This window comes from Plectropomus leopardus, chromosome 22 (genome assembly GCF_008729295.1).
Source record: "Plectropomus leopardus isolate mb chromosome 22, YSFRI_Pleo_2.0, whole genome shotgun sequence".
NCBI lineage: Eukaryota > Metazoa > Chordata > Actinopteri > Perciformes > Serranidae > Plectropomus > Plectropomus leopardus.
In genome coordinates, this window is record NC_056484.1 from 5,240,969 (window position 1) to 5,362,864 (window position 121,896).

Below are 121,896 nucleotides of genomic sequence, written 5' to 3' on the forward strand. Positions count from 1 at the left end.
TACTTTTACATTACTACATACCAGAAGTAAATGTTGCAATTTTTACTTCACTACATTTAAGTGATAGTTTTAGTTGTTTCAGAAATTAAGATTTTTGCATAAGAAATAAGAAGGGTTGATAAAATATCTTTGGTAATTAAATTACCAAACAGTTTACACAAGTACAATTAGTACTACATTAATCAATCAGTTGACTCAGAAAATCAGTTGGCAACTATTTTGATAAACATTTAAATCTTTTTATTTTATTTTTGTTTAATAATTTTGAGTTTCTAAGGTGTTATTTTCATTTTTTTCGTCCTTTTTTCTGTAATGTTTTGGGTATGTTTTGCTCTTTAAAGTTTTGTTTTTAATTTATTCTTTTTTATAAATTTAAGATTTGGGGGTATTTTCTTTTTTGTACAATTTCGAATTTGAAGTGTTTTTTCTATTTTTTGGGGGGGGGGGGCTTAAGATTTTTTTTTTTTATATAATTTTGAGTTTTTTCATTGTGTCATTTTTTTCTGCATTGGGATCTTTTACTTTTCATATTACAGTACATTGTTTTGATTGTAATTACTTTTACTTAAGTACCATTTTCAATGCAGGACTTTTATTTGTATAAGTAAAGTATTTTGACAGGGTGGTATCAGTACTTTTATTTGAGTAAAGGAACTGAATACTTCATCCATCACTGTTAATAAACAGCGGAGTAGAGGGGGCTAATAAAATGTACAAAGTGCTTACACTTTAAATAAATCTACCACCGCTATAATTATTAATCTTGAATTGCTGTGTGAAATCAAATCATGTTTCCGAGCTCAATCACCGCTTTGTATGAAAGACGTTGCATGAAAGACACCGTTGTAAATTCCACTGAAGCCTGTATGACAGTCATGAATGAGCAAACCACAGATCAATGGGCTGCTCTGTTCAGTAATCTAGAGCAGTCTTAGCTTTCATTACAACATCGGTGTGCGAGTGATCAATTGGCTGGTATCTCATTACCGTCTGGCCGGGCGGAGAGCACTTGGATCAACGTCTGGGGAGCTGAGGCCGCGCTGCCGGTCCTCAGTGTCCAATAGGAGAGATTTATGCATCCACAGTGACCAACACATTCATTCATGATTTAATTTTATTACTAGCTTTTTTATTATCAGACTGCTGAGTAAAAAACTGAATGAAAACAGTGATGATAAGAGAGTGTATGCTTTTGTTAGATCAATTTCAATTGTCGCAAGATGAATGTTTTATGACAAATCAAAGTGGATTAACCCCCTCAAGAGAGCAATCACACTGTTTAAAAGTTGCTGTTTGTACGACTAAAACGCTGCTGTAATTCACAGAGCACCGACTGTGATGTAGTGCAAATAAATGACTAGTAAAGTCACATGTCTCATGAACATTTTCTTGTGTATTTGGAAAGCAAACATGGTGTCCCAATTCACATTTAAATCTTACAGAGGCTGTTAAATTGTCATTTTATGTGATTTCTTTCCAAAACTACATTTAAAGGTACCACAATCTATTTGTACCACGAAAACTACTCTTTCCCACCAAGGTATTTCTGTGATTTCTGCCAGTAGAGTGCCATGAAAAGCAGTTGTTTTTACTGAGACGTTGCTGTTTCCTTCCAGGAATGCTCCGCTCATAAAAATGAGCATATCTCAAAAACTAATAATGTACAAAATTAAAATAACTAATGGAGTGTAAAGAAATATTTTCTATCTTTTAGATCAATATGTTGTTGTTTTTTGTTTTTGTAAAATCTGATGAAAAAACATATTAGTTTTTTTTGTTAATGACACAACTTCAATACTTTTACCAATTAATTCATATGTAAGTCAATGAACCATATTAATTGGTAATTTTAGCTTAGGTTGGGCAGATTATAGGGATATGAAGCATTTGACGATACTTCGAGAAATGACATCACAAAAAGCAAAAATACTAATGTAGGCTCTGGCGGACCATTTTTATTGCAGAGTTCAAAGGATTAAGCTCAAATGTGATTATTTCCTCACCATAACCAAGAGATATTTGTGCCTTAACCCAACCGCTATTAACTGTAGCAATGTTGAAACATAAAGTGTGAACATATTTACTTCATACAAATGTAAAGTATCTGTGGTTTTCAGAAACATACAACGCCAACATTTATTGTGGTGATTGCTTGTCTGGAATCACATGTGCAATGGCCATAATAATTGCTCACGTTTTCCAGGTAAAGTGAAAATGTGGCTCCATATACTAATAATCAATAAAGCAAATGAAATTATTTATGTCTCCAGAGTGTCTCCGCCTGTGTTTGTGGAAGACGACAGCACGAAGCCAATGACCAGGATCAGCAGGAGCGGAAGCTGCTGTCGAGAACATCATCTGCAGCAGCAGCTTCATCAGAGACCACGTTTGGCAACAGTAAATAAACAGCATGGGGAGAAGGCTCCCGCGGCCCCTCAGGGCCCTTCGAGTACAGTAACGCACAGCTGAGTGCTACGGGGAAACGCTGCCTGTCTGCCAGCTCGCCTGCCTGTGTCACGATACAGGGGGCGTTGGGGGATGGGAGGAGGGTCACATGTGCGCGGCGCTGCAGGCTTTGGGTTGTCTCCACACTCTCCATGTCTTTCTGTATCTCTTTCTCCGAACTGAGTTTATTGAGCACAAGTGGAGTCTTTCTGAGAGCCGAGTGACTCCAGATACACTGAGGCAGAGGAAACAAGCCAGAATAATGCAAGACACGGAAAAACACCAGGCTTTCAGATGACAGCGGTGCCCCTCATTTCCCAGAGAGGCTTATAGTTAGAGGCAAGAACAAATTGCTCACCCTGTGCAACGAAACGCATGTTGCATCTGCAGCAGAGATGAAGCCGAGGGTAAATCCGTTGCTTTATTTGCTGAATAGACTTTACCACCTGTTATAGGCTAGCAGAAACGCTCATAATGTGTATCAGACTTCAAAGTATCAGACTGATGGTGGTTAATGAGAATAACGTCTGCATTTTTCATTAGTGATTAAGCGTTTTGTCTATTAAATGTGAGAAATGGACATCACCGTTCCCTGAAGTCTGAGGTGACGTCTTCAAATGTCTTATTTTGACTGACCAACACTCCAAACCCACAGATATTCCGTTTCCAAAAATCTGGAAAGACACAACGCAGGAAAGCAGAAAATCCCAAAGATTAGAAAGAAAGACTCAATGATGTTGTTTTTTTGAAAAAATGACTAACAATTAATTTGAGTAGTTGCAGAAAAATAACTTTTTTAGAACAAGTTCCCTCCAACTAAAAACATGAAAGTAGCAGTGGACTTTTACTTTGATATGACATTTACACATAAAATGGATACAGAAAAGGCTCAAACTGGTGCATTAAAAAAAGTGCCTTTTTCACAAAAACTTGACATATTCAAGAGTCACTTGAGGTCCACTCACAATGGACTCGCAACCCACTTTTGGATCACAAGCTAGCAGAACCACTGGTTTAGAGCAACATTTCAAGCCAAAAACAATATTCCTTTAAATACAAATTGGGAGCATTTTAGCATCAACTGAATACATTCAGTGTGCATCATGCAGCTATGGGCGTTTGACACATATACAGCTAATGGTTGCCTCTGCTATTCTTCTGCTCTGCAACAAAATGGCCTGATGAAATACAGAAAGAGAAGACAAGGGACGGTGGGTGAGGAGGGGAGGCATATCAGGGAAGGGACAGGGGCACTTTTGGATTGTTATGCATGTGGGGGGGGGTGCGGTGTTGCCTGGAAGCGTCGAGTGGGGACGGCGAATGTCACTCCAATCAGTCGAAAGTGTCACGACGAGTAGCGGAGCCGTGACCTCTGATGGGGAGAGGGGAACAGCAGAGGAGAAGAGGGAGACACAAGGCAAAGCGCAACATAACAGAAAAGGCAGTGACAGCAGAAACAGAGAGAGGGAGAGACAGAGAGGGGAAGAGGGGGGAAAAGGGAACAAGAGGGAGGGAAGTTTGTGGTGGGCCGACGCCAAATCTTGCCAGCGCTCCAGGCTTCAGGAACAGAGGAGTGATATCAGTAAAGACACATTCGTAGCCTGCCTATCGCCTAAATGAGGCCACTTCTGCCTTTAAAAAAAAACTCTGCTGCTTCTTTTCTCATTCACCACCTCCGCTGCAATCACAGGGTGGAGAAAGACCTGGAAGCTATCTATTGCCCTCTTTAAGAATCCCACTACACGATTATCAGAGCAGTGGCCCACAACGCTGTTCCCCCTAAAACTGTTGCCAAATTACATCTGTATTAAATAATTTTTTTAAGCTCCAGTGTGTAGGATTGAGGGGAATGCATTGGCAGAAATTGAATAAAACATAATAAGCATATTTTCTTTAGGGTATGATCACCTGAAAATGAGAATTGTTGCGTTTTTGTAACCCTAGAATGAGCCGTTTATGCCTCCACAGGGAGCGGGTCCTTGTCCACGGAGTCTGCCATGTTGCACCGCCATGTTTCTACAGTAGCCCAGAAGGGACCGAGGCTATTCAGTGAAGACTGGGACACGTTCTTGCATGCACAATAAAACTGTATCTGCAATGTTGGAGGGTTACAGCAGAGTATTTGTTTATGGTCTTTTATTAAAGATCTTTAAAGATCATATTTTTAACATGAAGCTACTTTATTTAGTGTTTTTAATGGTTTAAATCACCTAGTCTGTTTGTTTTGGAGAGGAAGAGACCTCTGCAGATAATTCGACTCCCGGTAAAAATCTCCTTTGGATCAGAAATGTAGGGACCACACATTAGCAGGTGCCAAGCAAGTGGTCCGCCTGAGACGAGCCAAAGAACAACGAAAAACAATGATTTACAAGGTGATAACTATTTTAACCCATGTTTTACCAGTTTAAATAACCTGTTTCTGTTGCTTTCGAAATGAAGAGACCTCTGTGGATAATTTGGCTTCCAGTGAAAACCCTCCTAAAGGTCTGGCACTAAAATTATCGGAAAAAAAAGGTGAGCACACATTAGCAGGATCTACTAGCAGTCCATCTGCGAAATGCCAAACAGCACCTAAAAAACACCAATTTAAAACATGAAACCACTTTTTTCAGTGTTTGTAATAGTTTAAATCACTGGGTCTGTTTGTTTTAGAGAGGAAGCGATCTCTGCGGATAATTCGGCTCCCAGTAAAAAACAGAAAAATGAACACTGTAGCAAATCTAACTGGGACAAGTTTCAGATGGTTCAATCAGTAGATGCCACAAAATCCACCTCAATCTTACACACTGTTCTTTTAGTCAGATGTATTAAAATCATGTTAAATCAAGGGCAAAGACGTTCATAAAAGTGCAAAAGGTGATGACTGAATTTGTGAAATACGCTCATTCTTATCGTCCAAAAACTCTCAACTGCTGCATATTAAACAGCAGCACAACACCACTTTTCCCTTCACTAAATGTCTCTGTATAATCACCAAGGCCTAACAAACCTCTTCATAAACCATTAGAGTAATGCTGATATCATACAGGCCAATAAGACGCCCTCAGATTAATTAATGGAATCGTTTGTGCCGGGACGTCGCTGGGAGGATCCCAATCGCCCGAGTGACATCTAATTTAAGCCGAGTGACGGGAAAAGCACCAGAACACTATGTCAGCTCTGTCATTACACAATGACAACCAATACATCACCACAGCGCCACCACAGTGCCCTTAGTGCCGGTGGACATCAATGAAATTGTCTGATAATGGAAATGTTATTTCACTTTGGCAGCCCTGGATGCTTTCTTGGGAAATGTTTGGACAGGAGAGGAAGACGGTTGCTATTCCAACAAGAACGAGGAAAGACTTTTCACTCTGTGTGAAATCTATGAACAGCGTTTTGTAGCGCTTAAGTTTTCCCTTTCTTGTCTTGTACATTCAACTGTATATTACGTCCACTGTGTAACTTCTGAGGAGGGTAAAATAAAAAAAGCCCCGAGGCTAAAGAATGAGCTGGAAACCACATAACCCTGAGTTCAAACCTACAGCCTGAGAAGAATCCGAGATGAAAACCTCGCAAAGGCAGTCTCTGGAAAAGGCATATTTGTAACATCTCAACACCCAGACACCCAATGATCTGTTCCACACGTCAGAGTGAAGAAGTGTAAGTGGGTTAATTCAAATTATTCTAAAGGCCAAAGGGCAAGAGGGAGAAAAAAAGCATGATATTGAAATGGTTTTCTGGCTGGATTAATTCAAAACAGGAGAAAGTATCGTTTGAACACTCCAAACCTCTTTTAAGGAGTAATGTGAGATCACACCAAAACTAACACAGACACAGTGTGTGCCTCGCCTGTGTCTCTGAAACCATGCGGATTACTGCGCGATCGAACAAAGTCCTCCTCTCTCCAACCACCGCCAGCAAACCTCCAGAGTCTTCTGGAAACACAGTGGGGAGAGCGTGTGACTAGAATTACTGACACACTTTTAGAAAGTGCTAATCTCCGCTTACTGTAGGACTTATTACCAAAGACTTTTCTTTTTTTCACACATTGCTATAAATATGAACAACCGAAATGTCAAACACAGTATTTCCGTTATGTTTCACTGATGTGACCGCAGACAAAGGCAGGCCCGCAGTGTCATAGAAACAGCATGGTTGAATGCACACTGAATGAGAATTAGGGCCGGGATTTTAAATACCAACTACTTATCAGGTGTTGTTTAGGGATGTCTGAGATCTGGCATTTGGGTTGATTAAACACGGAGCTGCAGGAGCATGTCAAGTACTGTACATGAGGAAAACAAAAGCTTAACTCACACTGATATACCATTTAGTGCATGGTGTATCCAAAGCGCCTTCAGGGAGCTCTATATGATAATCAAGAGCGTGTTTATGATTCGGAGGTTGTCTGCAAATGGCCAGCAAACATGGAGTTGACTGAGCTGACACAACCCTGTCTCACTCCCACATCGTCAAATACTGATGCTTGATCATTGTATGTTTTTTGTGATGAAATTTTTGTTTTAATTGACATGCACTGAAGCATATATCAATGGATGAACAGGTCATTCTAGAAAGGGTGACAGTGCATACAATCAATGTCTAAAAGACAAAACTGGTGAAATGAAAATAAATAATGATAATAAAATTGTTGTCCTACTGAGGGGACCAACAACCCCCCTCACTCTAACCCCCATGGGATCCACATCACCGACTCCTGACAAAATAAAAATCATTTCACAAGGCTTTTAAGGTTCACTGAGACTGAGCCTCACATCTCCACTGTTGTCTCCTTCGCCCCACGTACCCGGGCTGTCGGCAGCTCTAAATACACAATATCCAAATATGTCAACACCCACACTCGAAAAGAGGGGGAGTGGGGTGGCTTCCAACAGGTGGTGAATTTTTTTTTGCTGCTGTAAGCCCAGCTAATAGCGCTCTCTTTTTGATAAGTGTCAAATCCAACTTCGACAGCTAATTTAGGATGAGTACAACTGGTGAGTAGAACATGCTGATCTCAAATATATCAGAGAGGTTAGAAGCAACCATCTTCCAGAATCTGTCCACAGGAGGACATTTCCAAAACCAGTGTAGGTAGGTACAAACAGCTTTTATAGGACACAAAGTACAAGTAGCATAAGTGATTATCTGCATCGAACAAAGCGTCCTGGGTGTCACACTTGTGATGTATTTGCTGCTGAGCTGGATTTCTGGAGGCTAACATTATGTTGGACCAGACTTTGTTCCAATCAAAAGCTGGGTCCAGATCTCAGGCATCGGACCTCCATAAAGCATTTCCTGTCTGGGGTTTATAAGACTGCTGCGAGGATTTGCTCTTAATGTATGTTGTAGTTGCAGTAAAAAGGTTCGTAGGAAATTAAATCAGAACAAAGCAACACAAACACACTGTAGACAACAAAACTGGAGGAAGTTTCAGAGAGTTCTGGTGTACAACAATGTTATTTTGAAAACCAAATATTCCTGGCAAATTAGATCCACAGAGAAAAATGAGTCAAAGCCGTGTCAGGGCATTGCAACGCAAGGAATAATTTCTAGACACAGAACTTTGTTGCATGTCTCCCCATCTTTCCTGTCTATATCTGCTCTGTCAAACATTCAAGGCAAAAATGAGGCAAAAATTCTCTTTTAAAAAACGCCAAAAGCAACATGCCGTGTCTTACCTGTGGAAGGGCGGAGCTCAGCTGGCGCTGCAGAGAGTCACGGTCGTAGATGACATCCTGAAGGTGCTGCTGGGCCAGGCCCAGGCTCTCCTGGGTCTCCCTCAGCGTGTCCAGCAGCCGGTCCCTCTCGTCCAGCATGTTGACCATCAGCTGCTCGAAGTGGGAGTCCGGGTCCGAGGCGCTGCTCTGAGAGCCGCGCTGGCTCAGCGCCGTGTCCTCGCTGATGGTGGGCATCACCTCGCACATCATCCTGGCGCTGCAGAGGAGGGAGATCAGAAATTACAGCAGCGTAACCAGTGAAATGATACTGCTGAATTTAACTCAGCATGCTGACTTTGACTTCATTCACAGTCATTTTATATATTAAGATATATCTAGAAAAATGTTACATATATCAAGCATAGGAGTCAGTTTCAGTTGATTTTGCTTTCGACAGCCTGACACTTTGTTAACTGCTGACCAACCAGCTAAAAAAAAAAGAAACACAAAATGGCTTGAAATACCTTTCTGTTCGATCCAGAGCTCATCGACTCAGTGATCTTTAAGCTGCGTTTACATGAAATCAGGGAGACGGCAGACAGCGTGTCGGATATTATTTCAGTGGACAAATGCAGCACAGTAAAATCAGGTGAGGCCGACAGAGATTACAAGCAACAGTGATGGTAAAAAGCATTGCTGTTTAAAGTAAACCAAAAGTTACACAACTACCTCACATAAGGAGAGGACACGCACGATCTGGACAATTACTAGTAAAGTTAATAATAAATGCAAGATAATGCTATTTCATATATTTTATTCTTTGTAAACAATACAGCATCACCTTTGCAACATATCGTGTGTGTCACATGGACACACACATTCCTATCAGAGCTGCTCTTTGGCGCATGAAGCTAAAAAAAGCTCTTTTTCTGGGTAGAGAGTACTCAGATCTACAGGCCCATGGGGCTTGCATAACATGCATAACTGCTCAAAAATATCCTTAATAGGTTAATAATTAAACAATTAATTGTTGGCATCACTAGTCAAGCAATACAACTTGCAACGTGTTTGGGAACTACACTTTTTACTTTTCTTTTTCTGTTAAAATTAGCCTTCATTTGTCAGCCTCAGTCTAAAGTATTTCACTACTTCAGTATCTCAATAAAAAGTTAAATTCGACATGCACACAGGAAACCATTTAACACAAATTCAACAGCAAGAGGCAGCATAGCGTAACATCATTTAATATCAGTTTATGGGGACATACCTGAAGCAGTTTAATCAAATGAAGGACAACACTCAGCTTTGTTATTAAAAGGTGCCAATAACTCTAACAGCGACCTTTTCAAAATAAATGTCAGCATGCACTGCAAACAAATACAAAGTGCAGGGTGTATTGTTCTGCTTTTTCTGAAGATGGGAATAAGTTTCAGATTTCTTTACAATGATATTCCCCTTCAGGGTTATACTGGGCTGCACAAATCCCACCGTACAGTGGGTTGATGGACGGACAGCTCACCAGTCCAATGTAAGGTCAATAAAGCTGGTCAAATTTACAGACCTCGAGGCTAATCATCACTAACGTGAGGCCATCTTTAAATCATTCAGACTGACCTGTGATAACCTTTGAAATGGAAAAAAAAGCAAATGTTTGAAAAAAATCACAAAACATAAACACATACTGCAATGTAAAGTGCATTTTTGTTTCATCAATAGATAGATAGATAATGTTTTTGGTTATTTTTTTGGAAGCATTTACTAATTTATTGCCGATTATGGGCCATGTAGTTGAAAGTTATTAAAAGTTGTTTCAACTTCCAAAGTCTATAAATCAAAACATTTAAAAAATGTCTTGTATATATTGTATTTTATTTTATTTAACACCAAAGCAACATTAATATCTTGACTGGACTAAGGCGTAAAGTAAGAATTATGATTAATGCTAAAGATGAAGAACTTCACAGAAAAACAAATGCGTCTCTACGTCGAAACCTACTACTTGTGTGAAAAACCACTTTTTTCTGTTTGTGTGGCTGGTGAGTATGAGACCGAGCCTGACACAGTTGGAGCTCGGCTCAGCGTCACCCCGGCGTTTCTAAGCTGCAGAGACGTCTTGGGAGGTTGGGCGTTCTGCCCTAGATTTCACGCTTGTGCTGTTTAATGATCCAGCCCAGATCGAGTTGCATAATACACCATATCTATGCTATAGTGGATATTTGAGACCATATTCCATCTTCCCTGAGGGATTCAGAAAGCCTCCGGAGTCGTCACAAGCAATGGGATAGTTGAAGGGTTAAAACTGGGTTTGCATCATCACACGTCAGAATTATGAATGGAGCTAAGCTAAGCTAATAATAGTTACAAAGGTTAAACACGGTGAAAAAAACCATGAGAGATACATTTAAGACACTCAATTAAAAAAAAATTATTGTAGAAAATAAGTTTTTTGCTTCTTACCGTGATTTAACATTGATTTAATCTGTGCATCGAGTGGAAAGAGATATCCAGACATGTTTATCCTAGCATTAGCTTACAGAAAAACCTCAAAGTAGGAAGAAACATTTTGCCTCCATCAAAACAGCTTGAAATACACCTTCCAACAGAACCAAAAAAGCCTTAGTTACTCAGTACTTCTTCTTAACAAGCAAGACAGGTACTAATACTTCAACAAATCTTCAGAGGTTCTTCAGAGTTGTGAAACTGGCAAAGCTAACATCTTCAGACATCCTGCAGTCAGTCACTGTACACAGCTGTTTCATGTAGCGACTAACGAGCTAACTGCTCGTTAAACCACAGTGTCTCACTTTCCTATTTCCACAAACGTAACATGCAAGATATAATGTCTGAATATAACAGATTTGAAGTTGATAAAAAGCACAAAAACCAAGCTGACTCTAACAAGTTACATTTTCACTAACTAATCCTGAGATATGAAATCGATGTAAACTCACGTATCTAAAGTCCAGCAAAGCAAAAAAAAAACATCAATGTGTTTATCTAATGTTTGAGTTTGTAATTCTGAATTGCTGGATTTACCACAGTGTAACAAAAAAAACTTTATTTTACAAGCCCTCCAGAGCAACAAATACCAATAAAAATCATGACAGGTGATATGAGCTAATGGCAAAACATATCTTGACCAATTTTTCAGTCTTCCACAAAAATATTAATGCTATGCCGAGCACATGAATAGCCCTCCAAAGTCAAAATTACGAGTGGGAAATTGGGAAATTTTGATGATACCAGAGTTGCCGAGTTGCGGCAGAAATGGCAGAAAGCATGGAAACAGGGTAAACAATTGACAGCATTCTCCTTGTAGTTGCACATTTTAGTATATGCATCTATTAAGCAAGCAAACTTTCAACTAGAAAGCATGCCAATCGAGTATACTAGCACTGATAACGTTATTTCATAATGCGAGATGCCGACTCGACATCATAAATATATAAACACAGCAGGCAAAAGTCAATATTTGGTCAATGGCAATTCTCCTATTAAATATAAAGTTTTGATCACATGTTAAGTGTAATATGGTTTCAATATTAACTGCTGTCTATGTAGAGTGACCTAGATTAATATAATACTGCACTGTTTTAAAAGTATTGTTTTGGCACCAGTATCCAAAAAACCCCAAACGACACCCAACAATACACAAAATGCAGGTTAATCACTTGGATTTAATGTTAACAGTAGACTGTAATTACTGTGTGCTGACCCCGGCCAGGTTTACTCAGTGAGCTGCCGGTCCCCTCTGGGGGGGTTATAATGGCAGCTCTGTGTCTCAGCATGTTCTGGCAGGAGGATGGGGTCTCCCAAATCTTCTCCAGGCACCCAGCCAGACTCTCACCAGTTCACCATTCAGCCACCATCCGCTGCCGTTTAGACCTGAGAGACCGAGCCTGTGTGCTGCCCGGCTGGACGCTCCAGCACATGCCAGCCTTTCGCTCGGAGAGCAGGCCAGCCGGCGGACAGACTGGGACATCGGTGGTGCATTTTAAGTAGAAGGTAGTGATTTATTCCTGACTCCGGCTCAATACGTGTTAGCTGAGTGCAGGGAGGAAGGTGCTGGCTGCATAAAAATCCATACAAACACAGCATCTGGCAGTGGATATCAAAACAGACTCAAGGCAAAAGTATTGATGCTGATTGTGACGATCGGTTGAAAGAAAAATCCACCCTCCAGTATCTACTGTGAAAAATGTTCTTGGTCCTTTTGTGTTTTTTCCACTTTCCATTAACACCCTTAAAACCTGGATGGACGTCAGTTTTCTTTTGCTGCGTTCAGACGCCTTTCGCATACATTTTAACCTTTGAAACCTGAAGAAATCGGTTTGATTTCTTTCAGAAACATGGGGGACCAAGCAATAAGGAACTTGGCAAGAAATGTCCCACATACTGCAAGCAATAAATAATAATAAGAAAAAAAAATTGAAATTTTGCTTTGCATGGTAAATGTCAAAAAGACTTTATCTGTATATGTTTTTAAAATTTACAATTATGTTTGCTTTTTAATTATTTAATTTAATATAATTTTTTAGCAATTCTTTCCTGTTTTCTTTCAGGCTCATTGCCTTCTTCACATATTTTTTGAAAAAATACAAATAAAAATCAGACCAGTTTGGGCTGTCTCAGCAGTGGAAAAGACACAAATACTTTTGACCAGACAAAAAAGATAAAAAGGTGCTTTTGCTAAAGATGTACAAAACTTTGGTTGACGCATTACAGACTGACAGTATTTACACACCTTTTAATGATTTAGCCACGATAATAAAGGTTTTTTAATGTAAATTCTCCTCCTTTTTCACTTTTTCTTTTTTTTTTACATTTTTGGAGTGCCTAGATTTCCTTCCTGAGCACCCCACACAAGTTTTTGACCTATGCTTGATTATAGCTGACAGAGCAACCAGTCACCTCTCTCTTCTTCCAAGCAAAAATAACCCATTCCCCTTTTTATAGGGACCCCCTGCAGTGCTCTAGCTTGTTTCGCAAAATGCAAAATGGCAGCTGCAAAATGCAAAATGGCAGCTCTTATTTCCAAATTCTGAGGTGTTAACTCCAAAATCTGACCTTTAATTTTAATCTTCCACATCGCTTACACTTCCCAGCAATCCCACTTCACTGCGCTCTCCACAGCGCACCCACAAATAGTCAATTATTGCCGCCTAATGGTGTTTTATTTCTCCTTTAAGCTGTGCGGGAAGCAAAGTGTATTGAGGATGTTTTTCTGCTTCATGGCACATACGATCCCCTTTTGTCCCTTTCCCGCACCTTATGCTTTGATCTCACCGTGACTGGCCCCTCAAATCATTTCTACTGTCTATGAAAAATCAATAGACACGGAGGGAAAGTGCACTGACTGATCTGCTTTTGTCTGCGCCCTTAGACGCATTAAGCAGCCTTCCTGAAAACCAAAAGCAAACCATGTCACTCAATTAAACATTTATCCGCTTAATTGTGTCATTCAAAAGGCATCGGGCCTGTCTCTTCAGTTAAAACGGGATCTCGAATGCAGCGATAAACACCCACTGCTTTCTGTAAAATTTCCTCCTCTGTGGGGAAGTTATGCTCTTCTGCTGCTCAATATTTGCCGGCGGAGTCACGTTACTCTCACTAGAGTCACTAGTTTCTCTCTAGTGTGAAGCAGGCAGGCAGCAGTGATGACAGGTAAGAGCTAGTGCGATCCTCTCGGATAGAAAAGCACTAATCACCCACAGTGGGCAGTGTGAAGAATGTGTGGTCTGAGAGCTCTATTCGCCAGCCGGGATGCAGATGTTGTCTCGCTCGCGATTACAATACTACTTCCTCACAACTGCACAGCCAATTTGACCCTCATTATAATAACATTTTGGTCTACAGATATTCGCAGAGCTCCGAAACACGACGATGAAGTGTGTGCATCTCCTCTGCAATGCAACATGATGGCACATTATGATAATGTACACCAGGAATTCTGCCCTCAAATTCCACCAGCGTGTCAGAGTTTGGCTTAGCATAAATGCATGTCTAATAGTGAATGTGTATGATTTTATCAGTCGGAGTGACAGTCGTGGAGAGAAATTGCTATTTGTAGCAATAGAGTAAGAATGTTGTATAAACAAGATGGAGCTTAAGTGAGTGAATTTAACGCGGCTGGTTAAAGATGTTAAATGTGAGTCTGGAATTATGCAGGAATCACGGGAGGGAGGAACAGCAGCGCGCTCAATTGAACACATTGTGGGCCGCAGATGCACTAAGAAATAAGCGCAGACAGACAGGCAGGGATCATTGGGCTTTTCTCTCCATGCCATATGCCAATCAATGAATTATTCAGGGGGGTAGGAGTGAGGAGTTTCTTCCCAATCAGTGCAACAAATCCGGAGCGTTTCTTTTCTGCCGAGCAGCCTCATTTAAGCGCAGACACCTGGCTCCAGGCTGAAGTCTGGCTGGCAGTAGGAAGTTGCTGAGCAAACTCACAGAAAGGCAAATGCTTGACATCAAATCGAAAACTGATGAGATCACAGGAAACCCTTTCCTACTGGGTCTTTTTTGGGACTCTAAGCCTGTGATCCAAACTCCGAAAGCCACTCTGATGAAGTACTGCAACCCAGTATCACAAGAAGGTATATTTATAGTGAGCAACACAGCAAATCACAATTTACCTCCAATGCCCGGGCTTAGTGCTTACGCAGGAAGTCGTATGACCTTTGTGTTGCAAGGTGGAAAGACAGGCTAAGCGATGGTGGATGAAAGCGTAACTGACTTTCATGCAAGAGACCAGAATTCACGTCTTGTCCAAACTGCTGTCCCTCCCAGGTCATCAAATACCAGCGTTTGTCCAAATTCTTAGGATCTGATACCCTCGCACAAGGTTTCCTTTAGCATCTGGGACTTTCACCCAGGAGACCGCTGTTTGTGTCCCATGTGAGTCCTGAACCAGTCTGATTTCAAAGACCTGCAATACCACACTGCAAATCTTATAATAACCACGCGTTGTATGAGTTATTAAATCAAACAGCACGTTTCAAGTTATCATTTTGGGACATTTTATACATGTGAAGTTGAGATAATATATTTTAAACAAAACATAATCCAGGGAGTATAATTTAAAGTATTATTTTTTTGTTTATTTTCGAGCAGCATTGCCACAGTACAAGTGCCTGTTAGTACCGCGCCCATTAAAGCGGCTCTCACAATCCAGCACACAAGGTCTTCAGTCAAAGGATTAAAATGTTGAAACACTGAATAAAATTATTATAATTTTTAATTTATTTCTACATATTCAGTGGTGTAGTGGTAGTTGATGAGGTGGGTGCACAGCTCAGTTGATAAGTAGGTTACCAAGGGCCTTGATTAGCTAGAACTCATCTTGTTAATTCAACAAGGTCAGAAGTGGTTAAGGTTAGGGCACAGAGGTCATGGTCAGGGTTAGTATTTGCCAATATCAGATATTTATATATATAGATTAAAGTGGCAAATGTACCACCAGAAACTGAAGTGACTCAGTATAAATCGTGTAACAGTCCTCAAAGGGAGTAGCGTGTGGTTGAGTCGTGGGTTAAACACAAGACTTTCACACAAAAGACTAAGTCCTATGAGTCAGTGCCAGTTTGCTATTTTTTAGACTTAGTTAAATTATTTTCAAGTGTTCGGATATATAAAGCTGCTGGTGGAAAACTGTGTACATAAACTTTAGCAGAATAGCTGACGAATTCCATTAAAGTCAGTGCCATACTTTAATGTTGCTAGGATACACAGAAATATACACCTGATATAAATAACCAAATTGGCACCCCATTTGAAACAGTGTTAAATAGCATCTGCCATTAGTATTTTCCTTTCCATTAACCATCACCATAGTTAAGGCAGCATCTGCACAGATATCTTAAGATGATTATCTAAACTTATAAACAGCAAAATAGACAAAAGGTAAAAAAAAAATGTATAAGACTTTGGTGCTTTAGAGTTCCCCTGAGTTAAAATAAAGCAGGCAGTGAGCTATCTATATGGGACAGATGTAAATTTCGCCACTTATGTAGAACCACTCAATTTTAGGAAGAACAAATCAGCAAGCTGCGCCTAATTTCCTGAATGTCTTCAGTTAATCTAATTAATGGGAACAATTGTGTGAGTAGATAAGAAGCAGCTACACACAACAGCAGTATGTTTCCGGGCAATATATGGCCATGTGAGGCAAACTCAGCACTATTCGCCACCTGGGAGACATCAAAAGACATGCAGAAGGAGCGAGCGTGTGCGGAACAAGCAGAGGACTGAACGCGACACTCTGTGGCTTTGGCGATAAGCAGCACCACTGTATGCTTGTTGAGCTGACTCTGGAGACGCTAAAATAAAACCGCCATTATTTAACAGTGTATTTAAAGCTTTGTTATCATCAAGCATGGAATTCACAACTCTTTAACTCATTAAGCAAAGAGACGGTCATTTAGAAATGATTTAAAAAACAAATTAGGCCCAAAAAAGCCCATTAAGAGGCGAATCTTTTATGAAATACGAGGTCAACTTTTCAAACATTTGCAACACCCTATTAGGTTCAGTCCCTCACAACATGAATGAGAGTCAGAATTGTTTTGATGATAATGCATTTCTCTTACATCAGTACCAGGAGCACTGGGCTGATTACACACGTCGCTTTGCGGTCGTCAGGGGAGCTGACTACTGGGAAATTCCACTTTTAAATAATGTCCGTGTTTGATTTCTTTGCCTGCCGCTGAGCGCAAAGTGCATCTGCAGACTGCATTGATGAGCACAAAGTGTAATGGCAAAACTGTTGCACGCCGCTCTTCCCCCCTACTTTGGCATTTGTATCGAGCCGACAGGTGGGAAAAGTGTGACACAGCATTTTTGTGAATGGGATGAAGCAGATTGCATGATACACTCATAGTGCTGAGAAATCCCATTCATATGGCTCCCTGCACCAGAGAGACTTCTGACAACCGAGAGACAGCCTGCCAAGAAAACAATTCAAGTCTATTCAATTTAATCACAGCCACAGGAACATACAATAGTACTCAGGCGGGAGACTACTGAACGGACGGAGCAAACGATTAACTCATCGCCAACACTGCCAGGCTGCACCAAGCTGCTGTGTGACCTGCAGAGTCGACCCAGTCTCCGGAAAAAATGTTGGCTTTGTACGTTTCTGCAAACCACGTATATGTTACATTTGCATGAAATCATGTAGCGGGTACTTTCAAACTTTTCAAAAATGCTGGGGTTAATATGGAGTTAGATCATATTCTTGCTTAAAATGCCCTGTTTTGGGAACATAATCACAGAAAAGAAGCTGTGTCTTTGCCTAAAAACATCCCCATTTTGGGTCATGACCTGGCAGGAAACGCACAAATGTTTCTGATTAAAAAAACAGCTTCTCATCACAGTATCCTGGCAGGAAATACAGTGATGCCTGTAAAAAAAAAATCATGTCACTATCCCAGCTGGAAATGCAACAATGTCTCTTTAAAACACAACTTTTTTTCATGGCACTATCTCACCTGAAAAAAATGTGGCGGATTGCTAGAAAGAACCCATGTTTGATGACCAAAATCCTGATGAACACGCAATAAATTTGTTGTTTGCAGAATTGCCCAATGCCAACATTTTCTTCTGGCCACTGCAGTGCTGTGATGCTCAATGGTGATGCAACAGTGGTGCATGATGAAATGTAATATTGATGTTAATTAATGTGGTTTGTGTGAAAATCTCTGCCACTGCAATATGGTGCAAGGCTCAGGGATACTGGAGGAGTAATAACAACTGGACATGCTCTCACATACCAATGTTGCATGAAGCCATGATCACAACGAGCGTAAATGCAATCGCCAGAAGTAAAAACCTAACATTAGGCAGGATGCACCACAGTCGTATAACCTCAACATCACCACCACAGCAAGACCATAAAGTCATGTTCGGCATGATGAAGTTCTGTAGTTTCATTTTGCCACTTACTAGCAACTGCCTTCAAAAAAAACAAACATTTTAAGGCTTCAAAATTCAGTGTATTTAGTGGGGCGTTTTTGTCGTAGAAAAAAAACGTGAAAATATTTTAAGCTCGCGTTAACCACAGACCTTATTTCAGATATCTAACCAAAAATCCACTCAAGAAACCCAACAACTTTAAAACGAGGTGCTGAAGAAGTGCTGAAATGCTAACTCATTTCTAAGTTTTAGGACCCATGTAATGCGCAGGAAACAAAACTGATGCCGCATGTGGGAAAACCTTGAGAGAGTTTTTGATAAATGAATAACTTGCAATCTGTGAACACAGTTTTGGTGCAATGACCTTCGTCTTCATGTTTCATTTAGTGAGTGACAATAAAACAGAGGCCTGGTAAGAAGAAAAAAGGGTGAAAAAGCTTTTGAAGGTAATAAATTAAAGCATGGTTAATGCCCATTCATCAAAAAAGGAATAAGTAGAATCACACACAGAAGCTAAAAGAAAAAACTATTTTGAAAAAGAAGGTTTTCATTTCAAATGTGTGGTATACTGTATTTTTTTTCATATTTTAATATAGTGTATTTTTATATTCCACAACAGTGTGAATACACACAGCATGTACAGTGATGTCATTGCAAACCTCACTCTAAATGTATCCATGTTATAGATGCTCCATTACCAGAATCCTATCTGCCTTTTCTTCCGCCTAATGAACCCCAAATCCACCAAAAAACGGTTGATTTTTTTTCATGAATATCAGTTATTATCAAACCTAATCACAACTGCATGATCACATCAAAACAGCAGAGCATAATTATGATTTGGTGGGGAAAAATCATAAAGAAAAGCTTGTGCATTTGTAAAATTCTACCACAAAATATTGCTTCTGAGCTGTGACTGACAGCCTCGTGTGAACGCCGACACGGCGAGCAGCAAAAAGTGAATGAGACAGAGACGATGAAGAGGCTGGGTGTAGAGTTACACCAAGCCTGCTGCCATTAGGGAGGCGGGGAAGCTAGAGGAGGCTGTGCATCAAGTGTGTGTGTGTGTGTGTGTGTCCATTTGTCTGAGCGCGCTTTATACCTCCACCTGTGTGTGAGCATCTGTGAGAGGGAGGAGAGTGTGTGTGTGGGGGGTGGGGGGGGGGGGTGGGGGGGTGGGGGTTCTGTGTGTGTTTCATTGGCTGCGCGTTCAACTGAAAACAAGTCTTCATGCACATGAAAGCATGAAAGGACAGCCTTTAACATCACCCACAATCCCCTGCAGCAAGGTCATGCAAACCATCAATCGATAGAGATTGAATAAGAGGATGGAGGTGAACAAAAAAGGCACAAAAGCTCGGGTTAATTTGAACCGTGCCGCCGACATTTCAGCTAATTACGGAGGGTTTGGCCATATAGTCAAATGCGGCACATAAAAGGCGCCCGTAAACCATCAGTTTAGAAACATAAAAGCTCCTGCCCACAGGTAGCCACCCCTCTACGTGACACCTCAACCCTTTGAAACCGGGATTGACAACAGTTTTCTTGTGCTGCATTAAGACACGTTTTACAAGTTTAACCCTTTGAAACCTGTGCAAACTGGTTTGACTTGTCTTGGAAAGATGCAACTTGGCAAGAAATTCATAAAAAATATAAATAAAATTTGTAAAAAAGGTGAGAAAAATACCTAAAAATGAGGCACTCAGTGGCACACCTGGTGGCACCCAATGCAGAGGCTGTGTCTTTGCCACAGCCGCCGTGGGTTAGATTCCTTTGCTGCATGTCATCCCCTCTCTCTCCTCTTTTCACACTTAAGCTTTACTATACAAATAAAGGCAAAAAGCACCCACTAAAAAACCCTTAAAAAAAACTGATAATGATGATTATTATTGAAAATAAGGGGTAGATTAAAAAAAAGAAGAGGAAGAAAAATGTCTGGAAAACTACGTCCATAATTATTGTACCTACATAGTTAAAATTAAGTTACAGAATTTATTTAATATTAAAAAAATTACATTTTTTTTCAATTATCAGTACTTTCAGGGGTCTTTTTTTGCATATTCTGGGGGCCATGTCTTTTTAAATTGCTCATTTCCTTCTCCCCATCGTTTTTGCAAGAAATCAAACCAATTTGCTCAGTTTTCAAAGGGTTAAAGCATGTCTGCACGCCAGACATATTAGGCATGGAAAGTCATACACAAAATCCTGCATATTGCATCGCGCTTGTGGCACAACTTCCAATGCAAACATTGTCATTTTGCCTGCAAATGATAAAGTTAACCTGCAAAATCAGAGCTCTGCCTGCAACATTAACCTTCTAGCATCAGATAAAGCCGCCTGCATGCCTTTTCATTCACTCAGTCATTCATCTACAGCTTTAAGTGTGTGTAAATGTGTGTGTGGATGACAGAGATGCTCTCTTCCTGCTTGCATCTCTATAATAGCCGGTGATAATATTGTTTATAGGAGGGGCAGCTGTTCTCCCTATGACAGCTCCTTTTTTTTACTGTTATTAACCACACACACACACACATACATGCACACACTGAGGCGGCCTGACTGCAGCGTCTTAACATCTCCTCCTCATTCTCTGAAATGATAATTGGGGAGAATCCTTGGCTATTGTCTCAAGTGCATTACATCATGCCAGCCTCTCAGTCTGCATCCCGCCCCCCTTTAACTCTCTCCTCTGTCTTTCCACTCACTGTGACAGCCGGCCGTGTGTCTCTCCCCCTGCAGAGAGCCTCACAATGTCAACCACACACACACACACACACACACCGAAATGTATAGCTCATATACACCATCCACTCCGGCATCACCCATCAGCAGCCCGGAGTTGTGAAGAGGGCACCGCGTAAAATCACCTTGAGCCTGCAGGAGCGGGGGGCCAATGTAGGTCACCGCAACACCGGCGGCAACAGTGTGCATACTCACATTTTTTTTATTCCTTTACTATCAGTGGCAGCGGATCAATGACAACTGCAGTCTCTGCGAGCTATAGCATGAAGCAAGCGGACAATCCTAGGAGGCTTCTTCAGTGCAAACAAGCAGCAGCAGCAGCAGCAGCGACGCCGAGGATCCGATCGGGAAGGTGCGGCTGCTCCCCGCCGCTGATGATGGCATTATTGTCCAAAAGCAAAAGAGCAGGAATAATCGCCAAATTAGCCGCGTCGGGTAATGACATTTGATTTCCGGGGGCTGCACACACACACACACACACACACCGGTGGAGGAATTATGGCATGTTACAAATTCTGCTGTGATAAGCGGAGCTGGAAAAGACCATTGTCGGTGCTAGCGGAGGGGAGGCGTGTGGAGTCTTAAAGTTGCAGCTGTGCAATTTCCTTCCCCCTCTCTCTGTGTGTGTGTGTGTGGACACATGATAATAATAATAATAATGCTAATTATGAGAATGTGATATTTTTAAATATTAATTCTAATTGGAGAATTTTACCAAAATAAAGCGTTCTTGTTTTTGAAAAGGGAACCACAAGGCGTCAATATTTGCTTAAAATAAATAAAATATCAATCAAATGTGTCAGCATTCATAAAATTATGTGAAATTATTTCTTGCATATGGACCAGTGAGGTCACGCTTTTCCATCCAGTAGAAAATGTGTGTTTTTCCCAGTATCCGTTCTCACCTCCTCCTGTCACACACTTGGTCTGTGCCTGGTTCCAGGTGTTGTATTTGGGATTGTTCTGACAGTTGCAGTTAGTCTCATATTTCTTCAGACATTTTGGAGATGAGAGAAATCCCTCCGCTCACCTGCCTGATTTTGATGGATGGGGCTAAAGTTCTGAGACACTTTTTCAAATAAAGATTCTCAAACTGAATCTGATCTGCTCACTGAGATCAATAGTTTTTTTAATTTAACAGCCTATTTAAACTGTGAGGCCAAACCTCTGTCCACGTCCTGTTGTGTAGGCTGCTTTAGGCTATGTGGATCAGAACCCTTCAAGATTATCTGATGGACATATTTGTCATTCAAAAAAGCAAACCAGAGGGGTGACAGGATGAATTCAAGATGCTAGTTAGCCAGGGCCTCAGGCATTTTGAGGGGCATGCAAAAAATATGGCACCCCTCTCATAATTATTTTTGAAAAATAATGCATAAACGCAATAAATGCATGTGTTAACTGTGGTGGAAGTGAAAGGGAAAGTTGAAGAGGGAGGGGCAGGGGCTCAAGCGGTTTCGCAGATTGTTTACAACATATTTTTTTAATGGGAATTGATGACGAATAAAAGACAAAGAAGAAACAGAGAGAGTCTTGCAAAGCGGCACCTCTCTAGTCAGCAGTGTGCTTGAGCAGCACCTGGGGTCTATCTGTGCATGTGCCTGCCTTTGTTCTTCAACCAACTGTTGAAAGAACAAAGGATATTTACCGTGAGCTAGCAAAGGACGACACAAACAATTTCAAGCAGCCGACAAAAGTAGCCGACATCAGGTGACTATAGTGCCAACAGTGTGGGACACATCGCTAAAACTAGGGCGACAAACACTCAATAACAGCCTGACACTGACCAATGGCTAACCCTTGGTTTGGTGTGTCAGGGCCTCTACGGGTCCATTCACACGGCAATGACTCTTGCATTAAACGTCAAACTTTTGCTGCGGTTTGGCCTTTCGTTCACACAACAATGGTGTTTTCTTTCACAGTGAACTGAATTATAGAAGGATTTGATGACCTCCTGCACCCATAGGAGCATGCCCAGAGCAGCACCAGTCAGGTCGAGCAAGCATAACGAATGAATGAAATGGTAAAATATTGATGAATTAATATTTCTCATAATCACAGCTGTACTACAGTGACACTGAGCTGCCACCCTGTAGTGGATATCGCAACTTTAGCCACTTTCCCTCAAAAAAACACTAAAATATAGACACAATATTTCTTCTAATAAATCTTATTTTCCTAATTCTTTGTTTGGTGTGAGAGATGTTGTAACTGCCCTACGGTAAAAGTAAGACTTACACGGATTTTCATTCATGGTGAATATTTCCATAAACTTTATCTCCTTCTACTTTCTAATCAGACTGTTTTTTGCCCAAAGGCAATAAAACACTGAAATGTCAGCGAGTCCATATTTAATCATGTCCTTAAGAATCCTCCCTTGACGTTTATTCGGTTTGCTTATGATTTAAAATATACAAGTCAGTTTATATGCTCAGAATTTATCATATAGTACAATCATAATAATAAACTAAGGAAAAATCTTCTTGTAACTGCTTTAAATGAAGGTAAGCATTACATTATTTAGTTACTCTAATGGTCACTTTGAGCAAAATTAGCCAACATCAACGTACGGTTCAGCTATCGACCCACGGTGAAATATTACCTTATGACTCTGCCAGCGTGTGATCACTGAAAGAATAACACCCTTTTTCTGCTCATCAAATATTAAAGGACTTGAGTAAGTTGTGTCTGGGTGTCACAGAGAGCCGTATTATTTCGATTTGTAAGACATGAGTTTTTTCAAACAGGGCATAAATCTTTAAGCGCCGTCTGTGAGCTCCAGGAAGGTGGAGATAAGTGAAAAAATAATTGGTTCTCACTTCAGATGTGCAACAGGAAGCTGGCACATTTTGAAGGTAAAGATACATTTAATCAAATACAAGCTGGACAAAAAGCACAAAGTTGCCCTTAGGACATGGACAGATGTAAAAGTGAGCTAGGTTGCAGTTACAGGCTCACTTGCTTCATTCTGATTCACTCATAAGTTTTGACCTTTTGTGGCCACAATTTGATATCAGCATGAACAAATATCAAAAAGAACTGACGCGTGCAAAAGAATGATACTGAAGCACACTAATTTAACACAAACTACACTAATTAAAGTGATCTGTTATGAAATAATTGATGTTTTGGGCTAAAATTTGGTTTATAGAATGAAGTTTTTACTTTAAAAATACATGGTTTTGGGAGTTTTCCTCCACTGGAAAAACAGTGATGTCTTTTGGCTTAAAAAAAAACAAAAAACAACTTTGTGGCACTACTCCCGCTGGAAACAAAATGAAGGGACCCTACAAAACACCTACATTGAGAGACTGAGAAGTTGCGGAAAATACAGTGACAGGTCCCTAGGTTTGTCGCAAGGACAAATGGATCCAGTGATTTTAACCGCCATAAACACTGAACTAAGCACTTTCACATTACAAACAATGCAACCCCAGCGCTGCTCATTGGAGCTGGGCTCCTTCCTAAAACGTGAATGGCAAAAACTATAGTTAGTGTTTGGTTTGACCCTTCTGGGAAACATGGCGATGCAACATGTTGATCTCCATAAACTAAGGACCTCCTACCTATGTAGATATAAACATCCCGTTCTACGGAGAGCAAAACGATTGTAATATTCAAGTGATTATACACTAAAGAGAAAATACATATATCATATCATATCATATCATATCATATCATATCATATCATATCATATCATATCATATCATATCTTTCTGCTAAAATATCCCCGAAACACACTTTTCCTTTAAATTCCCTCCCTTCCCTCCCTCTCTTACCAGCTAATCAATAGCTTAGTGTCACTCACTCATCTTATGTTTTCAGATGGTTTACATTACATCATCATTTTTGCTTTCATCAAAGCTCGACTGAAAAAAAACCCCTCCCCTTTATCTCTTTCTGAATCCCTCTGTCTGTCCCCGCCGTCCCCCGTCCCTGTCAGCTGCAGCAGAGTGGGCTGGTGACAAACGGCCTGTAAACTGACCAGCGACTGATGTCACTGTCCATGGTGCTGAATCCTGTATGCTTTATGTATGTGCTGCTCTGCACTGCAGCCTGATGGGGAGGGTGTGTTCGTTTCAATAAAAAGTATTGCAGCCGACTGTTGTGCTGCAGCTTCAGAACAATACATGGTTTTTTTTAATCACATCATAGAAGATTTGCGGACTACTGTGACAGGAATCTACTCTCCCTGGATCCTGGAAAACACCCACTCTGTTGGATTTATCTTCCCACTGTCTGCCATTGGCTTGGATATTTAATTAACACACATTATACACGAGTTCTGTGTTTTCTGTCTCAGTCTTCTCTTTAGCGGGGACTGAATCCCACCTGGGAACAAGCTCTCAGATGCCTCTTTTCTGTGTTGCAGCCCCAGCTCGCTTTCCCCCCTGTTCTTTTCCTCTTGTCTGATAAATTACCAAAACAAACGGAGAGCTAAGTGGTGAAGTGGAGAGCTGGCTCTCCTCTCAAGTGAGAAAATACTCTGCTTGCGGGCCATAAAGCCTGCGTGGAGACACTGGGTAGAAACTGACACGCCCAGAACTTGATGCAAAAGGCAGACATTTGTCATTTTCTAGGATTAAACAGTGAGTGGTGATGAATTCTAGTGTGTAGTGGGTTTTTTTGTGTGTTTTTTTAACTACGCATTTGGTTCATTTTATGAAAAGATTGATAGATAAAAGATTCATGGATAAATGCTATGGCTCAGACAGTAAAAAAATTCTGGAGGGGCAGGCAGTAGCTCAGTTGGTAGAGCGGGCACCCCATGTAAAGAGGCTGCGTCCTCACTGGTTCAATTCCGGCCTTGGCCCTTTGCTACATGTCATCCACTCTCTTTTTCCCTTTAACAAGTGACTGAGTGATGATGATGTAGCAGGATTTAGGATCACCTTAAAATGCTCTATCAAATAAAGGCAAAATGCCCCCGTAATAATAAATAATAATAAAAAATAAATTAATTAAAAAAATTCTGAACCGGTTTGATATACAGCCAAACACCAGGATGGTATACTAATTTTACCACTACATGTCACACTTGACAGCAGCCGCTCCTCCCAAGTGAAACATAACAACACTGTGTCCTAACAGAAAACAAGCGTCAGACTATGGTGCCACACTGCAAAACATCCGTTTTCTGTCCACATTGAATCGATTATAAATGCACTTCTGTTACATCGTGTAAACAAACCACGTAGCTATCAGCTGTGCACTCGAGATCAAACTAAAGACGCAACCACTTAAATATTTCCCCATGTTTGTATTTTGCAAATAAAAAGAAATAATTCATATTATGATATTTACTGGAAATTACATACAAAATAGCCAACAGCAAGTAGGTTGTTATTAGCGATGGTCATTTACAGTTGTATTTAACACAGTGACATATACTTTTGGACTTGCCAGAACGTGCCATGATGACGAATGTTTTTTAAGTTATTGTCATTTCCTTGTTTTGTTTTCTACAGGCTACAGGTCTGACTTTCATGAATCTTGCAGGGAGGGTGAAGCATGTGCCAAGAAAGAACCCATTAAATTTTGGAGCGGATCCAAATCACAGGCAAAAACACAAATTAAATTAATTTCATGAGAGAACGACAGGCTGTATATATAGATGGACTATATGACATTTCCCAAAAAGTGAAGCTAAAACATCTTGATCACCCCCTGGTTATGCCCAAAAGCATGCTTAATGAGGGGACCACAGTGACTTTTGAGCACTAAAAATTGTTTTGTTTGATTTTTACTTTATTTTTTGTTTGTTTGTTAGTGTTTTGTTGTTGTTGTTGTATTATTTAACCAATTTCTTTCTAATTTTCCTCTCTGCCTTCTTCCAATGATTTTGAAAGAAATCAAGCCAGTTTGCTCAGGTTTAATTATACCGGCTTAAAGCTCGTACTAAGGACTGGACCGACATAACCGGATCCCCAACTCTAATAAACGCCCTGATTTTTCCTCATGACTATCGCAATGACCTTATTTTAAGTGCCTGTTTATGATGCAGCTGACTGCTCCTATACACTCACATCCACTATACTGACCTACAGTGTGCCTGCTCTGCTACTACAGTGTCATATCGCTCCTGAAGTTCCATATTAATTTCCCTTGAGGAGTCAGTAGAAGCCTTTTGCATATGAATGGCTGTAATGCAGCCAGGTGATGAAAGCCCACTCATATCTGAGCGCCTCGAGGCTGAAAAGTCACTCATATTGACTGGTTTGTCTCAGAGACAGTTACACTGACAAAGCTTAAACATGGGATTTGTACTGTGGATCTTTTGACTGCTCTATCAGTGGAAATTATTCTAAAACGGGTGCCAGTTAAAAAGGCAGCGATCAAAGCGATAAAGGAATCAAGAGGAAGCTATAAAAAGAGACCTATAAAAAGAAAAGAGACCTGTGACGCTGCTCAAACCTAATCCTCCTCCTCACAGCTCGACACGCTAAATGTGTGAATGTCATTAAAGCGAGGCGCCCTCCCCCCTTTCGTCATGCAAATGGCCCTCTTTTCATGCGCGGGGTTAGTGCATGCAAATCTCACATCAAAATCTCAATGATCTCAAAAGGCTAAGCGCTTGAGCTCCTCACGGCCAATTAAAAAGACACACACACTCACTCACCGGGCTGCAGGAATGCTGATGCAAGTGTTTGCCCGGGATGATGGAGGGACTTTGCATGCCGGTTAATATTAATGAATAAATGTTAATGTAAACAGCCGTCCATATGATGTGACAGCTGAGAAAACGCTCCCGTGAACTCGAGGGGGAGACGGTGGAGTGCTGCCTGGCAGGACGCCACCGCCTCTCCAGGTTGTTTCACAGAAGATCAAAGAAAATATGTATTATCACGGCCGACATTTTCCACATCTGTTAACATGCTTTTGGCAGGCGGCCCTGTTTGACAGTCCACCATCATTCCTTCTGTCCTGCAGAGGATAAAAAAAAGCCTCCTACCCAAAAAACACATACAGACATACTATCAGCCACAGCCTGCACAAAGACGGAGCTGCCAGAGGTCTGCTATCTTTATGACTTCCATGAACCTCTGTTTTTAAGGCCCTGGCTGGAATCATAAATGAAGCGGGCCGCCAAGCTCTCGCTGCTTGATACACTGATAACAGAGATGAGCTCGGGCCGGGGTGTGAGACGCATTAGACAGACAGAAGTGAGGGGGATTACAGGTGTCTGGACTCGTGTAAATCTTTTTATCTGTCGGGCCCACCCCTTGAGAAAGCAATGTTATTGCACCTTAACACACATTTCCATCTGTCAGAATGAAACACACAAGTCATATCCCTGCGATAAACAGTGTTAACGCTCTATTTTTATGCCTCCACGCCGACAATAGCCAAAGGCGGGAGGCATGTTTTCAAGTTGTCTGACCATCCACCAAGCCATTCTTGTGAACACAATATCTCAAAAACGCCAGAGAATTTGGCGCAAATATCCGCTTGGACTCAATGATAAACTAATAAGATTTTGGTGATCATACATCAAAGGTCAAGGTCACTGTGACCTCGCATGTCTTATTCTTGTGAATGTGACATCTCAATAGTGCCTTGAGGGAACTTGTTCAAATTTAGCACAAACGTCCACTTGGACTCACAGATGAGCTGATTGGATTTTGGTGATCAAAGATCAAAGCTCAAGGTCACTGTGACCTTGTCTGCTTCAATCCTGTAAATGCGATATTGCAAGAAAACCTCAAGAGAATTTATTCTAGTTTGGCACAAACATTTTAGTCAACTGATAGATGAACTAGGTTTTGGTGGTCAAAGATCATTTAGTTTTTTAAGGTCAAGGTCACTGCACTTTGCATCTGTCTCATTTTCATTAACGTAATATTTGAAAATGTCCTGAGGGAGTTTAACTGTATTGGGCTGAACAGACGGATAGATATATGGATAGACAGACAACCCAGTGTCTCTGGGCACAGCTCTAGCAAAGAGGCATAAAAATATGAAGATGTGCGATTACTCAGCCTAATTGGCCAAATATAATGTGACAAAGTATTGATTACATGTATATGAGTTGACCGTCATCGTGACGTGGACGGGATAGTGGATGCTTGATATTTTGGCAAGACGACTGCTCAGCAGCAGACCGCTTTTCAAGACCAACAAACAACAAAAGTGGGTGTTTTTAGCGAGACATTGGCTGCATCGCCAGCAGTGACTATGCCATCAAAAACGGGTATTTTAAGCCAAAGCATGATCTTTACATAACCACTATACATAGCCACACATTAATCACAGCGTCGCTGAAATGTTGAGAAATGCAAAGTTCCAACACATCTGCTTTATAAAATCACGTACAAATTGTTGTAAAGTGCTTTACTCAAATTAAAAATGGTGAAATTTCCCTTTAAGTCAGCACTCTGCCAGATTTCATCATGACTGCGTACAGAGCATCTTCTCCCACACTCATGAAAACACCTCACAGCCTCCAAAGATTCCTGCAGCATTAACCTGACCTGCACTCTGCTGTTACACCTCACACCATAACAATCATTACACCACCACCATATGCTCCCCGTTTCTTGACAGGTTACACTATTCATCTCATTAGCATTCGCCGTTTATCCAAATGGGAGAGAGCGAAGTAACGACCATGTTCACATTTACATTTATTACTCTCGTGAGTGGCCTTTGAGTTTTTATGACAAACACTCTTCGTGCTGGGGACAATATAGGAAAATGTATCTCACAGGGACGTTAAGCTGTTTGAATAAATTGATATTTAAGGATAAACGGCTCGCTGAGTGGGTGAAGTCTCATCGAGGCTGCATAGGTGATGGCTGTATATGAGTAGCTGAAATAAGAAAGTAAGAATAAAACTAAAGCCATACCATTCAGAAAGAAAGTCAAAAAAAATACAGAGAGATGGAAGACTGAGTAAACGAAAGCAACACCATCATCAGTTAATGTCAGGGATACATGCCAGATGATAAAGCTCACACATTTAACACAGACTGACCGGCTTTAACAAAGATAATAATTTTCTTTCAACCGGCCTGTAAATTTTTTTATCTCGCTTTACCTTCATTTTAAAAGCTCTCTCCACCCCTCTTGACCTCCACACTTCAATATCTTTGTCCTCAACCAAAAGTTCATTCTGATGGAAAATGTCACTTGTCAGAACAAATGTGTGTGTTGAGAAAGAGAGGCAAGAGTTGAGTTTTTGTTAAAAGCAGTGTGAGTTTGTAAAATAGGAAACCGCCTGATCTCTTGGAGCAATGGATGAGTCACTGCTATTCATCAATGACCTTATTAAAGCCCATTAATATGTTGCACAGATAAAACTAAAAAAAGCTATTGAGGTCGACATCATTGGCAAACATGCTCACAGTGACAGTGCTATTGTGCTGAGGTTTAACAGGTGTAACGTTTACAACATGTAGCTGCTTATGGAAATCTCTGTAGTTTTGAGGGTGTTTGTTCATAACCAAAGTTACGGGAAAAAATTAGATTAAACCTGATGATGGTGCCTCAGTCTGCACCGACTGACCGACCAACCTTGTCACTCCTCGGTCCAGTTACAGAGGACACACTCTCATTTCGACAGGTGTGTTTTCACTTCTTCTAACCAGCATTTTCACTCTCACTAGTCACTGCGAAGAATGAAAATTAAAGGGATACTCGCATGCCTCTGCAGTAAACAAAGAATCCAAAACTACAAAAAATAAACTTTGTTAACTGGAGTTAAAGGGGTCCATTTTTAGCAACAGCAAAACTATATCAAAACATCTGTTTACAAACTCTCACACAACTCATGTAGTTTAATCTAAATCTCATTATTCCAGTCGTATCCTCAGTACTTCCCAAACAGACAGCCCTTTTTTGACAGGAAACTGAATTGAAAGTGAAACTATTTTCAATAATCTTCCACTGCGTCTCAGTGCCACCAAAGGGCAAACTTACTGTACAAAAAGCACAAAAAAATATCTGATTGAAGTCTCTGTGAAAAGGAGACAAAGAAGACAGGGCCTGCTCTCAACTGCTGCAACAAACGCAATCCCATATACATTAATTCAACATGTTTTTCTACCAAAAGATGTGTTGCACTGCACAGCCAGGACTTGGCTGAAAATATATTTCAATAAAAAAGGTTTAGGTCTCAAGTGATATTTAGAGGAAAAAAAGGTCTAAATTCTCAGATTCCAGCTACTTAATTGTGATTTTTTTCCCTCTGTGACAGGAAGCTGAATATCTTTATGATGTGGACAAAACAAGACTTTTCAGGACGTCATCTTGGGCTTTGGGAAACAATGATATTTTTTTAATCATTTTTAGACACTTTATAGATCAAACAACTAATAAATTAATCAGGAAGTATTTGCTAGTTGCAGTCCTGGACACAGTTTTCTCTGGCTGCTTCACTGTACACGTTGTAACCACTGTAGCGTCCCTTCACTTCTGCATATGAAGCTTCTTTTTCCTTTTGAAATCTTCTTTTTGTCTCCATCTTTATGAGACAAAGGGAGAATCCACAGTCTGACGGCATGGAAATAAAAGCATCAGAAAATTCAGCGTAGCCCTCACCGAGGCCATGTGTCAAAGGTCAACGTCAGCGCGCTGAGGCCACACATGCTGCTCTCATCATACCTCGCACGGACAGAAAGACAAGCACGGCTGCTGTAGCTATTAAGTATTAATCGAGTGTGCTCCTCCACAATTTGAAATCCAATTGACTTTTTGTAGCAGGGTGGCAGGCGGAGGGAGACGGAGGGAGCTCTGGCTGTTGGGAGAGATAGCTGCGCCTTGAACTGCGGCAGAGATCAGTGGAGCTCTGAGACGACAGCAACCCCTGGCGTGATGTAGTGTTCGCCGGGAGCAATTACAGTCTTATATGCCAGCGCATTTCTGCTCAGACTCTTATCTATATTTGATGCTGCTGGGCTTTTGACGTTGATACATCGTGTTGATGCGATGAAGTTACTGTTCATATCTACAAACGCGCCACAGAAGATGCTGTGAAGCATGTGGGGAGCGCTTGTATATGACAGAAGGAGGGCTTCAATGTGGCTTTAAATAATCTTTCAAATGGAGTAAAAAAAAAGAGCGAGATTTACACACTACTGCCGAATCTGTGGACCAACTTTGCCAGACAAGAAACTATAGGTGCATCAGTCCAAACCAAAGATATTCTATTAGACCCATCTTTTGTACACTTTTGTATTTTATATGATTTTGTATAATCGATAATAAAACATCCTGATTTATTCTCAAGAGAAATGCATTGGCATAATTCTTAGTACATAACACAGTAACAGGAAAACGATTAATGGAAACATTTAAAAAGTGGGAACTGGTCTGACACTCTCTATGATCCTTTAAATTTACGATAAACACCATTTATTCCATATCACAATATTACAATATCATATCTTGATAAGATATATATTTTTATTGCCCAGCCCTACCCAACCATGTCACACACTGATACCATCATATACAATATATACTGGTGACATTCTAGGAAGATATAAAGATATGAAAAATAGATATGAACAAATCCGTGTCCATAGTTCTACTTCCTAAATAATACCACAATACGAAATTTAAAAAAATCAAATGGAATAATGAATCACGGACATTTCAGACATGCAGGTAGACGCAGTGAAAACCTGACAGTCTCTTAGCAACATGGGAGCAGATAAAATGAAGATGCATGAGTCTGCTTTATATGTAACAGTAACATATAATGTCGCGCCTCTGGAAAAAGATCCCCTGTCACTGTGCTGAAGCTCAGCATGACAGAGAGACGAACACTACGACAGAGAGGACAGTGTGTTGGATCAATGAACTGAGAGGTCAAGAAAACCTTAAAAAGGTACCAAAGAGGAGCCGAGTGTGTCACGAGATCGCTTCTCGGAACAATGATGCATCACCTGTGTTCCTCCACCTGGGCCATTAGGTGGTTGGAAATGACTCACCGAGCGCGGGGACAGCTTCTCTAATGGCCGTCTTTACCGTCTTATCTACAGGTGCATTATCTGGAGCAAATGGCCCCGGGCGCTTATTTATTACCATAAGTCACAGATGAATACACCGGGGATGTTTTGCCCCGTGCCTCCGCCGCTGCGCATCACATCACTGATGAAGAGCAGTGCTGCCTATGTGTCACATCCAGCTTTTTCCTCGCTGCCTTTTAGGCTGTTTCTCAAAGATTCGTTGATGACGGCAAAGCAACGGAAAATCCCCCCAAAAAGGCCCCTGCTAACACAACTTTGTTCGTGTGACTCACTCGCTCGGCGGATTGGCCCCGCGCCTGCTCTGCCCTTCAAGTGAATGACACTGACGCAAAATCAATTGAATTGGAGGAGAGAACTCCGTCTCTCTCTTTTATGTGTCAAGGAGACAACTCCTGTTGCATCCGGCCCTGATTGGCCGAGCAGGGTCCCAGTTGCCAAGCAACCATCCAGCGGTGTACGGGGCCTCGCTGACAGACAGCTGCTAATGAAGCCGGGGTGGCGGGTAGAGGGAGCGTGCTGCAGGAGAAAGGGCTATCCGACCTTCTTTTCTCATGCCTCACACGTCCCGGGGTCCAGCTACACACAGGTTCATGACTTTATACCCATACTGATGCTCACACGTTTACGCGCTTCCTTCCTGTGTTTGAAGCGTCCACCTACAGGGGCCGCGAGTCAGCTGCTTGAATGCAATCACGTCTTAGACAGCCCCCACCCTCGTACACCGTCACCATCCCCCTCATCACAGTGACTATTTACACAGGAGGAGCAGTAATCACTATGCATGTTCAGGAGGTTTCAGCGCGCAAAGTCTCCCTCTTACTCGGCTATGTCAGAGGTTTGTGGAAACTGGAGGACTCGGAGGTGTAAAGACACAGATGGCGTCCACGCAAACATGACAGCCACAGAGCAGAGTGTTGATTGCAGCGTATGAGTCACGCTCAGGTCACACATACAGATCCTGCAGCGAGTGGCCCGCTCAGTGTGCTTCAGACACACTGGAAAGCCAATATTTCTGTTTTATTCTATAATTTACAGCATGTTGAATCCAGGGTTCCCACACATTTCATAACTTTTCCAGGACTTTTTAAAGGACCTTTTTTTCTTGCCCCACTTGCACAGCATTTTTCAAACATACTGTACAAGATTCAAAGTTTATTCAAACATAATTTTAGCATCCCACATTGTTAATTCAAAGACCGTCAGAAATATAGTTTCCTGCTATGATAAATGGTGTCATTTTGACAGTCTTTAAAGAAGCCTTTCAAAAATTCAAGAAAAAAAGAATAACCCCCCCAAAAATATTGCCAAAATAAAAAAAAACGTTTTAAAGAATACATGCCAATTTTCTTGAAAAGAAAGAAAAATCTCCCAAAATGTATAGTTTCCTATAACAATCACCAAAAATAATAGTGAAAAAGAACAACATAAAGATATCACAAAACATTTTCTATAAAAATAACAAAAAATAAATAAATAAAAAATAATAGAAGAGAAAAAAAAAATCGCCAAAATTTTCAAAGAAATCATGCCCTCATACATACATTAAATACAGCCATTTAATGTTGTATACACCTCCCCTAGATAAATATATTCAGCAATATGTTCCATTTATATAATTTAATGTACTACACATAACATATTTCCATGATTTTTCCCAAACTTCCAATGATCTTTACTATTACTACCTCTCCAAGATTTCCATGAGTGTGGGAAACATGTGAATCACAAATCCTGGCCAAGTGTGATGTGTCCAGTAGTGAAAAGACAAAACCGTTCCCCGGTGTTTCGCTTTAAGCTTTCATGCGTGTAATGTTGCTGTAACGACACAGTGTTACTGTTTCTTTATTGCCCGTCTTGATGCTCTGGATGTTGCTGTAACACATTTCGGGGGGACGCCTGAGAAAATACACTGTTCATGAGCTCTTACTGTCGCCTCAATATGTCCCTCCGCAGAGCACTTTAGCAGCCACTGGAACAGCGGTGCTGGGCTGTCGGGCCCCCAGCGACTCGCTGCCTCGCTGCCTGTTCATGGTGCAAATGGAGCAAAGCTAGGATCTCTGGGTAATTTCCACCTTGCCTTAAAGTATTTATTCTGGTTAGTTTCCACGTCTATACCAATACAGGCGACAATGTAGCTACACATAAATGACGAGGACATTTTTTTTGATGCATGACTTCTGCATTAACAATCAAAGAATTGTGCAGTGGCCCCTAAGTGTAAGATCTTTTTTTTTTTTCAAACATCAACAGAATAAATGACGAGTAACAAGGAGCTGAATATGGCTGAGTTGGATTCATAATTTGGGCTGTTGCAGTGATAAACTGAAGTTTTATGGACAATTAACTTTTATGAGGACAACACACGTCTCATTTTTGTAGCGGCTGGGAGACCACAAGCAAAATATTCTTAGCAAGAATGCAAAAAGTTTTGTTGGGAAAATATGAATGCTTGTCGTCCAATAGCTACCATATTTTGGTTTAGTTATTTTAGTTTTAATGAGCTGAAGTTAAAGTTGTATAAACAATTTTTTTGTATTTTACTAGGCTGTTTACATGTTTATTTCAGCTGTAAAGTTGGACATTTAACATGGGGGTCTCTGGGGATTGACTCATCTGTGGAGCCAGCCTCAAGTGGCCATTAGAGGACCTGCAGTTTCTGGCACGTTGGCTCCATTTTTCGGCCCTGGAGACTGCCGCTTGATTTCTGCAAATTTTGTTTGACCCAAGTCTGAAACCTAGAGTAATAAGTAACGTACATACTGATAAACATTTCAATGCAATAAAAAATGCATTAACAAATGTACTTAATACCCTGTATTGGGTTACGGTCCTGTTTTTTTTTCTCATTTATTCAATTTTTCCGCTATTTTTTTTACCCTCTCTCTCCATTATCAAATCATACATATCTCCAGAATGATTAAAAAGACATTTTCAGTCTTATACGTCATTGTGTCCATCCGTCTGCACAGTCCTCTTCCCCGTTTAAAAATCTGTACGACAGACGCCCAGCTTGTCGCATCATGTCTGACATCTTCCATATGCAGTGAATCTTGTTATGTGGGATAAACAAGATCGCGGGGTCTCTCGAAAGATACGGCCCTCCCCTCAAGGTCTTCCTGCTCTCTCTGCAGGCGACAGCTGATTGATGGCGGCTCCATAAAGGTTTCATGAGGCCAATGTCAAAGAGCCTCGTACTCTCACCTGCAGTGATTCCCATGTTTCGGAGGAATGATGGACCACCTGTCTCCTCTATCATGGGAATATGAAGTGAGGGAATGAATGCTTATCCGCTGAAGTCACATCAGATATTTTGATCAACTAGAAGTATTTATTTTTGCACGAAATCTCTAGAATACATGTAAATATATGTTTTTTTAACAATCGCACAAACCCCCATAGAGTCTTCTCAAACCGTCTTATTGTTAATCTGATTGCATGTATAAAATGCCCGAGTGGCCTCGTCCTACTGTCTTCTGAACAATGCATTATTTCCTCCTGAATCTCGGGTGCTCTCTGTTTCAAAGGCAAAGTGTCTCGGGCGTGCTGAGAGGCCAGATAGGCAGCAGACATAAATAATTCAAGCGGTAGCAAGGGCAGGATACACATCGGGTCCTGAGAGACTGGAAACCAGCAAATCTCACCAGTGCTAGACTGGTTATTTACACTGGTGCGGGGGAAGAAGCTTCGACGTGCTCTTCTGTGGCCTTTGGGAGGTTCTGACGTAGGATCGGACTGAAAAAGATACTGAGGAGAATCTCTGGAGTTTATTAATGGAAGAGGAGATGTGGCTACAGTTGAGGCTGTAATTAGCTGAGGTTGAAGGTGAAGCAACAGTTGGATGCAAACAGAAATTTGAATTACCGCCTGGCGGATGTAGCCTTCGCGCAACAGTCAAGTTACAGTTTACATCCCTGTCTGTGAAAATGTGGATACTTTAAAAATATTTTACTAAAGGCAGCACAAAAGATCTATACAATCACTACAGTTTAAAGGAGGACACCCCAGATCAGTGTAACCAACGCTGTATTAACTCCAACTCAGTTATGTTGTTGTGTAACTGCCAGAAAAGTGTTTTTGTGGAACATTATGACGTCACAGTGAAGCTGAACTTTGACCTTTTGGTTTTAAAATCTTATCATTATATCCTATTAGACGTCTGTGTGATTTTTTTCATAGTCAGCAAATGAATTCTTGAGTTATAGAGAGAAACCATTAATATGCATCAGTATAGAAAATTGAGGATGCAGTGCATTGTGACACATCGTGATTACATCGTAATCGAATCATGAGACCAGTGAAGATGCAAAGCCCACCAAAATCTGATCAGTATGTTGTTGAATTCATGTGGACATTTGTGCATATTTTTGAAGAAATAACTCAAGGTACAGAGGTGTACAGAGGAGCCTGCAGCGAGGTGATTACCTCACATGAGCGATGCGCTGCTTGAGGGAACAGAGGTGCAATGTTCAGATGAAAAGCTCTGAAATAAACAGCCTCTCTCTGTCCTGAGTGTCTGGTGAAAACAGTTTTAAATTAAGGAGGGTCAATACATCAAAACATTTAAATGAGCTGGGCAACAGCATCACAGAAAGAGAAAAATGAAGGAAAAAACTGGCGGAGCAATGACTAAATCACTGAATTAATTAATGAGCTGATAATTGTGACTCATCCGCAACGCCAGGGAAGCATTCCTCGACTCTGCTGCCAAGGAACCTCTATTCCTCTCCAGCGGACCTAAAAAGTACATCCTTCCTCCAGCATCAGCAGCCCTGGACACTTTATATTTAGTGCTCTCAGCGGAAGTATAAATAACACCGCCCAGGCGGGCTGATTAAGTCTTCTGGAGAGTGGAAAAGTTTAGAATTAAACAGAAAGGCTAATTAGCCAAAGCCTTCAGGCATGAAATGAGAGTGAAGCCCTGTACAATCCGTGACTCAGTACATGCATGCATACAAAACTGCAGTCGACATGTAATCAAGAGATATCACAGCGGAGGGTGATCAGCGGTGGCAGCGAGCAAACAAGCAAGTCAGCGCTTATTGATGTTCCGCGTGTTCGGCCCTGAAGACTTCTGAGTGGAGATCGGAGCAATTATTCAAATTTTGTTTCATCTGCATCTGAGGGTTTTTAAAGGGTCAGTTCACCCAAAAGTCCTCTTACACGTGTATACAAATAGATGAATGGATTTTTGTTTGTGGTCACCGCAGATAAAATCGTAAGGTATAATGGGACAGCGAAAGAAAACAGCATTGTTGTCTAGACGAGGTTAGAGGAGGATGAGTCACCCACACAGCTAACTCCTCACGGCTCTTGCTTGAGATACAGTGCATAGCACTCTTAATAAGCACTCCATGTTACAGGTAGCCTTTCATTATCACTGTTCTCTTTCTATTTTCTGCACATGTACGAGCAACCTGTTACATGACTGCTGTTGCTGCTTTGTCTCACTGTTTTAAAAAAAGCCTTAAAATAAAACTTTTTTTCTTTTTTTTAAAAACAATTTCCTTTAGTCAAAGCTATTAATGCTGAGCCCATGCTGTGGAAGCATATCAAGTCATATGGCACAACTCCTGTGGCATCACATGTGTGATCAGCATCAAACAGGAAGTTGATCCCCAAAAGCAATAAGAGAAACAGCGTATGCTTGAGCTTGATTTTAATAAAGGGTTCAAATGACTAGTATTATGTAGATTAGGGGTTATAAAACTTAATATTCAAAGGCGCAAATCTGATTTCTATTCAAGGCCAAAGGTCTGGGACAACTGATGATTAGCAAATGACTTTTATTAAACTTGCTTATAACTTACAAGCAACCTAAATTCAAATTCAAAGCAGTCTAAGACAGAATACATTCAATCTGAGTCAAAAACATGCCACTGTTTCACTGCTTTTCTTTCCTTTGCACATTTGGATAATGACATCCTCACCACATTGGTGACATAACGCTCACTGACAGAAGACGCCAAAGTCTCACTTTCTCATGTCGACAGGACATAAATGTCCAGTAGCTGTTAACTAACTTGACTAACTCGAAAAAAAATATGTGTAAGGCTTAATCGCTGCAACAATCTCCAAACAGACTATAATCTATAAAACTAAAACACTTAATGAGTATTTTTTTTTTCAAAGTAGAAAATGTGCACTTTAATACACTGTATTATTGTACTCGTAATATGAGGTGTGGGCTGGGTCCAGATTGGAGTCCAGACTTTGAGAACGTCTGATATAGATAGAAATGATATACAAACATGTATGATGTGATCGTGCATAAAAATGAAAATTAATGGTTTTGAAATTATGTTTCCATTTGTTGCATTTGGACATTAACCATGTTTCAGGTAAACTGGAACCACATTAATATAAAATGTGTTTCAAATGAAATGGCTCTATTGTTTTTATATAACTTGATAAAAAGAGGGAGCTCATATCTTTGTCAACCAGAACCACAAAGATGTCGCCTTTACTCAACTTTAAAGCAGATCAGGGTCATCGACCACTGAGCCGACATCGTGATTTAAAAGCCTGGAAAACTGCTTCTAATGGTCCACCTTACACCTTCTCTTTTCTCTTCTCTCTCTATCTCTTTCTCTCTGACAATTGTCAGACAGCTGTTTGCCTATTTTTTGGTCACTTATGAGTATTGCAACATATGTGGCTCCAGAATCTAATTTTTATATGTATGCGGATCTTTGCAAATCACTGTTTTTCTTAAAGAAATATCATCAATAGGGGACTTTCAGTGTCACCGAACCTACGTAACGGAATACCCTATATAACAGAATTTAAGTGCTCAGAGAGCCACATGATCAAAGCTGTCACTAAATGGATTTCGTGATATTTTTTTGTCAACATGTATGACTAGTGGTAAGAAAATAAATATCTAAACATCTAAAACTCACTGACAAGTAAAACTTCTCCACTATCCAACTTTTTACCCCCCCCCCCCCCCCATCATATCTAGTCTGGCCAACAACTTTGTTTCTCTCTCTCAGCCGCCTCTCGAGCTTTCCTCGCTGTCTGTGCCAACAATCTGACAGATACCCTGAGCTCAGATTACGGCCTACGACTCCACACTATCAGTCACTTCCCAGTCTAAACCCCAGCGTCCCTCTGCCGTCAGCCTGGCCCGGCTCCACGGGAGGAATTTCAGAGTTTGATCCAATAAGGGAAATCGACTTTGAGTAATAATTCCCATCACACACACATAGAACCAACTGTGTGATTTTTATACCCTTTAAAACAGACACTCATCCTTTTAACGTGGCTGTGGGGGGTCAGAATATAGCTCAGTAGGGATTTCTGATTGGAGATCAGTATCGGGCCAGATCAATGCAACTTTTAATTAATTGGGATTGATTATATTAAGCACGTGCCCCGCCTAATCCTTTGTTTACGTCCGCCGTCACACAGGTGTCGTCAACAGAGAGCACAATTTGCATCAGATATTCAGGTTTTATTCAGATGCTGCTGTAGAAACTAATTTTTTTCATGTTCAATTCAAGCTGCTACACCACTTGAAGTGAAATAGAAATGTTGGTTGTTCAATTTTAGTTAACTGATTTTACCTTTAAATCATGGTCACTATATGCTTCACCAATTTTGGAGATGAGTGGGACACCTTTTCCCCGGGAAACTCCAGCAGTGTTTATTGACTATAAACTTCACCCGACTTTCCATCGGCATGAGGGTGAGCAGAAAAGGACTGAATTCAGATTTTTTTCGGTGAACTATCCCTTTAAGGAGCATCAGCAGCCTGCATCTGATACGTTCATTTTCAGAGCATGGATGCATTTAAGTAGTTCAATATCATGTGAGCATTATATGCCATGAAGACACACACACATTTCTCAGCCTCCCGCCCTCACGTACACAAGCATTTCAACCCCCGACATTTAATTTTGTCTCGCTACCACAGGAGACACTCCTCTCCTTCCTTTTCTTTCCCTCACCTGTGCGATTAAGTGGAGCACCGGGTATATGAAGGAGGATGTGGAAGAGGCTGGAGGCGGCATTTAAAGAGCAAGCATTCGGAATAGAAACGAGACGGAGCCCGCCGCTGTCTGCAGGCTTTGTTTTGCCTTAAAGAGGCCACAGTCTAATATAATATGGCTGCTTTGAAGATGCACAAAAGGACAATTTCACCATTCCCTCTTAAAGTAGACATTATGGAAAATATGCTTATTTGCTTTTTTTTTGCCCGGAGTTACACAAGAATATCAAGACCACTCTCATGTCTGTGCATTAGGTATAGAGCCATTATTTAGAGCCAGAGGGCAATTGGCTTAGCTTATCATGAAGGCTGTAAAAGAGTGTAAAAACCAGCTCCCCTTAAAGAAAAAAAACAAAAAAGCCTCTAAAGCTCACTAATTTTTCCTTTTCTCTAGGGGTAATAAAAAGCAAATTAGAAACCAGAATGCTGCCATTTGAATAATTGGCAACAGCTTTCAGTGTTGTGATTGCCAGCAATGGATTTGCAATTTCAAATCGAGGCTGAGCGCTGCATCCTGAGGACAACACAGGCTTCAAAGTCGTCTCCTCCGGAGGTGGAAGGTCGTTCCTCGAGAGCATCCAGGAACACAGTGGGAGGAAAGCTAAATGCATTTTAAAGCCCCGAACATTTCCCACTTAATCATGGCAGGTCAGACCCCATCGACCCAAGGTGGCATTAGTCCGAGGTCGGGCTCATTCCAGTGGATTTACACCCTGTGCCTCCAACAAGTCCCGCAGTGACCAGACTACATATAACATTGGATCAGCCAGGTGGCCAAAGGGAAACATTGGCATTGTACGTTTCTGCAAACCATAGATTGTAGCGACAAAAGTGGGTATATTTTTATGTGGATGGTGTGAGACCTAGATGAGAAACTGCCAAGCAGCAGACCGCTGTTTTAGACCAGCAACAAAAGCAAATATTTGGACTCAAGGGAACATTTCCAGACGAGATTATGGAGACAAAGAGGGTATTTTTCAAGGACATGCTGGAATATTTACAGCCAAGATTATGGTGACAAAAGCGGATATTCTTAAAAGCATGTCAGGGTTTGCCAGCAAAGGTTGTGGCTACAAAAGCAGAAAAATAAAAATAATCATTAAGTAAAACAATTATAAACATATAATTATGATAATTATAAATTTAGTTTTTTTGCTTGTTTTTTTAAAGAAATAATTCTCCATATGTACTAATATCCTGCAATTTCCTGAACATTTCTTTCCATGACATTCATACAATTTCTGACCATGTTTTCAAACCAATTTGCTTATGATACAAAAGTTTAAATAATGTGATGTCAATCCAGGTTTCAAAGGGTTAAATTCTAAACCTGTTCTGGCTGAAAGGCACCAGACTTTGCACAGCAGCTGCAGTCCTTGCTTTGCTGGCCTATGTGATGCAGACAGAGCACCATCTCGCCAATTTAAAAACACATAGCTCTGGAAATGGGTTAGAATCGACTTCCTCCTCATTAACAGCAGAATAACGTATGGAGAAGCAAAGGTCAGCTGCAGTGGCCAAACTGAATGTCAATAACCCGCCAGCGTGCTCCGGCCCCACAGCGAAGACCCCAGTGAAGCCTGTTGAACACAATCATACAGCGCGCCTCAAGAACAAGCCTTTACAGACAACTCTGCTCAATCAATCCCTCGTGGACAGATCTGGACAGGTGATCACGTTGAATCGGGAGAACAAAACTGCAGCAGCTTTTGGGAAAGTCCTCAGAGTATGTACAGTAGAAAAAACGGAAGTTCGGAGATCTTGCGCGATCTGTTCACCTTTAAACATTTGAGACCTCATTTCAATTTTTCTTTCATGCTTTGCTGCCCAATGATTTATTCATGAACGCTTTCTGGTCAGGCCATCCTCACAGGAAGGCCTGGAGGAGAATCAATAGAGGCTGGCAAGAGGAAAAGCTTTCCCTTTTCTCTCCAAATTTATTCTCATCTCTTCTCTGTGGATGACTTATTCTATTATGTCAACTATCAGATCAAGAAAATCGTATCTCCTACCTGTGAGAGCTGTTTGGCCAGTTTTAGGATAACTCTTATGTTTAAAGTCTTACAATGAAAAGAAATTCCAAAGAAACCAGTGAAGCGATGACGGAAGATGTGTGTGATGTTGTATATCCGATACTCACACATCATGTGTCATTGAATTCAAGAAGAAAACAAAGAATCAAAAAACAAAGTAAATTCTTGATGGATTAAAGTCATGGGGTCCACGTTTAACAACAGCAAAAACTACTACTACAACTACCACCACTACTAAGAAAATAAATAAATGAATAATAATAATAATAATAATAATAATAATAATTGACAGGTCTTACGTAGCGCTTTTCTAAGTACTCAAAGATGCTTTACATAAAATGCAAAAAACAAATACATATACAAAATACTGAAAAATACAAAAAACAAGCAAAACTTAACAACAAAACTACATCAGAAGATCCGTTCACAAACTCGCGCACCTTGTGCAGTATAATCCAAGACTCCTTTATCCTGTCGTACGCTCAGGGCGTCCCAGACAGACAGCCATTTCTGACAGGGGAAATTTATCTATGCAGGGTTTCCCACGCATTCATTTGTTTGTGGCAGGCCGCCACAATTAAAACATCTGCCACCACAGATAGATTTTCTACTGCTATTAAAATATATATACTGTGTGGTTATTCATCGCACACCAGAGCGTACTGCTGTCGCAGAGCAGCAGAACACCGTATCAATTATTGGACTGTTTTTTTCATTTGAGACTAAATCTCATCCAGTTTCATTTTAATATGCTGCTTTTTTAGAAGATAGAGCCATGGTGTTTAAACTGAATAACTGTTTTCAGCCGCACTGTTCACCACAGTTTACAATAAATGAGGTCCTGCAGCTCCAAATTTGCTTAATTTAAGAGAATGTGAGAAGAAAAATGAGAGTTAAAAGCAATATGCTGATTAAGTGTTTCTTTTCACTGAAAATTTTATATTACTCGGGATGGGAGGGATGTGCTTCCTTTTTGTTAAAACTACCATCTGGCAACTATTTTTATTTTGTCTGACAGACCTTTTTTTCCACCAGTTTCCTTTTTTAATAAGCACAAGTGATTCCCACATTTCTTCGCCGAAACATAAAACCATAAATTAATGAGAGCTATTTATCTGACAAAAGCAGCAGTGTAGTTACTGACACACTTTCTGATATGAAGCATCTTTTATGGCGTCCCAAAGCACAATTTAGTCGCGTATAAAATACTGTCTTTTTAAGTATCCGGAGTGCAGTGCTGTGGGAATTGCTGCTGTCAATGTGCATTTGATGCTTAAACATTCTCTGCTGTTTCACAGAAACCTAAAAATGCTGACTTCGGGATGGATTAGCTTGAGGAAATAGGAAGTCTAGTGAATAACTCATTGTACAAAAGACGATTCACATTTTTTTTATAAGTCGACAGCCATCCACAGTTTAGTCCCATGGAGCTTGACATATTTGGGAAAAATCATATCATTTCATTCTAACCACCTCTACCTCACATTAAGTATTGATTGTGGACGTGTCTCGTCATCCGTCTTTCAAGCTACGTGTACTTTATTTTCCCAGACTGACACTCTAACACAGTAAAAATGGACAGGTAGACAGACAGAGCGTCCATCAACCAAGACGGCGCAGACAGAGATGGAGTTCAAACAGCTGTGTTATTGATCTGAGACTACACTGTTGGTGACAGCTTGTCAACTTGTGAGACCAAATCTGAGACGGGCAGCAAGGACACTGTATTTCAGCATCTTATTTTATCTTTTGACTCCGTGTGTGACTTCCTGTCTTGTCTCGGTGAAAACGAATACCTTGTCATTTTTATATTTTACTGCCTAAAACATAACTGTCTTCTAAGAAACATTATTTTCCAGCTAAAAGACAAACATCAGTGGCACACAATACAACATGTGAGCTAAGAGCGATAAACAATACAAGTTTTAACTTGACATATAGGCTACAAGAGCTGAACTATCTTGTTAAATAAAACGTCAAACTTTCAGTTTGAAGTCCCATTTTCTCTGTGGCGAAAGTGGTGATTCAGTAACAAAGATTCTCTGTGGAAGAGTGAGTCAGCACTCGGGGTCAGGGTAAGAAAGTAGGCTTTAATCTGTGTAGGTTTCGGGGCAGGCAGAAAGAATTGGAGAGACATGACAAAACTGGAATTAGGAATGAGCTATTGGCTGGATCACACCCAGTTTTATCCAAATGCTGGTTTAATCTCTGCAAAGGAGGAATTAATATACAAGAATATATTCAACCCCGTTGATTGAATAATTTAGTAAATGCTCCAGTGTGTTCACCAGCGGGTCGCAAACTTTGCCATTTTGGCAGGAAGCATATGGTGGGCTTTTAATGCTTCCTCTTTAACCCTTAAGGCCCACTTTAATAATACACACACTGATATCGCTCTGTGCACAAGATGCACTTTTCAAAATTGAGCTTTAAAAATGATGATACAGTAACACAAAAAATGTATTCTATATTAATCAACAGATATTTATCATCATAAATAATGTGATGATGCTGCCAGCTTAAAGAGTATTCTGATAACTGGATTAGAATAAATAGGCACCATCCGAGGGTCCAGTATCCAGATCTAATAATACATCCATGAGCTTAAAGCATATAATATATAAACATAATGTGTATTGCATTGACCACCTTCACACCCTTAAGTTTGTAGGTCATAAAACTATGACAATGAGCTGAAAAATGCTAAAAAAAAAGCTTCGGAGAACTTAAGTTTTGTGTGACAAATCTCTGTGACTTCATCACTATGACCGACCTTCCTCACTTAGTCATTTGCTCCATTGTGAATATAAAGAATTATTGCAGCTTTAAACGGTATATAAATGTGCAGAACTATGTCTTATGGTTAATCTTTTCAGTTTTCGACAGAAACACAATAGCTGCATTCAAACAACCCAAAGGCTAAATGTTGCTCTCCTGCTGAATAATTGAAAATATCTCAGAGTGTTAGCGAAGGTGAGGCGAAGTGAGTGTAATCAGTGTTTTGTTGCTGTGAGCCTCACCATAGAGACTGTGATTTAATCTCTGTTATGAAGTGTGTGTTTGATAATGGTGCTCTCTGGCTTTTATGAGCTGAGACCTCGACATCACAAACATATTTCATAAACAATCTCTGCTGTGTGTCGGCCAAATAACGCATAATTCAGCCCTCGTCGGACGTCAGTGTAATCAAGATAAGGTGCTGCGGTGGGAACACACTGAAAATAAATATGACCTCCACCGCAGACCATGCTAAAAGATCAATTGTTTGTCTTGTTTTAGTCTAATATGTGGTCTGATGTTATTTGATCTGCACTGTGAGCCCAAAACAGAAATATAATTATAGTTAAGTACTTAAAAGAAACATTTTCTGGTCCTTTGTATTATCTCAGTTTAATTATCTGAAAGCCAGAGAGGAGGTGGGCATATGGCAAACATCAGTTTCTTTGTAGAGTAAGGTTACATATATGACGACAACAACTCAGCCCACACACACACACACACTTCTGCATCTCCTCCTACTACCCATATGCACTCATTGGGCAAGTTGACTTCAGACCACGCAAACTGCAGGGAAGCTTTTACTGCAGCTGATCCAGCAGAGACCATTTTTTAGAGTAAACGTCTGCTTCAAAGCGCAGCACGGCAACAGAGGAAACACACACAGACACGAGTACAGAGATGCACAAGGGACGAGGATCAAGTTCAATAAGCAGAAAACTGTCACAAGAGATGTGTGTGAGCGTATGAAGGCAACTGGGAGCTTAAACTCATCACAGGCTGTATATTAAATTTGGGAAGTTGTTTATGTTGACTGTAAATGTGTATATATAGGGGTAGGAATAAATAAGTGTGTACTTCTTACTATTCCTTTTCGAACATGTGGTATTTAAGTTTGATGACACACGCTCACAGTGTAGAAGCTAAATAAGAACTGTGAAATTTGAGTACTCAGGTTATTTAACAGCAATACCAAAGTGTAGAAATACAAATTACAAAAAAAAGTCTTGCATCGAAACATCACAGTACAAAAGCATTAGCACCTAAATACACTTACAGCGTTTTTGCACCTCCCTCGCGCAGTTCTGTTGAATTAAACATTGGAGCATTTAACACCTTGATGCAGTTCATATTTGCAGGTGTAAACACAGCTCTGCATTTTGGACATGGCGTGACGTTATTTGTACGAGATGGTGAAGCTGTGGAGTAGTGAGGGGTGGGTCTAAGGCCTCGGAAACAGCCAGTCACTCAAAGCGGGCCTGTCCTTAAATATGCATAACTTTGGTCCTTAATTAATGTTAACACGTGTTATTAAAAAAATAAAAATAAAAAATCACTCCCCCCAAACAGTTATGAGAGGGGAAATTTACTTTAGAGACCAAAACCATTTTGTACTAGGCTCTAAACATGTTATTTTCTGCTGTTAATTTGGGCATTTTAAGAGAGCAGTTTCCTCACGCATTAAAATTTTGGTTTGTTTGTAAAAACCAACACAAACTGAACTCGAGGCAATATTCAAAACTGTAACAATTTGCTCCCTGATTTGGACCAGAGCAAACAAACAATAGGTGCAAAAACACCCTTAAAGCAGTTAAAGTACTTATTAAACAGCACGGCGAATTTCAGAGGGATGTTTATTATATTACTGAATTAAAATTGTATCACTTTAACGCTGCAGCTAGTAAAGGGGGGGTTCTCCTATACCGTTGGGCAGCTTAACCTATTAAAATATATATTTTTTTCTGTTTTGTATTAATAATCTGAATCTTTAAACTGATAAAAAATATATTTCACTTTGAAATCAAGTGAAGTAGAAGTATCAGAATTTTCCCGTGTCTACCCTCATCTTCTGTATATTGTGTTCTCATGCAGGCTGGATTTGGGAGATTTGTTACGAGATGAATCACCAGTTCATAATAAAACAAACAAATGGCCAGCCTCCCTGTTCCATGAGAGTAAAATGTATTTAATCCCAGTCAGATTTTCTTGACTTAATGTAACTAAGCAACCAAGGTCAAAGCGACTAAAAAGGCATTCCCTGTGAATGATATCCAGCAAGGCAATGCAGTCAGGTTTCACCAATAGTGTGTGTGAACTTTTGGGCTTTCCAGTGCAGCTGCTTATAGATCAATATTTCAAAGAGCATCTATTTAGGGCCACACATTTCAATATATGTCTTACTTATCACTTAATTTCTTACAAATGAAGAAGAGGGGAGTGTTTGAAGCTAAGTGTGTCAAATTTCTGCAATAGCACAAACAATATAAACAACTGTGCATGGGCGGATTATGAGTCAATGGGGCCCCTGGGCACAGACATGTAGAAGGCCCCCACCACCTCTCCTACCTGGGAGCAAGACACAGACTTTGGGGTTGTTTTAAATCATTTTTGTTGTTTTTTGGATCTTTGTGTTGATTTTGTATTGTTATTTCTGTCATTTTGTGTCACTTTCAGGTAACTTTGTGTCTTTTTTGGTAATTTTGATTCTTTTTTCTATCATTTTGTATCTCTTTGAGGTGATTTTGTTTCATTTTTTGTTCTTGTGTGTCTCTTTGTGGCAATATCTGTGTCTTTTTTGGTCATTTTGGGTTTATTGTTGCAATTTTATCTCTTTTTTGAGCATTTTGTTTCTCTTTGTGGTCATTTGGTGTCTCTTTGGTTGTTTGTGTGTTTAATTTGTATCTCTTTGTGATAATGTGGTGATGGTTTTGTCTTATTTTGTTTTTCTCTGAGCTAATTATTTTTTGGTCATTTTGTTTCTCTTTGTGGTCATTTTGAGTCACTCCCCAGTCAGTACATATTTGAGTGACATTTTGCAGATGAAGACCAGGGGGCCCCTGACACTTTAAGCCCCTGGGCCTGTGCCCAGTCAGTAATCCATCCATGACTGTGGGACATGTATTTCCACTGTGGTTTTATTTGTTTATAAAACTACAATTTAGCAATAATACATTGATATTTATACAATAGGTGGCATAGAGTATATAGTACTTTTGAAATCAGCCAAGGCCATTTTACTTGCACTCTGATTCGGTATTAAACTGTCTCTCTCTTTAACTCTCCCTCTCCATCACACACACTTTTACAATGGGCTACCCAGACATCCGCTGGGCAGGGAGGAGGTGTCTCCTAGCAACTGCAGCTAAAGCATTTGGTCAGCCAGCTTTTCTTTTAAAGAGGGGTACACTGGCACAGCACTGTGGTGATCTGATGAACTGACACAGCGGTGGAGATAATTTCGGCAAAGGCACGGGGGGGGGGGGTCGGAAATAAATACTGTACGCGTAACTCAGGGCTTCAAGAATAGACACTGAGGGATGGACAAATGATATTGTATTTGTATGACTTATGTCTCACTTATTATTCTTGGCAATGAGTGGAGAATGGTGTCGGTGACTACATCGCAGCCCCGTCAAATGAATGCAGCACCGTGAAGCACAGCACTTTATCATGTAAGACATAAATTCCACGGCCAGACAGATTTACATTGATTGAGCGCACTGAGATGAGCGGAACACGCCCCTTTAGGTAATAAAGTGCCACAGTCGATCACCCATCAGACTCTCATCACAGCTGTATCGCTGCCACCCCGGCCTATCAGGCAGGTTTCCCTACAAGCTGTCCAGCAATATGTGGAGCCTGTTTGAGCCTGTGTTTGCAATGTACAACACTAAATATGATGAGAGAAGAGAGAGAGAGAATAAGAGAAAGAGCGCAGCAAGCTTTGGAGGTGGCAGAAATTTGAAGATGTAAGAGTATTGTAAAACACTAAAGCTGGCACCGGGGGCCCTGCTGCTGAGAAACGAGTCACAGGAACAACTTTTTAGCTTTGGTAACTCAAAATCCCATTGACATTTGCAATTAGGGCTTGAAGATATGGAAAAAAAATGTTTTGTTTTGTTGTTTTAACCAAATCATTGTCATCATCAAACCATTGCCTGTTTTTTAATCATTGCATAAATCATATTTTTATAGGAAAGCTTTTCATTTTAATGAAAAATTAAAAACATTTTGTGTCCTTTTGCTCTGTTTTGCCCCAATGCACACTTTTATTTTAGCTCTTAACATTGTTTTATTCAATTTAACTGTATATTTCTCTGTTTTATTCATATGCACTTTGTAACTTTTTATTTTATTTTTTTATTAATGTAAAAACGGACTGAGCATCAGCAATGACCTGAGTTCACAATAGCGAGCTAAAAGGATAAATACCATGTGATTGCAATCGCAATAACGCAATAAATTCCATAAAAACGACTAACTAGCAGCAATAAACACAGTAAAAAGGATAAAAAAGTGAAATAGCAACCAAATCTTTCATTAGTGAAAAACATACAGAACAATAACAGAAAAACGTTAAAATGCTGAAAATAAAAAAGTAAAAACAATGAATAATGTCATGTCTGTGAATTAACCAAAGCAGGAGCCCTGTGCAGTAACTATATTATCCACCATACACAGACACATACCTGTTGAATTTCATACCTCGTTTCATATATCTGGTGCAAAAAAAAACTAAAAGCTTATTTACTGACCTCAGTGCTGATCTGAGGAGTTTGAAGGGATAAAGATTCCTGTGAGCGTGTGTGATGAGAAATGGATTTAATTTTTTTTAAAAAGTACCTTCTAATAGAGATCAATGAAAGATTGCACTTAACACAAAAGTTAGCTGAGAAGCTGCAGGCCAACTAAAGTAATAACATCAATCTTTCTACTTATAAAATAAACAACATATTCGTGTTAAAGTTACCAAATAATTTGACAGTGCTCGATAGCTGGATCGAACAAAGACAACAGCTCCACAATCTTCGATAAAGTCTGACAACAACAATATGAAAGAAGTTACTGATTTTGGCTGCACTTGTTTCTTTTCTACATCTGCTTCTCTCAGGGGGTGTGGGTTTTATTTTCACAAAAAGGATTTAATAGAAGTGTTAGCCTATTGAGATTCTGAACAGAGCAGTGTTTTGGGGCCTAATCCAGAATGAAAAAACAACCCTGTGTTTAGAGATCCATTCACAGGAGCCAGAACTCTCTAACCTCTCTCCTTCTCTCTCAGCAGTCCATCTCAAACAGTTTGAGCTTATATGATTTACGTGAGCAGATAAGGGGAGTCACTAGCAGCAGCGGGGCAGACAGTTTGCTCCCGCTGAGCTGGACTGCGGCCCAGTCGGCCGAGGCTCCGCAGTGGGAGAGAGACGTATCACAATTGTCATCCATCAACGTGATCAGCTGGGTCAGCCGCTGCTCAGATGAATGAAATAAAAGCGCTCTCATGCATCTATCTCCTCAACAAACCCCTCAACAAGGCAGACCAGAGATTAGTACCCTTCTCTGGTTGCTAGGGGGTGGGCAATATGGCCCTAAAATAATATCATGATATTTGAGGTTATTATTGTGATGACAATATTCTTAATGATATGACAAAATACTGAAAAATATAAAAGCGATTTTATCATTCATTACAAGAACATACCATTGCAAGAAAATACGTGTTTAGTTTATATGCAAGCAAAAACATAACAGTTTGCCTTTAGATATTCGCTTTAAAAAATATATAAAAAATATCTGTCATTTCTATAGTTTGTAAAAAACAACATTAACCAGTAGTGTATTTGCTCTCAGCCATGCTTGTTGTTTCTGTGCGTAACGGTGTGACGTATTTATGTGCACATGTAGGAGTATTGCCAATATGATTTCTTTTAATCATATTAAAAATCATACCAGTATTATCCTGAACGATATGATACAGCACACCCCTACTGGTTGGCAGGGGATTTTTTGGCCTCTTTCAGCTCAAATGAAAAAAAGAGACACTGAAAAGTTTAATGACTAAGACGCACCAATTTATCCACCAAACATCGCGATCGGCCAATATTTCCATTGCTGAGTGTTGACAAATAAGATGACATACACAAATGGCGGTGGCCGATGATTTTCTGTTGTGTTGCACTTCGCACTCCGAGAGTGTGATGCAGTGTATAACCGAACAGTATATATATTTCAATAAACGGTCCAGCTCTAAAAATATTAAATCAATGAGCAGCAGCAGATGTTTACATCATTGCCGGCCACAAAAAAAAAATGAATATATGGTAAACCCTGGAACTGAGCATTAGGCGAGGTAAAAGTTCTCATGATGTGTTCAATGTAATCTTGTCTATTTATATGACTGCCTTATTAATCAGACCTGCAGCCACATCACCATGGTGACGTCTCAGTTCTTCCTATAAAACTTTTGAGAATGACATTAATTAACCTTCTCTGACAAAAACAGAAGTTAATCCTTAGTGTATATTTAGCTTTGGCAGTTTAATGTCATCCTCGAGATCTGTGTTAACTCCGTGACATTTGCTCAAAGGTCATTAATTACGTGGTCCTGCGGGCTGCATGTGAGTTGTTTGTATGCTTGGAATTCACTCCACTGGATCACCGTTCTTGGATTTTGGCGTCTGAGCCGCTTGTCACACTTGTGGCGCCCAGAGGATTTACAAGGCTCGAGAGATCCAATATGTTTTATAGCTCTTTGAAAGAATTACATGCTGTGAATCCTGCTTGTATATAACAGTAGCTGTGTAGCTGTGGTCGTCTTTGACATATATATGATGCCTGGCCTCCCTCCTGAAAGTAGTCATTTATCATCACTAGACCTGTAGTTGCTGTAAAATGCTGATAAACGACCTTTTTTAGTGCATATGGCTATTTCATGTAAACGACAGGAAAAGGCAGGACTAAACCAGAAAAAAATATTATATAGCATGACTGTTGCTTTTAGAGGTTTAAAATCCTCCAAGCTGCATTACAAAAAAAAAGGAGTTTGTCATTGCTTTCCAAAATGACACATGTAAGCCATTTGTGATCCAACACGCCTCCTTTTTTCAAATCCAAAACCGCAGGGTGACAGTAGTAGAAATCATTCATATGATGAAGCAGTTGCAGCTTAGGTTTAGGCAACAAAACTTGAGGTAAGGTTTAGGAAAAGATTAGGGTTTGGGTTGAATTATGTTGGTACGATTGTTATGTAACTTAAGTCACGTAAAGAATTAACTGATGTTACGTACATGCATAAGTTGAGTATGTTATGTAATTCCTACCAAAGCTGGTGTAAAAATTCTGATAAACGCGACAGTACTTGTTTTTCTCCAGTACTATACTCAGATGCAGCTCTTTTGGACATGATGAGGCAACATATAAGTGTGTCTCTTGTTTGCCGCTAAATGCCAAAAGAAGGAAAAAGAACGGCACAGAACAACGACAACAAGCAGAAGATGAAGCAAATTACAAAGCACATAAAATCAAATAAAAGGAAAACTGCTCCCGTGCTAAAAAGTTACAAATCTAAATAGAGCTTTAAGTTTGTCTGGACAGACAGATTTTATCCGTCCCCTCTGCTAACAAACAGCTTATCACAGCACTTTGAGCCCACTTTTACTGCAGTGTTTTACAATGCATATGGAGACCTTGAAATGTAGCCAGATAACTAACATTACATCAAGCTCATCATAGCTTTGCATTGGCAGCATGAGAAGAGGTTAGCAGAGACAAGTGCGCCACACCACAGTCCATCACAGTGGAAGTAATACGATATAATTACAGTCTCACTCAGACCAAATCAATATCTGCTGAATGAGAATTAGCTTTAACGAGAAATTTATTGGGTTGCAATGAAACGGACACTGCGGGTTATTTCTGTGTTAATGTTTTCATAAATTCATAAAGGAGTCCTCGGAGGAACACAGTGCATGATGGGAAGATTCCCTACACATACAGGAGTGCTAAATTAAAATTAGATCCAATTTCAAGTATATTTTCCACAGCAGTGTCAAATCTGTAAGAGAAATATGAAAGCAAAGCCACTTTAATGAAACCATCCGGCCTCAAAGTCCACTTATGGTATTTGTTTTTTTTAAGAGTTTTTAACCAAATCACGCAAATACATGGAGAAATAAATCAGTTAACATGCTGATTACAACTACACCACATGTACATGTACAAACTACAGACAAGATGTTTAAACTGTTAAATGTTTTAACCATAAATGTGTTTAAAAATACATTAGCGCTGAGTAGATGCAGGCTTCCTTCTGCGCAGTGATTCGGTTGGCAGGAGTAGTTCGGTAGAAAGAAAATAGTTCCTATGTCAGACTGCTTACAACAAGGTCTGTGGATTATCTTAAGTAATTTTAAGATACATTGCTGTTGGGTTTTTCAAATGCATTTTTTTTTGTGCTTTGAGTACCACAAGCCGAATGCCATCTAGTTTCATTATATTTGAGTGAACATCTCTATGGCCAAAATCTCCAACACTCCGCAACTCATATCCTAAACAATCTAGATTGATGAACAGCCCTACAGGTAAGAGGGAATATAGCATCTTATATTTGGGGGTGGACTGTCTCTTTAATATGCCAATACTATACCTGCAGACTAAATAGGAGAATGACTTAAAGCCACAATGAGGCTCTCAGGATCCGTAGACAAGACGACACCGATCATCTGCAGGGCAACACAGAACCAAACAGTTGATTTTTTCGATGACAAAATGTTGATTATGATGTATTTAGCTTTGCGGGAATGTGTAAAGAACATAGATCTGGTAGGTGTATGAGTGTCATCCTGAGATTCTTCTAATGACGGATGACTGATACAGACTGAAATAACTCAAAACAGCTCAAACATTTAAGTATGACAATTACAGCCATAATTCAGCGTGCCATCCATGACAGCAAAGTGCATTCACAACAAATGAGTGTAGTCAGTGCCAGCCGCTGTGCGGTGAAGGCGATGAATTATTAATTGTTTTCATTATTTCTGATGAACACTGACTAGTGCACTTGAATCACATTTTTCATGCTGATTGTTTAGTGATTTACTGGTGCAGGTCTGCAACATCATTAAGACAAACATTGACATTTTTGATTGTAATAACCCAAATAAGGTCATAGGTGTAATAATGATATATAATCAATCAAATACTAGCCATGTTTATAGAGTATTCTAACTATGACTCTTAGTCGAGTCAGTTATTTCACTGCATTGTGAGACATTCGGGAAATCCAGCTGCCTGATGACTCACGCTCCTCCGTCTGAGTCACCTCTCATCGGATGAGGGTATATCACAGCAGCAACATGACAGAAAGATTTAGATAGAGAATGGCAGCCTTTGAGGTTGAGGCGCAAATAAGAAGCGCTGACTCTAACTGTATCTTCACCTGCTGTCACTACAAAGGAATCAGGATATGTGTTTGAATAAATAAAAGTCATAGCAAAAGCAAGGTGTTATTTCCTCCTAAATGTATTTAATTCGAGGTAATGTCATGCAATTATTTAGATATGTTCAACAAACTTTCGTTTTATTTTTTAAATGTATTTATTTATTTTCAATTTTTTTTTATTGGGGGTTTTACGGCTCAATGAATGCTTCAAAGCGTTTTTTTTTCCTCAGTGGCAGTTTGTGACTCTCAGGTCGGATAATTGATCTCTTAATCCATTCACATCTGATCAAATCAGATCAATCGATGAGAGAAACATCTGTAAGTGAAAGCAAACTTTTAGACCCAGCAAAAGTTTCACTTTCACTGTGTCTGACATTCTGCTATAAGTGCGGTATCCACTGTATATTTCAACAGTGCTCCTAATGCACGGCCCATCTCCAAAAGTAGAACATGTATTCATGGCAGCAGATGTTTTAATCATGGCATACTGCCACAAATACATGAATGTGTGAGAAAACCTGAAACCAGTGGTTGAGGCACAGTAGCTACATCCACTGTTATATACAGTCTGTAGTCAATACTACTCGACTACAAACGGATTACAAACAAGAAACATAAGAGTGCCAACACCAAAATCCTGTCCTGTCACCTACAGATTCTGCAGAATCTATTTATAGAGATTATCCCACAATGCACCTAAAATAAAGCCTGACATGTCAGCATATAATTCATGGACATACAGTATATACAAAAGTCTTCTCATTGATTTTTGAATAAGTTGACCAATTTCCTTTACCTGTCAGGTAAAGGCCCTTAACTATATCAAACTACTTTGTAGTTTGGCCAGTCTCCACCCAAAAAAGGTAAATTTACAAGAGAATAGAAAGACATTTGTCTGTATAGTTACAGAGCCTGATAACCACACACCTTGCAGACAGGTATAAATTTCCATCTAGAATCTAAACACCCAGGATGTGTATGTAAGTGGAGAGAAATCCAGAGCACGAAACAGAAAAAAAGAGATTAGAGAAAGAGAGATTTCCTTCTGGGGGCCACTGAGTCAGACAGGGATGATGTATTGTTCTTTTTTCTATTTTTTTTTTTAAACTGGGTTCTTTGCTTCTTGGTTTCTGGACGGTGGGGGACGGTATCACCACGCTACAGAGCCGGTGGTGTTTATTTACACTTCAGATACGGGGAAGACCTCAAAATCCCAAAGAAGGCTTTGAATCGCAGCCTCTCTTGTTTGTTTACACAAAGAAGCCATGGCGTTAAATCTGCGGTGAAGCACGCCCCAAAATGCAACAACATTTTACATTTTTGCCAACTGCTCCTCTGTATGTGTCTCTGTTGGGCAGAGGAGGAAGCTACTTAATTAAACAGCATGCTCCAGTGCTCTGCTGTTACCTGTCGATTGGTTTTGTCTATGCAGTATCACCAAACCCCATCCATCATGTGTCATGCATGTCATCTAATGTAATGATCCTTTTCGCCTCACCCTACACGGTTCAGATTTAAAACATGGTGTAAGGTGTGCACGTGTGTGAGGTGTGTGACAGTCAGAGCAATAAGAGATGAGCTGTCAGGCATGACCTGAATGCTAAAATCAACATCCATGACTGTGCAACATCCCGAGAGCCAATTCAAATCTCACATTAACATTTTGGTGTTTTCCTCGTATTGGATTTTGATTTACTATAGACAGTTTTATAGGGAAAAAACTCCACTGAGACTGACTTTGGCAATTTTAGAAAAAGCACCACTAAAGCATAAAAAGTGTGTCCTGCTTTATCTTGGTACCTGTGTCATTTTAGAAACAGGACTGCATTTAAAATCGATGCAATCCCTCTACACTAAACCGCACTCTTTAATCTTGTGTATCTTAATGTCAGAAGTGACACTTAGATATGTCACTTCTGACATTTCCTGTAAACAGCAGTTGCATCCATCAATGTATAATTAATTGACCTGTCCTTTCACGCATCTGCAAATAAAACACCATGTGTTTCTCTATAAAAAATAAATAAATAAACAATATAGCAGCACCTGATGTGTATGTGTGTGAGCATTTTTTTAATAATTATATTTATTTATTTATATTTATAAATAAATGAAGGCTACTCTTAATTTTTTACTTAGAATGCAATATAAAGATCTAGGTAAGATACTGCTACTGAACTAAAAAACATATTTTTGCCTTAGACACAAATGTGGTAATTCAGCATCACACCACAGAAAACCTGATGTCCAAACCAACAGTAAATTCCATTTCTTGGTTGCACAGGCCCTTTGCAGCCTGTGCAACCAACTGATTATCCATTTTAAGTATTCAACCACCTTCCTCTCCATGTCTCACTAACTGATCTCCAGTTCACATAGTAATAATAACAGTATTTGCATGTCATAGCGGTGCTCCATGGTTGCAAAATGCAACTAATTAGTCACAGTGGAGTTTTACAAAAGCCAAGCTTTTTGTATGTATCTGTGAGAAGAAAAGAGCCATAGGAGGGAGGGAAAAACAAAACACCTGTATCAGTGTCTTATGCTAAACCCCCCCATTCAGTATCGCTTCCCAGCCTTTCCATGTTTGTTTGGTGCCGTGCATTGTGTAGACGCCCCCTCTGCCACACGGATGACACAAAGTGTTATCAGATGACAAAAATAATATAGCATAATTTGAAACAACAGATTTTTTTTTTTTTATCGCCAGACAATATATTTCCTCATATCAGTTTCACAAGACACCACAAACTTCACGGTAGCTTAGGAAATCAATCTACAACAACCTCTTAAAAACAGCCATGTCAGCCTTCAATTATTTTCACCAGTGAGGGGCCAAGTACTTGTAGGTTATCAGAGGGCCATGGGCCCCCCGGGCCTCTTTTGGGGCGCCACTGACACCACAGCGCGTAACAAGCAGCCTATTTTTAAACCATATAAATTACGCAGCCTGTGCATCTTAAAGCAGCAAAAGAAACATAGAGCACGACCAAAACAGCAACAGAGATGTTTAAAGCAAAATGAACTCCACAGCTGCACCCGCAAACACAACGCAAAGGAGAGATTTGCACAATATATAATGCGACGCAGAGACAATACACACAAACGAGTGTGTAGCGTTAGTGCGAGTGTGTTGTTGTACTCACCTGTCAGCGAGCCGCATCCTCCCAGCTTAATATCCACCGAGTCCCTCCGTCCCAGTATAACCAGTCCATTCGGCCACTTTGTTCCAGTATAACCAGTCCACTCTTCCTTTCTGTCCCAGTGTCGTCCTCAAAGTTTGGGAACACGTCGAGCTCCATTAGCATGCTAACGTTTAGCAGCCCGGCCAAGCTCACCTGTGCCGAGGTGCGTTACATTTGGGTCCTTTCTGGGCGGGTGCTCCCTAAAAGTTCAGTGTGTTTCATTTAGGGGCATATTTTGGCGAACAAAAAAAAGTAAAAAAAGTACAGTTTATAACTATTTTTCTTTCATTTATAATCACCTAAAACTAAGAACTGGTATTTCATTACCTGAGGATGAGCTGTTTATATCAGAGCAGGTCCTCTTCATACTGTTTCTACAGGAGCCTGGAGGGGACAAACTACTGGCACTAGCTAGGGCCATTACATTTTTGCATTTTTTTGAGATTAAGAGTTAGTGATGCTATGAATTAATTACTGCTGGTTTGTTCCCTTTCTTTTTTTTGTAACACTATTACTATTACTATGTGTCTTAGTAGTGACTGTTTTTTATTTTATTTTTATATTGTATGGTTTGGTTCAATTAGGTTGATCTGCTCTTTATTTAGAGATTTATTATATATTAATCTATGACTTAACCTTACATCACTGTGGTGTGTTTTCAATTCAGATTTTTTTAAGTTACCTCCACCCCTGGTAGTTTGGTGTGTGTGTGTGTGTGTGTGTGTGTGTGTGTCTTTGTGCATGTCTGTGTTTGAGGGTTAACTAATTCCCAGGACAGCTGCACGGGCGCAGACACACAGACACAGCCTACACACACAATATATGTGATAATAGGGCTTGTAATTGGGGGATTCAGGACTTGTTCTGTGAATGCAAATACCTCAGCTGGTTACCAAGGGCAGCGTCTCCATGAGGACAGCGTGGAGGACGACTTTTCTCTCCTTGTTTACCTTGAGTGGGATAATCCATAAGGAGAGGGATGAATAATGATGATGTTTTATGTTATTATAGATTCCAAACAAGGGTTCAAACATGTTTTCTAGTCCAGGTCCCCAAAGATCCCAATTTAATCAGACAGCCATATGTTCAAGCTGTTGTTAATATTTAACTGTATGATTGATTAACATGTTCATTCATTTTCTCCTGTGGGAAATCATATTCAATCAAAATCCTCTTTTTCCAGTGAAGCTGTCATGTACTTTTACTTCCTCAAATCCCACTTTGACACCCAGTGATTTACAAAATGGAAAAAATCTGGGGGACCTCATTGTGAATGGCTCATGGGAAATGTCAGGTCTTTGTATTCTATGTGAGATGAGCCTACAGGAGTCAGGAGTGAGCGCTTGAGGGTGGTTTGGCCTTCACTTGACTGGGCAGGGATCCTGGGAGGTGAGGTGGAAAACAGCAGAGCGCTGGGCTTGCATCTCTGGGGGCGGCTGTGTGAGCTGCAGGCAGAGTTACCCGCTGAGAGAGGGGCTAAATTCAGAGCCGCTCTGGGATTTCACAGTGTGATGCTCAACATGTCCCAGGGCCTCACCTGGGAGAGATATAGGTAAGAAGTAACTCTGATAGATAATTGATTTCTAATGTGAGATGAGGTCGCCATCTCCTGGGAAAAAAATATAATGCATCCACATTTGAGTATTTAGCAAGTTAGCTCCCTCTGCTGGTATTCACCATATATTTTTTTCTGCCAATTGACTAATCAAACAATTAACTTACTTAACTAACTTACTTACTGCTGCCTTTTAAATTTTCTTTTTTATTTTCTTATTTATAATAATAAATATATAAATCATGTGCAGAAATAATACATAGCCAATGCTTCCCAGTATTAAAACCATCTGCATAATCACCAGAATAAATGCTGGGATTGTACATTTCTACAAACCAGATACAATTTTGTATATTATACCTTTAAACTTAACATTTCTTCACTCTTTGAAAACGTCATAGCTTTTGGCTAAGTTTAGGCACAAAAATCACTTTGTTTTGGGTTGAAAAAGATCATGTTCTGGCTTAAAATACCAGATTTTTGGAACTAGAATCAAGTCTCAGTAAACAGGCAACTGTTTTTTGTGGTACTATAGTGAAAAAGTTGCTTAAAACATGGGGCAGGTTGCTAAAAAACAAACAGTTTTGTGTTTATTGGTCACCATCACTTAGGTGTCTCACCTACTGATGATAGTCAGCTCATATATGTCACTTTATAAGCGTTGCAATAATAAAAATGAAATGTAGACATATAACATATCTGTGGTTTGCAGAAGCATGCAATGCCAACATTTTCATCTGGCAACTGGTAATTCTACACCCACAAAGTTAAACTTTTTTGGCTCGATGCTCCACTGAGCAGCTTACATAGGAATACATGGGGCCTTGCCTCTAAGGCTGTATCCAATTCATTTTATACATCCATGGGGAGGACCCACAAATCCCCAGCTAAAGCCCACACCCTTGGTTGCTCCAGTGCCATTAACCCCTTTAAACCTGAGTAAATTGGTTTGATTTCTTTGAAAAACATGGAGGGAAAAAAAGGTTATGACCAGCTTGGCAAAAATGCCCCACAAACTGTAAGAAATTAGTAAAAGGTTATAAAAAAATACATTCAAAGATTTTAAAAATAAATAAATAAAAAGGAATAGATATCCAGAAAGAGATATTTATAATCATTATAATTATATATTTAAAATTATGTTACAGAATGGAAATGTATACATATATATTTTTTGATTTTTCATCACTTTTTGGGTCATTTTCTTGTTTGATATTGTTTTTTACTTTTCTTTTTGGTTATTTTCAGCTAATTTTCTTGTAGCTTTTTTTTTTTTTTACTAATTTCTTGCTCATTTTTGAGTCATGTATTGTCACTTTGCTCTCTGCATTTTCCCCATGTTTTTGAAAGAAATTCAATATACTCAGGTTTCAAAGGGTTAAACGAAGATATCTCACCATTTAACTTATGCATCTTCTCTTGGGTGTAATATATCCTCTGCAGGATCATAAAAAGTGAAGTAGGTTTCTGCAGTCTATTTGAGGCTGCAATTTGATGCACATGTCCTGGATGGCAAGACTGAATGAAATTGTACACACATTTCATATCTTTATGTATAATAAGCAAAAACCTTAACCTAATAAGAAATAACAAAGCTATAAACTCAGAGGTTAATTTGCAGAATGCCAAATGTTTATTGGCTCTACCAGCGTGAAATTCCCACAAACATTTCTGCATCCCTCAGCTTCTTGACCTCTCAGCAAAACAAAAACATCACATCCTGTCAAGCTTAATCCTTGAGCGTCATGAAATACCACAAATAAAATGCCACAGTTTTGCAATATCCTCTATAGCACCACTTTTGGCTTGGATTGCATCCAGATGACGTCTCCTCACATCTGATGCAATTGTTTGCCCTTCATAAATCTTAAACAGGCAGCCTCTTGGTGTGGAGGAATTTTAACAAGCGGAGCTATCGCTGATGAAGTGAACCTGACATCCAAACAGCGGCCAGTCAAGTGGAAATAAAGAAAAACAAGCTAATAGAGCGGCTTCTGTGATCTTCACTCCCGAGCTGTTTGATGTTTGGTCGAAATATTGCACAAACATTTTAGGTTTAGCCGAAGCCATGTGTGCATGAAAGCTGTGAAAAACTGATATGAAAGCTTTGAAGGGGACAAGATGATGTTGTTGCTGAAAACAGCCCTCCTGCAGTCCCTGCAGCTGCCTCTACATCACCCCTGACCCCCTTTCCCCCTCCAAGAGACAGAAAGGCCTCCATCAAGCTGTACACACATGTAAGAGCACATGCACACACAGCACAATGCAGGAAGAGTGTCGAGCCTTTAAACTGCAGTAATTACTTGCTGAAGCTTGGAAGAGAGCTGGCTTTGTTCCCTGCTCAGACTGGGCGGAGTGGTGGGACAGCCAATAAGGGTAGAAAAACATGCGGGTAACTTTGGGTGAGAGGAGGCCATGTTGAGGCTCATGCACATTCACTAAACTGCTGCAAATGTGTGTGTGGAGGGGTTAACAGGAAGCACAAAGAGGACCGTTGATTCCTGTTTTGGGAAGCACTGAAGGAATAGAAGTGGAAAAGATTTGGATACCATAAAAAGAAAGAGGTAAGAACTACATTTCTTAGGATTAATACCATGAAGACTTTAGTGTGGTCAGTTTGAGGTGTGAAATCTGCAGCCACACAGAGAGATGGATGTGAAGAAGGAGAAGGCTGACAAAGAGGAGAAGACAGAAGAGGAGGTGGTGCGCCTCAAGAGAGAGATCGGCCTGCTGCCTGCCGTGTGCTTCATCATCGGCACAGTGGTGGGCAGCGGGATCTTCATCGCACCAAAGGGAGTTCTGATGAACAGTGGCAGCGTGGGGCTCTCTCTGCTGGTGTGGGCGCTGTGTGGGGTCCTATCTTTGTTTGGTAAGATGTCTAATGGTATACTTCATCTCCTCTGTCTTAATAAAACCTTTTAGTAGCTCATTTCTATGTGGTAGTTGAACTGAATTTTATCTTGTTTTCATTTACATGGAATTAAATATATTTAAAAATCTAAATTTTTTTCCTGAACATCTTTTAACTACATGGCTGTTGGGTTTTTAAACACACTTTAGGCCCTAATGTCTTTGTAATGGACAGTTAATGATTGATTGTTTCATATTCACTAAAACTAACTTTGATGACAACTACTGTATCTAAATATAGTATACATATATATATATATATATATATATATATATATATATATAATATATATATATATATATATATATAGTATAAGGCCTATATGTATTGAGGCCTTAATTTGTTCTATTTATTTATTATGGTGTATATTGGTTGTGTTGACTACTGTAGCAAACCAAATTACCCTTCGGGAACAATAAAGATTTTTGAATTGAATTGAATCAAATTAAAAGCCTTTAAAGAATTAAAAAAAATATCCATTTAAAAATTCATAATTTCCTTTTTCCTATTCAATGTAGAATAATGACATAAAAATAATTAATCATTGCATTTTGTGGTTATTTTTACTTTTTAAATTTATTTTTGGATAACATCATGTAGTCCAAGTGCACATTTGTTTTAAGCATATAGGTCAATACATTTTTCAATCCATCAATTTGTCAAATTGTTATAGTAATTATTCACTAAAATATGCATATCTATGTGTCCATTTGGCAAGTTTATGAGTTGCATAATATATAATAATAAAACATAAAAACAAATTTACAAAAAAATTTTTTTTTTTTTTTTTTATGTCTAAGTTTGGCATTTGTCCAGATTGCCCATTTCCAATGCAAACAGTGATGAAATACTCTTCACTGCACTTCAAACTCTACATGTCATTTGTTTTTTCATGGTCTGCTCTTTACCATCAGGGGCCCTGTGCTATGCTGAACTGGGCACCAGTTTTTTACAAAATCAGGGGGCCACTACACTTATCTGCTGGAGACACTGGGACCACTGCCTGCCTTTTTACGACTCTGGGCTGAGTTCTTATTTATCAGGTCGGTTTAGATTCCTTTCATCCAGTTTGTCCTGACTTAAATTAAATTTCACACCAAGTAACAAGCATTTTTGTTTCTCTCCAGGCCGTCTGTGGCTTCCTATGTGTCCCTTGCTTTTGGCCGCTATGTGGTGGAGCCGTTCTTTGTGCCCTGCGCTGCTCCGACAGGGCTAATAAAACTTGTCAGCATCCTGGGAGTGAGTGAGTGGTTTTATACGTCATCCTTTCTATCCAATACCATTATACCAGTGGTGTAATTTACAGGGGAACAGAGCAGCCATGTCTCTTGTTGTGCTGGGCCCCTTCACTATAAACAGTCCAAAAAAATGCTTTATTGGAATTTTGTTCTAGTTGTGATTGAAAAGAATTAAAAGAATGTCAAAATTCTGAAAAAAGGAGTTTAAAGTGGTAACAGTATCTGTTATAGTGGAGCTCGGAGTCTCCCTTTTTGAATACTCTTACATATTAATGTAAAAATCTAAATTTTAGTCCTCTTTTTGCACATTTTTGCTGTACGCACCACCTCTTTTACTTTTGTGCAAAGTTTCATAATCATAGCATAATAATATATTACCTTAAGTAAAAGTAACTTTTAATAAAAACTTTGTATTTAAATCTATTTTTATAATAAATATATATTTTGACGCTTATATCGCTTTGGGGCATGGGGCAGATATCAGGGCAAATACAGTGCAAATTTGAACAAGATCCAATAAACAGGTGAACAGTTACATGAGTTTAAAACGGTACCACACCATCTGCAGAGTGGTACAATGCTGTACTTTTTCAGCTTATATATATACTGTATACATACATACATATATATATATATATATATATATATATATATATATATATATATATATATATATATATATATATATATAAGCTACCACCTTTGAAATCAAATTTACGCCCCTGAATTACATTACCTTATACATCCATGGAGTGCAAAATATAGATCCATAAACTTTTATTTTAAAGTTTTTTGGTTTGTTTTTTTTTTGTCTTTGTGTCTGTAGCGTTTGTCGTGGCGATCAACTGCTGGAGTGTGACCATGGCCTCTCGCACTCAGATCACCTTGACTTTCATTAAGACGTTTGCTCTGGTCCTCATCATTATCCCTGGAGTCATCGCACTGGCCAAAGGTGGGAGGATTTAATAGTTTCTCCTAAAGGGTAACAGATTGCTTTGCAGCTGTTTGGCCCGGCAAATGATCATTATTTGATAAAAGCTTCTTTCTTCTGCATCATTTTCTTTCTAGGAAAAACGGAGAATTTCCAGAATGGTTTTGAGGTCGACTCATTAACACTGGATAGGTTGCCGCTAGCCTTCTACAATGGTTTATATGCTTATGGTGGCTGGTAAACAAGCATTTATTGCAGTTTAAATGCCATTTTTATTGTGTTCTCATACATGGAACCTTTAACTGACACTATGACCATATAATAACCAGTATTATTAAGACAACAACAATCAGCTCTGTATGCGTTTGTTGACAGCCTTGTCCTTTTTTTAGGTTTTACTTGAACTTTGTCACAGAAGAAGTCATAAACCCAAACAGGTATTTTACATCTGACATCTGCTCTTCACTCAATCTATTTTAAAAGCCTCATTGCCTTGAATATGCTATCATATCTGTGTGTGTGGCCTGTCTCGTCAGAAACATCCCGCTTGCAATAATCTGCTCCATGGTGACAGTGACGGTCTTTTATGTGCTTGTAAATGTGGCCTACTACACCATGATGACTCCGGCTGAGCTGCTGCTGTCTGAAGCTGTGGCTGTGGTCAGTGCTTTATCACATGCAAACGGAAATCTATAAGAAATATGCTCTTTGTGTTTAAATGGCGATCTAATTCTGTGTCTCTGCAGACGTTTGCTAACCGTGCTCTGCAGGGATTGGCGTCTGTGATTCCTTTACTTGTGGCGCTTTCCTGCCTCGGAGCGCTTAACGGTGGCTTCTTTGGGTCACCCAGGTAATCTGGGCACAGAAAGGTTATTATTGCCCTTAATGTGTGCTTTAAATCAGCCAGGAATGACTGCTAAAAGCCTTGTAAGTCTTACTTTTTGTGTTGCAGGATGCTGTTTGTGGGAGCCAGGGAGGGCCACTGGCCCGTGGTCTTTTCTATGATTCACATCCGCAGACACACACCTTTACCTGCTGTGCTGTTACTGGTAAAATTCTTCCCACACACTATAAACTGGAAAAGAAATCTGGCTGTTCAAATTTTTTTTTATCAATGTCATGAATGCATCTCACATTTTGCTTAACCGTTTGAAACTTGAGTAAATTCCTTTTGAAAAGATGGGAGAAGGCAATGAGCAAAAACAGGCAAGAACTTACGGCAGATTTTCCACAAATATGAACTGGAAATAGCAAAAAAAGTGAAAAACAAAAACAAGCAGGAAAACTAAGTGATGTTTTTTTTCCTGGATGTTTTTACCTAGTTTTTGTTTCTTATAATGCTATGGCAAAAAGTCTTTCTGGGCCTGAGGACGTCATATGACTGACCCAGACAGACACTTTTGGCCACTATGTAAAATTTGCTTCAGAGCCTGGTGCACTTCCTCGGGGCTTTTTTAAAATATAAGAAGCCTTTTATATTTGCATATTGTGCATATATTCTCTGTTTTAATTTTTGAGAAAAATGTCAAAAACTGTCCATTTTAAATGCAATACAGTGTAGGGTTCAGCGATTCCGTTTTAAAAGGGGAACCAGTTTTAAATTCTAATTCCTAATGGTACCTACAGCTATGATTTAAAAAAAAAGATGATGAATTGCAAGAATATAAGGTCGTTTATTCTTCACTGCATCACTATATTTCACAGTCACAAGCGAGGCAGACTGTGTTATGGATTTGTCATTAAAGCTGTATTGTCTGTCTCCAGTACCCACTGGTGGTTATGATGTTAATCAGGGGAGAGATCTACCAGCTAATCAACTTTGCCTCGTTTGCTCGCTGGTTTTTCATCGCCTTGGCAACCTTGGGGATGCTCATCCATCGATATCGCTTCCCAAACCACCCAAGACCTTTCAAGGTTAGTGTGCCAAACTGTACAATATTTTCCATTATATTTTACCCTAAACTGATCCTGCACTGCTTTATTTGCCTTTTTTGGTGACCCAAAGGTGCCCCTGGTCATCGCAGTCACCTTCACGGTGGTTTGCTTCTTCATCGTGGGTCTGTCTCTGTACTCGGACCCCTGGAACACAGGGCAAAGCTTTGCTCTCACACTCACCGGGGTCCCAGTTTACTATCTGATCATCCACCGCTATCGCTTACCCAGCAGATGGAGACGCATCTTTAGTAAGTTGCACCAAAATCTGCAAATCTGGTGCTTCTTACAGGTTTTTATGGGAAATTGCACTTAATGTTCAGCGTTTATGATTAAACATTTCAATCTTGTTTGGAAAATATGTTGCTCCATCTTGGATATACAGTATGTAGCTTAAAATTACATAACTCTACGTCAGTTCAGAAAATGTATTTTAAATTTACCTCACTCCACCCCACTGTATACATTTTTTCCTAAATATGGCAGGAATGAAAAGCTTCTCAACTCTTTCATAATTCTGACTCTCTTCGACATTCTCAGATTACTGCAGCAGGCAGCTACAGATCCTACTAGAAGTGGCTCAGCAAGAAGTGCAGACATACTGAGGACCCCAAAGATCGCTTTCTACTGACAGACTGGAGCTGGATACCACCTTAACAAGTCGCAAATCTTTTTTTGGTTAGAGTTCAAACTTGTGTCTTAACTGCCCATTTTGATAAAGATTTTTAAGACGCTTTTTTTGTGGAAATTTGAAACTGTAATGGAAACAAGTGTTGTTTTTGAGTTCTCTTGCAGAATTTTACCTAGACTGCATTAGATTTAGGTAATTTGTGTATGCTGGACATAAGTGCAGTGTTTTTAACAGCCATTGACACTGGAGTAAGAGGTGCTGTCCTCTACTGTTATTCTCCCTTAACATCTGAAACTCTTAGAAAGTTAAGTAAGAATCAATAAAGTCATTTTTGAAGAGACAATCTAGTTATGGTTTCAACTTTTATTCAAATATAAATAAAAATAGGCAACCTTGCTATGTAGATTTACATTTGCAGTACACCATAAAGGGGTTTCAACATTGCTGTAGTTTGCGTGATGGCATAGAAACCTTGTTTTAGATTTTCAAATGCAAGCTGAGCGAGGCAAATCAAAGCAGACCTGTGACCAAAATCACAAGGGTGAATAAAAGCCCTTCCCGCTGTCTGAGGCACTGACACCAGCAGATTTATTGTTGAAAATTCACAGAAACACCAATTTTAGAAAAACAGAACAAGCCACATGCTTTGAAAACTGTTTTGCTGGAAACCACAACATTTCACGATTGCATGCCATCCAACTGCAGTGGAAAACCTCTCACAAATAAACACACAAACCTGAAGGAATTATCAAAACCCTACATTATTTTGTGGCATTTTCAAACTTCAATATATCTCCTATTCTGCCCTTCAAAGAAAAAATGTTCTGCTTGTAACCAACCGCTTTTCCGTGATATCCCATTTGTGCTTACCAGACAAAATATGCATCTTATACAAAATCTTCAGTATTCTGCTCCCAAAGGCAACCTAAAATATGTTGTTGTGGAGTCACTGGATGCAAAATGTCTCTCTCTGCAGGTACAAAGTGCCGACTGATGGCATACTGATGAATACTCAGGATTTCTAAGTGGTGAAGACAGTTCTACGATTAATGTACAGACACAATCCTACAGCCGTTAGTGCTATTTGTATTACTTTATCACTGTTTATTGCTAAGAATCCTGCATCACAATCTAAAAGTCGATTCCAGGAGGACGCAGAAACGTCTCGCTGGCTCATCAAGCAATATATCTTTTCAATTTACATATGCAAAAGCTAAATTATATATTAAAATGTGCAAATTGACATACATAGGTGAATATGTACATACATACAGATATTTCTCGAGCAATTCCTTCAAGAGAAGAAGAGACAGATATGACATGTAGAGAAAAGTCACCAGGTAGGAAAAAATGAAAGCATGTAGGACAACAGAAACCAGGTAAGAGAAAAGAATTGAGGTTGGAGAAGATAAACCAGGCAGGAGAAAAGAAAAACAGATAAAAAAAATAAATCAGGTAGGAGAAAATACAACAGGAGCATGTGTAAAATTTTACAGCACATAGAAATAAGAGTGACGGAAGAAGCAAACAGTGATGGAAAAAATAAGCCACAGGTGGAAAGGAACATATAATGGGGGAAACAAGTCCCTTGCTAATTTGACCAGGTAATTAAAATTAAAGTGTCCCTCGCAGTATTCCCATTTTTTCTAGTGTTTTGGCAAACAGATGACACGCCCATGGAAATTATATGTTTTGGCGCCCCGGCTACTTGAGATGAGGGATGAATTCGGACCAGCTTATATTGGCCATTCCTAAATCCTCATCATCCAGACCAGAGAAGCTAATGTCCACTAGTATCTTGCTCAGGCTGTCGTTCATTGTGTCCAGGACGAGGCCCTCTGTGATTGAGCGGTTGACAGGTGTTGCGGCGCCTCCTGCCTGAAGCAGCTCTCTGGAGCAGCTGCTTCTGAGGCACTCGCTGGGAGAGTCTGTCGGTGCGGTCGCTCTGGGGGGGGCGGATGTGAGCAGCTCTCTGGGGGAGCTGAACAGAGGCCACTCTTTAAAGGGTGTGCTGTTGAAGCTGAAGGTGTTGTAGTCATGCCGCGGCGTGACTGCGGGACCGCCTGGCGTGCGGATGGGGCTGAAGTCCAGAACGTTTTGGCTCCCTTTGCCCACAGGGGTCACTTTCCACGGCTCGGGTAAGACTTGAGAGGGAGGCTTGCTGGGCGTGGAGGAGGTCAGGTGGATGTTACTTTTTATGGGGGTCTTGAAGGAGAAGTCTCGATCAGGGCTGTGCTGCTCCTGCTGATGCTCTTCCAGCTCAGTGTCGCGCATGTCCTGGAAAGTTGAAGCGTCAGAGGCTACGCCAGAGTCAAAGAAAGTATTATTGGGGCAGAGGAGGACAGGTTCCTCGTGCTGAGAGTGAACCAGGCGCTGTTTGCGTCGAGAGCCGCTGGCTTGTCTTTTGGGAGTGGCTTTGGGAGTCTCGCATTTGATTGGGACACCTCTCGGCTCCTCCTTCACCTCCGCCGTGAGGTCTTTATTCTTCTGAGGATACATTACCACAGCTGGGGCGTCACTTTGTGTCACCTGTCGGGCACACAACCATGAATTTCACGATTCTACCAGTAACTGTGTCCCTCAAACACAGACAGAGGGTTGGGGTTGGCAGTGCGTCTTATAGGACCGGTGCCTCCGGAGCTGAATCACAATGCAGATTTCAGTGCAAGTCTTTTTTTGCACATTCTCAACTTGTGCATAAAAAAATAAGTGGAGGCCAAACTTTGATTTTCTTTTTGTAACAAAATTACACTTAAAGTGCAAAATGCGCGTATGCAACCAACTGCAACAGACACAGATTATAGCGAATGATGTACTGTCATCGCACAGACCACTGAAGCTGTCTCTGTTGTCTCTGGATGGCCTGTAACACGTTTATGTATGCCTTTAACACATGGCTGATCACAGCACTCTTCCAAGAGCACAGAGGAGGAATATTAGTTGCTTAAAACTTTACTTCCACTGTTCAAAGTGCTCTCCATTATCATACAACCATTGTTTTGCTTTGTTTTGGTTTGACTGACGCTCGTTTGCTACGCCCTCCACTGTTTATCTCGAGGCTCCAACTCACAATGTTCACATTACAGTACTGGATGAAAAGCACCGACATTTGCATTTTCTTTTGCAGGCTTTCTAAAAATTACGTTACAGTTTGCATTACGTTTGGATGGAAAAGCGGCTAGTGTTGCTGTGGTGGATGGAGCGGAGGGTTTGAATACAACTCTTAAAGACCAAAGTCAAGTTCCCGTGTCTAAGTAGCCAGGCTCACATGAGTTGGACTATTAAGGTGGACCAGCTATTGTCATTACAGGGTGACGCTCTCAGCTGCTCACAGATAATACAGAAATGTTGGGCTGCTGAGTCTCTCCTGAGTAAGGAATATATATATGATTTATTGATCCCAGCTCAAAATGTATTTTTGTTATTTGTACTGTTTCTTTTATTCAGTGTTTAATTATTGTAGTTTACGGTTCATACTTGAATTAGTTATGTGAATTTGTAGACTTCTGTATTTAATCATAGTTATATGAGAAAATAGCCCTATATTTTAAACTGTTAAGAGTTTATATATTGTTCAATTTTAAGGTCAAATTTTGGCTTTCAATAGATAGCCAAAATTTGTTGACCATTTCTGTGCTGCATTTGTTTTTTTAGGCATTGGTTCAGGCATTGTTTAGGCACAAGTGCAATTTTAAAAGTAGAATTTTATCACTGGTAATGGGGGAAAAAAGCCAAACAGTATCAAACCCTTTACACACATCCCAACACAAATTGTTTGCATGGAAAACTCTAGCCCTCCAGCAAAAAACTGATCCCGTATGACTTTTGATGCTCAGAAATCTAAGATGTATTTTAGCAATGTAACATTTGGCTTCTCAAATACAGAACTTCAAAGACACTAAGAGTGTGTGTTTGGATTTTGCCATATTTCTGCAACACATGACTTGCTCGAGCCTTTACCTTAGGAGCGATCCGCACTCTCTTGGCTCCTCGAGAAGTGTTCTGTTTCTGCTGCGAGCAGGACGGGGGAAACGGGGCCGATGAGGACGGCAGGTAGACGGAGGAGGTGACGGGGAGCTGGATGGGAACCAAGTAGGAATCGGTTCGAGGGAGAAGAGGCTTCATCCTTCTCTCTAAATGTAGAAAAGACAGCAACTTTCAAAAAAATAATAAACTAAAAAGAATTTCTGACATTTTTGCCCATTTTTAACTTTGACCTCCCATCTCTTCTAAACTCACCGGAGCTTGTTGGTGTTTTTCTTGCATCAGGAAGAATCCTCTTTTGTTGCTGTGAAAAATCAAATGACAAACATCCATTTATACAGAAAGTATACTGCCTCGGCGATCTTATTTTGCTCTCTTATTACAAACTACACCTGTTCTCTCCCTTGTTTTAGAGACTGGCAAGCTATAATGAACAAAAGTCAAAGTTAGACCTCTTATAAACACCTCTATATACAGTCATGGAGGAATGATGGACCTGTTTCTGAGTATACACACTCCTGAGTGGATAAGGCATCTCAGAGCAGACTAGTTTTTCAGTGTGACTTCAGCCTCCCTGCTGCTCACATCATCTCCTTCTGCAACAAAAAGATCTCCCTCGACCTTAGACCTCCAGCTGCAGCTGCACTCTTTGGGTTAAAGGCTGTGGTAACAACAAAAAAAAAGTAAGTGAAAGTGAATATATCATTGTCTGTCCCTTTCCTGCTTTCTCCTGCCTGACTGCAGAGATGAAGACTGTTCCTGGAGAAGTGGAAGGATAAAACCATCTTACTTGGTTGGGAAACAAAAGCATTGGCACGGGAACAGGAGCAGTCATTGGGTCACAACCAGGCTGTAAAGAAAAATGTGACGTGAGAGGGAAGAAAAGTCATGAAGATTAGCAAACAGAAATCCACAGTAACTCCCTGACACCATGGACAATAATAATGATATCAAATGTACAAAACAATGAACAGTGAAAACAAAAAATCTATTCAGTTTGAGGACTTCCTTTATTCAAAAAAAAAAGAGGAAGAACGTGGAAAAAGGTGACAGCGTTACAAAGTCATTTGTGCTCACCTTGTACACCTGATCAAGAGTGAGGCACCGGTTGGCCTCCGGTCGGATCGTCCAAAAAGATATTTTACCATCTGGTGACGTCTCACGAATGAACATGTCGTGCAGAGAGAGGTTATGGCGGATGGAATTCTGCGATTTCAAACAAGAAAAAAAATCTTTAATGTGTGTTTTGGTAAGTGATGTTCTTAAGCTGCTTTTTATGCACCCACAAATAAAACATCTATCTCTCTGTTATACAGCACCTTCCATCCCGGTTTGGCCACCTCTTTGAAGTACGGGAAGTGGTCCTCGATCCACATGTAAATCTCTTTCAGGGTCATCCTCCTGTTCTTCCGGCTGTTGATTGCAAACTGGATCATGGCCATGTAGGAGTATGGCGGTCTCTCTGACATGGGTTGCTGAACAGCTTCTACCTCGATTTGTGCATTTTGCACCTGTAAGAGAAACAGAGGCTTGAACACGATACCAGGGTGTCTACAGGTATCAAACTCTTCAATTTAATGCTTTTAAAGTCGATTTTTAACTACATTTATTTTTTTAACACAAATCATTTTTTCAATAATTTACAACCGAGCTACTTCACAGAAAGAGCTTCTACTCCTTTATTTATTGTTGTGGAGGTGTGAAAATACCTCCAACTGCATTTGCCCTCAAATTAAAACCAGACAATACTCTAAATCTAACCTCAAGGTTGTCGAATAATTTCAAATCTAGCAGCACAGCTGTGCTCTCATTGTAAATCACAATGACATGACATTTTAGTGAGGCAGACTAGTTAAAGGATGGTGTTTTGGGGGACATGTTGAGACATGCCTAAGATCAGGACCCCTCCACACATGCATATGTTTTCACACTAAGTTAATAATCACACTGAGGTGGCAAAAACAAGCAGCTGACCTGAAGAGTCTGTGAATCAGCAGGTTTTACGTTCTCCTTGTTGGCCATCTGCTTTGCAGGATCTGGTTCGAAGGTGCATGTGTTCATTCGGCCCAGCCACTGAATATTGGTGAGGCTGTCGTCTAAAGGACCACACTCCAGCTCCTTATTCACTAAGAAAGAAAAACAGAGAACATCATTGCTTAACCCTTTAAAACCTGAGCAAACTGAATTGACTGCTTTCAAAAACAGAGGAAGAAATAAGCCACTTATTAAGATATGGCCCAAAAATAAGCAGGAAATTAGTTTAAAAAAAAAAAAAAAAAAAAAAAGATAAAACAAACTCGAAAATGACAAAATATAATAATAATAATTTTAAATATATATGGTTATAATAATTATAGTGTTTTTTGGGGACTTTTTCCCCCAGAATTTTTAAAATTTCCTTTTTTTAACACTAATTTTAAGGTCATTTTTTTGGCACCTTTTACACATTTCTTACAATTTGCAGACCATTTCTTGCCAAGTTGTCCATTGCCTTTTTCCTCATGTTTTCCCAATGAAATCACATCAATTTGCTTAAGTTTCAAGGGTTAAAAAGCTTATGAGAGGCATCTCAATGCAGCACACAACAAACTGATGTCGATCCAGGTTTAAAGGGGTTAAAGAAAGGAGGGATTAATGCTATTGGTGCTATTATAGGTGAAAAAATATTTTAACTCCACAATTGTACTTGAAAAATCTTATTTCCGTACATGCTTTGATTCCAGTGAGAGGTTTAGCATCTGGGGAACTGAGCGCAGTTTCTGTTTTCATTGGTTGTCCAACTGAGCTGTCATCCCCTTCAGCAGCAGGCTGGCACACAGATCCACCGTCACGGCTGCCATTCCCACTCAGAAGGATAAACTTGTTTGGTCCCTGGGCACCACACTCTTTGCCTTTGACTGTTAGGGCCCCGATAACACTTTGCAGGTCTGCTGTTTTGGGGATGACGACCACCTGTGTGTCAGACATGGAGGGGTGGTCCATGACGCGGATCCCATCAGGGAAGCTGCTCTGAGTGGCGGCTGATTTTGAAGGCTCTTTGACACCTGATGCATCAGCTTGGCTCTGCGGTTCAGCAACTGGTGGATCATTTTGCTGGAAAGGCAGCTTTCTTCTTCTGAGGATCAGGGGTCTCCTTGGGCTCCGTCTCATGGTCATTAAATCAGTGAAAGTGGTCCCTGGTGTTCACTAGTATTCTGTACAAAAACAACACAAAAATGCAAACATGTGGATCCAAATAACAAAGATAGATTTAAAGCATCCAAAGCACTGGAAAAAAATATAACACTACAACACACAGTGTTAACTGGAAATATCTGTAGATTAACGTTTACCTGTCAGTGCAAAGTTACTAGCTAGAGAGTCAACAGTTGAACCTTTCCTCTTTAGGACAATTAGATTAACACGATGAAATTAATATCAAATACCAGTCACCAAGCACCTTTGTGAGATAAACTACAAGTTAATAATGAACCACAAGATGAAGTCCAGCTCCACGTAGTCTCTGTATCCGTTTTTTAGCTGTAAAATTGGTAAATTTAGCAACTTATTTCCAGATCTGTTGGTTATGTTTCCTGGCGACTCCTGCCTTCTAGAACAACAGTCGTTAGTTTGCAGTTAGCATGTTTTGTGTAACCGCTGGTTCTTTGGCAAACGTCCAACGTTTATACGCATCATATATGACTTATTTCAATATTAGAAAAATAGTTAGGACTCTATGAAAATTTCGGCTGATATTTAAGCCATCAGACATCCTTCTATCTAACAAAAAATACAAACATGTCATCACAAAGTAGTTACGTTAGCTAGTTAGCTAAGTGTAGCAACAAGAGGTGTTGCAATAAACTGAGTTATATTTATTACAACAAACGCTACATTATATTGTGAGGAATGCCGAATTAAAGACTTGATTATTATTATTGATAAAACATTTTAATTTTTAATATCGATGCACATCTGTAGAAAACGTAGTGAAAGCATTACAATTTGATATTTCTTAAACGGGGTTCAATGTGACATCTCGTTGACACACGAATGACATGCATTGGGACACGACATCAATGTTACAATAAGATATTTGTGGGAATACTTAAAACTGAAAACTTACATATTAGCTATTACACCTCGAAAATATTGCTAACATTACATTGTCGCCAGATGACCGTTTGAAGCTAAGCTACATTAGCTAGGTGGTTAACCATTACGTAAGGCTAGGCTACGAGCTAGCGGGCTAACTACGCTATTGTATCAAACGGCAAAGTTGAATAAAGCCAAACCTTCATATTACTGCGATGTTTCGGGTAATTTCACTCAGTCGGACGTTCACTAGCAGTTGTTTCATATCCTATGTCGAGACAAAAAAATATATGATATCGATGATATTCTCTCATTTAGTGTTATTTACATGCCGTCTAGTCGCGTCAGAAACGTTTTTGAATTTTGGCGCTGGGGGTGCCACTACCGTCACTTTGATCACGTGGTTTAAAAATGAACCAATAGCAGCTTGATAAAAGACCACGTGACAGCCAATCAGAGACGACGATGCTGGAAACCGGGAAATAATAAGTAAGAAGAGGACGGAAAACAAAAGAAGTTAATAGCAGACATCGAAAGTGGAATAACTAATCGTTTATACATTTATTAATTGTTTACAATAATGACAATGTCTTGCGTGAAGTATCACATTTAGGTAAGTATAATATCAGGTTAGCAACTGCGAATGAAAAGGCTCAAAGTTACACAGCTGACTGTTTACATCTGAACCATAAACAGTAATCTGGATTTGGTGACAGTTTTGGGCTGATGTTTTAAATACATTGATTAAACGATGCTGTCATTCCTTCAGGTCATTGGGAATGATTTCTATTAATGCCCCGTAAAAGAGCCAGAAAGACAGATAAGTCTCCCCTGCGGTTCCTGGAGCGACCTTTGTGTGGAGCCAGACTCCAAAATGTGCCTGAAGTCCGAGCAGCACTCAACCCCAGAGAGTATTTCACAGAAACACAGAACCAGAACCAGAACCAGAACAGCTCAGCTCTTAACTCTTGGGTAAGTAGTTTCATTTTTGAACACTGTTTGGGGTGCGAAATGTCATCTCCCTCTTATTGTTACACCTTGTAACTTATGTTACTATTTTTGCACCTTGTTTTTTTATTATACTGGGCACCTTGTTTTTTTTTTTATTATTCAATAATTTTTATATTGCAATTATTTTTTATTATTATATTGTTCTTTTGCTGCTTATCCCGTACCTCATAGCTGCTGTAAGACTGCAAATTTCCCCCACTGTGGGATTGATAGAGTGAAAATAAAGATACAATATCTCTATACAGGGTGACGCTCTATCCACTAAGCTACCAGGCGTCCCTTATCTTATATTATCTTCTCATATCTTGTCAGCCTTTTTTAAGTTATTGGATATAAATCTCATGTATTAAGGTATTTCTTGCTTTGTTTATTTCTTTAGTAAGTTTATTATATGCAATTGGACAATTTGTCAACATATACAGAATGACAATAAATGAACCTTGAACCTTGAAAAGGCTCATTACTATTCAGCAATAGAGTCCACTGCTGAAGTATCCTTGAGTATCACTGAATCTCTTTTGGGTAAACCTGCCCTTCCTGTGCAGTTAGGGACTGTTCTTTATCAAAATTAGAGCTGGGGTGTGACTTTTTAAATTTATTTTTATTTAAATAACAACCAGTTCCTTATTGCACCTAATAATATTTATTATTTGTGATTTAAGTTTTATTCAGCTGTTTGTTTCCTGTTTTCCTGTAGGTAAGCCCACAGTTTGACAGTACAGTTGCAGCTGCACCTCTACCGAGACGAGGGAGGAGAAAATGCCACTCCACTACAAGCATCATTCACAGTTGCAGTCAGCTGTCCAGGAAAACCAGCGTGTGCAGATTCCCCTCGTTATCATTTCAGACAAGGTCAAGAGACCATTCTCATCAGCCAAAGAGTACACGCACAAAGAAGTCTGCAGCGTCTACTGTTGTGTCTGACGCTGGAAATCAACCACAGGGATCGGGCCAAATCAGAAGGACAGTTTCAAGTGCCCAGGACTCAGACACACCAAAGAGACAGCCGACCTCAATCAGAAAACGCAATGTGGAGAGACTTTCAGATTGTGCTGCATCTTCCAGCAGATGTTTGGACCAGCCTGAAACTCCATCGATTCAAGCGGCAGAGAAATACAGAATTTCAGCAGATGGTGTTTCCACACCTGTTTCCACTGAGTTCTGTAGTGTCAGTCCACCACCTGATGTGGACACTCCAACAGTAATTCAAGAGGGGAGTCCCTCCCTCAGCTCTCTACACTGGCTCCTGGCTCAGCCGTGCACACCACCATGTAATCAGCCACCTGACATTTTAGTGGCTGACACACCAGAGAGGGATTATGGGGTGAAGGTGACGTGGAGGAGGAGGAGGGGGTTGATGATGCTGTTAAAAGAGAGGGGCCACCTCTCTGATGCAGATGCATTAATTCACAGCTGATGTAGAGATTTGGGACAAAGAGGATCAGGCTGTGATATCAACAGAGAAGAGACATTATCATCGGACCACTTCTGTGACTGTAATTCTTTCTATGAACTTTTTTTCTTGCACTGAATGGAGTTGCTGCATTTTACTGCATTTGACCGTTTATTTCAATTAAACTTCATGATAAGCAAAGGATGTTATAACATTGTCACACAACCAGTCTGCACAGTAGTTGTCAAGAATTGAAAAATCAAATCAAACAATGGACAAATTGCAATAATAACATCAGTATCCAAATCCCCTGTTTTTACATCTGACAATTTCTTAAGACCGATCCCATATAAACTGTACTGTTTGTTGTAGATTATATTGCAAATCAAAGCAAGCCCTTTTTCTTAAACACTTTGGGAGCCTATTGTTGGTTATTGTTCCACCAAATTTTCTGACCTGTCAAAATCTGTCACCCAGTTCCCAATTCCTAACTACTCAATGACTCACAAAATTCAACAGTATATTAAAGGGAGTCTGGTACCAGGTCACAGGATCTGACTGTTTTTCAGTTTTCTTGTGCTTCATCATTTTAATGGCAGATATGTGAAATGAGGTTGTGTCTATCTGGACTGTAACTGGTGTAAAATGCACACTATTAAGTAAACATTAAGTTTATCACATGAAATCTTGAGTGCGTGCTGTAATTAAACGGAGGGTGCTGCTGAAATATAATTTGAGCTGCTCTTGGTGGTTGTGAGCAATGCTGTCTAATGTCAAACCTATTTTTGTCTATCAAATCTATTGCATAAAAATATGCAATAAATGTATAAAAGCAAACTTTATTCTTGGTTTATTAAGACTTCTGTTAAGCTTCACTCAGTAATTGGATTGCAGGGATGGTGAAACTCGGAAGAGGAATCTTTTTCAATACAACAGAAATACATAAAATAAAAATATTATCATGTGACAGTGTAATTACACTAGCCACTACAAAAATTGGCTCCACAGCCCAATGCATCTTCTTGGGGCCTGCAAGAGTGTAGATTTAGAGACCTGGGAAACACTGACTGATCAGAGCAGACTAGGCTTCATTGGGACTGGGGCTTAAAGAGACAGACGTTAAAAGTGAGCATTTCAGACAGAGGGTGAAAACAGGTATATGCAGGCAGACAGTTTGAGAAAAAGTAAGTGTTTTTTCAGCTTAAAAGCATGCAAACTTGTTCTTGTAGACATCCAGAATACAAATATTAACCTGAAAATGAACTTAATATGGGATCTTTAAAAGGAGATGGGGATTTCCTGAAATTATATCTCAATGGATTCATTGAGTTTCTTGAAATACTTGTCATGGTTGCTGTTGACCAAACCATTTTCTATTCAAATTATCTGAGATGGTATGTTTTCACTTCATGGCCGAGACATATTTGAATAAAATGGGTGACATATTTCAAGCTCTCCACAACACACAACGCTCACTCGTCTCCAAAACATCCGCCAATCAGCATCTACGTAACAAATCCACCGACCAATAGGAACGCTCGTTGTTCGTGTGCTCGGTAACTAAGGACCGTGTAACAAGAGTTCCTCTCAACAGCGTCCACGAAAAGTGTTCTACTGCACGAGGATCTTGCCTAGCAACCGTGGATAAACATGAGTTACTACAGCATAAGGTAAAATAAAACGCTTATTACGTTGTATTAGCATCTGTTCTGGGTGTCCAGTTGTGTAATGAGAAGCTAACCGGTGTCGTTACCGTCTTCTGTTACCCGAAAAAACTTGACTGTCGCCCACAACTTTTATAGAGGCACCATTGCATACAGTAGAGGCTAGGCAGAGACAGCTAACGTTAGCTTCTAACGGTTACAAGCTAGCTATAACATCCCTCAGCTGGCAGATAAACGCACCTTAAACGTCTACTTTTCTTATTTTGACGCTTTATGTTACTCGTTGAATGTTAAGCTTAGTAGGCGAGTTGATGGTCGAAGTGTCACAGCCAAAAGAACGCGTCAAAAGTGCTTAACCTAAACAATGGAAAAAGAAATTTAAAAACTACGCTACATTAACGCTACGACAAATGTGATTTGATAGGTTTCCCGCTGATAAACACCATAGCCTGGTCGATTGGTACAAATGTCGAAAGCAATGGCGAACTCGTCTTATCTAATGTAAAAAAAAAACAACAACTAAAAACACGTAACATGTATGTTTAATTACGTGTAATAGCCGGGCATTCTTTGTTTATTACAACCTGTAGAGTCTTCTTGTAGCAAATCCATACATTTGTGTGTAATAAAGAGCAAATTCCTGAGGTATTTCCGTCTATACTGTTTAGGTAAGAACAATTACTACTCCCCCACATCGCTGAATATGTATGATTGCGTAGAGTTTAGGAATGTGCGATGACTAAACTAAGAATTCAGCTATGTCTGTTTAATTACAATGTAAGAAGTGTTATGCATCACAGAGTTGAGACACCCAAAGCTATGAATAGGTTTGAATACAGTGAAGCAAGAGGGTTAAGGACAAAAATGTTTGCATGTCATGTTTGAGCATGCCTCTGTCTATTTTGCGTCCGAGCATTCCTGCAAAGACACATCACAGGGACAGTTCAGTACAAAATCATAAATAAATGTTTTTTTTCCTGTTACTTGTAATACTATTCATAAACCCTTTGAAACCTGCACCAACATAACTTTTTTTCTGTGCTGCTGTCAGACGCCTCTCACAAGTTATAAATCTTTGAACCCTTTGAAAAATCGATACAGAATAATATTGCAATATTTGCGTGGCAATATTGTTTCAATACATGGACATCAAGTATCAATTTAATCAACTTTAAATACTGCAATTACAATAAAACATTTGGTAGCCTACAGAAATAATAAAATCAATTGCTTTTTATAGTCCACTGGATAAATTTTGCCCCAATAAAAATGAAGAGGGTTGAACAGACTGAAAACTTTCTTAACTTATCAGATATAACAGATTCTGACAACATTTTCCTTTGGGGACATATTCTGAAGTTGAAAAAGGTAATATATCACATTATATTATATTGCAATACTCTGCATACTGCAAAATGTTTGTATTTGAAATAATGCTGTGTTATGAATACCACCCCTAATGGCACTCGGCTTGTGGTGCTTAATGTACAAAAAATACATCTGAAAAACTCAACAACAGCAGTGTTTCTTCCCATAAATCACGGTTACTCAAGATAATCCACAGACCTTGTTGTGAGCTGCTTCATGTTGGAACTATTTTCTTTCCACCAAAGTACACCCACCAACTGAACCACTGCCCAGGAGGAAGCGTTCATTTACTGCTGGCTCACAGAGCGCAACTATACACAATTTCAAGCTCTGGATCAGAGGTCTGCTTTCAGGGAGAGAGCAGCGAGATAAAAATCAAAGTAGCTCCCACCCTTTCCTGTTACAGTCCTAGTGTGATTATTTGTTTTTTTTTTCAGATTGAAGACAAGAGCTGTCGTTTAAGACAATACACTAAATGTTTATTACAGTTACAGTAATGCTGAAATGTATTTTAATTGCCTACACATAAGTAGGTGTAGGTGTATAGCATTTGTGGTCACTTTTCAAACTCAAGAAAGGTAATACTTTATTATGTAGTGTGCATTAATAAATACAAATTAAAAAAAAAACAAGGAAAGGGAAAGTAATAGATAAATGAATAAATAAATACTAATCATTTTGTAATAATTTTCAACAATAATAATATTAATTAAAAATAATCAATTTGTGACATTTTCCTCAGGTTATTTTTAAATAATTTTCAAAATCTACCAATTTCTTGCAATTTGCAGGATATTTCTTTCCAAATTGCTCATTGTGTTTTTCCCATGTTCTTGAGAAAAAAAATAAAAAATCCATTTTCTCAGGGTTTACAGGTTTCAGTGCTTGTGAAAGTGATACAGCGCAGCAAGAGAAAAGTGATGTCGGCCTGTGTTTTTAAGGGTCAACCACAGACCTTTTTTCAGGCTTTTAATCAAAAACCTATTCAAAAACCCATTGACTTTTAGACCAGGGAACCAGTGGTGCGAAAATCATCATTCGTTTCTGGGTTTTAGGACTCAGTACTGGGGTTCTCCATTGAACTCTGCAAGTACAAGCATGTCTTGTGTTTGAGTTGTGATTTACAGTGGTTTTGGATTCCAAAGATGTACAGCCCAGCTGGCCAGAGAAATACACTCTGTTGCTCAATCGCTGAGACACTGAAGAAACATCCCTGGTATTTGTAATGGACTCACTTTGTACTGGTTGAATGCTACAGTATTGCATACATTTCACTGAAGTTACAGTTCCTGCTGTGTGTTCACAGTAACTCTGTGGTTCTGCATTAAGAGTTGAGTTTAAGTTTTCAAAATGCCAAACGCTTCATGGACACTAGTTGACATTTCTTCAAAGCTAAACAAATCGAAGCATTATTGGAGCATCGTCATAAGTGGAGTATGTTCCTTGGAGTCCCCGAGGGAAATGGTATATTATAATGGACTCCTGTAGCTTATTTCCATCATTTGTTTTGAGCTCAATAATTACTCCCTGTAGTGAAGGATTCCCCTGCTTATCACCAGTTGACTTACATGCCGTTTTAACACCATCTCTCAGGACAAACAGACACAAACACACTCTTCATTTTCTCCGTTCTTTCTTTCTACCTCTCTCTCTCGCAAATAAGGCACAGAAAAACGATTGGGAAGCTCTGGTCTCCTAGCAACTAGATTAAGGTCCCCCACACCGTGTCTGTTTTTAGAAAGGGCAATCTATAGGTTTCAGTTTACAGAGTTACCTTTCTGAAACAGCGTGTGCTTTTCGATATTTGTGGCAGACAGATATGTTACTCATTAATGCTGACAGTTGAACATAGAGGGTTCCAGTAATAGTGACGGAGATCTGGTCTATTAAAAGCTGAATAATTTCCCACTATTGCATATAACTGAGATGCCAGACAGACTGTGCATCTGTGGTTTGATATATATATATTGTCCTCTTATGAGTCAGAGGAAATGAGCTGCGACTGATTGCTGAGTCTTTCAGAAAGTTACCGGAACATAGCCGGTCAGTAAAATAAGGGAACTTAGGTGATAGCGACTTAGATTTTTGTAAAAGAAATATATATCTAGACAAATAGAAAAAATGACTTTATGCCAAATGTAAACAGGCTAAAAAAGTTAAACTGGTGTCAGTCTGCTAACTACTTTGTTCTGAAAGCATTCTTGCTAATCTTTCTTTGTTTTACTAGTAGGGGAGAGCGGGGTCAGTTTGGACATTTTTGTATCAACATGAAATAACCTTTCATTATTAACTTGAACAGTTCCAGCCCTGCTCACACTACCACTCAGTAAGACAGTCTAACAGCTCTTCAGTTCATACATTAATGGTTCCCCATGGTCGCCCAATGCAACTAATTAGTCACACTCTGGAGTTCTGCAAAACCCCTTCTTTTTGTGCGTGTGTCTGTGAGAGGCAGAGCCGTAGGAGAGAGATGGAAAAATGAAACGCTGAAGCGAGTCTCATGCTGGTGGCTAAACAATGAGACAATAAATTTGATGTTCCCAATAAAGTCATTTGATACATTGCACATGGAACAATATATTGAGTATATTCAATTTTTCGCCCACACCTAATTCTATTAGCGCTCCTCATGAATAGGAGAGCTCTAAAAATATGAGATCAATAATTGTTGGCAGATGTTTTAATTGTGGCAGGCTGCCACAAAGAAGTGAAGGACACCCTGCAGATCAAACTGACCCCCCCCCCCCCCCCGTAGAGAAGACACATTTTGGACTCCTGTGCTAGCTACAGCGAATACAAGGCAGGTTTCCATTAACCCTCAAACTGTGTGACAGCGCGAATTTAAACTGCAGATACAAAATATCGCTTTTATAGCTCATATGATGTGCAACACCAGGTGGCAGTAATGTGACTTTATGGATGCCAAGAGGAAAAAGTACATCAAAGTCACATGACATTCTACAAAACATAGAAATTTGAGGAAAGTTGCGTAACATCGCATGAGAAGTTGCATAATATCATTTAGTGGAAATGCAGTCATCTTGCAATTGTGTTTTATCAAAAACTTTTGCACAAATCTGTAATGGAAACCCATCTACTTGCTCAAACTCATAAGCCAGAAAACCAGCTTTCCAACAATATTTTTTTTGTTTGTGGCATAACTTTAAAAAAAGCATCCTAAAATATAAATAAAAGAGCCAAAAAAATGCTCACATGCTATAGACTTTTAAACCAATGAATGAAATTTGAGGAGTTGTCAGAAGTTTGAGATTAAAAGTGAAGAGTGGGTGGGTGAGTGAGTGGTAAAACTGTTAAAGTTACTAAAAAAAAGTCCTTTTGTCTCAACCGACCCCAATCTACCCTATTTAGGCCCATCACTTCCATACCTATCCCTAGTTAAATGCGTTGCCTGAAGTGCGAAGTCATGGTAACAGCTCCAAGCCTCCCTGCCTCAGTCTGCCTCTGGTAGCTGTCACTCCCCTGGGTGGGGAGTAGCTACTCTTTGTCGGTGACATAATAGCAGAGATCTTGGATCCTGCGGGGCTGACTGTTAGGTAGGACTGCAGAGTGACTCTGAGCTCCAGTGTGAATGAAGACTTTCTGTGATACAGTAGATAGGAGAGCCCTGGACTAGCGTTCCTGCAGCCGCATCCATGGACACTGTAAAGAATGGGGGATCTCAGCCTGTCTACAGTCGCTGGTCATACAGGTATTATGCTCTTGGTACTATAAAAAAATCGCCTTCCTTGTGTGCTCTTCAAGACTTATGGTTTATTTGTTCTAGTAGGACAACTGGCCCCTGCATTTACACACAAACGCACATTTTTGCTTTAGCTCTCCATATTGACTTTTTGGAGGTGGCCTGTACCAGGATGAGAGGTCAGCGCTACTATAATGTTTCTTCCCGTCGCTGCTCCGTCCCCCCAGACAGCTGAATGGCCGGCCTGCAAGTCAAAGATGCTCCTCTTGCTCATGTTGCTGCCACAGTGTCGTTACTTATTCAGAGCGTCAGGCTGTGACTGTGCTGTAACCAGAGTTGGTGATTTGTGTGCGTGTGTCCAAGCTGTTGCGTATGCTGTTGGCTGTTTGATTGGAACAGTCGTGTAACTAAGGATGTGCTTCGAGTATCCGTCCAACTGATTACTGAAACAGCTGAAATGACTGTCTGTTAAATGTGTCCTCTTAGCAAAGCCTACGTAACTCATTCTGTCTACGTTTTTTTGTTCAGTGTGTTTGTAACTGCTACTTAAGTGTTTCCCCTCATATAAACCTAGTACAACAAACTAATTTTTTAAACAGTCTAAGCTGAAAAGAGAAAGAGAATCGGAAAGAGAATGTGAGACAACAATTGTCATCAGTTGTTTGCTCCACATCAACCGCAGCTGTTTCGCATTAAAATCCAAAAGTTTTACAGGAATACTTCAATTTTGAGAGTGAGATGAGAAGCTTGGTATTATTCCCGAGTCAGTATATCAAGCACAGAGCTGAAGTCAAAACAGGATTAGTTTAATGCTGGCCTTAAACTTAACGACTTTTTAAGCAATCAAAGTCTGCTAGGTACCACCTAGTCTCACACTGGAAGAGATTCTCTCATTTTTTCACATGTATTCTGGTATAATTTCCTCTCTGTGGTAGGAATTAAGCATTAAATCTTATCAGTCCTCATTTTATTCTGTATCCCCTCTTTGTTGGCAGCTGAATTGCCCGTTGCAGACAAAAAGCTATGCTCATTCATCTTCCAAATTCCTTTTTGAAGTGGCAGAGTGGAAGGCTTTTAATTAAAATGAACAACAGCCAAAATGGACTGAGTTCAGATAATACGATTCGTCTGAATACCGCCATGCAATTTCTTAATAGCTTTGATACTGTCATCTGAAAAGAAGCCACTGGACAACTTGTCTGCTTTTGCACCCAGTCTATTGCCCATTTGATATTAACATTATTAATGCCTCTGACTAAATGCTGTCTGAGTAAATAAATATTTAGATTTTAATGTGCAGCTCAGCAGATAATACACGCCCTTGCAGACCCCTCCCTCTGTGAATCTTTACAGCACAGTGCTAAGACCTCCGATTAGAGCGAAGCCCAAGAACTGGCTGCAGGTTTTTAATCAATGCTGCTGGAGGTGCGCTGTTGACGGAGGTGAAGTCTCCATGGTTACCTTCGTCTGACACACAAGGAAGGGACAACAGTGGCGTGTCCTTCTCTTGTCACCCAAGCTGTGACGGACTAATGAAACATTGATCACTCACAGCTGTGACAAGGCACTCTTGAAGTGTGTGTGTGTGTGTGTGTGTGTGTGTGTGTGTGTGTGTGTGTGTGAACATTTGTGCTAGAGGACGTTCTCTCGACCCCCAGCAGATTGACGCATATATGATAATACTTTGAAGTATGTTGTCTTTTATCAAATGTTGCACCTGTTCTTCAGCTGTCCTCTGTCTTAGTCATCAGCTTGTTTGACCTTATTAGATAAATACTGTCCTCATAAAGCATAACCTCTGTTAGTTTACTGCTATACAGTGTGTGTGTTGTTTCATTCAAGCATTAAACCTTCGTACCCTGAGCAAATTGGTGCGAAGAAAGGCAGTGAGGAGTTTGGTAAGAAGTGTTCCAAAAATCACAAAAATTAGTAGATATAGGACAGAAAAAAAACATGGAGAAAAAATATCAAGGGAAAAAATAAAAAAGTGAGGGGAAATCTATATTTATTTTTAATTATCACAATGACATATTTAAAATGATGTTACAGAATTATTATTTTTACACAAATTTTCAGGTCATTTTTTGTACTTGCACATATTTTGGATATTTTTTTCTTGCATTGCTCATTGCCTTCTTCCCTTTTTTTTGAGAAATAAAAATCAAGTAAATTTTCTCATGCTTCCAGAGTTAATCATATCATGCACAGCTGCATATAAATGGGAGTATTTAGGGAATACTTAATTTCCTTAGTCACGTAAACAGCTTAGCAGTAATAGTCTTTTTCAGCAGAAGGGCAGGAACTAGAATATTTTGTGCATGTAATCGCAGACAGTGGCACAGCAAAATTTGAAAGGAAGAGAGCGAAGAAGCAACCACTGACTTATTTTCATGGCAAACTCGTTTAAAAGTTTGTTGAACCCTGAATCATGTCTCATAGGGTAGGTTTTGATCTTGTTGCTTGAACTTGTTTCACTCTCTTAATTTCCACATGTCCTGTGCTCCTGGCTGCCTTGATGCCAAATTACCATTTTCCCCCCGAAGACCGTCCAGCTCTGCCAGCTTCTCCTCAAACTCAACCGTAAGGTAGGCAGCAACACACTTGCATCAAACACACATTACACATGGCATCAAACTGCTTTACTGCATGTCAAAGATGTTTCACTAAAAAGTTAAAGTTAAATTAAGTACTGTCATAGTAAAGTTAAAGTACTGTTATAATTAAATAAATCAAAGCAGCACCCATGATGCTTTTATTTTAAAGGACTCGGGCTAGAAATGTTGATGTTTGTGAGAGGCAGAGAGCCAAAGGGAAAAGCGAAAAAGACAAAATGCTGTATAATGCCGATGACTAAAAAAAAAAGAAAGCTGAATCCCTATAAACAATATAGGATAATATGAAATGATTGACTTTTTTTTTTATCGTAAGATGATATATTTCTTTATTTCCCACAGTCCAATTATTGGACATAGGAACATCAGTTTGAGACAAACAGTTTTGTAAATGTGGCAGTGATTTGGCAAAAGCCACAATGGTAGAAGCATCCTAATCTCACTAATGAGTTTAGCTGCACAACTGTGTGTGTAATTAAAAACTACTACCATTACCACCTTCTGCTCTCTATCTCTTCTCCGAGTCATTTGCACCTGTTCTCAGGTGCCATAATGGCCTCCCAGGGGCCCCATCTGTTTGCCAATATCAACAGCCAGGGACCCTTGGAGAAAAGTGACATGACGCGCAAGATGACTAATTTTGACGTGCAATCAGATCATGACTCTAGCTGGCCGTTGGGGCTACAGATGATGATGTCCTCTGTGGGCTTGAGAGAAGTGGAACGGGCTCATTAAAGCACCACGGGCTTCAAATGGGTTTCTTGAACTTGTCACCTTTTGGCTTTCAGTGGCTGTCCTTCAGAGACGAGCTGTGATGTCAGCCGGCGTTGGACTCGAGGTCCTTAAGTAGCGTGTGTCATCATCTAAACACTCGAGCTGAGGGAAGGATGTGAAGGAGACTGATGGAGATAGAAATAGGGAGTGAGGATGAGCGAGTCAGATATCTTTCACAATGAACAGATAAGAAAAAGAGGAAAAGAAGTATTTCAGCTCAGCAGAACATGAGCTATTTATAGATTCACATTGACAAGAAGAAATAAAAGAAAGAGTTAGTGACCTACATGTTACATCAGCCTGTGTGAGTGACTTGTGTGTGTCTGACAGGAGTAGAGCCACTGTAGGTCTCCGACTCCGACGGTACAGACTCCCGCTGTTGCCCTTCTCTAGTCTCATAGTAGCTAAGCAACATGGGCCCGCTCCCCTCAGATAGGTGTCCAGGGTAAATGCCCCGAGGACCCAGACTTCAAGGCGTTCTCTCAGCTGGAGCCGTGTCCTTTTACTTGCTCCCTTGCCTTTCTTTCTGTTATTTTCAGAGAATGAGTCATGCAGTGTTTCACTAATGAGCTCACAAGGTCACTTTTTGGCCTGTAGATTTGTCATTATTTTAGTTTTATTGCTGATTTACACTTTTAAAACTGTAACTGCTGTCACCATTGACAGCTTAATTGTTTTTTTTCATGGAAGACCATACAGGATACAAAGTCTTTATTGTCTTTTTTTGATACAACATCAGTGGTGACCTCTACTGGTTTGCTAAAGGAAATCTAAGTCAGTGTAGGTGCCCGGGGAGATTCTCTTTTTTAAAACAAAAGCTAGCATCCTTTAGTCAAATCTGTAGTTAGATTTTCAAATCTCAAAACAAAACCTGTCTGCTCTTAACAATATCAATAACGCAACTCCTGTAGTTTTTACAGAAGATGTGCTCCATTACATTTCTAAAATGCTTACATTTTCTTTATATGCAAACTTACCCAATATCATAATGATACATCTTTCTTTCTTATTTACAAGCATGCCCGATATTAAAACCTAATGTTTAAAATGGTAAAATGGTACATGGACATTTTTGGGATATTTTAGAGTCAGTAGGTTATTGTTTTTTTTTTTTTTTTTTTGGACAATGCACATTTGTTTTTATTTCATATTTACATTTTATTCTATATTTTGCTGTGAAAATAAACCTTTCTCAAAGCGTTCTTATTATAAAGACAGCATTTTCTGGTGCAAGTTCATTTTCCGAAAATTTTTAGCAAATTCTGCTTTGAACAAGCGATGGGGAAAAAAAATCTACCTTTTCAAAAAGTGGTTGGGACATGTCCCCAGCATCCCCAGTGTGAATGACACCTATAGCAAGTGCTTGTGTTTGAAAGACTGATTTGATATTGAATCTGGATCGCCATGTTCTGATTTTGAAATGAAGAGAATTAAATGAACAAAATGTGGTTTTGAGCAGTGTTAAAAGTTTAGTGAAAGTTTCTGAAGTATAGTTAAACTTCAGCAATTGTAAAAAAAAAAAAAACTGCATGTGAAATGCCAATCTTCTTATAAGGAAGGTTTTTCCTTTTTCTCTGTAGTGGAATTGAGGATGACAGTGCCAGTCTTATGCAACAGAAGCTGGAAAAACAGGTAAGAAGCTCAACTTCAGCCGCAACTGAACAATTCACGCTTTTGTTGTTGTTTGTTCTCTCTTAGTATTTTCCTAAGACTTTGATGTCTTTTCTCTTTTGTACTCTCAAAGAACATCTGCTGTAGTTGAGAGCTATTATGCAGCATCTTAAGTCTGGTTAAGCCGTCTAGCTCACACATGGATGGTGTTTTCAAGAGCTAACCTGTTGTATTTGTAAGCCAGCCAAGATTTAGCATGAAACCGGTCAGATTAAAGAGCTGAGACGACCCTGTGTTCTGCCGCTCTGGTGTCGCCAAGGGGTGCCTGCTGTTGGCAGGAGCTGCTTCGACATCACCACAGTGGCGTGCAATTTAGTGATTAATGTCGTTAGTTCGGAAATCTCCTGTTTTTCACCTGCCCAGTCACTTGGAATTTTAATACTTGCATACTCCTGAGGCAGAATTGTTTTTTTTTTATCCACCCATTACCTGATGTAGCTCCTCTTCTGTCACACATTTGTTCTCTTTTCATCCCCTCTGAGTCTCTGTGGGTCGCTTTATCTCAAACCTTGCTAAGGAGCTGTGGTGTAGAGCTTTGATTTAAGCTGGAAGCCGTACTCCGCTATCTCACACATTAGGCAGAGAGGAGCGGGAGGGCCAGATTGGTGAGTTCAAAGAGGGGAGGATTTAGTGCGGGACGCCTGGCTTTGTGTGTGTGTGTGTGTGTCCCGTGGTCCCGCTGTGGCTCAGCTATGCTGCACACACTCAGCTGAGTCCAAACAGGCTCACTTGAGAGTGCCCTGTCCTCATGAGTTATGTAAGAACAAACATACAGGCTCTTATGCCCAGAGGGGGATCACATGCAGGTTATGGAAAACTGATAAATATTAAACAATGAAGTAAAAATACATCTTTTTACTGTGCTTTCACCATGGATGGATTAGAAAACACAGACTGAGGTCAGGCCCAAAGTGTTCGGGGCTCCTCTAGCCCTGCAGAGTGTCACTCAGATTAACAAGTACTGATCAGCAAGCCTCAAAATTACTACTGAAGACACTACGGCTTAGAGACACAAAATAACCAAAAAAGATATAAAAGTACCTTGAGGAGACAAAAAATACCCCAAAGAGACAAATATCGACTACAAAGAGTCAGAAAATACCCTTATAAGATACAAAACAATGACAAAAAGATACAAAATTATCGTAGAGACACAAAATGCTTTAAAGAAAGAGCCACAAAAAGACTACAAAGAATTACAACCCGACTGCAGTCACAAAACAATCACAAAGAGACAGAAACTTCACCAAAGAGACATAAAACATCTACAGAAAGATGCAAAATTCCATCAGAGAGACACAAAATTACCCCAAAGAGAAACAAAATGCCCTCAAAGAATCGCAAAAAAAAACTGCAGTCACAAAACAACCACAAAGAGACAAAAATTATTGTGAAAGACAGAAAATTACCTCAAAGAGGAAAAAATGCTCTTAAAGGCCCACAAAACAACTGCAAAAAGTCATAAAATATACCACAAAGAGACACAAAATGTCCCCAAAGAATCAAACTCACCACAGATAGTGACAAAACAACCACAAAGTGGTTAAAATAAAAATACCCTCACCAAGACACAGAACGGCCACAAAACAATATAAAATTACCATAGATCCAAAAAATGCCCTCTGAGACACAAATCTTCTCAAAGACACAAACTACCATCAAAGAGATGTAAAATAAAAGAAACAAAATTACCTTAAAGAGAAAAAAAATGCCCTTTAAGGGCCACAAAACGACCGCAAATAGTCACAAAACAACGACAAAGAGACAAAAAATACTCTTAACGAGACACAAAAAGATACAAAATGACCACAGAGACACAAAATGACAACAAAAGACATTAAATTACCACAAAAATTACCTCAAAAAGACACAACTCTAAATACAGAAAAAAACAACAAAGTCTTTGTATCGTGCTCGGTGTGGGGGAGGTGGTGGGGCCCGCTGCCTGACTGTGCCCAGCAGCTCAGTATCTCATAATCTACCCATGGGTTTCACTCAGTTTACTGTTTCCCACCCCATCTCAAACAGTAAAATGAAAACCATTCAGACAACAATACCAGGAGCGCTGTGTGGCTGTGACCCTACATCACTTTGAGCGCAAATCGCAGTCCCCTCCTCCCCTCTTTCTCTCCCTCGCTCTCTTCCTCTCTCTCTCTCTCTCTAGCACTAATGACGGCTGATTCAGTTAGCAACGGTGACCGCTCTCACTCACACAAACACGCACACTGGCGCTCAGCCTTTGCCTGAGAGCCAGACCTTTTTCTGTCAGAGGAGTGCAGAGGAGGCTGTCGGTTTATCAACCATTAAAACTCGAGTTCCAGGAGAGGAAATGAGGGACAGTGAGACAGAGTTGTGCCCAGAAGGAGCGCTGTTTTCGGGGGGAGGACGTACTTCCATCTGACCTCAAGTCAAATAAGACCTGTGATGTTTTTTCTATAGAGAAACTGGTCAATTTTGGCTCGCAATTGTTCAGGATGTCAATGGAACGGGTTGGTAATTTTTAATATTTATTTTTCTGATGTGTTTTCTTTCCATCTGTCTGAGGATAACAGTTTATATAAGTGACAAATGTGTAGCTGTTCACCCAGTCTTTCTATCTGACTGTTTGTCGATCTTTTTATCCGGCTTAGGAAAGGAATCTCTCACAATTCACACATTAATTTACAGTTTGTGTCCTCAAATCAGATTTATAGTTTAGTCTGCTTTTTCTGTGTGTTTTGGCTGATACAGGAAAGACGTTTGGAGCCTGAATGAAGTCATATCCTGGCCTCAAAATGCCAAGTACTGAGTCTTTACAAAAGAATTCAAAATTACAATAGATTGCTTTAAAATAACATCTAGAAGGAAGGCAACACAAGCTGGTCAAACTCTGATAACATGAACTAGTCCAGAGTGTATGCTGAGAGCAATGCAGGTAAAAATCTTAACCCTTTGAAACTTGGATCAACATAATTTTTCTTTTGCCGTGTTCATACAACTTTTACAAGTATTTAAACCCACAAACAAGGGATGCATGATAATATCAGCACATCATTGATATCAGCAGATATTGGCTTTAAAATGAAATATTTGAAATGGCCAACATGCTGATTTCTGCAAATATGACAAACATATAGATTTTTTTAATGGACAACGTGAACATATAAAAAAAACATCAACCCTAAGTTGAAGTATATTTCATATTTTCCACAATGAATGAATATTACATATAATGAAAAGCATTGTATTTTATGTCTCCATCTGATGGTGGGACATCAAAATAAGAGTATGCATAATAGGTTATTACAGAAATGTCCCGATGATCAAAAAAATGGGGTGGCAAAAAAAAGTGGATATATCGGTATCTGTTATCAGCCAAACAAATTCTTGAATATCGGCTTTTTTGTTTTGTTTTTTGTTTCTGTTGGTTTTGTTGCCAATTTTCAGATAATTTTCGTGTACTTTTGGCCAATTTTCAGGTAATTTATAGGTGAATTTCTTTTCAAGTTGCTCACTGTCTTTTTTGCATCGGGGCAGTTCACCCCAGTTGAAAAACAAGCATAAAAAGAGCAATGTGCCTCTCCAGAAATCATGACCCACTGAAGATAATCCGCAGACCTTGTTGTGAGCAGTTTCATGAGGAACCTATTTTTTTTCTACTTAACTACACCCACCAGCTGTACCACTGCACAGAAGGAAATCATGCATCTACAGCTGGCTACCCAGCAACGCTCATATTTGGGCCCTGACACACCTTGTCTGTCATGACAAACACAACCGCCCACTCGACACTATTACTCTCAAAAACCACTTGTCTCGGGTTTCTAGGGTTGGCTGTCTGTGCATATATTACCAGAGAGTGAGCATTGGGCTGTAAAGGCGAGGGGTGTGGGCCTACCTGTTGCCTCGATGTCCTGGCGCCTGAGCTGTCATCGGTCACTCACTCAGCTTGCTTTCAGTGATCCAACATTGCCTCGCTTCCACTGACAGTTCATTTGTAGACATTAAAAAACACAGACAATAATGGAAAACAAAACTTCATGGGGAAAGGAGGAAAATCCACCGTCTGTCTTCCTCATGACACTCAAAAAAAACATCTCTTTCTCCACTTGGGCTCCACACCTGGTCTGAATCGTCTCTCTTAATTACTTCTGCCCGCCCCCCTTCAGACTCACACAGGCTCTGCTTCAAAGTAAGCCCAACCCACCAAACCTGACAGCAGGCAGGAAAGCAAAAAAAGACAGTTTAAAGATCAGTAGATCTTTAAATTAGTTAGGAAAATTAGTTTGAAATTTCACTGAATCTAAAAAAACAACAACTGAATATTTTAAATATACCTCCACCATCAGCAGTCCTGTTTTCTGCTGTGACAATTGTTACACATCTTGAAATTTGTCTATATTTCCACATCCATTCATCACACTAAGAGTAATGAAGTTTATTATGATAATCCTGCTTTATGTTTTATTCATGTTTTGCCATTATTTATAGACATAAAACATGCAAATTGCAGTCCTCTTAAAGCAGGGTCTTTGAAATAATGACAAATCAAAGTCCAAATTCGTGCTTCATAATACAGTTTCTGTTGCTTCAACATAATTTTATCTCATTTCTTTTCTCCACTTTCTCGCTTTTCTCTTTGTTCTTATGGTGCTGGTAAAAAAAAAAGGTTGCATTAATCATCCCTCTCACTCGTGAATCTAAACAGAATGAACTGATGTTGCTGAGATGAGAAGAAGCAGTGAAAAAGATTTCTTAGATATTTTCTCCGTGATGGATGAGTTATGAACGCCTTATGGTTTGGAAAATATCAGACAAGGCCTCCTGGTCTCTTCAGGCTCACTAAACAGCATCACTAAACAGGGCTTGTTGTGCAGCTGACGCGCTAATTAATGTGCTTACGTAATCCATCGGCTGCTTTGACCACAGAGGCAGGGGGCTTGTGGGAAACGGAAACAGCATGAGCAGGATGAATTTTCTGCCCTAACTTAAACTTCATCAGTGCACACCACTCTGCCTAAAGCATATACTAATACTGTGCAGTGGTGGAATGTAGCTACGTACATTTACTCAACTACTGTAAGAAGTATGAATTTTAGGTACTTGTACTTTTCTCGAGTCTGTTCTTTTCACTTCATACTTTACTCCTCTACATTTCAGAGGAAAATATTGTACTATTTACTTTACAACATTCATCTGAAAGTTTTAGTTACTAATTATAGCTAATATCCATCAATATCCATCAATATATTTTTTATTAATATTTTTGTATTAATTTCAGTTGTTTATTTATTAGAATATCTTTATTTATTATTGTAATTTTTTTTTTAGATTTTCTGGATTGGATACTTTTACTTTTAATACTTTTATATTTTCTTTATTATACTTTATTTTACTACATTTTTTTTACAGTGTGGTATTAGTACTTTTACTTCAGTACAGGATCTGAGTACTGAGTTCACCATTGATAGTATGTATAGTCATCAAGCACAAAAAAACAGGCAGGAAAAAAAAAAAAACCTCATGTCACTGGTCATATTTAGCTGGATCCTGTTTATTTTCTTCATCAAATCCTCGGGATGGATGAATGTAAGCCAGTCTTCAATAGAGATAAGGGAATAACACCGAATGAGACTCCTGCTGCACCCATTATTTTGGCTATTTATTGAACCTATTCATTGCACACAGAGGTATTCAGGCCTTGGCTTGACTGTTTGGTTTTATTATGCATTTATTTTTTGGCCCTCATGTTTTTGCGTCATTCTTCAGGATATTTTTCTGTTGCGTGACTCATCCTATATTTAATTCTCAACCTGTACTGCATTGTCCGTGCAGTGTGGGTGTTTGTCACTACACCTATAAAGCAATTAGCATTTTTCTATACCTTTAAAAGTTGCTGTTATGTAAAATATTCATACTTCAGTCCCTTAATCTATCATGTAGTCATATAATGTTTGACCTGTTGCCATAGAGTGTATACAAATAACGGACGTAGCTACTGCGACATCACGCATTGGTTGGTGGAGTCCCGTTTTGAAGCCTTGAGTTTCATTTTTTGGAGCTAGACGTGATTATATTTGGATGAAAGGGTGAAGCTGACTCAACACAGACAGCCTGTCACTCAAAGCAGGCGCCTTCAATCATGCATAACTTAATTAATCCTTAATAAAATGCAAAGGAGTGAATTTTATTAACTTTCACCCACCTGTACAGTTGTCTTTAAAGAGGAATTTAGCTATGTAAACCCAAACTGTTTTTGTACCAGGCTGTTAACGTGTATTTCTACAGTAAAGTTGGGCATTTTGACATGGTTTGTGGGGGCTGACTCCCTTTTTGGCAAGATGTTCTTAACTCTTTTAATAGATATAGATGTGTATGTAAATGTAGGGATTTTCTTGTTACAGGCCTTGAAACATACACAAATTTGTACTTACAATGGTTTAATGTTCCGTGCCATTTTTGTTCTCCTGTTCTTTCCACAGAGGGCACTGCTGGAGCAGAAGCAGCGGAGGAAGCGTCAGGAACCCCTGATGGTTCAGCCCAACACAGAGGGTCGGCCCCGGCGCTCCAGGACGCGACGCGGTGAAGAACAGGCCCCTCTGGTGGAGTCTCAAGTCAGCATCACCAATGATGTCATCATGGATGGTGAGGAAAAAACCTGTTGCCTGTTTCTGCAATATTTCCTCTCGTGAAGTCATGCAAAACCACATAAAGTGCCATCTTCAAACAATATAACATTAAGAGCAAAGGTATCTACTCCCCTGCTGCAGGTATTGACGGCCCAGCAGCTTTCTTGGCCTCAGAAGCTCCTGATCTGGGGATGAAAGTCCTGTCGGTGAGCCAGTCTCAGTCCCAGTTTCAGTCTCAGTTCCAATCACAGCCCCAGTCTCAGCCTCAGTCCCCAGCCGCCGAGGAGCCAGAGAGAGACGGAGACACAGAGACGCTGATTGAGCCCAAGACAGATATTCACGAATTACTTCAGAAACAAGGTGAGTCCTGGAAGCCTAAATGGCTTTTTGAGAGAAAACACAATGTCGTTTCCTTGTTTTTGTGCGAATTGATAGTCGACCAAATAAGTGTTTACAAACCCAGAAATAGACTTTGGAGCTTCAGATACAGTGAACAATAAAACTTGCAATTGCTAAAACTCCTGTAAGTTTCATTCTCAGTGGGAGCAATATTAAGTTATTGATAGAAAATTTCAGTTTATGGCTTAAATATCCTTTTAATTGAAATCATGAAGGATTAGTTAAGGCACTAATTTTCCATTAAAACAGTTTAAATCCACAAAGCACATTGTTTGACTTGTATCCAGTGTTAATCTCAAACATAAGCGCCAATTAAGTTTCATGAGCATGTCTGCTGAATTATTTGCCTTCTTCACTGACACTGTGGGGTCCCTGGATGCTGTTACAATCCACTCTGTATTAATTCAGATGTTCTAAATCACTCCAGATTAGCAGCTGTTGTGAGGCAAAGCCAGACATTTTTTTTTTGCATCCTTTGGGGAAGCCAAAGTAAGCCAAGTAACTTAAGGTCTTGTTTATGAGTACGAAGTAAAATGGAGCGTGAGACGAACATGTAATCTGGCGCAGCGTCAGCAGTTATGCAGGTGTTTGGGGCTGTGTCAACCAAAGCGTTTTTGTTTTTTTTTCTGAGAGGCAAGCGTATTTTTTTTAATTAGCAATGGGAGTGCTGCGTATTTACGTTATGCTACAAACCCTGGCTGCTGGTGCAGCTTTTTTTTTGAGCGCCCAGAGTTGAAAATGCTCAACTTTTGATAAAAAGCCACACTCCTCACTTTCACTTCGGCAGTTCATTCATAGTTTTTAAATCACTGCAATGCAAAGATAAAACAGATAATATAGAAATGATTTAAAATCAAGTTTAAAAATAAGTTGGTAGTCATTATCAGGTTGCAGGTATGTAGGGACAGTTATCAGTTCATGGGTTGAGCAGAGTTCTTAGAGACTGGGGTGAGCTCACGTTCACAGGTGAGAGTTCAGAGTTTGAGTGGGGAAATTGTGAACGTGGAGCAGACTGGCAGGTAAATGTATCAGGTAAGTTGCAGAAACACTTACAGCAGGGAGTTTTTGGGAAAAGTGGGGACTCCGGAGAGGGGCAGGAGGGCTCACGGTAAAGGAGGAAGCAGAGTTGGCGTCAGGCAGGCAGCGCAACAGACGAATCCAGCAGGAGCAGGCAGCGGGATCAACGAGGACAGGCGGGGAATCGATGTACCATCCGAACATTCGGCATCCGGCTGATTGGAGATGAAGAACAGCTGGGAGCACCAGGTGGAGGTGATGAGACTGCTGGGGGGCAGAGGTGGGGGTGGAGTAAGTGGAAAAATCCCACATCAGCAGGAAAGAGGCAGGGCAGACTGGGACAGGTCCTTAATGAGTCTGGTCGCTGCGCTCAGCCTTAGAGATAAAGTGAGGAGCTCAGAAGTAGAAGATGCTCTTTCGCTTCGAAAGAGGCAAGCTGACGTGGTTCAGGCATCTGATCAGAATGTGTCTTGAAAGCCTCCCTTTAGAGGTTTTCCAGGCACATCCAACTGGTAGGACGCCCTGAGTACACCCACAACACACTGGAGGGATTATATAATCTCATCTTGAGAACCTTGCTCTCCCTGCAGCCCTGGTCCTAAATAGGTGGACAAAAATGGATGGATGGATAGAATTTTAAGCTGCTGCAGTATGGGACAGGGATGCAGACGGTGGTGTGATTGATGGTGACGCAGTGAGAAATGGGTCATTTAATAATAGGCTGGGGCATTGTTCACACTGCAGTGCTCATCTATGGCATCATTATAGTCCCTGCCACCCACACGCACTAGCCAGCTGGCAGAGATTTATAAAGTTTATAGTAGATGCATTAAAACCGTCGCCCCGGGTGTGTTGTGTACTCTCCTGATTCACCTGCTTCTGTGGAGCAAAAACAAAGTTTCATCATCATAAAACATGTTCATAAGTGTTATATTACATTTGAATCTGGGCTCAGACCAAAAGCTGCTCTCATTATCATGTCTTTGTCCTGGGCTTTAGTGCGATGTGATGCCACAGTAGCAAGTGTCATTGCCTTTCTCAATAATGCAAAGCCTCGTTGTTAATGTCAGCCCAGTTTAGCATGGGAATATGTCCTCAGGACTTCTAGCAGGTATTTTTGGCTCCCTGTCCTCATATAACACAAATAGAAAATTTGAGGTACATGCATATTTGATAAGCTCATTTAATCAGCACGTGTAGTTTTAACCCTTTGAAATCAGGAACGAGTAGTTTCCTTTTGCTGTTTCAGATGTTTTGCACGTTTTAAATCTTTTAAAACCTGAGCAAATTGGTTTGACTTATTTCCAAAAGGCAATGAGCAACTTGGCAATAAATGTCCCACAAATTGCATGGAATTAGTGAAAGGTCACAAAAATGTGACCTGAAAATTAGTTTTTGACAAGAGAAAAGGAGATTATTATTATTATTTTTAATATTATTATTAAGTATTTTATCTGCTAAATTTCTGGAAATTAGCATGTAACCACTTCCCATGTTTGCAAAGACTTCTAGCCAGTTTCCTCAGGTTTCAAAAGGGTTAACTTGCTGTTAAATGTAATACTTTTGGCCAGCTGTGTGATGATTATTATGTGGATGTGCGTCTGTTGTGGGTTTTTTAGCAGGTTGTTAGTTGAGTCCTCTCTGACATTTCCAGATGGTTGATCTCATAAGCCACTGGCTCACACAACTTTGTTCGCTGTTTTAATTGGAGCCCTGGAGTCACTGTTAGAGGGAACATTTGCAATCTGTATGTCATGATGGTTCTTGGTTTCTCTCGGGGGAAGCCGCACATCCTGGGTTGATCTCTTGAAAATACTCCAGTATAAATATTATGTTTGGCTGCGTTGTGTGTCCCATTATTATTCTTGTTAGATACTGCAAAGGCCAGAGCTCTCCCACCCCTCCAATTCTCTAACCTTGACATGGTGTGTTGGTGGAGTTGTAAGGAAAGAGTTGCAGAATGGCTCTTCTGTGTGCCAAGTAGAAAATGCTCTGTATGTGAAGAAGCAGGCTTTCACCAGTGATGGACCAAAATATTATCATTTTAATGCAACAAAATAACCTGAACTTTAGATCTCTCCCACAGGTTATATTTAAGGCCAAATACACCTGGAGGAAGATGAGCTCTGCTCTCAGGATTTCTGTTAAAAGGGCTTTGATGCGGTGATATTTATGGTTTCTTGGCAACCTCAGACGCAACCTGCCTTTGCGCTCATGAAATTTGGCACAGAGTGCATACGAGTAGCACCTAACGCCCAAACTTGCGTTTTCCAGCTGGTTAAAGACGCGGCATGTGCGCGGGCCCTAAAACTGCAAAGCTGTGGGTAAACACAGTGCTCACTGAGATCTTTCCTCACCAGTGGACCGCTGTCATCCTCTGACAGCACATTAAAATGGGCTGAAGCTGCAGCCAAGACTTGCGTCCTGGCTGATAAATTCAATTATCAATGAAGAGACAGATGTCTCAAGCAGTCTAGACTGGCTGCAGTGAGCCATCTGACATCTGCATGACTGCATGGAGCTGTCTCCTCACAAGTGTCTGCCTCATCTGCTCACATTAATCTCGCAGAAACTGAGAAAAAGATGCATTGTTTGTGACAGGTATTGAGGCCATGCGCCCAGTGTGACCTTTCGGTCGGATGAGTGCTGAGCAGAGCTCAACTGAGTTATTGTTGTGTTTGACAGAAAGCAGTCTGGAGATGGTTCAGTTAGATTCACAAGGCTTTATTCACTTTACTCTTTTGCAGTTACAGAGTTCAGAACAAAACTCTCTTTTCCTGATAAAGGTCTAGTACTAAAATGTTGCATTAAAATAAAGATTTTTGCAAGTTAGACGGTGTACGGGTTTTTTTCTCTAAGCTGTTAAAGAGTTGAAATAAGTCTCTCTCAGATGAAAGAAATGCCCCCCTGAATATTTCTGAGAAATATAACAGGACGTGATTTCAACTAATGCACATTTTTTGCTTCAACCATTGCTGAAGTATTGCATCAGTACTTTTTAAGGATATTTCTTGTTTATTTTGATAGTGAAAGAGAGAGACAGGAAAGGCAGAGAATAGAGAGGAGACGAAAAACAGAAAAGGCGATAGATGAACCAAAAAACTAAAATCCACCTTGGGGATATTTTTGTACCCAAACTTAAGAAAGCCTGGGGAAGGGAATGTAGTCTTCTTTTTTTATTTTTTATTTTGTTATTTGGGAAAATGTACAGAGCCTCTGGGATTTAGGTCCGTTTTTGCACATTTTAAATGTTTTTTTAAAAAATCTGTTAACACGACCTTCATTTAACAAAGCTTCTCTGTGAATACTAGAATGCGAAAACAACTCGTAACACTTGCCACAGTCAGCTGTCTTCTGCAGTTTCTCCTCATCGCAAAAGCTAATATTAGTTGGACAAAACAAAGAATAAAATTTGCTTCCAAAAATATCTGTAAACATGTAGACAAGGCATTATTTTTTTCTTTGTCTTTTGTTAATTTTTCTTATTATGAATCATTATTATGATAATTATAATAATTATAAATTAAATCTAATTACTTCTTGCAATTTGTGGAACATATCTTGCCAAGTTGCTCATTGCCTTATTTCCCATGTCTTTGAAAGACATCGCAGCAATTTGCTGCTAGTGCTACTAGTGATGAAAAGTGATGTCGCTCCAGGTTTGATAGGGTTAAAGCTTCCTCACACTCTGCCTCCTCTCCCTCACCAGGTCTGTCCTGCAGCATGAACTTCGATGAATCCAGCGAACATGAGGATGACGCGGAAGAAGAACGGACACGTTCTCTGTCCCCTAACACAGACACCAGACCTGCCTCTGCCGCCAGTGGCAAGGACACTCCGGTGAGAAGCCCGATAAATGCACGCACATAGCCGCCTCTGACATAGACGACACAATCCCAACTCCAACACTGAGCACTGTGTTGAAATCTGTACTCAGGAGGTGGTGACCCCCGGATCACCAACAGCAGAGAGCTCACTCATCGATGTGGCCAATCTAGAGGAGTTTGTCCTGCGTCCGGCTCCGCGTGGCGTCACTGTTAAGTGTCGAATCACACGGGACAAGAAGGGCATGGACCGCGGCCTCTACCCCACATACTTCATGCACATGGAGAGAGAGGACGGCAAGAGGGTGAGTAAAGGCCATGGGTGAATGATTCAGGGTTCCCACAGTCATGGGAAATCTGGAAAAATCATGGAATTTTATAAACCAACGTTCCAGGCCTGGAAAAGTCAAAATCATTGAAAGTTTCGCAAAAGTCATGGAATTTTGTTTTGCATTATGAAATTGTTACAGTTATCTTCTACATCATGTAACGTGTCGACAAATTTCTTTTCTGGAGGCTTCGACGTAACATTGCACTATTGAGACGATGTTTTGTTCAACAACATTTTCTCCCTGCGCTCATCTCTCTTTATGTATGCCAGCTTTCTGAAATCATGTTTGAACAGAGATTTGATCTAATACGTTTGAAAAAAGCTGGGCGACTTTGTGTACAGTGCAGACATATACATGTCTTTTTATTCTGCCTCTCTTCAGGTCTTTTTGTTGGCTGGAAGAAAGAGAAAGAAGAGTAAGACGTCCAATTACCTTATCTCAGTGGATGCCACTGATCTGTCACGAGAGGGAGAGAGCTTTGTCGGGAAACTGAGGTAAAATCACACTCTCTTAGATCTACCTGTGTCCATGGAGGACTACATTATCACTGCCATATGTTGATAGCATACCTACATTTACATCTAAAAGGTTAAACTGAAATCTGCCTCCTGAAAAGCTTGTTGGATGGAGTATTTTATGTTTTTTCTATAGCACAAATTACATATCCCACATGACCAATAGCTGCATTAGCTGACACTATGAGAAAATTATATCTAAGTTCAGCTTTCAGACTTTTAGCAGCAATTCTTAGTAATCACTGTCATTCAGTTGTGCACAAAGCATGAAACGATACCTGTAGTGGTCATGTTTGAATGGTGTTAAAGTAGCCAGGCACAGTGCTTTTGCCTTTGCCACTCCGCATTACTCAGATGTTAAAAATGCTGCCAGCAATTTACAAATGTGAAATGGAGTTAACGTTTAATCTTCGACATCTTGTATTCAATTAGATCCAATCTCATGGGCACCAAATTCACAGTGTATGACAATGGCACCAACCCCTGCAAAAACCCCGGGACACTGCTGGAAGAGAGCAACACACGACAGGAAGTGGCTGCCATCTGCTATGTGAGTGAATGATAGAGACGCACACAAGCATTTGTTACTCTGATCAGTTGTAGTTTTGAAGGACTACTTCAAGCCCAAATGAGCATTTATTTCAGTTACTCACTTCATGATATTTGAATATATGTATATGTATATATATATGAATTTTTCTCGCATGCCTCCAGTGAGCGAAGAATCCAAAAATTGAGAAAAATAAGCAAAACTATATCAGTCGTATGCTCAGTATTTCCCAAACACACAGCACGATCAGACGGGGAACTTAACGGAAAGTGAAATTTTTTGATGCTCTCTTTAAAGCCAGACTCCATTGACAAAAACAATAATTTTACTTCAGTGAACTCTGGAGCTGCTGAGCCGCTGCCTTGATAAGTTAGTTTATTTGTGCTTTTGTGTGACCGGTGTTTAAAAGGGTTAATTTGGATTCACCAAAGTCACACAATAACAAAAACAAACAGACCCCTTTTACTTCAATTCATCAGAGTTTTCTCAGTTTTTTGATTCTTCGTTCACCATGGAGGCGTTAAGAAGAAGAATGCTTTTTTAAATGATTTCAACGTAAAACAGGGTAAATAACTGATTAACAAAAGATCTCTCCGTACCATTTCACAGGAAACCAATGTACTGGGATTCAAAGGCCCACGCAAGATGACTGTAATCATCCCGGGCATGAACATGAACTTTGAAAGAGTCCCAGTCAGGCCTCAAAATGTGAGTCTGATGGTCCCACAGTCATTATCTCACATCAACAGAATAAATCAAACCTGAACACGAATATGTTTGTGTTACAGGAGCAGGAGAGCCTCCTGAGCAGGTGGCAGAATCACTCACTGGACAACCTGATCGAGCTGCACAACAAGGCGCCCGTGTGGAACGACGACACCCAATCGTACGTGCTGAACTTCCATGGCCGCGTTACTCAAGCTTCAGTGAAAAACTTTCAAATAGTTCACGACAATGATCGTAAGTATACGCCTCTCTCTCCACATCTCTTTTTGTCTCTTTTACCATTAAGAGCGAGTAGATTACACAAAGATACTTCAGCTTCATGTGTTTGTTTGTTTCCCGTCACTCCAGCTGACTACATCGTGATGCAGTTTGGCCGAGTGGCTGAAGACATCTTCACTCTGGACTACAACTACCCCATGTGCGCTCTGCAGGCCTTCGCCATCGGCCTGTCGAGCTTTGACAGCAAGTTAGCCTGTGAATGAACCGCCGGTTTGACTTCCACACTGCCACCTTTTCTGTCCTCCTTCAAATCTCTTCTTTTGGGACTCTTCAGAAGCTACACTGCTGACATCATCAGGAACCAGTTCATGCAGAAGTCACGGAGGAAACATGAGACTGAAAGAAGAGAAAGTAGATACTGATCAGGGATGTCGGTGCTCTGTTGGAAGATCCAACGACCTTCTTGGATCCTGAGCGGAAGTTTTCCTTTTTTAATCTTTCTTATCTTATCCGTTATTGTCCAGTGTGTGTGTACAAATGTCTATGAACTAAAAGGGAAAAAACAAATCACGCCACTCTCATCTGTGCTGGAGACAGGCGCTCCCAACAGACATCTGGTGCAAAAAAAAAAGCTGATATTAAACTCATGACTCACTGTTTGAAGGATGGTGATATGTTTATTAAAGGGACAGTTCACCCCAAATCACAAACACATATTTTCTTCTCTGCAGTGCTATTCATCAATCTAGATTTTTTGTCGCCGAGTGTTAAAGGTATCACCTGTAGAGATGTCTGCCTTCTCTTGAATATACGCTTCCTTTTGCGTGATCTATAATTTGGGAGTTCAGTAGAAAGACAATTGTTCCTTCACAAGCCAAGTGCCATCCAGTTCGATTATTTTGGAGAAAAGGCAAATATTTCCACAGCCAATATCTCCAACACACGGCAACTCACACCAAAACAATCTAAACTGATAAATAGCACTACAGGTAAGATGAATATGCGCTTTTGTTCCTTTAATTATGTATTTTCTGTTGCCTTAAAATTTGATTTTATTCTGGGTTTTTTTCCACACTCGGTGGTGTGGCTCTAAGGATGGCAGTGTCAGCTGAGTTGTTACTCTACAGTATATAAACTTTACATAACAGCATGGCCTTTCCTCTGGCGCCACCCTCAGGCCATCTTTAGATGTTTTTTTTAGTGATAAGAGACTAGAGAAAGCAAAGTGGTTTCCTGATTTTTCATCCACACAGATTTGACTTTTCTGGTAAATGATGATCATCACAGTCACAATTTTAATCATGTTTACATTTTTGTATGTGGCTACATGGTTTAATCTGCCGTCTGCTCCTAACTCATTTTGACTTTATCATTTTGTCATCCCTCTTTTTATTCTTGTGTGGAAGGTGCATTATTCAGAACAGGTCTGTCTTAATGGTTTTTGTGGTTTTTTTTGTGAATAAGTGTAATTTTTTCCTGTGACTGTGATTTTTCTTTGTCATAACAAGTTGGGTTATCATGGAAAACAATACAAAAATGCAGAATTGCACATTTAAAGAAAAGAAATATACATACTGTATATACTGTAGAAAACAAAGTGATGCCTTCTTGTTTGATCTATTCTAGCACACTTTTAATATCATGAATACTAAATGTCTTTTGAGGACGTGGAGTTTTTAAATAATGGATTGAATTGAAGCATTGAAACACTATCAGAGGTTATATTTTCACCCACGGACGGATACAGAAGTCGGCGCGGACTTTGTTGGTATGGAGAAAGACAAAACTGCTGTTTCTATGCTGGATATTCAAAATATAGCTGCAATTTTTTTTTACGTTGAGATGCCCACATTTTGTCTGCCTCGAAGCTTCAATAACAGAACTGCCTGTGCCTCTTCATCTCCCTTATGAATTTAAAGGGAAACTTAAGGGAAATCAATAAAGAGTGCTTTATGCCATGAAATGTCCCTGATATTTTGTTAGTTCATTGTACTGTATGTCTGTGAGGGACATGTGATAAGTGAACTGAAAACATCTGTACAGGAAATGCATGTACAGGGTCCATATTTCTTTTCTTTTTCAAAATTCACAGAAAATAATCTCCTCGAAATGTATTCAAATTGCTCGTTTTACACAAACTTCATGCAGTTTTTGTGTTCACTATTTGGATTAATTTTACAGTTTATCAGCTGCTCTGTACTGTTATTGTTAAGCATTGAAAATAATATTAAATATTCATAAAAAAAGATCGCTTAGGCAGATAGAAATGGGGTCCCTTAAAGGAAAAGTTTGGGAACCACTGCTCTAAGGGAAAGGTGTTTTTCAGGGGTATATTCTCGATTTGTAAAGGTTTTTTCCTGCTCAGATAACATGCAAACAAACAGGTCACAATACCTGGTTTTAAGGAAACTAATGTCATCAACATTTGCAAAATACGTGTGTGCCAGCAGTTTATGAAAATCCTGTTTTGTCATTTTGTGTGCAATAGAGTTTTGCAGAGAGAAAAAAAGAGGAATTTATAGAAAATGTTTTGAAATGTATACGCTTTTAATTCTTCAGTGAAACACATTCCAGCCTCTTATTTCAAAACAGACACACACCCAGATTTATGGCTGTTTTTTAACAGATGAAAAAATATGGACGATCAAACTGAGATGAATGTATTCAGTGAACAGTTTATTTTCATAAACATGACCAATGTCAATTTGATTCCGAACACTACAAGATAAACAAAAGTACTTATTTCCATCGATACAAATGTAAAATGTTTGAATAACCAAAATAAAGACATTTTGAAAAAAAAAAAGTGCATTGTAACTTTGAACTGTCTGCTTCCATGTCTTCGTTGTTATCGAGTGGAACTTCATGTCACATAATCGATGTATTGCACATTTTATCTGTAACCGCAAGTGATAACATTTGATAACATTTAAAAACATTTCGGGTCATTTTACAACTCCAACACTTTGAACAATCAACATCAACTACCTCCACTTCTATTGACGCCTCTGCATCAAATCTCGACCTCTCTGGGCAGGTCTTTGTACTTGATGAGGTAGTACGGGTAGCACTGACAGCTGTCAAAAACTACAAACATTGTGGGTTCGTCCACATTATCCACGCACGTGTCATAGAGACAAAACTTCTTCGTCTTGGGGCTGAGCGGCGGCGGCCGGTGGTAGTTTTTTCTACCAAGACACACTTTTCCCACCAGGACTTTGGCCAGAAACATGTGGCGGACCTTGCCTGGCCCCGCCATGGAGGAGAAGGTGTGGGAGAAGGAGGCGGTGCTGGCAAAGTAGGTGCCGAAGCCGTGGGACGTCCCGTTGACTCCGGCCAAACGGGGGTCGAGGTTGTTGTGGCAGATGTCTTCTGAAGCCTCTTTGGATGTCCCGTGGAAGAGATGTCTCTCCAGAGGCTCCCTCAACTTGGCGTGCTGCTTCTGCATGTACGCTTTGTGCCTGAGATGAGAACACACATACAAATGTTTTAATGCGTTTTAAAATATATTTAATGCTCAATTCTGCCGCAAGACAGCCGTTTTCAATGGGGAACTAAAGCTGGTATTTATGCTCTCGTCTAAGCCAACAGACTTGACAAAAACAATAATTACATCACAGAAAACAGGAGTTGTATGTCTACTGCTGTCTTGCTCAGTTAGTTATCTCTACCAGGTGTCTGTCCGCAGCTCACAAACTACTGGACCAACTGAATGCACACTTATGATTGCTTAAAAAATGGCCCACAAATGAGCAAGGAATAAGTCAAAAGTTGCAAGAAAATTACTTGAAAATAAGCAAAAACAAACAAAAAAAAAGAAAGAAAAGGACCTCAAGAAAATGCTAAAAAGAAAAATTCTGGGCATTTTTTTCATGTTTTTTGGTAATATCTTATAATCCAGATCATTTCCTTGTCACCTAATACTTTTTAATGTTTCACAAAGTTACTCATTATGTTTTTTTTTTGTCTTTTTGAAAGAAATCAAACCAATTTTCTCGGGTTTCAGAGATTTAAATGCTCGTGAGAGCCGTCTGAATGCAGCACAAGAAAACTGATGTCAATCCAGGTGTTAAAGAGTTAATTCTATACTTGATATGTAGAGATCCACGTAAGTGTTGTGTTTTGGTCAAAACCCAAAATCAAACTCTTTATGGTTTTTAAGGCAACAGACACAAACAGCAGCTGAACCTTTGGTATTTGTCCCAGTGGAGGAGATTCTGGACCTGCTGGATGCTGATGATGTCCACTCTGGTCTCCGGCAGACTCTCACAGAACAGGTTATGGACACTGCGGTACGCCTCTGTCCCTGCAGGAACATCCACCAGACTGTAGTCCTGCTCTGGGGACGGACACCACACTGGAGGATACCAGGAGCTGAACTCCTTCAGAGGGTCCACGTTGAAGTTTGCTGCTGGAGGATCAGTGGCAGGCTGGGTGGAGTCGGTTTGGACTCCTGTCCTGGGTGTGGAGTGTCGAGAGAGGGAGGGTATTATCTACTGAAGAGGACACACGGGACTGTTTTAAGGAATTTTCTTACAAAGTTGTTCTGAATAAGGGCAGAAAAATGGACACTCACTGCAGGTGAGGCTGTATGGAATCAAGGGAGCGGTAGGCGGGTCTCCAGCGAATCTCTCTCTCGAACCCTGTGGTGACGTTGGTTTGTTGCATGTCGATGAAGTCCACCTTGTACCGCTGTGAGCCGATGGTGAGGGTACACTCTGGCTCCTTTTTGCTCAAACTTTTTAGCAGCAAGGCTGATGCATCCTGCAGAGAGATCTCAGTGAACAGGAAGCTTCTGAAGCATGGCATTGGGTACAACTTCTGGTAAATAAGAAAGCTGATAGAGGGCACAGACTGAAAAAAAATTAAGCCAAGAAGTGATTAAAGTACAAACGAGAAAGTGGAATCATTCACCTTATTGTATTCCTCCCAGTCCTGGTTGTTCCACCAGTAGAATATCCATTTACTGGGGAAGTGAGGGCTCCTGATGTGACTGTCAGAGTTAGCTAGTCGTCTAACTTTATCATACTTTGATTGGTCGTCAAATTCCATCGACTCAAAGCTCAGAGAGTTGCGGTCATGTCTAAAGAGTGGGCAAAATAACATTGAAAGTTACAATTAAAATACACTGAAAGCTGGAGTAGGCAGTTTTATTTTGGCGTCTACCCTCCTTCAAAGGAATGACAGGTTAATGAAGGTGTACAACCGGAAAAGCCCAAATGTTTAGGCTGGGTTCTGCAATTAATCGTTGAGTTTCACTTTGACTGCCTCTGATATTCTGCTGCTCCATCTGTGCCCAGAGTGGCTTTGCACTCCGAGACAAGCAATATATAACCAGAAAGTCAAAACATAACCAGATGTTTAATCATGGCCAAAAATAAATGTATGTGAGGGAAAATCCTAAAGCGTGTTGAATATGCCCGTGGTGCTCTGGTGGGAGGGGCTTAAGCCACAGGAGAGAGCTACAGGAGGAGGGTGTATTTTCAGATTCTGCCCTTTTTTTTTCCTTTCTCCAGATTTCTGCCTATCCCAGCTTTAACTGGCTGTCACCAACACTCTAACAAAAAAGTGTCTTTATCACACTGCACCTTTTTAATATGCTGTAAAACTTCTTTCTCGCATTAACTCACCCATCCCGGATATAAACAATCTCTCGGCTGACATTGCAGAACATCTTCTCCATTAAAACCTGAGAGTGAGGGGGGAAGTCGATCCACTGGTGGGAGATCACACTCCGCAGCTGCCAGTGAAACGGGTAGGGAGTGTGATGCATCTTGCACTTTTTCCCCGCCTGACACAAACCCAGGAGGAAGTCGTCACAGATCTGGACGTCAGAGGAGCTCTTTGTGTGGAATGGGGAGGAGGCGGGCACTTTGGCCAGGGTTTGCGGCTTGGTGGGGGTGGCTGGTGGGGTCTGGATGACGGGTGTTTTGGCAGGTTGAAGAGCAGGCTGTGGTTGGGTGATGATGAGCGGCAGGGAGACGATGAGGGAGGCAGCTGGGTTTTGAGGTATGAGCTGACCTGGAGTTGGCACTGCCTGGATGCTGTTTTGGGAAAGCGTGAGCAGGACGGAGGCGTTCTGGGAGGCACCATGCAGCTGAGGGATGGACTGGATCGCCATCTGAGGCTGTGGGATTGCAGATGAAGGCGCTGAGCTCTGTGTTGCGCTGGGAGTGCTTTGACTTTGGGTGGAGTTTGTATTCTTCCCCTGCGTTGAGGTCACAGGGGTGAAATGAACACTGACGCTGTAGGGGTTAACGGTCCAGGCGATGTCGGCCTGCTGGGATCTTATGGCGTCCCACACTGGGAGGCTGGTGTTGGTGTCAGGAGGGATTTCCAGCAGGATCAGATTCGGGCTCAGAAATGTGCTTTTGGAAGATTTGGACTGTGGCTCTAAAATAACCCCGAGTGCCAGCTTTCTCTTTGCCCCTCTGCTGGATGAAACGTTCGGCATCTTGGATAGAGCTGCAATATTTCATCAATTAGTTGATAACGACAATTGCAAGGGAATTAAAAGTTTTCACTGTACGATAACTCTCTTTGAAAATATTGTGGTATCACAGTATTAAATAATTAGTATTATTAGTTACATTGACCAGTAAAAGAATGAAAACCGAGGGGCAAACCCTCAATTTTCATACCATAGTTTACCTTTTAAACTGGGACACCACTGCAACCCAACAATTATTAAATTAATTGCCAACTAATTTAATAATCAAACTAATTCAAAATTAATCAATTCATTGTCATTGGCAAAATACTTAACAAATTTATCGAGAATGAAAAAAATAACTATTATTTTCATTTTAACAGCATTTTAACTGTTCAATTTCTGTAAATTAGCACAAAATTTAAGTTAACCCAACCCTAAAATAATGACAAAACCTTCACCTTTTGTGTTTGTAAATTCACAACACTTAGCTTTTAACTAAAGACACTATTTGCATAACTAGCAGCTGAAAGCTTCCGTTAATGAAGGACTAACTAATTAACTAACCTTACCGTGACACCTTCAAAGGCCTTCAACGCTGAGCCCTTCTGTGGAAATACAACTTCACACACGTTAACTGCACCCAGAAAGTTATGAAAGTCGTGCAATTTCTACGACTTATTCCGAGAAATAAAATTAATACTCACACATCTTTCATCCAGTTCGCCTTCGGTGAGGAAGAGGAGGAGGGTGTCAACGTCTCGAGCTGCACAACGTGAAGTGGGAGGGGTGATGCATTAAAATGCTGTTAGAATAATCAGAAAGCACAAATTCAGTCAAACATTACAGTAGCATACCAACATATAGAGAAAGATGGCTGTTTTACAATTATAAAACTTCTTTCGTGACAACCAATGAGCTCATGAAAAGCACACACAGGGTGTTCTTCCACTTTGTTGCAATAGAGGTAATCTAACATAACCATGCACTAATAACATGTTATAAGAAGCCAGTTTCATCTTAAATTATTGAATCAAATTATAAGTTACAAAGCTGTCAGATGTTTTTCTTTTCAAATATTGAAAAATTGAGCTTTGGTTGATTTTATATTATACACTGCCTTGTAATAATTTTATACAATTGTTCATTATATATGGAACAATTTTCATGTTACTACTCATAACCTATAAAGTCATGTGCACCATTTACACCTAAAAAACCACCCTTTTTTATTATTGTAGGCCAAACATGTATTTTTTAACTACAGACAGGGCCTGCAGGTTGCACAAAAGCATGCAAAGCCGTGATATTTGCAAATAATTTATTGGTTAATTAGCACTGTCATTAGTATTTGCACAAAAAAGCACATTTATACATTTGTAGTTATAAAGAAAAGTAGTGCTTAAAAATACCAACAACCTTTAGAGTTTGAAATACACATTCAAAAATCATTTCACAAAATTCGAGCCATCAAACAGCTATAATTTTGGTTAATATTTAAAACACACATTATGGTACCAGACTGTATGTTGCAAAACATTTATGAAGAAATAAAAGGGGCCCTTCTATAGTAGTTCAAAGTGCAGAGATCAAAATTAAGTATGCAATCGCTTACTGTAAAGTGCACTGGCAAAGTATTAATTATGTTTGAAAATGGACAAGGTTGCAAGACTTTACTGAACACAGAATTTCAGATTCTGAGAGCTCTCCTCTCTTTGTTCCCATTCCCTTTGTGCTGACGAAAAGTTAAAGTTATGACGTGGAAATTCAGAAATATTCAACAGCTTTCAGAGAAACCTCCAGCGGCTCCACCGTCAGAGGACACTGCTGACAGCCCACCCAGAAATACGGGAAGACCTTCTCAGTGTCGACATGCTTGAAGGTGTAGATGTGCGTGTCGTCGTGTGGGTCGTAAAAAGACACCCTGCCTTTATCACAATCCAGCTGCACTCTGACCCGCTGCGGGTTCCTCTTCAAGTTCAGCCTTGTTAAAGGAGAGGTGCCTGCAAAGTACATTTTGTGATAAAAGTACACACTCAGGTAGCCGTTCTTCAGCACAGAGGCCACTTTCTCTTTCCTCTGGACTGATTCTTTGGCCACGCCAACGACCCACGCCGTGTTATCCCCCACGTTGACATCCCAGGCGTGCTTGCCTGAGGTGAAGCTCTCGCGGCCCAGCACACCGGTGTCGGGGTCAAACCTCTCCGGGTTGTCGGGCAGCTTCTGCTTCTCATCACTGTCAGAGACGGAGGTGAGGTCGTCTGACAGGACGAGCCACGGGGCGGCGGTGTTAGGGTCCAGAGTCACTGGGGCTGAGAAAAACATGGCAGATTGTCAGCTGACTGTAGTTCATTCAGAATCACAAGCTTTTTCTCCACCTCAGGAATACATGATGAGGTGAAGTTTAAAGTCCCTCTCCAGACACGTTTTAAATACTAATCATAACACTATCTTTTTTTTAGCAAGTTCTTTCCATATAAAACTGTGATAAGAAGCTGGCAGCAGATCTGCTCTGTCTTTCTTTTATTTGCTTTTTAAGTTTCACTTTCTAGTTTCTCCAGCACTGCTTTGTTTGCAGAGGTGTGGACTCGAGTCATATGACTTGTAGTTGAGTCAGACTCAAGTTGAAAATATGATATTGACATTGTAAAAAAAAAACCTAAGCAACTTCGCTAATGACAAACTTTGCACAGACACAGTCAGAATAGTTAGGGTCAGACATTTCAGGGGATGTAAACAGAAGAAAAAAAGGATTTTTGAGTATGTACTCACTGTATTTGACAATTTTATGCATCTTCTCCCACACATGGAAGTTCAGAGAGCCCAGATATTTGGCCACATCTATGAGTGCTCCTGGAGCCATAACTGGATCTTCCACTGGGCTGTTAGCTCTGCAGGGAGCAGAATTACAAAGTTTATGTGTCTTCTTATGAAAGCAGAGAAAAAATAAAAGTTTTGCAGATAAAAGTTTTTTGTCACCTTGCCAATGTCCCCTTGCATTTCTGGGGGAAAAAAGGCAAAGTCACTACATCTTTTCAAATGAAAATTGTATTTTTATAAAAGTGTGCATGCATTAATTCATATTTTAACTTACTTGAAGGACAGAAATGCCCTCCAAAGCTATCTCCTCCTCTAAAACTCTGATGGATTCGGACACAGACGTAATACTTCTCGTAATTTCTTCGATCTTTTGCATAATTGCTCGACTCTTCTGCTCTTCCTCCCCCCTCAGCGCCTCCATCCTGGCCTCCTCCTCGGCTTCAAGGAAGCTGTGAAGTTTTGCAAACTCCTCTCGGGTCCGCCTCTCCACAAATCGAGCCTGGACCTGAAATAAAATCCACTTTGTAAGTACGGCATTGAAATTACAAAACTCATTCTAATATTGCATGATATTTTTTAGCAGAAATGTCACCAAAAGAGCACCACCACCTGAATGCATGCCACAGTATCCTCGTAGTTTTTCTTCATTTTGTCAAAAGCGTCCCTCTTCTCCTGCAGAGAGCTGAGGACAGACTTCATTTTCTCCTGAGTGGAAATTAATTTGAAGGCACAGGTTAATCTTTAAAGTTCATAACAGCTATTTACTCAAAAAAAATAAAAAAAATAAGCAGTCCCAAGGAAAAGCATATCAATATTAACCTTCACGTCTATGACAGCCTCGCTGATGGGGCAACAATCATGCTGTTTGTGCCTCCTCGAGGTGTGGCAGACCACACAGATCGGCTCCTTGTCCGGCACGCAGAAAAGCTTCAGCCTCTCCCCGTGAAGAGGGCACATCTCCCCCGGGTCACAGTACAGCTCCCCGGGCGTTTCCTCCACGCCCTCGCTATCCTGGATGTAAGACTCACACAGGTTCTTCAGGGTGAGACTGGGCACCGGTTCGTCCACACTCTGGGTCCTGCACAGAGGACAGTCTCGGCTGCGTGCTCCTCCACTCCAGTACTGCTGCAGACAGGGTGCACAGAAGCTGTGGCTGCACTTGAGGACCACCGGGTCCCTGAAGATTTCGCAGCAGATGGGACAGGAGAGGTCCACCTCTGGGAGCGAGCGCCTGCCTGCCATCCGGACCCTTAGCTTACTTATTTACTGTGAAAGTGAAAGTAGGGCAAAGGATCAAACACAGGGAGAGCCCTTCTTTAGACCCACAGTCACTTGCTTTAAAGTCTATTTATGGTGTCTTTACTTCACTCTGTGAGCTCTGCTGAACCACATCAGCGTTTAAAGCCTTTCAGCTCAAACTGGTTTACTGTCAGTTTCATATAAGCAAAGTTAAAGCCAAACATACCTCACAAGCAAAGCTCAGTGACAGATCTGCGTGTTTAGAGGCGAGCGCTTCCTGCTTCCTGTTTTGTTGAGTCATCTAAAGGAGGCGGAGTTTCAGAGGCTGAGCAGGCATTTTTAACCCTTGACTGACCCCAAACAGCTCATTTACAGCCCAAATCACTTGCGCACAGGGAGAAATCCAGGGTTACCAGGTGAATTAGAGGACATAAAAGGAAAAAGAAGCATTTTTGTTATACTAAATTATATTTATTTGTTCAGATCTTATTTCTTATTTCGCTTTTAATTGCGAAATACAGCATTTTTTCACCTCTGCAGGGCGCTAACAAGCCTTCAAATGAAACAAGATTTGTTTGTTGAACTGCGTTAAACTCTTAGCATCAAGTTAAAAACTACTTTAATTTAAGCATCCATAAGCATGAGGTTCTCAATTGGTCCAGCCAGACTTCTCCTTAGTCTTTCACAGGCCACAAGATAAATTACCACATGTTTAATCCAATTAATTCAATTTCACAAAACGAGAACACAGAGAAATAAAACATATTGCAAGAATAAACAGAAATAGCATTTCAAAATAAAAGCTCTGTGCTGGAAATTAACTGTAATTCAAAGTAAAGTGTTTTTTTGTTTGTTTTTATTTTTACAAACTTGACATCTTCCTGAGTCACTTGCAGTTGATCAGAATGGTTCTGCAACCTGTGTTTAATGATGAATTCAGTGCACAAATTCAAAAAGGTAACAAAGCAAATGCTTATTTGTCACTGTAATAAAGTAAAAATGCTCAGCAGACTGAATGCAGAATAACTGTTTTCTCTCTGTTCTCCATGCTGCTCCACATGGCTGGAGTATTTGGATAATTGAGTTTCAACAGGTGAGATGTGAAATATTGGTTGATAGGTTGTGGCATTTTGAAGGGTTTTACACGTAAACAAAGTGTGCGAATCAATGAGATTTATGCTTAAAGTTTTGCTAAAATGTGATTAGTACATCTGTTTGGGTGAAACAATGGTATTGTGTTTAGGGTTCAGCAGTCTGGAGTCATGTGGTTGATATATAAGCTTCAAGTTTTCAGAATTGTGTGCATAGTTTAATTTTGTGTGTGTTATGCGCTGGAGAAAAACTATATTGAAAACTGTATATGTCAGCATATGTCGCCATCTAGTGGCGAAATACAGAAAAATCTTCAGTGTGCAACTAAAGCCAACTGCTGAGCATATTATGTAGTCAAATGGCCAATGTAATCTATTTGCACATTCAGTTTTTGCTTGTTATGGGGCTTTGCTGTGCTAAATTCGGTATTTTCATCTTTCATTCAACAGCAAATACAGCAGTTTGTACCATGCTGCTTTCCAAATTACCCTCAGATCATTTGATTTGATCAAAATGCTAACAAGAAAACTTTTCTGTGAATTTATCACTCCATATCGCGGTGGTACAGTGACACTCGTTTCATGTTTCTGTCCTCTTTTATCACACAGTGTACTGTAAGTGTCCAGGACGCCTCTCCTGTATGCACTGCTATTTTTATGCTCCACAGAACAACAACAAACAGACAGAGAAAAATAGAGTCTGCTCACTGTGGGTGCTTGCTCTTTGATAAATGTATTGTACAATTTTAGGGCATCAGTGTGCACGCTCTATTTATCTTTATTTTTCATTCTGTCCACTTGGAGTCCAGTTGCAACCATCGACTGTGCTTCTGTGATTGTAAATTGATTAACTGCATCCAGAAGTTTCTTCTTCTGATTGTATGGGAGCTCCTGAGGCCTGTTAATGTGCTGTGTTTGGCCCCAGCGTTTCTCTCTGGAGTCTGATTAGAGCCAACAGTTCGTCACCATAATCACTTGAGTTAAAGGGAACAAAACACTCAGTTGTTCATCACATTCAGAGATCCTCCTGCTAACTTTGTATTTAAATAATAGATGTCTTGTGCTGTTTTAGAAATGTGGGAAAACAAAGACACGATGGCAACAATGTTTTACCCTGATGATTTCTTGCAGTGTATCGATGGTTTGGTGGTTAATGTGTAGAGTTTTGCAGTGGGTTCTTCTTTGGGCCATGTAACAGTCTTCCGCCAAGTTTCATGTAAATTTGGGCAATAGTTTTTCCATTATATTGCTGTCTACCAGACAAACTAACAAACACAACCTCCTTGATGAAGCAGTGCAGAGGGGATGTCAGCAGTTGGAAGAAAGAACCAGAGTGCCAGCATTGGCAAGCTTTTGTATCCTGAGAGGCCCAGGTGAGGCTAATCAGCTGACGACCCTCACCTGTCAGCTAATTGCCTGCTGATGTCGGCCAGGACAGCCTCCGAGACAACTCCTTTTTCACTGCATTTAATCTTTATTTTATTGGCTATGCAATAATTTAATAGTTCATCTTAGTCACTTTTTGGTATTCCACAGAGTTTCAAGGAATATTTTCATTTTGACCCAGAGCTGCAGAAGCTGATTTTAATGATTGATTGAAATAAAAACTTCCCCCTGACTGATAGAGTATTCTGTACTCGGCTGTCACCTTCATGATGAATGTGAATATAAACTCATCTTGCAAAAGTTTCTTTAAATCCCGCTTCATTTTCTTCAGTTGACGGCACTTATGGCCTCTTTGCTTTTTTGATATGAGTATAGCAACATGCACAGATGGCCTGTTTGTCGTTCATATAGGAGGTTTTGAGTTTTCAGCAGATGCTGGTTGTTAATTTCTTCACTTCCCTCCTGGAGTGACTCAGAGTTTTTTTTTTTGAAGACGTGCTGAGCTCCACTTCAGTTGGGCAGTGAAGCACTTACATTTTTGATGTTTATAGGACATTTTGAACACCCTGTTATGTCTGTGCAAGCCTGTTTCAGTGCAGTAGTTTACAATAGATGTCAGTGCATTCATCATGTGGATTAACATCATGGGCGGATTATGAGACAATGGGCCCCTAGGCGCAGGCATGCAGAGGGCCCAACCACCTCTACTGCAAAGCCTTTTTTTGTATGTAGTTATTTTGTAGTCATTTTGTGTCTCTCTTATTGTCATTTTGTGTCTCTTTGTAGTTGTTTTGTGTCTCTCTGCACCTATTTTGTGTATCTTTTTAACTGTTTTGTGTTTCACTGCAGTTGTTTGGTGTCTGTCTGTAGTTACTTTCATCTCCTTGTAGTTATTTTGTGTCTCTTATCAGTTATTTTGAGTCTTTTTGGAGTTGTGGGTCTTTTTGCAGTTATTTTACAGCTTTTTGTCATTGTTTTGTGTCTCCTTTGTAGTTGCTTTGGGTCACCGTGGTCATTTTGAGTCTCTTTGCGGTTGTTTTGTTTCTCTTTACACTGGTTGTAATCTCTTTGCACCTATTTTGTGTCTCTTTGTAGTTGTTTTGTGTTTTCCTTGTAGTTGTTTGGTGTCTCCCTGTGGTTGTTTTGTGTCACGTTGGTCAATTTGAGTCTGCGATTACAAATTTGCCTCTCACCTTACTGAGGATAAACTCTGAGACCACCTTTCTACTGAGAAGAAACCAGTCAGGTTTGCCGGATTTTGTAATTATCAGCCACCACTAGATGTCAGAATGTAACCACATATGGCACCAAAAAGGCCTGAACGCATGCCGCAGCATTCATGCAGAAGTGCCCTCATTGCTTTGCATCAAAATGACTCGAGGTAAACAGACACATATTAGGAGGTCAGATATAATCTGTCTCATCCTGTCATGATGGGAGCTTTGGAAATACCTGTGCCACCTCAGGATAAAGCGGTTTAACGCTCACATTTACCTGGATGTCACTGTCGGCACCTTCTCCTTCCCTGTAAATTGGTTGTCAGCCGCTGTGACCCGGGCTAATAGTGATTCATTATTGCTCACGCCCTGCTAGTGTTCGCAGAGCTGCGTCAGGGCTGAAGGCGATGGGGAGAAGGGAGGAGGGGGTGCCGTGTCAATCTCCCAGCATCTAATGAGGACAGGCAGGCTAACACACAGCAGAGACAACCCCAGTCAGACCTGTCTCTCGGCTTGATACTTCACGGAGAGCATCACTTTGACGGAGCTGAAGTGCACATATCTTCACCTGATGGAGCTCCTTCCCTTTAGGTGGAGAATTATTGATGGCCGCAGCTGAGAAGCTGCATTAAAAACATTATCAATGAAGCGTAACAGTTTCATATTTATTTCATCCTTGTACAAGCCTATTTGCATTTGTGTGACAAATAGTCAATAGTCTATTACTCTGCTGTGCTGAGCTGTTAAGCTGGACAGTAAAAAAAGTGGAAGGACCGACGGAGAGAGAGAGGCACAGAAGGAGATAGAGAGGGAGATTTTATTGTATAGATTGATGGTGCTGGCAGGCACATCTCCACAGAGGTTCCTTCACTTCATTATTGTCTTGGCTTAGTTTTCTGTTATTAAAATGGTATCATATGCCTTTATTAAGACACCACATTCTAATCACGCACACTTGTGGGGTTTATAAGTTGTGACTGATGACTTTTTTAATGATCAATGAATTGCTGCTGAAAGTGAATGCTACTTAAAGAGACAAAACTAAGTTAAAGCTGCATTAACTTCATTTTTGGCCACTTGGGGGCAGCAGAAACAAGCTGCAATCAAAACATCAACATTTTATCACCTTTTTAATTACCTAAAACTTCATCAAGTATCCCTTAGAAGACAGTAGTGGTATTTTTAAATATCCAGAGGTTGAAAACCAAGCAAACTTGCTGACTCTCTGTTCGCATGAAACTGCAACCCCAATTACCTGAAAAAATGTCGGCATTGTACGTTTTGTAAACCCATTACATTTGCATGTTATTTTGTTGCTGATACATTAAAACTTTATGTTTCAACAGTGCTGTGGTTATTATATAGTTATGTTTAGGCACAAAAAGCACTTGATTTTTGTTGGGAAAAGATCATGTTTTGGCTTGAAATATTTGGTTTTGGTGGAACTATCCTGGCAGGAATTGTAGCGATGTCTCTGCAAAAAAAACCAACAGATTTTTGTGGCACAATCCCCAGTGGAAAAACAATGAAAACAGTAAAAACATACTCATGATCAGTGGCTAAAAAGCTGCTTGAAACACAATCATTTTTCTTTTTTGTTGCTACTGAACAGTGGTCTGCAGCTTGGCAGTCGTCTCACTTAGATGACACACCATCCACCATCTCGTCTATTTCCCGGTGACAAAGTCAGCTGCTATATTTTGTCACTTTAAATTGTTGATATGATGAAACATACAAATGTAATGTTTTCTTGGTTGCAGAAACATACAATGCCAACATCTTCTTCTGGCGACTGAGCTGCAATTAAACTGTGCAGTCTGCGTTTATGTACAATGTACAAACATCAGCTGTTGCATCATAATCTTGAATATATATGCAACCGCATCCCCTCGAATATTTATTTTAAATTAGACATGGAAATTTCATGGCACCATTAGCCTGGCCAAAATAATTGCAATTTACTATATCATCCTAAAAACATCAAAATAGATTAAAACTCTCAAAATGAGATCAGCAATAAAATTGTGCATCATCGCATCCCGACTTTAAATTCAATCTGACCAAACATCTGTGTTGACATGTTGTTTCTGATTGTAACTTTACTTGTACATAGAGCTGAATATTGAAATTGCTGCAGTAGGCAGCAGCTGTGGTGTGGAGAAGACATTATAAGATTAATCTCTACTTGAGTTATTCATTGTAATTGCTACCCGCGAGACAAGAGACAGAGAGATGGACAAGGGCACTGGATCTGAATGATACTTTCTGCCACATCAACATTTGATCTTTTCAGATTAAAATACTTGTGACGCACTGACAAATCATTTTCATGCTTCTCACATTGTGTGACTCATGAGCGGCGAGCTCCATAGTCATCATTTCGTCTCTTCTTTCACACATGATTTGAGTGCTCCATACAAATTGGATTAAATGCACAATTTCACTGGGGCATGCAAGGCACTCACACTAAAGACCAGAAACCCCCTTTTTTGGTCACATTGATTTTTCACATGGCAAAAAACTTTTGACAGACATTTCACACAGCAAGGCATGTGTGATGTACTGAAAAAAGGACTTCTGTGGTATTCCCTGCTACCTGTTTTTAGTTTGTATGTGGGGGTCTGTGAGAGGACTCTCGCACACACTCACAGGGCTGGACGTAGCACATCTGGGGCCCGAGACAAGGCCCCCCTTGACTTTTGAAGAAGAACTTTTGTCGCCAAACCTTGGACTTTTGTTGACTGTACCTAACCACAGACCTTTTTTGCCTTAATTAAAGGAAATTAACCTATTTTATTTTGAAAAAGACTGTATGCACTAATGGAAAGAAACTGTTAATTTCCTGTCAAATTTTACTGGACTTGCTGGACCAAGTTTATCTTGAATTATAATATAATTAGATAGAAGATATTATTATTATTAATTCATATTTCTAACTTTTTTAAAATTACAAACTAGAACAAGAGCCAGTAAAAAAATAATGCAAATACATACCTTGGCTAACAAAAAAATATATTGAAAAACAAACAAAAGACTACATATGTGCAAATTTGAAAATGTCTTCTTTTTAGTCTTTTTTTTGTACTGCACCCTGGATGACTTTTTTAAAAAAAAAATTCTTTCACTCTAATGCTTTCCCCATACACTCCACTTCACCATTTCCCTTCTGTTCAATTTTTTGCATGTCAGAAAATTTTCAGCGCCCCCTCGGGGTGGCTTCTTTGTCACCTTTAGGCAAATTCGCCATTGCCCACACAGGAGCGTGCCTACACACAAGCACCCCTGCACTTCCACTAACACAAATGTGTACTGACTTGAAGGTAAATTTGATCTTATTGGAGAAGCTGCTGAAAAAAAAAACCTGCAGCTCAGAAAACTCCTTCAGTCTCTGGAAGGTCGCCAGGCCCTCCAGATTCACAGGAAAACCACAGTTATTAGTATTTCCCTCCATCTCTGCTCCACTCTCTTTCTCTCACACACACACCTGCACACAGCGACCCAACCCACTGGAGTTTAAAGGAGTGACATCAATTCAATAAGCCCGGCCTGACAGGGACAGCGCAATACACCACAACACAGCTGCTCTCTCTATCTCTTTGCTAACCCATTTCCCCTCCTGGCTTCCTCTCCTCCCTTTAAACTCTAGCTCAGCAAAGCAGAGTGATGACAATTTTGTTTTAGCCGGATGAATCTGCTGTCTGTGATGACCCAAATCTTTATTAGATTTTTCTCACTGCTACACTATAAAAAAAAAAAAAAAAGGTATAGAGTGTGTCAGGAAATGGTTCCTGTGTCTGGGAATTGCTCACAATTATTTTCTGCTGGAATTGAGCTACTTCTCTTTTTTCTCATCCTCTCAGGATTTCATGTCATCTTGAGAAGTAGGATATTAATGGAAATGCTCTCATTCCTGTGCGATTCATAAAATATGAATC

At 40.1% G+C, this 121,896-nt stretch overlaps 6 protein-coding genes across 12 annotated transcripts; 3 read left to right on the forward strand and 3 right to left on the reverse strand.

The window, feature by feature from the left end:
• Positions 1–62,122: 62,122 nt before the first annotated feature.
• si:ch73-352p4.8 (cystine/glutamate transporter) lies at positions 62,123–67,670 on the forward strand. The gene is given in 14 exon segments (XM_042511430.1): positions 62,123–62,258; positions 62,317–62,563; positions 63,520–63,551; positions 63,554–63,648; positions 63,733–63,848; positions 64,670–64,795; positions 64,912–65,011; positions 65,167–65,211; positions 65,311–65,434; positions 65,521–65,624; positions 65,727–65,823; positions 66,539–66,688; positions 66,780–66,957; positions 67,247–67,670. Coding segments are annotated over 13 exon segments (1,452 nt in total). The 5' UTR covers positions 62,123–62,258; positions 62,317–62,343; the 3' UTR covers positions 67,312–67,670.
• Positions 67,671–67,758: 88 nt separating this feature from the next.
• Positions 67,759–93,645, reverse strand: foxm1 (forkhead box M1). 2 transcript variants are annotated; one of them, XM_042511068.1, is made up of 9 exons: positions 93,466–93,645; positions 74,030–74,515; positions 73,296–73,447; positions 72,641–72,832; positions 72,399–72,527; positions 72,112–72,171; positions 71,577–71,625; positions 71,298–71,470; positions 67,759–69,866 (listed from the first exon to the last, which is right to left on the reverse strand). In XM_042511068.1, the coding sequence occupies exons 2-9, from the start codon at positions 74,475–74,477 to the stop codon at positions 69,042–69,044; spliced, it is 2,028 nt and encodes a 675-aa protein (XP_042367002.1). In that variant the 5' UTR covers positions 74,478–74,515; positions 93,466–93,645; the 3' UTR covers positions 67,759–69,041. The 2 variants fall into 2 exon arrangements, with proteins under 2 accessions (XP_042367002.1, XP_042367001.1); XM_042511067.1 differs by lacking the exon at positions 93,466–93,645 and adding an exon at positions 75,596–75,753.
• On the forward strand, positions 75,873–78,569 carry rhno1 (RAD9-HUS1-RAD1 interacting nuclear orphan 1). The gene is made up of 3 exons (XM_042511073.1): positions 75,873–76,008; positions 76,165–76,367; positions 77,104–78,569. The coding sequence occupies exons 2-3, from the start codon at positions 76,188–76,190 to the stop codon at positions 77,821–77,823; spliced, it is 900 nt and encodes a 299-aa protein (XP_042367007.1). The 5' UTR covers positions 75,873–76,008; positions 76,165–76,187; the 3' UTR covers positions 77,824–78,569.
• tulp3 (TUB like protein 3) lies at positions 79,400–106,518 on the forward strand. Of its 3 annotated transcripts, XM_042511069.1 has the most exons (13): positions 79,411–79,469; positions 84,443–84,540; positions 87,075–87,116; positions 89,498–89,549; positions 96,050–96,212; positions 96,338–96,556; positions 101,322–101,452; positions 101,550–101,741; positions 102,150–102,262; positions 102,716–102,833; positions 103,443–103,541; positions 103,622–103,793; positions 103,908–106,518. In XM_042511069.1, exons 2-13 carry the CDS (start codon positions 84,485–84,487, stop codon positions 104,039–104,041), a joined length of 1,491 nt encoding a protein of 496 aa, XP_042367003.1. In that variant the 5' UTR covers positions 79,411–79,469; positions 84,443–84,484; the 3' UTR covers positions 104,042–106,518. The 3 variants fall into 3 exon arrangements, with proteins under 3 accessions (XP_042367005.1, XP_042367003.1, XP_042367006.1); XM_042511071.1 differs by lacking the exon at positions 84,443–84,540 and having other exon boundaries at positions 79,400–79,469; XM_042511072.1 differs by lacking the exons at positions 79,411–79,469; positions 84,443–84,540; positions 87,075–87,116; positions 89,498–89,549 and adding an exon at positions 91,832–92,077.
• A 100-nt stretch (positions 106,519–106,618) lies between these two features.
• LOC121961643 (protein mono-ADP-ribosyltransferase TIPARP-like) lies at positions 106,619–111,158 on the reverse strand. 2 transcript variants are annotated; one of them, XM_042511698.1, is made up of 6 exons: positions 110,916–111,158; positions 109,409–110,243; positions 108,693–108,861; positions 108,355–108,542; positions 107,967–108,236; positions 106,619–107,239 (listed from the first exon to the last, which is right to left on the reverse strand). In XM_042511698.1, exons 1-6 carry the CDS (start codon positions 110,917–110,919, stop codon positions 106,792–106,794), a joined length of 1,914 nt encoding a protein of 637 aa, XP_042367632.1. In that variant the 5' UTR covers positions 110,920–111,158; the 3' UTR covers positions 106,619–106,791. The 2 variants fall into 2 exon arrangements, with proteins under 2 accessions (XP_042367632.1, XP_042367633.1); XM_042511699.1 differs by lacking the exon at positions 110,916–111,158 and adding an exon at positions 110,781–110,826.
• Positions 111,159–111,304: 146 nt separating this feature from the next.
• On the reverse strand, positions 111,305–116,654 carry LOC121961645 (E3 ubiquitin-protein ligase TRIM35-like). 3 transcript variants are annotated; one of them, XM_042511702.1, is made up of 7 exons: positions 116,472–116,654; positions 113,848–114,294; positions 113,638–113,733; positions 113,303–113,533; positions 113,188–113,210; positions 112,981–113,099; positions 111,305–112,520 (listed from the first exon to the last, which is right to left on the reverse strand). In XM_042511702.1, the coding sequence occupies exons 2-7, from the start codon at positions 114,268–114,270 to the stop codon at positions 111,976–111,978; spliced, it is 1,437 nt and encodes a 478-aa protein (XP_042367636.1). In that variant the 5' UTR covers positions 114,271–114,294; positions 116,472–116,654; the 3' UTR covers positions 111,305–111,975. The 3 variants fall into 3 exon arrangements, with proteins under 3 accessions (XP_042367636.1, XP_042367635.1, XP_042367634.1); XM_042511701.1 differs by lacking the exon at positions 116,472–116,654 and adding an exon at positions 114,494–114,559; XM_042511700.1 differs by lacking the exon at positions 116,472–116,654 and having other exon boundaries at positions 113,848–114,539.
• Positions 116,655–121,896: the final 5,242 nt, after the last annotated feature.

Excerpts from the sequence above, each read along its gene's own strand:
- LOC121961643 (XM_042511698.1), bottom strand. Across the intron at positions 108,543-108,692 it reads ACTGGGAGGAATACAATAAG|GATGCATCAGCCTTGCTGCT; the intron begins GTGAATGATTCC and ends ATCTCTCTGCAG. Across the intron at positions 108,237-108,354 it reads TCCATACAGCCTCACCTGCA|GACAGGAGTCCAAACCGACT; the intron begins GTGAGTGTCCAT and ends CTCCACACCCAG.
- rhno1 (XM_042511073.1), top strand. The coding sequence starts at position 76,188 with ATGCCCCGTAAAAGAGCCAGAAAGACAGATAAGTCTCCCCTGCGGTTC. Across the intron at positions 76,368-77,103 it reads GCTCAGCTCTTAACTCTTGG|GTAAGCCCACAGTTTGACAG; the intron begins GTAAGTAGTTTC and ends GTTTTCCTGTAG.
- LOC121961645 (XM_042511702.1), bottom strand. The coding sequence starts at position 114,270 with ATGGCAGGCAGGCGCTCGCTCCCAGAGGTGGACCTCTCCTGTCCCATC. Across the intron at positions 113,734-113,847 it reads AGGCTGTCATAGACGTGAAG|GAGAAAATGAAGTCTGTCCT; the intron begins GTTAATATTGAT and ends ATTTCCACTCAG. Across the intron at positions 113,211-113,302 it reads AGGGCATTTCTGTCCTTCAA|AAATGCAAGGGGACATTGGC; the intron begins GTAAGTTAAAAT and ends TTTTTCCCCCAG.
- foxm1 (XM_042511068.1), bottom strand. The coding sequence starts at position 74,477 with ATGACCATGAGACGGAGCCCAAGGAGACCCCTGATCCTCAGAAGAAGA. Across the intron at positions 72,172-72,398 it reads CTCTTGATCAGGTGTACAAG|CCTGGTTGTGACCCAATGAC; the intron begins GTGAGCACAAAT and ends TTTTCTTTACAG. Across the intron at positions 71,626-72,111 it reads TGCTTTTGTTTCCCAACCAA|CAACAAAAGAGGATTCTTCC; the intron begins GTAAGATGGTTT and ends GATTTTTCACAG.
- tulp3 (XM_042511069.1), top strand. The coding sequence starts at position 84,485 with ATGGACACTGTAAAGAATGGGGGATCTCAGCCTGTCTACAGTCGCTGG. Across the intron at positions 89,550-96,049 it reads AACAGAAGCTGGAAAAACAG|AGGGCACTGCTGGAGCAGAA; the intron begins GTAAGAAGCTCA and ends TTCTTTCCACAG. Across the intron at positions 96,213-96,337 it reads CAATGATGTCATCATGGATG|GTATTGACGGCCCAGCAGCT; the intron begins GTGAGGAAAAAA and ends CCCCTGCTGCAG.